We start from the raw sequence: 144179 nt of genomic DNA on the forward strand, positions 1-144179 counted from the left end.
TGTTTCATGAATATGTGCACATTTTGGGAATGAAGAATAGCAGGAAACTGTAAACAAATTAAAGGAACTCAATGCTATAGAAAATAGCTCAAAGTATGAAACTGGACAAGAATCAAGAGACTAGGATTCCTAATGAACTCCTGATGAACCTGCAACCTGAAGTCCAGATTGCAGTTCAACATGTGATCTGGTAGTTTAGAACTCTGAAAATCAGAAGAAAAAAAATACGGTGAGATATAGTGAATGTTTTTTGAAAAATCAGCTTATCTCTCTTTCTCTCAATCCAAAGAATGAAGGGCCTTTCATATAAATGTATTTTATACAACTGAATTCTTATTTGAATTTATTTATTGGTGGACAGCCATAACTTGTAAACCAACTATTGAGGGAGGGAAAGCAACACTTTCACTGAAGAATCAATTAGTCATTAGAGGCCAAAGATTGTACTATTATCATGGTTTAAATTGGTCAAACATTTGCTTCATTTTAAATTAAAAATAGATTTGTCAGTAATTTAGGTAGCAATTCAGCTATTTAAAGCAATCTTATTATATTCATGGACCTGGAAATAAAGTTACATGCTAGCATGGTTCTAAGGAAGAACTAACTACTCTCAGCTTTCTCACATTATACAGAATAAGAGATATGGACTGTGAAATATAGTTTCCATATTTTGAGTATTTAGTGTCTTCCCTTCTTCATGACAAGTTATGAAAGTATCTCTATTCTTATAGGACATTTTGATTTGACATTTCTGAAAGAGTCATCAAGGGTACCACACAGGAAGTTCAAGAGAAATGACATGACCTCCAGATGTTGCTGTTCATTATAACATTCTGACCTTTGTCTTGGATGGAAAAGGCACCAAGTCCTACATCTGCAATATGTCAGTCATTAAAACTAGGATGGAAAGTTTTCAGACAAATAGCTTGAACCTGGTCAGGTAATCACCCCAGTTCCCTAAACAAACTTGTCATGAAGAAGGGAAGTAATTGTTAGTGAGTGCAGATTAGTTAAAACCCCTTGAACTCTGCAAGAGTTATTCCTTGTAGTTCCCTAATACATTGTGACACAGAAAATGCTCAAAAACTGAGTTGTACATCTTCCCTTTTCTCACTCAGACATGGAGACAGAAACACAAGTTAAATTTCCCAATTTCTACATGACTACATCCATAGGACATTAAAAAACTGTCATATATAAAGCACCCTGAGCTTGCTTTCTTACCTAAAGTCTCAAATACATATTTGGATGTGCTCCTATTCACACTTTATGGCAAGTAAATTATAATGGTTGATTTGGAACCTTTCCCTATGCTTCTGGTTATCTAATAGCCTAACAAATAGCTCACAACATTTTACAAAGTAGAAAATCTCAGACCAAAGAACCCAAAAACTGATATTAAAACTCTTCCTAAACATCCCCAGTTGCTAAATAACATGAAAATAGAGCTTCTAATTAGCTATGAGCCCTAAATCTCCTCTGCTATTACATTTTTAAGGATCTAATGTTTTGTGTGATCCCCTGCCATTGCATTAATAGGCGAACCACAGCAAAGAGATCAAGGCCGAAGCTCCCACTTCTAACTCTGTAGTTAAATCTCCAAGAATGATGGTTTGCCATTACAATCAGAAGAACTTTGGTTATTAACTACTTAAAGTGAAACTGATATTTTAAGCCTAAAGCTTTTGGTGCGGGGTACACTTAATAGTTTTTGAGAAAATAAGGGTCATAGAATACAGAGCAAATATGCAAAGGCCAAGCCTAAGAGATTCTGTTTTTCCCAACCCCTAAGGAAAGCAATCTAGAATTGTTTTAATTTTTTTTTTACCATGGTAACCCCTAAAGTAGGCCCTCAGGCAGTCTATGCTGAGGATCTATCAGGGAGAGATCAGAACTATTAAGCTTCTTTCTTCTCCTTCTCCTCCTTCTTTTCCAGGTTTGAACTGGAAATATAAAAGCAGTATAAGTACATTAGGATGTCACACATGGGGAACAAATATAAAATCAAAGCTTGATGTGGAACATTGCAATCTACAGATCGTATTTCATTAAGGTCGCCAATAGCTCTTTTTCCCCTTCCCACATAGTCCTGAAAGCAGATGGAACTCACAGCACCTCTGAGTATGTGTCTGAAGTCATATTCAAAAAGAAAATTATTGTATATTATTGAAGTACCAACTAATTATTAAAAGCATATTTATTGTGGTTGGACCTTAGAATAATACATGCCTACCTCTTGCATAGGTAATAATCTCTAGTAAATAGTGATTATTAACAACACATTTATCAAAGCTAGACAGTACCATAAAATTCATGTCACTTGCAGATTTTTTTTTAAAAAAATTGATAAGTACCCTGTTTCCCCCAAAATAAGACATCCCCTAATAATAAGCCCAATCAGGCTTTTGAGCACATGGCAATAAGGCCAAGCGCTTATTTCAGGGTTCAAAAAATATAAGACAGGCTCTTATTTTCAGGGAAACATGGTACATACCCATAGTTATTGAAGGCTCATAACTTTGCACACAATTCACTTTTTAAAGTGGATCATTAAATCTACTGAAGTATCTACTTAATTCTTTCATAGATAGGTAAATCATAAGAATGACATACAGAAATATACGTTATATGAAGATCTATGGAGGTGGTGAGATGGCAAAATACAAGGTGTTGTGTAGTCTCACAGACTTTCACATGAGATGAATATTACCAGTTTACCCGGCTGTCAAATGTAATAAATGTGATTAATAATAATGCCGAGTTACTTCATTGGATTATAAATCTTGCCTTTCAAACAATTCCAGGGTATACTTCTGCATTGGTTCTATTAAAGACTATTGATAACAAAGAGCAGAAATAAATGCGTATCTTTACTATTCCAAATCCCTTTTTTAATAATAATTCATTTTCTTTGGTGAATTTTAGTAATTCACAAAGAATCTGCATGTCAGAGTCATTATCTTGTGTAGAAAGCATTGCAAAATTTGCATAAAGAAAAAAATAATAATCCTGTACGTAAAATGGTGTGATATCAAGTGGAAATAATTATTACTCAACTTTTAATGGTAGGTGAGACAAGTGTTTTCTTAGGGTTTCAAAACAACAACAGTGAAACACTGAATTTTATTTACCTAACCAAAGAAGTAAGTATTTGTTCTGCTTCCTAAACACAAGCCATCCCATGCCTTTGAGCACCACTAGAGGTTGCCATGTACTGCTGCTTACTATGTGACCAAGTCTGCAAATCCAGAAAGAAATAATTTTATAGCAGAGTTTTAAGAAATTGAGTGAGCATCTAATTTTTTTTTTCTCCATGTTGCAGTCATACTTAAGACATAGGCATGCTGCCATGGCTCTGATATACAGAGCCAAGAGGTAAAATGTCATGTTTAGTTACTAATGGAGACCATGGACATATTACTCTCCTTGGCAGATCTGTAGATAATCTACATTTTAATTAACAAAATGAATTAGATCAGTTCAACACTGAATATTGAACAGTCCCATTGAGAATTTCATTTCCTGGCAATCAGATTACAAATGGTCAGTATGCAACATATTCTTGGACAGTGTTCATTATGCTAGGGTACATTTGGTGCTAATGGACATGGTTCATCCTCAGCATATGCTCTTAAAGATGGAACTGAAGCATGGTATCTGTTCACTAAAAAAGTAATAACCTTTAGTTATGGCCAAAATATGGCTAATACATTGTCCAATTGTATGGTTCTAAGTTCTAAGCTACCCTGATGACTAATTTTTTTTCATATTTGTTACTCCTATCTTTTCTCTACTTCCTAAGCATTGCTTTAATGCTATTTTAGTCCTACTGCAGAAATCCCTGAAGGTATTATTATCAACTTTCCTAAAGCTACAACTTTCTTTTTCTTCCTGGAAGTCAGGAAGGAAACTGTTAAAGAAGACTTTGGTAGAGATTGGGGGCAAAAGAAATATCAGGAAAAGGGAACGCAAGCTTAGTTTTAACCAGAACAACAAGAGAGCCATACGGTGATGTGCATACTAGCTCCACATCTTTCTTTCAGAATTTGGACAACACATATTTTTTTTGTTTCCCTAATAAAAAGGGAAAGCTTAACCTTTAGGGGAAAAAGAGAGAACTAAAATCTCCAGGATGGTATGTAGGGATAATCTTGAGAGAAGGGAGGAACAGCTGCAGCCTAGACAACAGTCTGATAAACAAAATCTGAGCTCAAAGGAGGGGTGAGAGTGGAGAAAGCATCTCAGAAGGGATCCTCCCTAGTTTTTTGGAGAGTAAAAGTAGGGGAGGGAGAGACACTTTTGACTTCCAAGACTCTATTCATTAAAGTAAGGTAAGGTTAGTAGTTATGGCTGGTATTTCTTGCCTGGATCATCTCAAAGAGCTGACAGGAGTCCTGCAGGTGAACCTTCTTGGCTATGACTCTCTTCTTCTGGAACAATTTTGCTACCTAAAGTCAAGATAGTTTTCTCCCTGTCCTTATTCAGAAAAGTAGTTAAAGCATCCCTTTTTTATACTGTAAACCTGAGTTAAAGAACTGGTGGTTATTCTGAAACCCATGATGTTGCTTGATGAGATGATGATTTCTTTTCTCTCTTTTTTAAATTATCATATTTGTGTGTGTGTGTGTGTTTTTAAAAAAACACAATGAAAAAATAGAAGAAAACAAATTCAAAAACTTGGATCTAATTTAAAATATGGCTTCTATTGAATTAAAGAGCAGACACCTCATTTCCAACAGTAAGGGAAATATGTGTCATTTTATAAATGCTAAAAATAAAGCAGAAATGAACTGAAATGGAAAACAGATGCACATCTTATGCCCAGACTATTGTGGAAGCATCCAGCCTCTTTTGCTAATTCTGCAAAATGCTGATGGAAATTTTATACAATATTGAAAAGTTTTTGCAGCAAGCAAAAAACAAGGAAGGAGAGAAGGGGTTGAAAATGTGAGTGTGCTTTTAAATTATGTACTGAAAATTTGGAACAATTATGAATAATTAAGGACTGCATAAAGAAAAACCACGGGTTACGTAAAGAACAGTAAGCTTGCTCCAAACTTACAATTCATTTTCTCTGTATGACTAAATGAATATTTCTTTGTATGATCAAGTTTAAGGATTTATGTAAAAAAATTGCAATAGATGATATATCCCATGATACTACAATATATTTCTTGTGTTTTTAATTCTTCCATATTTCTTTTTATATATATAAAGAAGAAAACATGTGAGAAATATTGAGTTTGGGAATCCAATATATGAAAGAGAATCTGGGCTTAGCTAAAATATAAAATCCAATTCTTGCTGCCTTTTGGATCCTGATGCCAGCATAAAGAGAATTTTGGAATCTGGAGGCTGATCATAGGAAGACAAGCAGAGCCATCAGTTTCTGACTATCTGGCTTTTGCATGAGTTCACCTATGAATATATTCCTTTATGTCTCTCCTTGGTATTAGGCAGATCTGCCATACTTTCATCTCTGCATCACATTTAAAATAAATGTCAATACTTTTAAATACTTTAAAATATGATTTTTAAAAAATGTGTTTCTAAACATGTGGAGGTTTGGTTTTGAACTGGAACTTTGTTGGGATACTTAGTGTGAAAGTCAATCTTAATTCCATTGTCCAAAGTTTCAATTTTAGTTCAGGTTGTAAATTTGCAAATATCCTTTTCCCCCCCCTCCAACATTTTTTTCCCAGCATGTTGTCAGAGGGGCAAACCTCTCCAACTGCATTAAGCTACACAGCAGTGGGTTAGGGTTTGAGTTATGTCAGCTCATCATCTATTTAATAAACCATGATTAAATGAAACACGGCTTAGATCTATATATGAAACCAGTCAGGATCTCACATCTCCCAAATAACTGGATTTTTGGTAGTGCCTAAGAGGTAATCAGCTTAACGAAGATGGAGCGTACAGAAAATCCTTACAAGTGACCATTTTGAAGTTGTCATTGAGCCCTCAAAAGGTTTTATTCTGTTCTGAGGTTCTCATGGCTGTCCATCTCACATGAACACATTTTGAGTCCTTGGAAACCAGTCCACATTTGCAGAGTGTCCTGCAGTGACATGATTTATGACATTATCAGAAATAGTCTTCTTATTTCCAGTTTTCAGCAAAACTGCCCCATAGTAAGCAATGGGTTTGCTTAATAGCAGTAGCAATAGCACTCAGATTTATATACCACTTCACCTCTCTAATTGGTTTACAGAGTCAACATATTGCCCCCACCAATCTGGGTCCTCATATTACTGAAGAATGGAAGGCTGAGTCAACTTTGAGCCTGGTGAGAATCGAACTACTAGCAGTCAGCAGTATTAGTCTGCAATACTGCATTCTAACCACTGCACCATGACAGCTTTCTTAATGACTGAAGTTTCACTTAACAACTATGATGATTGCTGGAAAACAGGTCATAAAATCAAGTCAGTCGTGTAATGATCTGCTTTACAACTGTCATGACTTACAACTTAATGGTAGGCTTATTGCGATCACAAAGTGAGAACTATCTGTATGTGCAAGTTTTTCCATGAGAGGCTGGTGACATCCCAGGGATTTATGCCTGGTTGTTTTGCCCATTTACTACCCTTCCAATCCAACATAGAAAGTACTTCTTAAATGCTTTAGTTTAGGTGTCTTTTTCCTTGAAAAATGGTACTAGAGTCCAGTCTAGTTAATCCTTTTGTACTGCTTTATGGCACAAAGAGAAGGATGAAATATACGCACAAGTTTGTCACACATATTCATTGTTCCAGACTGTATACTATAGGATCTCCTATAGAGGTTTGGTCTAGAAGACTTCCAAAATCCTTCTAAATCTGTAATATCTGTAATTCTGTAATATTCAAGGAAATGAAACATATTGCATGGTAACACAGCTTAGAAGGCTGATCCTTTAGCTTCCAGCCTGAGAGTATCTAGCAGTTTATTTCTTTCTTCTCTCCCCTTACTTTTTTATATCTCAAGTTCTGGAAAAAAATGCAAATAGAAGCTTTCCAGGATAAATAACTTTATCTTGACAAAACCCCTGGTGGCATCCTATGGCAATTCATTATTTTTCAATTAAATTTACCATTTGCTGGCAGCTGCCTTGTTTTAATTTTCTGCTGTTTGTTTACTGAACAAGGAAAAACATAACATAAACCCCTATAAAAGTCAGATTGAGTTAATTAAATGAGGTAGTGGGAAGCCCTAATTCAACCTCAAGAGTATGTTGATCAGTGGATCTTCTGAACAATGTCTCTTTCCCACAAATTTATTTTTCACATTTTCAGCAGTATAATTAGTTTGGATTATTGCCCACTCTTCTTCCTGATACTGTGCTGTGTCTTTTATACATCGTTTATCTACCAAATAGTATTGAGGTTGCACTCCTTTTTTTTTTTCAATGATGCCTCTTATCATTAATGACTTGGGAAGAGAGAGAAGTTTTTGTGCTAAACCAAACAGGGGAGGTGACAGGATAGCCTGACTGTTTCAGGACTATTCTCCAGTTCATCTGATGTTTCTTGAGCAGGCTGAGAAAAATCAGTTCTGCTTGAGCAGCTGGACAGAGATGTAGCAGAGATCCTTCTTAACATAAGATGTCAAGGACAGAATATAGGATCACCTGTATATAAAATATGTTCTTCACAAGTGATTGAATTTTATCACTCTGGTAGACCAGAATGCAATAAAACAATGCATCTCCTTTATGTGAAAGGTTCTTGATCGGTCCTTGTTCTCCACAGTTAGAAAAATAATTAGTTATTGACATGAAAATATCTGCTTAGGAAGTATCTGCTTAGGAACTTGAAGAGCTATGTACAGGTTTGCCTACATATGTAGTCCATCATATCATTGTGTTTTGCTATGTTTAAAAAAATCTACTTTTTCCTTCAATGCATTTTTCTAATATATGCATTTCATGCATTTTATACACACACACACACACACACACACACACACACACACGTATTCAGTATATATATACTGAATAATTTTGTGTGCATTTTTTCTAAAGATGCGGGAATTGTAACTTTTGAGCTCAAAAATATTCTGAGATGGAAAATAATAAATACATGTTAGAATGGATTCTAATTTGGTGAATCATGTATTTTTCCTCTAAAAGAAGTTGACAATGTTTTTATAGCATCTATGGCTATTTATTTTCAGAATAGAACCAGGTGACTTTAACCTGATAATTTCCAAGTTTTCCCATATTCCCAGTTTTGTTTTGTTTTTTGGAATGTTTTTTTAAAAAGCAATAGAATGAGACTTTGTAGGTTGGACATTAAAGTGAATCTAACTAAAGATTATAATTAAAGAAACAGAACTCTTAAATATGAATTACTAATGCAAAATGAAGCAAAATATTTTAACATTGAACATATGGAAGGATATTTTTAAATAACAGATCCAGAAGTTCATTTTAAGAGTGTCTGCTTCTATAGATAGACTGTGTTTAAAATATGTTATGAAAGAGGAACAAGTTTTACCTGAAAAGATTGAAACTAATCTGAAAATGGATTTAAAAATGACAGAATAATATGGAAAAAGAAACTGGACATACAATATATCTTTATATATAAAAGCTGGTACTTTTATAATTAAAAGAAATATGCAAATAACAAACCACAAGAGTAATACGGATAATTTTCCTATATTGGATTTACAAAAGAGACTTATTAAAGCTTTGAAGAATTTTGTGAAAAGAGATCAAGAAAAAAATTGAGAAAAATTCAAGTTCTAGGACATTATTTGAAGAGACTAAAGGTTAAAATTGTTAAAAATAAAAGGAAGGAATATAAAGTTGGTTTATTTGATCAAGATTAAAATAAATATGTTTGTTGACCCTGAAGATGGCATAGGTATGTAGCCATATTTTATTGTAGCCTTTGTATGTTTTTTTTTAATTAGCTTTTAGGTTTATAAGTAAATGAATTTAATAATACTTCAGGCTCGTGCCTTTCTAACTGTTGAAAGGGGGGTTGTAAAGATAAGGGGGGAATGTTATGTCTAGGCAGCATTCCTTTCCCATTGGAACAGAGAAGATGCCTGCAGCTGGATGAAGGTGGAGTTTGGAGTCATCAGATTGTTGGACTGAGGATTGATTGGAGAGTGTGACTTGGGGAGAAGTTTCATACTTTTGCTTTTATTGGGTGTAATTCCAGATCCTGTCCAGAGTCAGAATTACACCAAGCCCTTGCCAATTTAATGTGTACCTAATACATAGACTTTGAAAAGAAGATTGATACCTTGCACTCTATTTTTGGATACATGTTACTTGGAGGTTTGGCATTGTTGTTATCTCTGGTAACCCTTAATGGACTTTTGAGAGGTCATATATTGTGCTTTAAGAGAAGGTGATAAGTTATTAAAATTGTGTATACTTTTTTGTGTTGAAGGGCTAAGTCATTTTTTTATGTATGTCTTTATTATTTTTCTTTCCTTTCTATTTTCCTTTCAATTTTATTCTTTTCTGCACTTCATTTTTTTCTTTTCTTTTTTGGTTTGTATCAGTTTTTATCTTTGTAAGGGTAATTGTTTATGAAACTACCTATTAAAAAAGAAAGCCGTATAATACCAGAGATGTTCACTATTGCTTCAGTAAACTTAAGCAATTTTCTAGTTAAACAGCTTTCTTTCATGGGATGACAAGCTAGATTGTGAGATCTGTTCTTTAGGTCTAAAAGCCATAAAATAATATGTTGTAGTGGCATGGAAACAGCTTGTTTTGCTGAGGCGACACGTCCAAAGAATGCTGCTTCCTCCAGGAGACAGCAGAGAAGAATGAATAAATGGGGACTGCATGCACTGAATGAATATTAGTTAAGTCAAGCAGCCACAAAGAAAATATCCTCTTTAAATTCTCCTTATTGACACTGTCAATAAGTCAAGCAGTACATGGCTACATACTGTAGATACAATGCAATACATGCATTGCATTCTAATGACATTTACTCTTTTCATTGTGTACTTTCACAGATCATACCTTGGGATGACAATTGGCTGTCATCTCAGTTTTTCAGTAGCTTATCAGATACAATCTCTTCTGAATTTTATACAGCAGCCTTAAAGCTGCGCGGGACTCAATAAATGAATAGAGGATAGAGTAACTGGCATTGATTTCTGGAATATAACTCGGTGCTGGCACAAAGGGCTATGGCATCAGTGTGGATGAAAAATATCTGACCCAGAAAACAGCCCATTCTTGTGATACTGTATTCACATAATCCTTATGTAGTAGACCTAGGTACTGTATAAGTTTACTTACAAAGTCGGCTGATTCAACTGGAAGGCAAACTAATATTTCATATGGCCAGATTTGCATTTAAACCAGACAATCAGCTGCTCTGCACACAGCAAATTACATGTCAATGTGACATTCTCACAAGACACAGATTTCTTGGGAGATGACTTGGTTTAAACAATATGCCAGCTGTATGGAGAGCCATACGGATAACAATTAATATTATTTGTAAAGCATATGGCTGCTTTCGCAAGCAATTGGTTTAAAGTTAAGTGGCAATGTAAGAAAAGGAGGATCTATTTCCTGCTTCCTTCAGTCCATTGTTGGAGGGACTAAGGAAGGTGCCTACTTCTCTCTCCCTCTCTCTTTCTTTCTCTCTCTCTCTCCCTCCCTCCCTCTCCCTCCCTCTCTGTGTTTGTGTGTCTGTTCCTCTCTACATTATCCTACTTCCCCATTATTGGTGAGATATTATTAATATTGTAGGTGTCTAGGTCTACAAAAATTTGGAGAATCCCAAAATTACAAGAAAGAATCTGAATTTTCTCTCAGATATGGTAAGCCAATTCCGATAGATTGCTTTTAATACAATTGGAATGAGATAGATCCAGGAATGTCCATATTTTCCTTGGAACTCACAAAATTTGAAAACAAAAAACAAAACCTTTTCCAGAGAGAGAGGGAGGGAGGAAGTTAGGGAGAGAGGAGAGGAAGAGATTGTAGTAGCTAATTTACAATGTAAACTAAAACTTACATTGGGCAGATATGGTAGTTTTTTAAAAAAATCTCTTCTCTTTTATTTGTTTTTTAATCCTGCATTATTAATGCAGATCAAAAATTGAGTGAGGCAGAAATTGAGATGTGCTATTTAATGAGAAATACGAAAAGACTTTAAAACTGCCTGTATTTATGTGTGTTAGTTGCTGGCACAAACCAATTCTGGGAATATACCAAAACTAGTATATATTCAGATATTTCTCAAATTATTAGTGGTTAGCAGAAACATATTAGACTAAAAGGGAGAGATTTTAAAAGCTCAGTCACACTTCTTTGATGACAGTAATAAGCAAAGAAGCAACTCAATTTTTCTCTCTGTTCAAGTCACACTTCTTTCCCCAGCAGCTGCCAGAACATGACAGAGCTTCAGTAGCACACAAGTTGTCAAATGCTAGAAAGAGAACCCATTGGAAAAGTCAGGTTTCTGAAACAGATTCCTAACTTTCACTCCCACTTTGGTACAAAAGACAGAACAGATTTTGAATATATGCATTTGATTTAGATTAGACCTTTTATGGATCGCTTCTCCAGTTACATAAAACTAAAGATCTTAATATAAAAATCTAACATAGAAAAAGAGAAAGACTGATTACCACTCTGAAAGCTTCATCAAACCACAATTGAAAAACAATATTATTCCATCTAAAAAATCAATGAATAAACAAAAGCAATAGCCCACAAATCCTTAGTTGTAAATCTTTGGCTTTTTTACTTGAAGAAATGTCCATTTAAGCGTGCTTCAAATATTATAGTATTCAAATATTATTACAACCCAAAAAAAAATCCCTGTAAGTTATACAGTACTTACTAGGTTGCTTACAGGCAGATATACACTGCAGAGGCCTTTATGTGTTCAGCACTATTTATGCATTAACTTTCACAGGGACTCAAATCCTGTGCTATCAGGATCCCCAGTGTACAAACAGCTGTGCATACCAAGGCAGTGCACATAACTGATGCTATACATTTGGAATTATGTCTATAGACATCGTAGGTATGACATTATGAGAGGGTCAACCCTTCTTATCTAAATTGCACTAATTCTGTTAGTGTCTGAACTAAGAGTTCACCAGTATACGAGCAGGACTGGGCTGCCAAAATATGTAGATTCTCACAAAAAAGATAAAGAAAACCCTACCATTTGCAAACCCTACCATTGTGGGAAAATATCTCTGTGATGAAATTCTGCAATTGAACTCTGCATTGAAAAAGGGAGGGGGGGGAAAGGCTTTGATAACTGAATTCAAAGTGTAGGAGGAAAGTGAGGAGGTACAGTTAAAAGTGAACAATGAAAGGAGATATCAGACATGGCTCCGCATTTGACATTTTTATGAAGATTGTAGTTCATCTCTTTCTAAGCGGATGCCCAAGAATTTAGACAGATCTTTTTTTGATATTGCAAAAACATGAAGAACTTTCCAAGGAAATAGTTGGCTTGCTATGCAATCTGCTGAGCAAGTGGATAAGAACTCATATAGAGGAAAAGAAAGCCAAGGAAGTTGCATCCTGATCTTAAAAAATGTACTAAACAGATATAGTCCTTCAACTAAGAATACTTTGCATAGTGGAAAGCAAAAATGACAGATGTTATATTGAGGAGGTGAACAGGCTTAGTTCAGGAAAGTTAATAAAAAAATACATAATGCAAAACATAAAACTGATTTTATGAAAGATAAACTATTTTTGCTTTGATTAATATATACATTGAGCAGAGCAAACCTCTTTACTCTGTCTTCATTGACCTGACAAAGGCATTTGATGCACTAAACAATGAGGTTCTCTAGATCACTCTGAGATGTTATGGCTGCCTGAGGAAATTCATGTGAAGTTGATGCAGCTGCTCCACAATGAAATGACAGGACAGGTTCTTTATTATGGTGATAGATCAGCTGCATTTGCCATTTCTAATGGGGTGAAACAGGGTAGTGTAGTAGCCCTGTCCAGTTTAATCTGTTCTTCATTTGCATGTTGTCACATGCTGTCCAAGATCTGAAGTGTACATCAGACACCAATTGACTGGGTCTCTCTTTGAGCTTTGCTGCTTGGATGAGATGCCTCCATAATCCTTCAAAAAAACCAACCAAACACAACCTCTTGATGATGATTGTGTGTGTGTGGCACACAAAGACAGTGATCTACAGTTGATACTAAACTGCTATGCTTTTTGGCTTGACTATCAGCCTTTACCAGCCTGTATCAAATACCCTTAGAATCAAAAATCACTGTTGATGATACTCAGCTGGCAAATATAAACAGCTTCAAATACTTGGGAAGCATCATTTCAAGTGATAGTTCTATGGACAAAGAAATTTACACCATAGTCAGCTTGGCTAGCTGCGTACTAGAGGGCACAATTAACACGATGTGGGTATGTCCACAAATCTGAAAGTGTGCAGAGCTGTGGTTATCCCTTCTCTCTTATATGGATGTGAGTCCTGGACTCTGTACTGACAATGCATCAAACATCTGGAGAAATTTCACAGGCATTTCACAGGCATCCTTGGCATTCATTGGCAAGGCCATGTCCTCAACCTGGAAATTTGGATCATGTGGAGTCCACTAGCATTGAGTGTCCGATTATTACATGTCATCAGAATGGGTGACCACTGTATGCCTTCCCAGTTCTCTGTGGTGAACTGGAGACTGGAGAGAGACCTCGAGGTCTTCCATGCAGCACAACAAAGAAGCTGTGAAGGAAGCCCTATGACATCAAGCCAAGGGAACTAGAAACTGTAGCTGCTGACAGAACCCACTGCTGAGCCCTGTGCTAGGAAGCCTACACAAGCTTTGAAGACAGGCACTGCCAAAAACCGATAGAAAATTGTGAGTGGCATCACAGAATAGCACCCACGGTTTTTGTAACAAGGACTTCCAGTGCTCTCATTGTGTTAAATGCTATGATTCCAGACTAGGACTGCAGAGCCATCTCCATGTTCACAGATGAACTGTACAACAGCAGGTCTTCTTTGAACCTGAAGGACTACCTAATAATAATATAAATAGTAACTTTCTCTCCCGTCCCCTGTAAACCCTACTCTGCTGTTTCATTATGATGGAGGGTTATTTACAGAATAGTTCAGCAAAGAGTAGCCAGTAGAGTTACCCAAGTCATCATCCCAGTGCTCATCTAAGGCCCTTATATTGGAAAGGTGGCAATATAGCAAGATGCTGGAAGCAGATGATCCATGGCAAAGGCTTTATTTTATATTGTGCAAGAGGAGGCAATGCTAAACCACTTCTATATTTTACCAAGCAAATTGCCTCAATAGAGGGGGGGGGAAAGTGATTGATGACATAATGCTATATGATGAGCACTTCAGGTTGGATGGCAATTAACATGCTACTGACGAAGAGCTGAGACTCTTTCAAAGTACAGATAGTGTTTCTGATATGCTTAGATTAAAGCCTTCCAGATGTCTAATTGCTGATGTTGCCATTTGAAGTGGAAAGACGGAATTAGAGTGGGTACATGGAATGTAAGATGCATGAACATGAGAAAACTCAGCACAGTGAAAGATGACATGAATCCACTATATATTAACATCTTAGGCATCATCAGACGGAAATGGATTGGAATTAGACTCTTGCAGTCAGAACATCATACTGTTTATTACTCAGGACATCTGAATAATGAAGGAGGGAGGGAGGGAGGGAAGGAGGGAAGGAAGGAAGGAAGGAAGAAGGAAGGAAGGAAGGAAGGAAGGAAGGAAGGAAGGAAGGAAGGAAGGAAGGAAGGAAGGAAGGAAGGAAGGAAGGACAGCATTGCCCCCATAGTCAGGAAGCATATAGCAAAGACAGTACTTGGGCACAAGGCAGTCAATGACTGAACTATATCTATTCAACTTCATAGGCAAGCCTTTAATATAATACAACATCAATCCAAATGTATGCTTCAACTGCTGATGCAAATAAGAGGAGGTTATTGAGTTTTATGGTCAAGTTCAATTTAAATCAACAGAACATGCGAGCAAGATCAATCAGTTCAGGGCATCTGCATGAATGATTACTGGTTTCAGAATTGTCAGCTTCAAAAGAGTCCTACTCCTTTTTACAGACATGCAAGTGGACATCACACACATTGAAAAGGGACAGGGTTGTGATCACCCAGTCACACTTACTATGGAAGTCAGTATACTTTTGTGTTAGTCAACAGGTCGATTGAGAAGGTCATTCTCCTAAGATTTTGCTTTTTGTTGAGTTTTGTATCCAAAACTCCTTGTTTCTTTTAGATTCATTTTTTATTTCAAATTCTAAATATATAGATTAAGGTTTTGAATACGTAGTTTTTATTATCTCATTTTGCAGAAATTCATCTGCAATCTTAATCCAGGCCTGTATTTAATTTCCTCCCCCCCATACACATACACATTTATCCCAAATATAATATTGCACTGGACCATCAAATTCCTTACACTACTAGCTCTAAAGTCCAGTCCTGGTTACACTTTATCACTTTGAGATCCTCAATGAATAAAGGACTGAATCTGAGCAAAAACTTCTATTTAGTGCTTTGATTTGTATCTGTAAAAGCCTGAAGAAGAATAGTATTACGCTGCTCGTGATTTAGTAGGAGGATCAAAGGAACATGGTATGACATATTCCTTAAAAATTTCTGGAACTTGTTAGTTTTATCCCATTGCTTCATCCAGCACCTGCTTCCATATAGAAATCCGTATCACTATGGTAAGAATATGGATCTGATATTAGTGAAAAACATATGTAAAGTATAAGAGTATAGTATCTGGAGTTACAAAATTGAAGCTCTGGAAACCTAGAATAAATAAAACTAGATCAGTGAAACAGCCATTCAACAGATAGGATATCTTAACAATTATACTATATTGCATATGCATTGTAAGAGGAGAGCTACATTAATCAACACTGACAAAAAAAATCAGGAGGACTCTGGTAGTACCTTTCTCAGTTAATGCATGTTATTAAGTTCAGATTACAACAAATTGCAATATTTATCAATTAACAATTGTAATGCGTTAAAACCCATTGGGCTTGTTGAGATCTTCTGAGATTGCCTGAAATCCTTTGATATATGTGAGCTCAACATTTTCTCACTTGATGATGTTGTTCAAGTCCCACTTTTCCACAATACTCACTTCGGGGGGGGGTGTATATCCTGGGAAATGTTCTGATATTATTTTGTTCTTATTTTGGATCCTGATGTTAATTTTGTGCCCAATAATTGTAAAATTTGTCCTGTTCATCCTCCGTAGAATATAGAGAGCCACTGCTAGCAGACAATGACATATGTCATGTTAGAGGAAAAGCATGTGAAGGCACCTCTAATCTAGTATTTAAACTCATTGGGAATATTGGTGTATATATGTGGACAAATGTAGACATCAAGGTTTGTTGCAGGGACTTACTCGTATGTTGGAATCATGTCCTGTTTCAGGTTATTTGTGGAATCTGCTCCAGACTGGATGGATGGCTGTATGCAAGTATGGGCCTATCACCTAGTTCCTAAGAAAAGACACTGTCATTGTCCAGAATGGGTTGTAGCTTATTAATAATTTGTTTGAGTGGATTGAGCAGTGAATGGTAGGTAAATGGTTTACCATTGTTCTGTTTCTGTGGTTTGTCATTTAATAGTTCTATTGACTTGTCTATTGATCTCATTGGGTGGATAATTCATTTCCTGAATGCCTGATTTAATTCCGTCAGTTGAGCATCTCTGTCAAGTGGATCAGAAGAAATGTGGTTGTAGCATAGAGTTTGGTTATGGGTGATTGATTTGATAATGCATTCTGAGCGGACACTGGAAGCATGTCGGTATGCATTGCAATCTGTAAATTTCCTGTATAATATGGCATTTACGTATCCATTATGGTGTTTTAAAGTGATATCAAGGAAGTGGACTTGTTCTGTAGATAGGTTTCAGCTAAGGATGATGGTAGGGTAGACGTTGTTGATATCATGTAGAATTTGATGAGAGATTCATTTCTGTATTATTTGATGAGAATTTGGAATTTGATGAGCGATTCCTTTCTGTCTTATTCTCTGGTTCCAGCTGATTAAAATGTCATGAATGAATCTCAAGTAACAGATTTGGGGAATGAAACTTATTAAAATATTTTGTTGTGTAACTTGGTTCACATATTTCACTTAATTATTGCACTTAATTCACTTCCATTGAGGACCTGTATACTGCACAAGTCAAAAACAGGGCTGTGAAAGTATTTACAGACCTCTCACATCCTGGACATAAACTGTTTCAACTCCTATCCTCAAAACGATGCTATAGACCACTGCATACCAGAACAACTAGACACAAGAACAGTTTTTTTCCCAACACCATCACTCTGCTAAACAAATAATTCCCTACCACTGTCAAATTATTTACTAAGTCTGCACTACTATTAATCTTCTCATTATTCCTATCACCCATCTCCTCCCACTTATGACTGTATGACTGTAACTTTGTTGCTGGTATCCTCACGATTTATATTGACTGTTTCCTAATATGATTCGATTGCTTATTTGTACCCTATGACTATCATTAAGTGTGGTACCTTATGATTCTTGACAAATGTACACTGAGAGCATATGCACCAAGACAAATTCCTTGTGTGTCCAATCACACTTGGCCAATATAGAATTCTATTCTATTCTGTTCTGTTCTGTTCTGTTCTGTTCTATTCTAATTTCCCAGCATATTTGCTCCAGAGAAATTCTCTCTTTATGTCATCATTATTATCCCATTTCTATGATTGGTTGTTGTTGTTGCTGCTGCTGTTGCTTAGTATTATGCTATGTGGGCTGGCACTGAAAACTGTCACCTGATAGGCCTACACTTGGTCTACGACTGGTCATCCATGAAAGCATATCAAGTTTGCTTTGCCAAAGGAAACTGGAAGAGAGAGGTTGCACAAACTTTCCATTCTGCTAGGAGACTTGTCTTGGCTTGCCAAATTTATTGGACTTTGTGACAGACAAAACAACCTAATCCCACTACTTTGGATGCATCAGCAGGTACTGTGATTCCCTGCTTGCTTTCCACAAGCTCAGATGTTTCTTCCAATGTATACAGATGGCAGTTGGGATTTGAACTGCCAGTTTAAAATGGTTTCAAATATCCACTGCCTGGATCCTTTGTAGGAATTCTTCCTGCTGCTGGACTTAGAGTGCTTGGTATTGGCAAGAGCATCATCATTAACAAATTGGTGAAACATCATCACTGCAAACTTTTCCATTCTTGCCATTGATGGATGAGCCATGAGGCTTCTCTGCCCTTCTTCTGGAACTACATTTGCTCTGCTGGGAATAGATTGTGACCACTAGCCCTCAGCTGCCCTCCTGTTCATCCTTGCTTTCCCCAAAACATTGTAGCCTTCTGAACAATTAATACAATTTGATTTTCAAATCAAAGTGTCAGAGGTACATGAAACTGGTGCTTCCAGTTCTGTTTTCTCTCTCCTTAAAAACAGTAGTCCCACACATTGTCAGTAATGCTAGACAGAGACAAAGTATGAGGCAACTATAAAGCCCCACCCCAAATGGTGTATACTAACAGATAAACATAGATCTACTGTAAATGGATAGCAAAATAAATAAAGTTTACAATTATTAGAAGTAGAAGTGGAAGTGGAAGTGGAGTTGGAGTTAGTTAGAGTGAGTTAGAGTTAAAATTAGAGATAGAGTTAAAGTTAGAATTAGAATTTTTTATTGGCCAAGTGTGATTGGACACACAAGAAATTTGTCAAATAGAAATCAATAGAATAATATAATAAATGACTGAGCAAGGGAGTACAATGAAAACTATGAAAACTAACAAACAAAAACAAAAGATAAAGTGGGAGAGAAAAAGAGAGAAAAGGAAAAGGAAAGGATTGGAGTAAGAAAGGAAAAGAAAAGTGGATAAAGAATGCTTGGCAAGAAAGTGAATGAGGATGATAAACTAGCAGGTGTTAGAAATTTGGAAGAGAGTATCTTCCTAAAGGGAGATTCGAGGTTACAATGAGTTTTACGGCAATGATTATACACACCACACCCACCCACCCACCCACCCACCCCCCACACACACACACACAAAAAAAAAAAAAAATACAGACAAATACATGCACAAGCAAAAACACAACCAGTCACCATTTTGTAAATCAAGTTCTGAATTCATGTTAACTTGGAGTACTTTAAATTGTTTAAAATCTGCTGGGTGGGTAGGTTCCCAAGTTATATTCTAATTTCTGTTTTAGCCTGCTCTTTGAAAAGTATCTATTGCAAAAATAAATGAATAAATTCATAACATAATGAATACATTCATTATAAATCTTTTGATGGGGTTTCTGCTATAGTTAATAGTGGCACACTCCTGGCACTCACCTGCAAGCAATGGTAAAAATTAGCAGGAATTAAGATAAACTGTTCAATGGCTCCCCTTGATCTTATTGTTACTCATCTTCATCTGGTGCTTTGCATCCAGATATATTTCAATAGTGCCTATTGAAGAAGTCTTTCAAGTAGAACAGAAAAACAGCATTTGGCTCTAAACAGAGTTAAGTCTCGCTCAATTAACTGATTAACCTAAAGGGAATTGGAAATGAAGGCAATCTTTCAACTTCCTTGGCATTTTTTCTATAAATATTCTATGCACATTTAATAAGACAGATTTATGCATTATTTAAGCCTGATAGCTAGAAAACAAAACTGTCTATTGCAAGTCAGTTACAAACAGGCATCTATAGTGCACTCACTCATTCTACTGTCTTCTTTGACAATCTGATGAGCAAGGAAGGAGTTATGTTGATTGTATACTAATGTTTCAAAAGGAGATCTATTGGATAAGAAATGGCATGGTAGATAAGGCTTGTGTTTTCCTTCCAGAAAGACCTTATAAACAGACTAAATGTAGTGAAATTTAAAAGAAACATTTTATTCTAGTACTTTTTTGACCAATTTTAGGTTGAAATAAGAATTGCTTCTCTTTCTTGGCCAAACCAAACATTACATGCAGATGCATGTACCATCATCCATATATTAATTCAAAAAGCTTCTTTTAGCCAATCAAAATATGATTGGAGAAGTGAGGGATAGGGGTCATTCTTAAACTTTCCATGACAATAATAAACTAATAAGCATATGCAGTCCAACAGATAACTACAGTCCAATTTGCTTCTTAATTCAGAAAGTGTTAATTAAGGCTTAAAAATAGAGATCATAAAACATTCTCCCTCTTTCCTATTTGTGATTTTCTAGGAATCTAAAAAAAAAAAATACTATCAGTCTGACTTTATGTAAATAAAATCATAGAAGGACATGATTTCTGGTGTCAGAGAATGGTGATGATGGTTGTATCTGAGACAACCTTTATAGCCTTCATTTGAGTTTCTAAAGATGACTGTATTCCTGGAGCTCATGGATTCACCTTGAATCAAGATGGTGTTTCATGCTATATCACTCAGGAAAGAAGAGTGCTCTTTTGCAAAACAACCGCTTTTCTTATGCCATAGGTTTTGACATTCTACTGCATTTAAGCACTTTTCCCTTTCATAGAAAGGCTTCTTTTAGTTGAAGCTGATGAATATACCATATGCTGTAATACACACACACACACATCCCTCCTCCTCTCTCTCTGAAAAAACATACCTTTTTCCTCCAAAATGCTGATGCTCCATACCATTCTCATTATTTTCCAACATGCCCTCCAGTTCAGTCAGTTGCCAATGAAAGAAATTTAAAGATAGAATAGTGGTCAGATTGAAATATCTGGAGCGGATTTTTTTTAAAAAAATAACCTAACCCATTTTTTAAAAAAAAAAACTTATTGTTTTATTAGCTTTTATCCCAATCATCTTTACAATGTTATATGTTTCTGCAGCAAATATATGATTCTCATGTTCCCCATCCAATGAAATATTTATATGTGTAGATAGATCTTGCACATTGGAAAATAGCCAGAATGCATTTTGGGTCCAGGCTGACCACTAACTAAAACAAATTGTAAAATAATCTCAACCATCATAAACCCATATCCAATAATGCAGTTTGAATTTGTCTCTGTCCTGTGCATCAATGAAATCATTGCCCCAAAGAGCATGTTCAAAATGATGCTGCTCTACATCAGTTGGAGCTATCTGGAGGTGCGGCGCCAAGGCTAGTCAAGTTGGGAACTGGGATATTTTTTCTTCCTCTGGATAATCTGTTTTTGGCTAAGATTGTTTCATTCATTTTACATCATCTTTCTGGATTGCTTTTTAACTTGAGTAGAAGTAAGGAAGTTCCCTTTCAGTTAGTTAAGATAGGACCGAACAATGTAAATAGGGGAATACCTTAGAACGAATAAGATTGAATGTAATTCATCCTTCTTCTATGAAAACTGTTTGACTGTGTGACTGCAAAGCAGGGATACATTGTATTTTCTTTAAACAGGAAAGTCTGATGTGAAATTCTGCCTTGGGCCTAGCGGCCAAAGATACCTTAGTTTCTGCTCTGAATAAATGATTTGGGCTAGGTAGCTTGGAGATGCTTCACTTCAATAAGCCCTATTTTGTCATTCAAGTGATATCTTCATGAAAGGAAGAAGACTGGGTTAACCAACCACTGCATTCTTACTTATCCTTTAGGATGTAAGCAACAATGTATGCATTATGATATCATAATTCAGATGCTATCCCTTAATGCTTGTGTGTGATGTTATGTCACAAGATAAAAGAACAGAGCATTGTGTGACAGTGATGCATATTTCAGCATTTTGATGCAATTGTGGTTATGAACAGAAGCCTATCCCTGTCATTTTAAGTGTTGGATCGGGAGGAGGGATTTAAACAGGGACTTAAACAGAGAAGATTTTGAGGTATTTGATATCTACCTAATCATCATCATCATCATCATCATCATCATCATCTAGGAAGCTTTTATCACTTTCTGTGATCCCTTCCAATACATGACTGAGACAGTCACCAATCACTATATCTGAATGTGTTGACCTTATTTGTTCTTAGACACCTTATTTATATTCTTTTGTATTATATACATTTTCTTTTTTGTATTGAATTTTTCATCTTAATGTAATATGACCAGAATCTATAAGGATTGGAGTTAAATAAATAGATTATAAAAAATGTAAGCAATGATATAAACACAGAATAAAATCAATATAAGCTTCTTGTTAGTTTGATCTTTCATCTTAAAATGTTACTAAAGTTACAATTATATCTGAATTTTATGCCCCATATATTGGTTATAGATATGATGCTATTCCATAGGATAAAACAGAAAAAACTGATATTCATTTTCATAAAACTCTACAGTCATCATTATTCCAAACATTTTATGGGTTTTTTTCAAAGTGTTACAAAAATAGAATAGAATAGAATAACAGAGTTGGAAGGGTCTTTGGAGGTCTTCTAGTCCAACCCCGTTTAGGCAGGAAACCCTACACCAGTTCAGACAAATGGTTATCCAACATCTTCTTAAAAACTTCCAGTGTTGGAGCAGTCACAACTTCCGGAGGCAAGTTGTTCCACTTATTAATTGTTCTAACTGTCAGGATATTTCTCCTTAGTTCTAAATTGCTTCTCTCCTTGATTAGTTTCCACCCATTGCTTCTTGTCCTGCCCTCAGATGCTTTGGAGAATAGGTTGACTGACTCCCTCTTCTTTATGGCAGCCCCTGAGATATTGGAACACTGCCTATCATGTCTCCCCTAGTCCTTCTTTTAATTAAGCTAGACATACCCAGTTCCTGCAACTGTTCTTCATATGTTTTAGCCTCCAGTCCCCTAATCATAGGATTTTGCTTGCAGCATTGAATTGTGTGCACATATGATAACTCTTCTTTTAATACTCTGTTAACATATAGCTGAGATTATTTGTCTTTCACATCTGAAAAAGCTATTTATCAGTTTAAAACTAAATTATGTGAAATCAATCTTACTTTGTCCTTAGTTTTTTCCATACATTTCATATTCACTAATTAATTCATGATATTACTACTTACCCCAAACATTTAGAGTCTTAAAGGAGAGATACAATGTCTTTCATTACTCTGTTTTAAAATGAAAAATTCTCACCTTTAGAGTAATCACTACTCATTCTCGGCTAGTTTGTTAGGCATGTTGTCACAGTCTTCATAATTTTTGTTATGAATATGTCATTTACAGTTTCCTTCAGCAGCAGCAACCTAACCATCTTTAATAACTACAAAAACTCTCTTAGTTTCAATTTCTCACACCTTTGATGAAAAAAATCAGGATTGCCACAGCGATCTGTTGGAATGGGGAAAGTGATGAAACATGTCATAATGCCATTACATACAAATTGTCATTTTTGCGACAGTCACATTGGGACCTCCTTCTAATGACCCCACATATTCTACTTTTTAAAAAATTAGCCTTTCCAAAACTGCCATTCCCAGGAGGGTGGACTATGAATTAGGGGAGTTAGTCCTGAATACTGCAATAGATGCTTGGGTTGGTTTGCATCTGATAGCTGATGATTAGTAAAAGGATCTATCCATCCATAGTAAAAATAAGAGGTGATTTGTTAGAGAGAGGAGAACCAATGAGGACATACTCAACACTATCCCAAAGGTGTTTTTTTTTTCAAGAGGCAACTGGACTTTCTTTGTTTTTCCTTGAAGATGTTTTGCTTCTCATCCAAGGAGCTTCTTGAATGAGTCAAATCCCTGAAGAAGCTTCTTGGATGAGAAGCAAAATGTTTTAAAGAAAAAACAAAGAAAGTCTAGTTGAAAAAAAAAAACACCTTTGGGACAACCATGACCTGGATAACTGAGAATCTCCATAGATACACTCAACACTGCAAAAATGCTGTACTGTCATAAAAAAGGTCATAACAAGAACACAGCTGATCTGCAACCAAACTGAATTGCTTGGCTTTATTTATTTATTTATTTATTTATTTATTTATTTATTTATTTATTTATTTAGTCAGATTTATATGCTGCCCTTCTCCCGCAGGAGCGGCTCACAACAATAAAACAACCCGACAATAAATAAGAGTTAAATACTATTAAAATCAATTTAAAATCCCCAATCCCCAAGTTAAAATCCACAACAGATCAGGGAAATTGGTGAAAAAGCCATGTCTTTAGGTCGGCGCGGAAGGTGCGGAGGTTGGGGGCCGTCCCGAGCTCGGTGGGCAACCCATTCCAGAGGGTTGGTGCAACCACAGAGAATGCCCTCATCCTGGGGACCGCCAGCCGACACTGTCTAGCCAAGGGGACCCGGAGGAGGGCAGCCCTATGTGAGTGCACTGGGCGGTGGGAGGCCGGTAGGAGGTGATCCTGCAGATACCCCGGGCCCATGGCTTTTGCTATTTCTCTCTGAATTCATATGATTTCCAATCTAACTATGTTTACAACTATGTTTGGAGGAAGGAGAGAAAGATCATTAATGCAGGTGCCAAGTCCACCAGTGCTGAGGCAACAATTTTCACACCGCCAAAAGCTCCTTCAAGACAAAGCAACATGTTATGGAGGGAAGAACTCTTTCTTACAATGCCTCAGCATGGCATTAACAAACATAACATTGTACCAGCCTCCAGGAAGCCTACAAATATATATTTTTTTTCTCCAGGAAAAAAAAAATGTGGGCAAATGTTGTGACAAGTAGATAATGTGTTGTAGGCTGCCTCAAACTGCTTGTTTTGGTCTGCAGACTCTATTATTCATGGCCTTGTTGTTGTTTTTTCCTCTTTGTTTCTTTCTTTTAAGGGGACAGATGCGAATGTATTTTCTTGGTGGTGCCTGGCAGTAGAAAAAAATTGGCTCAAACATAAAGAATGACTCTCGGCAGACTTTTCCCCTTGCATATCTTTATTAGGAAAGGTTATGGCTGCCTTGCACGGAGAGTTTAACAGAACCTCCATTCCATAAGCAGCATTGTAGAATAATACATATATTTAGGGAAATGTATTTTACTGTCAAGATTTATGGCCCTGCCAAACTATCTGGTTTTTTTCCCTCTCTCAGTAAGATAAATCCCACAATGGACAGGGAGTAACGTGGACAAGAGATTCTTTTTGGTCTTCAATCCAAGGAGTACTTACTGGATCACCTTCTGCCGCCGATAGCCTCCCACCGGCCAGTTTGCTCCCACAGAGAGGGACTCCTCAGGGTGCCGTCAGCCAGGCAATGTCGGCTGGCGACCCCCAGGGGGAGGGCCTTCTCTGTGGCAGCACCTGCCCTCTGGAACGACCTGCCCCCGGAGATACGTAGGATACCAAATCTCCATGCTTTTCGCCGTGCCCTCAAAACTTTCCTATTTCATCAAGCTGGGCTGGTGTAACCCCACCTCCTTAGATACTTTTAATTGTAAATGGATTTTAGTTGGGAGGTTTTAAATTTTGGGCCAACATTTGTTTAATTCTTTTAAAATTTAAAATTTTGTATTGGGATGTTTTTTATTCTAGGCTGTGCACCCGCCTGAGCCCAGCAGGAGAAGGACAGTATAAAAATTGAATAAAATAAATAAATAAATAAATCCTGATGAAAGGAGAAAATCCAAAGTTAGAAGATATGGGAAATGGGCAACGATGGTTGAACTATGGCTGAAAGTGAGGTAGGTGGTTATGAATCACCAATACCTCTTTTTCTCCATATTGTGTATTTGGCAGTATGCTGAAGTTTCAGGCACTGTGGTTTCATGCTGGTGATTCCCAATCAATATGCTGTTCATTTATAGGCACAGCCATGTTTTAATCAGGAAGGCCTGGTAAAAAGTTTCTTATTTACAATGAAATGGGTAGTTTATGCCTGGAAACCAGCAAAACAGAGCTTGTTCACATGTACAGTAGAACATCAAATAATTATTTTAAATCCTTATCTCCTGCCTTGAGATATGCAGGTTAACAATGACTAGAAACTGGAATTAATTCTGCTGGCGTCAGACCCGTGTGGAGAGAATAGAAATATTTACCCTGGGCTTTGAAGAGTTTGTTTAATCAACCAAGCAGATGAGATCTTTTCCCTGCCAATGCATTATCTTCACCATCAAACATAGTAGCTGAGCAATTTGTGGACCAAATTTATCCTTGCAACAGATTAAATAAGCTTTTGACGTTGTTCTCAAAGTCCTTTGGCTTTCCAGGAAATATCTCAAGAGCCAAAAATAATCTCACCATATCTTGAAGATGGAGAGGCTGGTGTTGGTTGTGAAGGAAATTCTGTAAGTGGAGCAGCAGATGCATCAAGAAACATGACAAATAGAGGCTCAACTGTTGCTGCAGCTGTTGTACCCCCCACTCAGTTGTGGAAGAGCAGAAATGTGCAGACCAAGACCTGATCTCAATGGAATCTTGGACGGGCTATTTTGCAGCTTAGCTTTTCATCTTTAAAATGGAGAGAAGATTAGAAAACACAAGTTCCAAGGTTTCCCAAAGCAGGGATTTGCAGGCACTTCAATGGCATTGCATTTTATTGCCCACAAACCTTTTCTTTTTGAAAAGCTTTGCTAAGTTAATACCAGTTGAAGACATGGCCTAAATCACAAACAGCCAAGTAAAGATTGCTGAATTTTTTTCTCGCCTTGCCTTGGAATTGTCTTTTTGTAGTTTTTGTGACATAGAATTAAGGAAGCTAATACTAATTAATTAAACACTAATTCCAGATGAAAGTTGTTAAATCAATGGTACTAATTTTATAGTGTCCTCTCCTGGCTGTGAATGAACAAGAAAGAATCTAAATATGTTATATTAGATGAAGGGTTGAGCCAGCTTTTGTGATTCAGTTATCATGGATGACAGCTATTGAAAATAAATTTCTCTAACTTTCAAAGGAATATAATACAACCTAATCAAGTTTCAACCTAAGATAAATGTTCTGCTTTTCTTTAAGATTTTGGATCTCATCCCTGATGAAGTAAGCAGCAAGCCTAAGCCATGTAGTAGAATGAAAACTCTGTTTATCTATCTTTCTATAAACCACCTATACAAGTATTATGTTGGGGTGCAATGAATGGAAAATGTGTGCTTAAAAAAAAAATTAAAAACAGGCATTGTATATTTCTATAAAACCCTTCAAATACTGCATTATAATAAGTGATATGAAAAGAGGTTTTCCTCTTCTGATCTATGCCCCATTCTTATGATACTTAACATTTCCTTTGATGTTATTGTTGGAATTACCTCACCACCTCAATTGATCTGTCCATCATTCTGGAGTCTTCCTAATTGACAGAAATGGAGTCTTCCAGAAATGGAAGAAGCATGTAGAGATTTCTTGCATGGCATTTTTCTCTGCATTTTAATTGACATATGGGAAGCCATGCAAATGACAATTCAGTTTTCCTCAAACCTCCCAGAATTCTCAGCAATGACTTTGTAAATGAGAGAATTCTGGGAACTGAAATCCACATTTCTGAAAGATACCATCGTTGGAGAAATCAGTGAAGAAATGATAAAGTCAAAATACTCAAAAACAAACACCACACTTGCCCTTCAAATACTTCAAAACTAAGATAAGCAAGGAATGTTTATTTTATCAATGAAAAATTCATCCACCTTGTCTTCCTTTGTTTTCCTTCCTTCCTTCCTTCCTTTCTGTCTACCTACCTACCTACCTACCTACATCTCTTTTCTGTCAGACACAATGAGAATGATAAATAAATGTTAAGCCTAGTTTTAAAGTGCAAATATCCTAGAATGGTGATCTAATTTCTATATTGTTGCCGTTACTTTTCATCTGAAATCTAAGGGAAATTTTATTTTTATTATATTGAGGGGGTGGCCCCTATTATGAACCTGTTAGGCTTTGAGACTATTTTCCACAAAATGTAACAGTCATCATAGTGTATTAACAACTGGGTGTGACTCTCAAACCCAGTAGGGCTTGAAACGTGTTAAACATCACTCTGAATTTCTGAGCAGGTCATCACTTGGGCCAAATATCCAGGCATCTGCATAGAGCCTTCATCCCCCTTTTCCAACTGACATCACACCTTTTCACTTACTTTTTCACTTTCTCCCTGACTAACCATTTTTTACCCCTAGACTGTCAAATTCTGCAGGAAATATAGAAGTGGGAATGAAACACGTCTTTTTGGCAACTGTTCATTGAAACATTAATTTACTAAAAATAACCCAGCACCTAATCCTTTATTGTAGTTTTACTTTTATTTAGACTTATAGTTTCACAAATAAACATTCTCCATTAAGTCAATATTTATATTGATTACCAAGGTATACACTGAAACTTTCTTTCTTTCTTTTTATATTAAAGATATGTTATGCTTTCTAACAACAATTTTGTCATTGCTCAGCACTCATTTGCTTTATCCAGAGATCCGACCTCTTAAAAATAGAAACTCTTTTGCAAATCACTGGTAGCACAATAAAACTCTATATGAATTACATAGCACCAGAGCTGGATTTAGGTCTCATAAATTGAAATTAAAGAGCCAAGTTAGTTACAAATTAAGTTTCATAAATATCTGAATTCCATAGAGTAGTGATGAATTTTTTTTTCCATCCTAAAGGCAGAACTGAGTCTGTGGAGAGAATCATGATAATAATTAATAAATCCATAGTTCAAATGAGAAGGAACTATTCCCATGGCTGGCATGTCTGGATTCCTCTGTATGTACAACATCACCCACACATACATGTCACTGCACTAACTTTGCTAAGGGTTTTAGGAATCCATTTCTAAATTAACAAATGTGTGACCTAACATATTTGGACATGTGGTCTTTGTATACTAATTGCAGATTAGCAATGATCAGTATGATATCTGCTGCCTTTTATCTGAAGTTGTTAGAAGGCTTTTTATCTGAAAGCTACTTTGCCTTTGAAAACTAGTTAATATACAACAAAACTGGACAATCTTTTGATAACCAAGAGTCACTCTTAGCATTTTTTTAAAGTCAGAAGACTACAATAGGTGGGGCAATTAGATAGAACTAGTTTCTTTTCTGGAGAGGGGGGAATAGAATGTAAGAGTTTTCTCTGTTTTAAAAAATATATTAGGCTTCCTATAGGGCTTGCACTACAGTTCCCATGTAATTTGGATTTTAAATAGTTTCACCAGTTGCAGAAGAAGATTTGGCTTAGATTTGGCCCTGGATAGCTAATAAGATAGCCCTACAATGTTTATTAAAAAATAAAGGAAGTTTCTTATTTATATATATGTTAACTACATTACGACCCACAAGTTGAGAACCACTGTGTTAGATGGTCACATTTTTACTGTTTTTTTTTTTTTTTGGAAGCCTCGACACAGCATTTCCTTGGCCCTCCACAATCCCACGGGTTTCATTATGAAAAAGGAAACCATTGGTTACTGAACTTCCATTCTGATCTTCTAGCATCTATGTCACAAATCCGCCATTTTTAAAAAACAAATTGACTTTAAAAACTTCACACCTGAGTATTTCTGGATGACTGTTTCTGTGGTCCCTTATTCACTGAATATCCAATTTCCAGTATGTCACTATAAAACACTTCAGTATTATTAGTCAACGTTATTGAATGGCAACCAGCAGATCTGTAGATCTTGATTTAAAACAGATCTTCTGAATTTTTTTTTTTTTTTTTGTAAAGCCAATTATTTTGGAGAGTTGAAAGATTACTGTAAATTAACCCATCTTCAAGAGTTGGGATTTGAAAGTCTGCTTCCAGATTCACATACATATTTTCTTTGAAGAAACATTCATATATTTACATTTGTGCCTAATAAATAAAAGTACCAGATGGGCAATGTACTATAAGCTGGTGGCTAGAACTCTTTGATCATTAATTTGGGTCAAACATCATGTATCCAGCAAACCACATTTCTACGAAAAGTTTAAGCAGCCTATTTTTATCTTCAATAGGGTGTGACTCCAGCTTTATTATTGTCAAGTGGCAATCCAAATAGAACAGAACAAAACAGAGTAACATAGAATATCAGAGTTGGAAGGGGCCTTGGAGGTCTTCTAGTCCAACAACCCCCTGGTCAAGCAGGAGACCCTATACCATTTCAGACAGGTGGCTGAATATCCAGTCTCTTCTAAAGAGCCTCCAGTGATGGAGCCCCCACAACTTCTGAAGGCAAGCCATTCCTTTGGTTATATGTCCTCACTGTCAAGAAATTTCTCCTTAGTTCAATAGGTTGAAGCTATTTGATAAGGTTCCATCCAGTGTTTCTTGTCTTGCCTTTAGGTAGTTTGGAAAACTGTCTGACCGCCTCTTCTTTGTGGCAGCCCTTCAAATATTGGAGCGCTGCTATCATATCTCCCATAGTCCTTCTTTTCACACTAGACTAGCCATACCTAATTCCTGCAATCATTCATCATATAATTTAGTATCCAGGTCCCTAATCAACTTTGTTGCTCTTTTCTGCACTTTTTTTTCAAAGTCTCAACATCTTTTTAATAATGTGACCAAAACTGGATGCAGTATTCCAGGTGTGATCGTACTAAGGCTTTAGTAAAGTGGTACTAGTACTTCACGTGATCTTGATTCAGTCCCTCTGTTAATGAAGGGATTGCATTGGCTTTTTTGGCTGCTACTGAACACTGCTGTCTCTTATTTAAATGATTGTCCACTAGGACTCAAAGATCCCTTTTGCAGTTGCTGCTATTAAGCCAAGTTCCACCTATTCTATAAATATACATTTGTTTTTTCTTGCCTAAGTGTAAAACCTTACTTTTCTCTACCTTGAATTTCATTTTGTTGAATAGGACCCAGTGTTCAAGTCTGTTGAGATCCATCTGGATCTTGAGCCTATCATCTGTGTTGATTATTTCTGTGTTGGTTATTTCTGCCAGCTTAGTATTATCTGCAAATTTGACGAGTTCCTCTTCTATTCCCTCATCTAAATCATTTATGAAGTAAAGAGTACCGGGCCTAAAATAGAACTTTGGGGTATCCCACTGCTTACTTTCCTTCATGTAGCTATAATTCCATTAGGTTTACACATTGAGTGTGATTTGTCAGCAAGTCACTCATCCTTCTGGTGGTCATGCTATCTATCCCATATTTTTCTAACTTACCAAGAAGTAGATTGCGGTCTACTTTGTCAAATGCCTTCCTGAAATCCAAGTATACTATGTCCACTGCATTTCACTGGTCCACTAATTTAGTCACTTTGTCAAAGAATGTTTGGCATGATCTGTTTTTGATAAACCCATGTTGGCTTCTGGTTATAACTTTGCTTGGTTTTAGATTTTTTCAGATCTATTGCTTGATTATTTTTTTTCCAGTATCTTCCAGGTATAGATGTCAGGCTGATTGGTCTGTCATTTCCTGGATCTGTTCCCCCCCACCTTTTTTTTTTTTTTTAAGATGGGAATCACATCAGCTCTTTTTCAGTCTTCTGGTAGTCCTCTGGTTCTCGAGGATCTTTGAAATATATGGTTCAATGGTTCCGAGATCACATCTGCCAGCTTCTTCAGAACTCTGGGATGTAATCTATCAGGTTCTGGTGATTTGAACTCATCTAGACCAGACAGGTGTTCTTTATCTTCTATCCCTGTGGTATGTTATTATTAGGTTTGTAGTTTTACTCTCTGCCTGAGAGCAAAACTGAGTCATCTCTCTCCTCTGAAAATCACAAAGCTACTAATTCTATGTTGTTTCTTAACCTTGTTTCAGATGACCCATTATGCTAGCCCATTTTGTGGTTACTTTAATTTTGGCTAAAGGTGATGGTGAACCTAGCAATTGTGACTTGCAAACCTTAGTTTTATACTTTGCATTATTATTCAACAAACTGTAGTTGAAATAAGCAATTACCGTATATCGGAATATAAAATGCACCGGAATATAAGACACACCTATTTTTTTTGGTGAGGAAAAGAAGAAAAAGAAATCTCCCTCTGCCTCTGAGCAATTTTGCCTCATTGCAGCAAACAGCAAACAGCCTGCTTTACTTTCATTTTCAGCATAATTTGATTAGCATAAGGGAAAAAAAATCTGCTCCAGCAATTTACCTCTTTGAAGCAAGCAGCAGAGCCCTGTGCAAAACAGCTGAGAGCAAATCAGCTGAGAGTCGGGAACCCGATCCAATCAACTTGTGCTAATTAGCCTGTGCTGAAGCTGAAAGGAGCTTTATTTATTTATTTATTTATTTATTTATTTATTTATTTATTTATTTATTTATTTATTATATTTCTATACCGCCTTTCTCCCGTAGGACTCAAGGTGGTGTACGGTCAAGAAAAATATAGACACACAAACATCATAAAATTGCTAATTAAAATTAAAATTTAAAATTAATTAAAATGCTGTTTGCTTGCAAAGAGGTAACTGCTGCGAGGCAGAGGCCAAAGGGTGGGAGTCAGTGGGCCGGTGGGGCTATATTCGGTGTATAAGACGCACGTAAATTTTCACCTCCTTTTAGGGGGGAAAAAAGGTTCGTCTTATACTCTGAAAAATACAGTACTTAAAACATGATTTGATTATCCATATAGTCGTTGTCTGTCCATTCTAACCTGCTACATCATTATCTTACAGGTAGTCCTTGCCTTAGGACCCTAATTAGGACCAGCATTTCCATTGCTAAGCAATGTGGTTGTTATGTTGTTATGTGAGTTGCACCCAATATTACAAACTTTTTTCCCTCCAGCAGTTGTTAAGTGACTCACAAGATCATTAAGAAAAACCAGCTTCCTCCATTGACTTTACTTGTCAGAAGCCGGTTGGGAAAGTTGCAAACAGTGTTCACATGACTCCAGGATGGACAATCATCACAAATAAAGGCCAGTTTTGCCAAGCACCCAAATTGTGATCACATGACTCTGAGGATGCTGTGATGTTTGTAAGCATGAGGGCTGCTTGTTAAGTCACTTTTCCAGTGCCATTGTAACTTTGGATGGTTGCTAAAATGAATAATTGTAAGTCAAGGAATTGTAATTCCTCCTATTTCTGTACTCAGTTTTGAACTCTGTGTGTGCCAATGTTTTTATTTGCCAGCTTCCATGGGTGTTCAGGCTTTCCAATGTTTCTCTTACCTGTTTTCATCCGATGATATTAAATTACACTAACAATGTGTGGCACGCTGAATATAACCCTGCTCCTTGCCCCATTCGTTTGGGCTGTGTTCAGTTTGAAAGGCTAAAAACCTCCATCCCTTTTTTCCCCTCAAAAAAATTATTTTATATATATATATAAATCTCAGAAAACAAATACACACACACACACACACACACACACACACGAAACCTGCTCTCATAGACAGACAAATCTTAACACAAAATATAAACCATAGATCAAAGGTTCATCAAAATGCCTGTGTTGCCACCAGTTCCAGCATAACTTATCCATTGACCCACAACCAAGCAACAATGCTTCCACCCAATCAAAATACAGCTACGTCATCAGCCAATCAGAATACAACAACACTGTTGACCAATCAGAATACACCTTTGCCTCTTTTCATAGAAAAACGTCAGTTACAATCACAGTTTGCCCATAAGCACCAAACCAAGAACATCAGCCAGAAGATGATGAATGCAATTTCGTCGAAACGTCACTACTACCCTTTTAAGGATATGTTTACAATTACACGGGAAGAAACCCGAGATATTAACTGTACACACACACACACACACACACACACTTATATATACACACAAATACACACACACACACACACACACACACATATATATACACACACACACACACACATATACATACATACACAGTATATATTCCCCCCAAGACTCTTTATTAAATTTAAAATACAAAAAAGTAAAAAAAAAAAAACGAGAATTAAAAAGAAAGAGGAAGAGATAGTGGGGGAAAAAATCAGGAGTGCAAACCAAAAGGGGGAAAAGCTTTAAAAAAAAAAAAAGCCACTTCCGACTTTCTTTGATATAGGTAGAAACCAATCATCATCTCTTCAATGACAAAGAAAGAAAGGTGCAGAAAAAAGGTTCACTGTTTTTCTTTTAGCCCCCTGTCCTTGCTCCACTTATTCCAACCCAATTTTACTTTTGCTCGGCACAAAACCCTGATCAAAGCTATCAATGAAAGGTGGCTATGCTAACATGAGGCCAGCTGAAGAGAAAGCGCCCCCCCCCACTTTATCCTCGCAAGGCAGAATAAACATTCGATAGGCACTGAGGAGAAGCATCTGCTTTAAAGCAGCAGTTTTAATTTAAAACAAATACGGTGTCAGGTTTGTGATTAATATCTTTTTCCCACTGAAATGAATATGAAGGCTGGTTATTATTTTTGGTTTCTTTCTGTTTAGAGGAAGCCGAAACCTGCACCGTAAATGAATGAATAATGGTGATGACGGGAGGCAGTTAAAATAGCTGAATGAAATGGTTTGGATTTTATCCAGGGCAGATTGTGTTCTGACCTGAAACCCGAGCTTTATTTATATTTTGGGCTTCTAATTCTCCCTGTGATTGGCTGCTTCTGTTCCACCAATGAAGATGTTTTTACATCATTGCCCTGCTACTTTTCAAGGGTGCATATAATCTGCAATGCTTCACAGGATTAGATTACAACTCCAAGGCAGGCTATACAACAAATTCACCCCTTGGGAAAAAGGAAATGCTAAGACATGAGCTGACGGGTTTACAAAAGCTCATTCTGAAGGCTCTATCAGGACTTCAAGTTACAGCTTGCAAACCAAGCAGGGCAAAAAGCTGTTATTTGGCCTTGATCTTAATGCATGGAATGATAACAGCCATTTCTTTTGGGCCCCCAAACAGAATTTATTTGCTTCAAATGGATTAATTTACATAATGTATTCAGATTTCAGAGCAGTAATTGCATTAATCTGTTACAGTTTGAAAAGAAGGAATTCAATGGCATGTCAAAGACCTTTCGTGTTATTGTTGCAAAACCTTGAATGTTGGAAAATCACTGTGAATAATTTCCATTTTAGTTTGCATCCAGCAGATTCCCACTTTGTCCCTAAATCCAGATCAGAGCAAACTGATCTGGATTAGTCCCTAAATCCAGACCAGAGCAGAAACATGCTATTCAGTTCAGCTAGCAAAAAATATAGTTTGATTTTTCTTTATTAAAGACAGCAAACATCATAAACAGTTAACTGGCAAATAAGAGGACAAAAGACAGGCAAGCAGAAAGATGCAAACTACATTTTATATTATATATAGAACAGTATGTTTAAGTGTGTGTGTATTAGTGTGTGTTAGATAATTAGTATGGACAGTCTATGAACAAGTATGAACAAGTTCCAATCCTTTTCATGTTCATCACAGCATAATAGAGGTGGCAAATAGGATACCTGGTAGTTCTTCCTATGTTCTGTAACATGAAAGAAACAGTTTGGTGGATGGGGATCATATATGTGGAATCCTTGGTGCTCTCTGAACTTAGTTGTTTTCTTGCAGGCATTTCATTACCAACCTAGATCATCAGAGCTTATAGGGAAAGGGGTTTACATTACCCTTACAATACCACAATCAAGGAATTACCAACTCAAGCTAACACAGTGGTGGGTTCACACCGGTTCACACCGGTTCTGTAGAACTGGTAGTAAAACTGGCGGGAAGCTCCACCCACTGACCCCGACATCATCAAAATGTCTTGCACAGAAGAGCACGTGGTTCTGTTGTGAACCAGTAGTTAAGGTAAGTAGAACCCACCCCTGAGCTAACAGTACACAACAACCCGATCAAGGAACCACTAAAACCATTTCCATCAATACTGACACTATATATAAAATGAGAGCAAACCCCACTCCCTATTAGCACTGATGATGTTGTGCACTTTGGTAATGAAATGTCTGCAAGAAAACCACCAAACTTAAGAGAGCCCTAAGAACCCTGCAGTTCAACCGTGAGCTACAAATATTTTCTCCTATCAAGGAATCATATATATATCTAACAAAACATGGATTATGACCCAGTTCTTCAACGAATAAAAGATTATGTGTTACTTTTTATGACCCCCAAAGAGCCATAGTACTATTTTTGAAAAATTATTTGATGACTGAGAAGGTAATACAAAATAAAGGCAAACCAAAAGAGTTAAAGAAGACAAGGTGAAGTGAGTGAAGCTAAGTCACAAAAAGAGTAAGAATCTGGGGCAGGCAAAAGTAGCTAATCAAGACTCAAAGACACTATTTCTCCAGGAAGTCTGGGATGTGCTCAGAAATGAAATGCTTCTTTGGTGCCATTGCTCAAAACATTTTGGCTACTTTCCAACCACAGCTTGGGACCTTGAATTCCTATTCCAGTAAGTGAAAGACAAACTGATCCCTAATCCTCTCCTGTTAGAATGAATGACTTTCACACATTTAAATTTGTCTGGATTGCATCCTTCCTATATAGCATCTCTGTAAAACAAACCTGTAAAGCAATGCAGTTGGCACCTTGTTTACTGCTGAGTTGAAACCTGAACTAGAAACAGTCTGGCTCATAATGTTCCTGCACATTTGTTCAACCGTAAAGTGGAACAATGATATTGTTTTCCTCATCAGCCTAGAAAATAAAACTCTAGAAGGAGGATGCTTCTCTGAAAGGCTGGCCACGCAAATCTAATCAGTCCAGGTAATTGAAACGCACAACAAATCCAAAATAGCAGGTGGAATTTACTCATTAAATACAAGGACAACATATTGGGCATGGAGGCACATGGTTAGGATGGGCGTTAAAATATCCTAAGACAGGATGGTGGAATAAAAAAAGAAACTGTGATCAGGACGGTTAGATTTTATATCTAAATGCACCTCCAATTTACAAAAAAAAATCCAGAAATAATAAACATAATGGTAGATGGCATGTGCACCAAGGCTATGATTCTCCTTTTGTCTCTCTCACACTTATATCTTGCACATCTTTTTTTTCTGTTTCTCCCTCTTCTTTTTTTTCTCATTCATACAAACAATTTTTTAACAGCAGGTCAGGGCAGTGGCAGCTGTCCTAGTAATAAACAAATTTGCACTGGCAGCTGCCGAAAGAAGACATCAAGGCTTGGAAGCTTTACCTCCCAGCTCAGCTGTTTATTTTGCCTTGCCCACTTTCTTTCTGGCCAGACTGTTCTGCTTCCCCATCAGACAGACTCCTAAGGGGGGCTGGTTAATTTAGTCTTACACCTCCATGTACTGTTATTGTCTCCAGGTTTCATTCCACAATGTGTCAGGAAATGCACCTATCATAGCTGGGATGCAAAAATGTGAATAGTTAATAGATGGCAGCAAAGAGATATGGAAAACTCTATCTGCTGCCATCTTGAGGCAATGGATATTGAGATTTTTCCAATGGACATGACAAAGAGGGATCATTTCTGCGTTAAGAGAACAAACTCAGAAAAATTCCTTTCAAATTAGGTTATATAAAGTAACTGTAGGGAGAAAAAAAGCTTAAACACCATGTTAATTGTAAGCAAATCCAATAACATTTTTCCAATCCTGATGTCAAGAAACCCAAAAAGAACCACCCAAATTAAGAACATATCCCACTGTAACCTTGATCAAATAAGCCAACTTTGTGGGTTTTTTTATATAAATAATCTTGCTTTATAATCCATTCAAATGATAGTTGATGGTCATTTCAAATTTTTTGAAAACATTAAACTTCCTCTTTTGAAATTATTCTAATTATTTTTTGAGTTTGTCATTGTTATTCTCCTAATCTCTAAAGCATCATCCAACAATATTTTATGTCCAATGACAAATTCTTGTTCAAATTCTTCTTCATGTTGTTCTATTTTTGGGGTTTTAAATTAAGCCAAATTTATTTAATATTGTTAAATTATTTTAAATTGATGTTGATTCTGTTTTTAAATAGGCTGTACACCGCCCTGAGTCCTTCGGGAGAAGGGCGGTATAGAAATAAAATTATTATTATTATTATTATTATTATTATTATTATTATTATTATTATTATTATTATTATTATTATTCTCATAAAATTTATTGCATAACAAATTTTTCTGAAGCATCTTCAGACAGTTCAACAGTCTATTCTCAAGAAGATACAATACAACTTTTTTTATTAAATAGTTTTTCTGCCCGTGAAAGTGCATTTATTCTCTAAAATTAATTTCAATGTCTTAATATTCAAAATACAATATTTGAATTAGATCCAATATTTTCTAAGCTCTTAATCCATTGAAAACATTCTACAGCCAAAACCTCATTTTATTTTTGGCTGTACATTTTAAATTCTTAACAGTTATAAAAATACAACTTCATTTTCTAACATTAAGGATTGAAGGCACTCAGCCAGTGTTTCCAGCCTTGTCACTTTGAAGGTGTCTAGATTCTTTAAAGCTTTAAAGATTTTTTAATAGACAATTTCCAATAGTGATTACCAAGTGAAGTGTAAACTTAGTGTACCATGGAAGGCTCCATTTACGAATGGAGTAAGTATGACAAATTCCTTCAGCTCCTAGTTCTTCCAGCCTCTGGAGTTCACTGCTTTGCAGTCTCCTAGTGAGAAGCAACCATTTGGTGGACCACCTGCAACCAGCATCAACTTCCCATCACCCGGAGCGCTCTCACAGAGAGGGCCTACTCAGGGTGCCGTCGGCTAGACAATGTTGGCTGGCGACTCCCAGGGGTAGAGCCTTCTCTGTGAGCGCCCCCATCCTTTGGAATCAACTTCCCTTGGAGCTCCAGTTGGCCCTGACGTTCGCACCTTCCGCCGTGAATTGAAAACCTGGCTATTTATGTCCCCCAGCCTGGACTGATGGGGTAGTATATTTTAACTTTTTTTAAAAAAAACTTTCTTGATTTTTATGTATATTCGTTGTTTTTAACAGTGGCTTGGTTGACTGTCATTGTGAGCCACCCTGAGTCCTTGGAGATAGGGCGGCATACAAATTTTATAAAATAAATAAATAAAATAAATAAATAGGAGGCCCAACTTGGGTTATTTTATGACATCTCTTTGTCCAGAAGTCCCAATCCACTTATGGATTCCCTGTTGTTTGTTCTTAGCTGCAAATATCAGTTCTGGAAGTCACTGCAATTTCTCTCTTGCCTTAATGATATACTTCTTATTCTTTGTACTTATTAATGCCATTCTTTAAAACAGCATTAAAATTATACATGCTACTCTTTCACAAAGGACTCAGCTTGAAACATCAGTATTACAGTGCTTTGAAGCTCCTTTTTTTCCCAGTGTTATTAGGTTGTCTCCCATCTCCTTGCAATAAGTAAACCAGTTTTATGATTTTCACCATTATTCAAAGATTGTTTTTCCTTCTGCCAAGCAACCAATTTATTCTTGGTGGTACATTCTTCCTCCACCTCCTTTTTTTTTCTTTTCCTGCATCATCATTTTCTTTGCTTGCTTTGGCTTTCTGCATAGTTCATTACAGGTTTGTTTTTATATCTTCCTCAGTGGATTTTGTAACTCAGTAAAAACCTAGAAAGCTGCCCTAGAAAAGTGCACACACCAATCCTTTTGATGTTTGCATTTTGTGTGACAGCTTGCTGAAATTTGTCAGTGCTCTGAAAAGCTTCTGAACTTCTCTGCTGTTCAGTCAACTGCTGCCAGACATCAGGCTGAAAGCAGCCAGATCTGTCACAAATGAACAGATCATTAAAAGCAGCAGGTGAAACGTGGCCTCGCTGGGCTTCACACGTTCTGCATGGAAAAAGAAACCATAAGAATTAGTCTTCCAATAAGAACTGGCTTGCCCCTTCATATTCCCAAATGGGTTTCATGGGAAGGATGGGCAAATGCTTCAAAAAGGGAGCAACTCTGAAGTAGCAAAAGTTCAAGAATATTTTTATTTGAAAGATATTGTTTTTTTCCAATAGGAGTAGGGAATTACCTTTTCCTCTTTTCTATGGAAAAGAGGAAAAATGTTTCTCTTACTTTTCCTCAAAGTTTAAATCTATTTCTTCATCTGCTTTACTAAAACAAGTAGCAAATTTTGAATTTGTAATTTTGAATATAGGATTTTTAAATATGTTTTCTTGGTATGACTCAAATACGATAAATTAGTATAGTGAGAACATATTTTGGGGAGGGGGAGTTGCTTAACATATCCCAAACTAAAAAACCCTCATGCAATATAGAGAGATCTCTTTGTGGGCTGATTCTGGAAAACAAGGATGAGATATTGTGATTGTTTTTGAAAATATGTAACATATATGATCCACAATGACATAACCCACAATTGTGCATGGTTTGCTTTCTGCAGAGATCTCTGTGAACATTTAGACATCTGTTTAAAATGTTCCGCTGCTCACCCCATAATTTTGGGCTGTCATCAAGCTATCCACATTTTTGGCTTCTGAGTGCCCTAAGGCATGTCTGTTGAGGGGTCCCCCATCCCCCCTTTTTTTGGCTTTCTGTTAGCAGGGAGAATCTGGAAAGTTTTAAGTGCTTTGTATCGAAGCACTTAAAGATGGTCCAGAGGTGTCACTGGTACAGAAGATGGCAGCAAGAATCAACTGGAAGCAGACATTATGAACATAGAATGGCTCTTCTTCTTTCTGTTCCTTATCATGGCTTTCCATTTTTTATTTATTGATTTCCCCCCCCCCTTTTGGTCCATTTCAAAGAGTTGATTTTGACATGTAAAGTTTTAAATAGTTTGAGGTCCCAAGTTTCTTTAAGAACGCTTGTTTCATATTTATTTTTTCCTTTAATATTTTATAAATAACTCAAGATTGCTGAGCACATTGTAAGCCGCCCTGAGTCTCTGGAGAAGGGCGGCATATAAATCAAATTAAAAAAAAAAAAGATGCTGAATGTACATAATACTCCTACCTCCTCCTATTTTCCTCCTAATAACAACTCTGAAAGCTCTGAAAATGACTGGCTCAAAGTCACCCACCCAGTTTTCATGCCTAAAGGGAGACTAGAAATCACAGTCTCCCAGTCTTCTACTCTGGTGCCTTAATCTCTAGACCAAATTGGCTCTAATTTCAATTATTTATCATAAATTTATATTTATAAAATTATTTATAATTTATTTATTTCAAGAAAAGTGACATGATTTCCTTAATTTGACACATGCTTTTAACTTTCACTACATGACTAAATGAAGTTATATTACTTTTATTCTACTGGACATCAGAGATGTTTTTTATTGCATTATTATTTGTAATATTTTAACTTCTTATTGTTTGTCATTCAGGAAATGTATTAGTATAGACCTGCACACACCACATGCTCATTCTCTTACAGAAAGAAGTGAAGGGGGAATATTAAACACTTTTGAATTAAGAACTTAAAACATGATAAAAAGAGATTTTATATATCTAAAACATGCCTCAAGTGAGATGCCAATTATCTGCAGAGAATCCAGAGAATAAAGGAGAAGTGATTCATCAGGTAGGTGACAGATAAAGTATTTATGAGGTAAATTACTTTAGTTCCCCCTTTTTTCCTTACCAGCATTCGAAAATATTTTTTTCTCCTTTCCCATTTCAGCTGATAATTGGCACAAACAAAACTTTTAGTACTAGGCACTTAATAGTTGAATTGTTCCATTCCTTGAAACTGAGGTCTCCTGAAGCACATGCTGTTCTTTCAAGTATTGATTACCTGATAAATCTACTCTAAAGAGACCTTTGTAAAAACAGAAAGGTACTCTTACTTCTTTGGCCCCAGCACAGATCAGAAGGACTTGATGTGAAACTTTTATCACAGACCTAAAGCAAAATAAAATTCGATATACAAAACAACATCTTCCCTTTGCCCCCCCGACCCAAATCTGACTGCTTGTAGGCTGCCTTTCTTCAATGTTGTACATCTTAGAAGATGCAAAGCATGCATAACCCCAGCACAGTTCAGAAGGACTTGATGTGGAACTTTTATCACAGACCTAAAGCAAAATAAAATTTGATATACAAAAAAACATCTTCCCTTTGCCCCCGCCCCCCGCCCCCCGAATCTGACTGCTTGTAAACTGCCTTTCTTCAATGTTGTACATCTTAGAAGATGCAAAGCATGCATGAGCCTATCTGATACAACTATAGTGTGGCCATCCACATCGGTGTTTCTCAATCTTAGCAACGTTAAGAAGTGTGGATGTTTAATTCACTGAATTCTCCAGCCAGCGTGATTTAGATTATGTAGAGATACATAACTGTTGGTAGGGAAATGTAAAACTTGATTGTAACACCCCTAATTGCTTGCACTCTTGTACACTGTTCTCGTCAGCAGTTGCTATTATTTTTTCCGAGATAACATGAGGAGGAACAAGATTTTATGGGCTTTCTGCAAAGACATCTCCTTGGGTAACCCTGAGAAACTGGCAAGGGAAACAGATCAACAGATCTTCTGCAGCAGCAGAATCGCCATTGGTAGTTCTGAAAATGTGGTAGAGAAGGATTGCAATTGAATTTTCCTGAATGAACTCTGTGGTAGTTAAGTTCTAGACTTGCTTCTGTCTTTCCATTTCTGTGTTGTTTCACTATGTCTTCCAGTTGCTCCTGGGGGTTCGGCAGGTTTCAGGCAATCCTCTAGCCAAGGATCACCAGGGTTTGGCAGGTTTCAGGCAATCCTCTAGCCAAGGATCACCAGGGTTTGGCGAACCGCCAAATACCACCCCTGGCTGGCCATGCCCACCCCGCCCTGCCCTGCCCTGTCCCACCCCGCCCTGCCTCTCCCACCCCACCTCGCCCCTCCCAGGAGTCTCCACCCAGTCCATTCATCATTCCAGGTAAGTGCAGGGGCCACACAGAGGGTGTGGGAGGGCAAAAAATGGGCCTACTGGAGGTTCCAGAAGTCCAGAAACAGGGCCTCCGAGCACAGGGGAAGCAATTTTCGCCCTCCCAGAGGCTTGTGAAAAGCCTCTGGAGCCTGGGGAGGGCAAAAAACGCCCCCCTCCTGTGGTGCAGGCGACTGACTAGGCCACGCCCACCATGGCCATGTCCACCCAGCAATGGGGCAGTGAACCCATTGCTAAAGGATCTGAAGCCCACCCATGCCCAATTGTGCTTTTATTTCAGGATGTGGCTCTGTAATTTTCCCTCATCATTCTGGCATGAAATTGGTCTCATTGAGACAGTACACCTTTTAATCCCTCATAAGGAATTTTCAAAACTGTAATGATGGTGCCATACTTTGTCTGGCTAGGAATGGATCTCAGTGAACTGTTCACTAAGAATTGTCAGTTGTCCAAGCTATCTAATCACCTATCCCCATTTTGCAGTGCATATCTATTTCTTTCTCATTGGTTACATCAAAGAGTTATCACTTTCAATCCCTTTTCATAATTTTTGAGAAGAAGATACACAGAGGAAACATTAAATCTAGCACTGGTAGTCATTCACAAAACTAATTCAGCCATTCGGGAACATAGCAGCCTCTTGGTACATGCATGCACCTTCTGTTCATATGTTAGGTCCTTTATACCAGATGGATTCTGAAAACATATTTGTCACATTGAATTAACTAACATATATCTGTTGTATATATTGTTTGTCTCCACATAACAATCATACTATGTGCTTCACGTTTAAATTCCTCTATTTTACTTCTAAGTGTGCTCAGAACAGTATTCAAAATAAAATATAAGTTGATAGAATAAAGGCAACATGCCACAAAGGACACATTTTGCTTCCTTGTTCATTTGTTCTCTCAAACTAACTCAAACTAAGATGCTAAAGGTGTCTGAACTTCATACTTGAACCCTCATGGCCTCTCCCTCAGACTGGTTACAGTTTTGCATTATAGTGCTCACTACTAATCACTTGAAAGCACCACATGAGAGGGTCTCATTTTTGTGGTATCCAATCAGCATAGATAACCCTCATACATTTGTTTTTTATATAAATTCAACTTTTTATTGGAATTTGCACCCATAGACCTTGCATCTGATAACTATAAATCAGTATGGGTGGTGTTAGAGCTATCTTTGGCCTGGGTGTCAGCAGCTTGTAGGAAGGGACATCTAAAACATTGGTGGGTTTCAAAAATTTTTACTACCGGTTCTGTGTGTGTGGCTTGGCTTGGTAGGCATGGCGTGGCTTGGTGGGCATGGCAGGGGAAGGATACTGTAAAATCTCCATTCCCACCCCACTCCAGGGGAAGGATACTGCAAAATCTCCATTCCCACCCCACTCTAGGAGAAGGATACTGCAAAATCCCCATTTCTTCCCAATCAGCTGGGACTCATGAGGCAAAGAATAGATGGGGGTGGGGCCAGTCAAAGGTGGTATTTACCGGTTCTCCGAACTATTCAGAATTTTCGCTACCGGTTCTCCGAACTACTCAGAATTTCCGCTACCGGTTCTCCAGAACCGGTCAGAACCTGCTGAAACCCACCTCTGATCTAAAATACTATTGGTAATCTGTAGATTGGCAATCTATGACTTTGTTACTCAATATATGGCTGCAGTAGAAATAGTCAAAAAAATCAAATTTGGTCATGTGATGATTTGACTTATGACCACAACAACTTTCAATGGAAATTCCAGTTTCAATTGTGATAGTAAGGACTATCTGTATGCTTTAATTTAAAAACCAAGCAAAAATAAATATAAATAAAACATTAGGTCAATACCTAAAAAGTTTCCTTTAAAAAAATACAGGATAATATGAGAAAGCCATCATGGTGTAATAAGCAGTAATTAATTTCTATCAGAATGCTGTTTCTTTTTATGAAAAAGCATAAATATCATGCAATCAATTTGTACATGCATTTCCTTTCTCCTTTTTTAGTAGAAAAAGTGGTTATTATATCAGCTATTCCCATCTTCTCATCTATATGGGAAAAAAAACCATTTATATATTGCCTCTTAGAGAATTTTGGCAATTCTTCCATTAGTAGTTAAATAGCCATATCGTAATACTAAATAAGTGAGCATCCACATTGTTGCAGAGTAAAAGAAAAGATGATTGACTTACAAGTATTTATGTTTCCTTAATAACCTGCATTAGTGAGGCTCTCAATTTTACATTTGGAATTGTCTTCTCGTTTTTAATATTATTGCCATTACTGCATTGATCATATTGATTTAAGTATACCTTGTTTCCGTCATGAGAAGGCCTTGCCAGGCAGAAAATTTCAGAAAATATGACAATAAAAATGATTCTCCATTTTAGGTTTTATATTGTTGTTTTCTGGCCTTATGGCTGTAATAAAGTTACTTGAGTTGATTTCACATTTACAGTGATTAAATTTTTTTTTGAAAGAGGTCCAAAATACAGTTGCTTAAATCAGGCTCAGTTTATATGTTATAACTCTAGTGAGGAAGATACTGAAAATCATTCCTATGTGATAGAACTTTGTTATTTTCACAAAACTTTTGAAAACATCTGATCACCTATACCTGTTCAATCACATACAGGTACTGGCTAATATACACAATATACAACTTACAATGTTTCCATGGAAACACTGCATGTAACTCAGTGGTGGGTTGCTCCCAGTTCGGTCTGGTTCTATAGAACCAGTAATAAAACTGGCAGGAGGCTCCGCCCACCCGCCATGATGTCATCATGAGTGATCTGTGCATGTGCAGAAGTGTGCGCATGCGAGTGAGCGAAGCAAGTGCATGCACACGGTCCCATTGCAAACCGGTAGTAAAGGTAAGTAAAACCCACCCCTGATGTAACTTGGCAAGAGTACATGACGAAAATTTTTAAACTAGGAAGTATACCATTGCAGCTAAGATAGTAAAGAGTTATAACATTTAGACTGGCCTTTGGGAGCCTAAAATAGAATGTGTTGTCATTCATACTCCAGCTGGATTTCATTTTATTTAATCCAAATATCTTCACATACCAGTTTTGGAATAGCATCAATGAGGTCTTTGGTTTTGTCTGGAATGTATTTGTCGCCTCTTGCCAGATGCCCTGTTTCGTGGCTGGCCATGATTACAGAGAAATAGCAGAGCAAAATGCTGTGGGTGTTGCAAAGGGCCAGAATTCTCTGGGGACTGACATTACTTTCCTATTCTTAATTTTTGCAGAAAAAGTTGCAATCTGTCGGGATAGAGGCCATATCCGGTTGTTTCTTTCATATTTGGGGTCCCGTACAAGTGAAACATATTTCTACATTCTGAAAGAGGAAAGAGTGTGATTGTCAGGCTGCGAAATATAGAAAGGGAAGTAAGATCAAGGATGTCCTTAAATTATTTGAATGAAAAGCTATTCTAACAAAGAACTGGAATTAGGAAGGGTGGAGAGAGAAGCAGGAAAGAATGAGGAGAAAACATTTCTAAGTTTTTCTTCCTTCTTCTTTATGAACCCTCTGCCATAACCATTGTGATAGCATTAATCATGTTTAAATTTCAAGGGGAGGCGAAACAGCATCTGTTATCCCTTACTGATGATAAAAGTGAGGCGTTGGGCTGTAACCATACTTTTCCTATTAATAATGCCATGTCTATAGCTTCCTGCACTCTTTATCACATTTTCATGCCTTGATTCCATTTTATAACAGCAGCCAACATAAGCTTAACAACCTCTTTTTGCTCTTGACCTTGCCAAATGTTTCAAGACACTCTGCCCTTCTGTCTTTATTATTATAATGTATCCAAGCAAAGTCTGCTAAATATGGCACCTGTTCTTGAGAGGAAATGCCTACATTGGCTTAATATGATTCAAAGTTGAAGTTTCGTCTTGGTTGAAATTGTCCATGCATTTTACATGCCTATAGAAATACTTATAGAGCAGATTTGGGAAAAAACAAAACAAAACTGAGTTGCCCTGAATAGAATATTAAACTTAAATGCAGAAGGTTGGCATTGTATTATAGGTCAAAATATTTATATTTCAAGATGACAGTGAGGATTGTATAGAATGCATATTTGTGAATCTTCATATCTGATATTAAAATCAATGGAGCTCTTGCCAATCAAAATTCTCCATGTATGTAGAGATTCTCAGTCATCTAGGTCATGGTTATCCCAAAGGTGCTTTTTCAGGAGGCAACTGGACTTTCTTGTTTTTCTTTTGAAGATGTTTTGTTTCTCATCCAGGAATGAGAAGCTGAACATCTTCAAAAGAAAAAAACAAGTAAGTCCAATTGCCTCCTGAAAAAGCACCTTTGGGACAGTGGTTCTCAACCTTTTCTTCACCACAGACATCCCCCTTTAAATACCTTTTAAAGGATCATGGACACAGATGCCCAAAACTCAAGATTTAAATTAAAAGAAATCTTCACATCTTCACAGATTCCTGTGATAACATCATGGCCCTGAGGGGACCACAGGTTGAGAATCACTGGGATATTATATTCATCCTGTAATCTTATGAAAGTCTTTAAAGTATTGTCAACAATTAACTGATGAAGAGTCACTATCCCACTTTGCCCCATTTTAAAAAAAGTTTTTCCTGACATTTTTATACTGGAGTTATATCAGATACTTGTTTATCCATTAAGTTTGTTAATGGAAAGCATTTTGTCCTGACAGAAGAACTATGTCTAATTTGTTTGTACAATAACTGAGGAACAAATATATCTCTAAATTTTGAAGCCCACATAGTACACGTTGTGTCAGTAAACTGAAAATGTCATTGAATGCAGGATATGTATACTTGTGTGGGAACATGAGCTACAATTATATTTAATGTGTATGATGCTGAGAGGGCCAAAAAGACAAAAGGACAGACAATATTTACTGATGCATTACCAAAGTATACTAAAATGTTTAATAGAACATTTAACATGATTACTAAAATATACTAAAATGATATACTAAAGAAAATCTTCCCATTACAGTAAGGTTCGGTATATTTAAACAGGACTATTTCTATGTCTCCTTCAGTCTCAGTCTTCCACTATTCTATTTTTAGAGGAAAAATAATGCAGAATTTTCTGAACTACTTGAATCCATTTTCATTTTATGCAGAAAGCATGAGCCATGGAAGCCAAAAGCTAAAATTATTCTTATTATGGCTATATATAAATATTTGTATTTGGGGGACAATTTACAAATGGAATATACAAATGCCTACTTCAGGCTTTTAATATTCAAATAGAAAAAGTCAAGACACTTAGAAAAAATATAAATGTGGAAAGAATCCAAGGACCCATTAGCAAAGAAATTGGAGAATCCAGAAAAGGGTTGTGTGGCATTTGAAAATGATTCAGAAGGCATACTTTGGATTGTGTGCAAGAATAGCATCTCTTTGTTGTTCATTAAATAGCAACCACATTTGTGTTGCTCTGAAAAAACCCAGTATGTTTATCTAGGCTTGTGCAGAAAACTTAAAAGGATGGAAAGGCTGAAAAAGGATGCGGGCACTCTAGTTAAAAGATGTGCTGCTACTGTGTGAAGTCAGAAACATTTCTTCTCAATTTCATTTTCATCTTCAGTCTCTTGTCAATCCCACATCAGAAGGATCCTCAAAAAAAGAAAAATTGGAAGATTTGAAATCTAGCCCACTTAACATTGGATAACTGACACAAAGCAGTTCTTAACACCTAAAAGGCCTTTTCATACCTCAGAGTCAAGCAAACTATTAGGTTCACTCTTAATCCTAATACTGTGTCCATGATTTTGGCCTCCATGATTTAACAAAGATGCTGAGACTCCAGAGAGAGTGCAGAGAAGAGCTACAAAAATAATTAGGGGAATGGAGGCTAAAGCATCTAAAGAATGGTCGCAAGAACTGAGCATGGCTGGTTTAGTGAAGAGAAGGACTAGTGTTGACATGATAGCAGTGTTCCAATATCTAAGGGGCTGCCACAGAAAAGAGCAGTCAAACTATTTTCCAAATCACTGGAAGGCAGAATAAGAAGTAATGGATAGAAACTAATCAAGGAGAGAAACAACCTAAGAACTAAGGAGAAAGTTCCTGAAAGTTAGAACAATTATTCAGTGGAATGACTTGCCTTCAGAAGTTGTGGGTGCTCTAACACTGGAGGTTTCTAAGAAGAGATTAGACAACTATTTGTTTGAAATGGTATAGACTTTCCTGCTTTAACAGGAGTTTAGACTGTAAGATCTCCAAGGTCCCTTCCAACTCTGTTATTCTGTTGCTCTGATAAGTCTGTGAGTGGTTTTGCATGTGGGGGGGAGGATGGAAATTCCAGAGAAAAATCTCTAGAAAAGGGGTATAACATGTTCAGTGGTGGGATTCAATTTTTTTTACTACAAGTTCTGTGGGTGTGGCTTGGTGGGCGTTGTATGGCTTGGTGGGCGTGGCTTGGTGGGCGTGGCTTGGTGGGTGTGGCAGGGGAAGGTTACTGCAAAATCTCCATTTCCTCCCGATCAGCTGGGACTCGGGAGGCAGAGAATGGATGGGGGCGGGGCCCGTCAGAAGTGGTATTTACTGGTTCTCTGAACTACTCAAAATTTCCACTACCGGTTCTCCAGAACTGGTCAGAACCTGCTGAAACCACCTCTGAACATGTTGCTTCTCTTGCTTGTTCAAAAGTGAAGATTGATAGCTAGTCTTACCGAGAAGAATGGACAAGGTAGTTAAAGATCACGTGGTCATCATTGAGCTAGGAGTGGAAGGTCAAGAATATCAAAGATTTGTGAGCTGGCAAGGGCAGCAGATGAACAGTTGATGAACAACTGCTTTACCAAGTCCTGCTTGTTGCATTGTTATGCCTTGGTGTAATAGCTTTAAGCTTCCTAGGTAGGCATCCTTTGGCCACTTAGCTTTTCTCAGCCCTATTCTGTCCCGGAAAGTTGTTGTCAGAATAAAATGTTTTTTCTGTACATATGTATATGCACTCCCACACATGCAAGTCAATATGAGTCATCAATATGCAAGTGTACTGGGTTGACTGGGAGAGAGCTCAGATATAAATATAATAAATAATGCATGCATTTTTGTAAAAATGTGTTGTTCTACTTAAGATACCCCATAGCCTTCTTGGATTGGAAAAGACATAATTTGTGATCCAACACATTATCGGTGACAAATATAGGCTCTTGTTGTTTCTTAAGTGCTATGTAAAAGCAAGTGCAATTTAATTTCAGTACAGATATTTTTGCTGGCAAGGTAAGTCTTAACAGCAAAGGGGAAAAAAAGCAAACACCTTTTAAAATGCTATTAATTTTAACTGTCAAATCTAACAAGTATTTTTCCCCTTCTTTCTTTACCCCAAAGTTATCTTTAAAAGTGGCATTTATGCTAAAAGAAGATTTATTCACTAGGCAATAGATTATTTTACTTCAATGCAGTCTGGAACTGCATAGTTTTTTTTCCCTCTCTTCAGCCCCTCCCCCCCACCCCCTTTTGCAAACTTTTTCATTGGTGGAACATAATCATTTGCGTTACTAAGATGGGAAAGAAAGCATCCCTGCCATGAGTTTATGTAAAGAACTTTGACAAGTGTGATGAGAGAGTTCTTTCAGCAAAACATAAGGCAATTGTTTCCAGGACATGTACTAAGAAAAACACATTTGTTGCAAGAATGTTTTAAAGATCCATGGGAAATGAATAACCATTAAGGAACTCTGCTAAAATCCATGGATCTGCCCCAAAGGAGGCATTATGTGCTACTGAAAGAATCATTGCTGTTGCCTTTCTTTATCTTAATCAGCTTTGATTATCTGCCACTGAAATTCTTTGTATATATCTGTGTAGGGTGAGACTGAGCTCCTCCTACAGACTGTGGAGATATAATTGTTGAATTATATGCCTTCAGAGCAGAGGTGGGTTTCAACAGGCTCTGACCAATTCTGGAGAACCGGTAGCGGAAATTTTGAGTAGTTCGGAGAATCGGTAGTAAAAATTCTGACTGCCCTCCATCTATTCTCTGCCTCCCAAGTCCCAGCTGATTGGGAGGGACTGGAGATTTTACAGTATCCTTCCCCTGCCATGCCCACCAAGCCACGCCCACCAAGCCATGCCATGCCCACCAAGCCTCTCCCACAGAACCGGTAGTAAAAAATTTGAAACCCACCACTGTTTCAGAGGGAAGATGCTCTGGAGGAAGTAACAGGGCAGGAACTCTGTAAGCAGGTAGATTTTTCTCAGATATACAAAGTAACTTTTCTCTCAAATATTTGCAAATGGATGAGTCAAGGAAAAAAATCCCGTAGATCTAGATGTATATGGGATAGGCTATGTTGTGGGCACATGACTTCCCTTTTTTGTGATTATCCTAAATAAGCAATGAACAATCTGAACCCTCAGTGCATCCTTTCATAGCTCAAAATTGGCACCATGGCTTCCATTTGTTTAATCTGTGGCCGAAAATAAAATATAATTTATAAAACAAAAGGAAAACAAAAGAAACCGCCCAAATCCAAGAAAATAATCCAAAATAATCCCAAATCCAAGAAAATCATGCAAAGCAGATTTTGTAAAAAAAAATCTGCTTTGCATTATTGTCCCATGGATTGTGTCCACACCCAAAATTACTGAATTATCTTTTTAATAATTATATTAAAAATATCTGTATATGGGTGGGGATGAATTATTATTAATATTGAGGGTGTCTTTTCCGCCGCCTTGAAAGAGGTGGTTGTGAAGCCCCTCCTCAAGAAGCCTTCCCTGGACCCGGCTATATTATCAAATTATCGTCCAGTCTCCAATCTTCGCTTTGTTGCGAAGGTTGTTGAGAGTGTGGTGGCGCGACAACTACCCTGATACCTGGATGAAGTTGTCTATCTGGATCCGTTCCAGTCGGGCTTCAGGTCACGATACAGCATGGAAACGGCATTGGTTGCGTTGGTGTATGATCTCTGGAGGGCTCGGGACAGAGGTTGCTCCTCTATCCTGGTCCTATTAGATCTCTCAGCGGCTTTTGATACCATCAACCATGGTATCTTACTGCACCGGCTGGAGGGATTAGGAATAGGGGGCACCATGCTTTGGTGGTTCTCCTCCTTCCTCTCTGACCGTTCGCAGTTTGTGTTGGCAGCGGGGCAGAGATCGACCTCGAGGCACCTTATTTGTGGGGTGCCGCAAGGGTCAGTCCTCTCACCCCTTCTGTTCAACATTTATATAAAACCGCTAGGCGAGATCATCTGTGGTTTCGGGGTGAGTCTTCATCAGTATGCTGATGACACACAGCTATACATCTCCACCCCAGACCACCCCAATGATGCCCTTGCTGTGATGTCCCGTTGCCTGGAGGCCGTGCGGATCTGGATGGGGAGAAACAAGCTCAGACTCAACCCCTCCAAGACTGAGTGGCTGTGGCTTCCGGCGTCCCAGTATAGTCAGCTGGTACCATCACTGACAATAGGAGATGAAATCTTGCTCCCCACAGAGAGGGCCCGCAACTTGGGGATTCACGGCTATCTTTAGAAGATCATTTGACGGCCGTGGCCAGGGGTGCCTTTTATCAGGTTCACCTGATCCATCAGTTGTGTCCCTTTCTGGATCAGGACGCCTTGCGCATGGTCACTCATGCCCTAGTTACCTCCTGTATGGACTACTGTAATGCTCTCTACATGGGGCTCCCCTTGAAAAGCACCTGGAGGCTCCAACTGGTCCAGAATGTAGCCGCGCGGGTGATTATGGGCGCAACTCGTTACGCCCATGTAACACCTCTCCTATGCGAGCTGCACTGGCTCCCAGTGGTCTTCCGGGTGTGATTCAAGGTGTTAGTTATCACCTTTAAAGCACTCCATGGCTTAGGACCTGGGTACCTACGAGACCGTCTTTTGCCACCAATAGCCTCCCACCGACCAGTTCGTTCTCACAGGAAGGGACTACTCAGGGTACCGTCAGTCAAATTATGCCGACTGGCGACTCCCAGGGGGAGGGCCTTCTCTGTGAGGACTCCAACCCTTTGGAATGAACTGCCCCCGGAGATATGGAATATCCCTGATCTCCGTGCTTTCCGCCGTGCCCTCAAGACCCTGATGTTCCAACAGGGGGGGCTAAACATATGAACATGTGAATGAATTTTTAAAATGTTATCTAATTCTGGGTTTTATTTAATTGACCAAACTAAGTAATAATTTTAATTAGCAATTTTATGATGTTTGTGTGTCTATATTTTTCTTGACTGTACATCGCCTTGAGTCCTACGGGAGAAAGGTGGTATAGAAATATAATAAATAAATTAAATAATCAAAGTGAAGAGAATGAATTCAAATTAAACGAAATATAATAAATGCACATGATATTAAATGTAGGTTGTATTTTGGTCTCATGGATTTTGTTTGGTACCACAATTCCTAAACTTCCTTTTTTCAAAGTCAAATATTTTTTTCAGAATATGTCTCAACAGAAACATTCTCAGTTGGACTGTGCACATTTTGAAAATGATTTAGAAAAAATGCCACTTTGCATTAACTTTAATGAGATCATTCCATAAACCAGAGGAATATTTTTTCAAACCCTCATAGAAACACGAAGACGTTGGCTGCTTGAATAATGATTAGAAAGCTGCAGTCTTTGTAAAAAGTCCGAATAATTTTCAAAGGATGCACAGCACTTATTTTTAATAGCCACCCATACAAAGAGAGAGGAAAAAGAGATCAATGCAATTTTCCTTGCAAGATTTCAGAAGTGGCTTGTCATTGCCTTCTTTTTAGGGCAATGAGCATGACTGGTTTAAGGTCACGCAGCTGAGTTTATGCCTCAGGACGGACTAGAACTCACAGTCACCTGGTTTCTATTCTAATGCCTTTAACGATTTTCATTTTTTTCATCTGGGATTGTGCCAATAAGAATAGGCTTAAGTGAACAATAAAACAGCAGATCCTTAAAGGGAAGTACTATAATCATATAGGGTCAATATTTTTTAAGATGGGGACTGTTCTTCATTTGCAATAATTCTATAACATAACCATACTACATGAACAGTTGTTTGAAGAAGATGCCCATAAAGATGGAAATAGATTTAAATCTAAACGTATTACTTGACAGTGTTTTGTAAACCATAAATAAAATGTCAGAATCAAGTGCAGTGTGTAGTAAAACAGCATGGACTAAGTTTAAATAAAATACAGAAGGTTGGCATTGTATTACAGCTCAAAATATTTATATTTTGAAATAGCAATGCAGATAGTATAGAATGCATAATTGTGAATCTTCATATCTGATATTAAAACCAATGGAGCTTTCCCAATCGAAATTCAGCACTGTGTTTTTCAGTTTTATGTATTTGCTTGCATATTTATTGACTGATTTATAGGATTAATAAGACCCATAAATTCATAGTATTTGATTCCGGATGAACTAGAAATATACATACTCAGTCAAGACTGGAAAATAATAATGGTGGGGGATTACAGTGGAATGCTTTCTTTAGAAGTGCATCAATCTGTCCAGAAAAGAGGCAAAGTTGAACCAGAGATCATAAAGCACAACTCAGGAGCTAAAATAAGTGTTGACAACAATATTGCCAGTTTGACTTTGTACTTAAGATAGGGCTAGACCTCACAATCACCTGACTTCTAATTTAACCACCACACCAAATTGGCTCTAGTAAGAGCCTAAAATTAAGGGGAGGGAGAGATTCAATAAGAACATTCAAGATGGTTTGCCAAGTTTTGGAACCAATCGATGGTTAGCTTTTGGTAAATATACTGCATCACAATTTTGGCTCAGATGAGTCTCAAATATTTTTTTTTTTATCAGCAGCACAACCCACCAGAGCAAATAGTAATTATGTTAAGATGACATCATGACATGAATGCCACAACAGTATGCTTTTGTCATTTCCCCTTGCCAGTGGACCTCCTAAATGTTCAGAAAGGAAAACCAAAACAATATGGATTCAGCCTGTCCAATTTATATGAAATGTGCAAGCATATTTTATTTATAGCACTGAAAGCTGGGTGGAAAAACTTTCTGTGAGATTCCATCAAATGTTACTTTGTCACTGAAGTTTAATCTCAGTGGATGTTAGACAAAAAGCTTATCAATTTCCTCCTACAAAGCATCGTTTCAATCCATGTTGATATTTTCTAAGATATATCTTGTTCCATTCTGGTTTTGCTCTAAACACTGAAAGAACCCAGCTGCTTATATATCAGTTGCTTTATCCATGCAAACATCATGTTTACTTGCAACGTCATTGTAACATTTTAATATTAGGGCAGTGCATCAATTTGATATTCTAGTTAATAAAAAGCTCTTTGATTCAGTAGGCAATTCTAACCATCAATGACCCTTTCTTCTACAAAACTGATTGCAAATATGTAATCTAAAATAATTAGTGATTAATGCGCAATGTGTGTTATTTTATTGTGCATGATTCCAATCCAATCTCTGTGAAGCTACATTTTTTCTTATTGGAGGTAGCACACTTGGGTTGCAAAAATCCGAATTACCACTCAATAGCCGACAAGACTTAGAATTTCCAATATTACAGCTTTTTGCTGATGATCTGCCAAACCTTTGTAGTCAGATATAGTAGCCTTATTCTCTACATGTATCAGGAAACCAAAAACACTACCAACACCTTCCTTTATGCATGCAGAAACTCTGAAAATCCATTTGGATGGCTCGAAACAAACTTTTTTTAAAAAAAAGCCAATTGAGCATTCATTATCCTGATGCTGACTATCATAGCTACCTGAAGAAGTGTGGAAGTCTTCAATATACAATAATAACGAGACTATATGAGGATAAGATGAAGCGACTGCACATGAGAAGTCTGACTTGGTGCCAAGTTTTTATTTTTAATGTGTTTAGTTTTTATAGTTTAAATATGGCTTTTATGCTATGGTATTTTAACTTTTCATTGGGAGTTGCCCAAATGAATTGGCTTTAAGATAGGCATCTATATAAATGTTTTAAATAAATAAATATGTTCTAAAAGATTTCTTCTATGATTTAAGTCTGAAGGATGCAAGCTGAATGTGTGCTGAGAGCTGAAACATTTTAAGCATCTGATGTTTTAACTAAGCCTTTTACTTTTTGGTTGTCAAATAAAATTATGTCCATCTGACAGTCAAAGCATTTTTTTTTTATCTTGGGGAACCTGTTCTCTTCTTTCTTTAAGAAATGCCTGGGACAGCAGCAAGCTAAGCATAGAATTCTAATTCTAATTCTAACTCAGAGACCTCAAAGGTAAGAGCTTGCTGATGGACTGAAGATTTTTATACTTCACCATGCTGAATTTTCTCTACAACTCTACCCTTTCTTGAAAGCTAGAAAGACTGAAAAGGATAGTTTGGTCTAGTGATTAAGGCATAGGCTAGAAACCAGGAGACTGAGAGTTCTAGTTCTGCTTTAGCCATGAAAATGTCTATGAAAATTCTGTCATGCAGGTCATGGTTGTCCCAAAGGTGCTTTTTTCTCTCTCTCAAGAGGCAACTGGACTTACTGGTTTTTCTTTGAAGACATTTCGTTTCTCATCCAAGAAGCTTCTGAAGAAGAAGCCAAGAAGAAACTTCTTGGATGAGAAGTGAAACGTCTTCAAAGTAAAACCAGTAAGCCCAGTTGCTTCTTGGGGAAAAAAAAAGCACCTTTGGGACAACCATGAAAGCCAGCTGAATATTCTTAGACCAGTAACTCTCTCTCAGCCCAGCCCACTTCAAAGGGTTGTTCTTGTGGGAAAAATAAGAGGAGGAAGGTGTGATGGATATGTTGGCCAGGAAACAAACAAACAAACAAATAAAGTCTCTGGGTCTGGAACTTAGTATTCTTTCATCTGTACAGACTTCATATCAATTACAACATGGTCATCAGAACATAGGGCCTGGTGGCTCAGCAGACTGATAGCATTATGATTAACACCAGCTGTCTGCAATTACTGTAAGTTTGAATCTCACCAGGCTCAAGGTTGACTCAGCCTTCCACCCTTTCTAAGGTAGGTAAATTGAGGACCCAGTTTGTGGGGGCAATAAGCTGACTTTGTATAAATATACAAAAGTATGAAGGCTATTGCTTAACGCATTGTAAGCCACCCTGAGTCTCCGGAGAAGGGCGGCATATAAATCAAATTAAAAAAAAAAAAAACACAGGATCAAGGAAATTGTGGAGTACTTGCAAATGGGAGGTTGCCTTCATGCAGCAGCTGAGTAAAACTTGTCTGCATTTGGAATTCTGAGGCTCAGGGCTCTGATAAGTAAGCCCAGGTTTGGAAGCCTCAAATGAAATATTTCCAGTATCTTGGACTTCAGGTCTGTAAAACTGATGGCAAAATTCCTCACTTACTTCTGGCTTACCCTAAATGATTCTTCTTCCTCAGACATACTCAGGAAATCCTTGGTGAACAACTAAATCAAAATCAAATCAACTAGGTAAAGTCCTAAACTCAGCAAGTGATGACATAATTATTGCATACAAATGCTTACAGAACTGTATGGAGGCCTATAAAGGAAATCTGGTATAATTTAACCCCTCCAGAATTATTACGGATATCTACATCTGATTATATCATGCAATATTATTCAGCTGGAATGTTAGCAGCTGTTGTTTTTTCTTTGCTTGCATCAATAAATGAATAATTTGGACTTTCTCTGATCAGTATTTATATCTGCTACATCAAAAGATTAGTTGAATCGCTATCTCCTGTTTCAAATGACCTTTTAAAAGACTTTGATGGTTGGGTGACACATTAATAGGTCAATATTTGTACTGATTCTGCCCGCCCCTCCACACTTCCATTTAATCAATACTTATCCACAGATAAAAATAAAAGCACTATCCTTCTAGTGACACATGTGCCCCCTGTTGCTCCATAAACCTTCCTCAGACTCTTACTAACTTAAAACAAAGAGCTCCTGTTTGCTCAAAAGGCACTGCCTGGGTCAAAGAGAGGTTAGAAGTTATCCCTATCTCAAGGTCATATTCTATCTAATGGGCCAAACTTGTCTTACAGATCAGGTTGCAAAGATTGCAGCAAATATTCCTTCAAGCTCAATCATTTTCAGCAGGGAGCCAAGTAACACCAGGAGCCTTAAATTTTCTCCCCACTTCCAGATGTGAACTCAGTTGCTACCCCACCTCTGCTGGGCCTACTTAGTTTCATTTTGAATCCAAAAGGAAAAATTTGAAAGGATGTGGCTTTCAATCAGCCAAATGCACTGGAGACTTTAGGAATGCCCATTCAATATTGCTGGGTCACTTTAGCTGAGCAATACATGTTCAAAAGAATGTCAAAGCAGATGTCAAAATTTTCTAAAATTATTGTCCCAGCAAGAATCAGACAGGAAAAGATGATGACATAATGATGTCACAGAAGAAGGTAGAAACAGTTTCTTTTATTTTGGCAGAGTCCTGCATTTCTTTGATGAAGGCTGAAGAGGATGTTTAAATCATGCTTAGCTCATCCAAAGATGTAACATGCATTTTCATTGTTTTCCTCGGAACGCTGACAGGGCAATATACCACCGATGTTCAGATATTGGCCATTGATATTTGGTGATACAATAAGTAGAAATAGCATTTAAACATATATACTGCTAAATAGTGCTTTAAAGCACTCTCTAAGCAGTTTACAGAGTTACAGAGTCAGCCTATTGCCCCCAACAATCTGGCTCCTCATTTTACCAACCTCAGAAGGATGGCAGGCTGAGTCAACCTTGAACCAGTGAGGATCGAACTCCTGGCAGCGAGCTGAATTAGGCTGCAATACTGCATTCTAACCATTGCACCACCATGGCTGCAGAAATCCTGAGGACTTCTGGAGGGTGTACAAATATTGATACAGAAGAATGCATGAAACTTGTGAGTTGCTAACCTAGGTTTACAGTTGATGGAGGAAAACAACAGTGGGATTATACATTGGGTTCATTCCTCTTTTTACCCGAATGAATTCAATACAGTTCAAACAGGCCAGTACACCTTAAAAGATTTAAAAGGCAGAAGTCGGACATCAAAATGTTACTGTTCAAAAGCCAATGGAAAATGTCTTCAGCAATGTCCCCATATACTTGGTCATAGGCCTTAAAGAGCCTTTCAGCATTAGCAATTCAAAGAAGCATTAAACCATCACAGTGATATTGTATTACTAGTAAGGACACACCTACCACCACAAAAGTGACTAGATGGTATTGATGCAAGTATGAAAATAGTTAGAATGGCCAAGAACATTCTTAAGGAAATCAGAGTCTTGCTATTTCATATCAATCCTTTTATAATTTTATTCCTAGGTTAATTTTATTTTTAATTTCCAAAAATGTGTTAGCCAGTTTAAGACCAAGAAATTTGCATTAAACTACCATAATCCATATGACTATCCACATTTCTTTTCTCTTTTCACTGATTGCAATCCCAGCTGAAGCCATGAACATTTGGACTCTAGTTATTTACAATGTTAGGGAGCCAATACTGTGGCACTATAGATTCTGCTTTCACAATGATTTATCAGCACAGTGATAGTTAGATGGCATTATAAACAGCCAGGGCAGAAATGCTTAATGCATATAAATACCTACAACTCAGCATTAACACTTCATGTATTTGATCAAGTGGGCTTAGTTCATGAAAAGCAATGTCACATACAGTTTTAAGATGCCACAAGAACTTTGTTGCTTTTGCCAAAAAGTTAACCAAGCCTATTCCTATTTTAATCTGTAAAGTTCTCAATTAAAATTTCCTTCATTTGAATTTGGGCCAGTCTGAAGGGATTTCAGTTCTCTGATATTATTTCCATATGGAACCCAGTGCAATCTGGTATACTTCATTTCTGATGCCTAGGCTTTGTTCGGCCACTGTGCATGATTGGATGGCTGCAACTGGAATTTCTTTCCCCTCCTCTTTTCCCCCCATGCTGATATGAACTCACACAAAAGTAGATTCATAAAACTATTGAAGAATGTTTGACATGCACATAAAACTCTTGCAGATGTGAACGTTGTTTCAATCACTTTGCTGGAAGAAGCATTCACACATTCACATCACCGTAGCAAGCTTTCTTTTGAGGGCTGTGATTTAGCAATATACTGGGGTACATTTGCAAAAATGCTGCTCTCCCAGAAGTCTGCCAGGGTCATTTAGATCCTATTTTCATGAATACCATGAGAATGGGTGAGCAGTTTCCTTAGTATTCTGGATGAATGTTAGGAAAATAAGAGCAGTTTATCAGTGACACTAAATACCAAGAACCAGTGGCTCTTGTTCAGTACATCTGTTCAAGTGGAGGTCAGGCAGCCATTTGTCCAAGTTATTTAATTTGATTTCTTGCCTCTGAGAAGAGGCAAGAAAGTTAGTGGCCCAAATAGTCTCTTCCAATTCTATCATTCTACGAAAAGTTGCTCACTGCTTTCAGGGATGCAATCCAATTCATGGGTTAAAATCTGGAATTCCAGAAGCAGACATTATCAATTCACACACTTTAAAGGAGGTCCAGTTCAGATGCCTGGATCCAGTGAAAATAATGGAAAAATGGATATCCATTCTCCCATAGTCTGGCATAAGAAAAGACAAATTGCAGAAAGTTTTTGCTTTTCATCAGGGAGACTAAAATGCTTAGAAAAACATTGCCCCCCAAAAATATATGATGTGGTGGGTATTTTGGCTATATTCCTTCCAACATTTTTAACTCCCTTGTATCTTTCATATTTTGGAATATAATTCAAACCATAATGACCCTCTGGAGAAACAATTTAAAAATGGAGCAAATTCAGACTTGTTCATATTGACTACTGAGAATCTGACTGAAATTATCCTGCTTCACTTGGCTTTGAACCTTAATGAGCATTCTTAATGCTCTCACTTAGACTGCTTATATTTAAGAAAGAGGTAACCATTTCAACTCCCAGAATCACTTGTCATGTTTCTTCCTACAATTGGGTGTGATTCAAGATTGGGTTCAAATTCCAGTATAAAAACAGAACGGTTATGATTGTATTAATATAAAATTGAGAGCTCAAAATTATAGAAAGGCAATGGAAATTTGAATCAATTGATTTTTTTCCTGATTTTTCTTTTCTTTTTTCTTTTCTTGTTTGGGTTTTTTGTCCATTTCTTAATTTTGTCTGGTTTTCTGTTTCCCCCCCCTCTGCTTTTATATATTTGGTTAAATTTTGTGGAGGGTTAATCAATTTACATATTAAATTATTAATTAAGTTACAATTAAATTATTGTTTTATAATAATTTTATACTTTCCATATATATTATAACATATAAATTACGGTTAATCTATGATGTTTTCTAAGAAAATTTATCTGTAATTCTACAAAGTATGAGAAAAAGATAGACAGCTATCTGTTGGGGATATTTTAAATTGAATGGGAAATGAGTGTCACATGATGTCTTCTGTGTCTAGGATTCTATGATTGTTGTTCAGTCACTTAGTCATGTCTGATGTTTTGGGATGTCATGGACCATAGCACACCAGACCTCCCCATCCTCCACTATCTCCCAGCGTTTGCCCAAATTCATGTTCATTGCATCAATGACACTATCTAATCATCTCCTCTTCTGCCGTCATCTTCTCATTTTGCCTTCAAAATAACTGCTTATTATAAGATTGTCTAGTGCATTGATGGCGAACCTATGGCACGTGCGCCACAGATGGCACGCAGAGCCATATCAATGGGAACGCGAGCTCAGCTCCGGCGTGCATGCATGCACTGGCCAACTGATTTTTGGACCTTCTGGCCCCACTGGAAGTCAGCAAATGGGCCATTTCCAGCCTCCAGAGGGCCTCCGGGGGTGGGGAAAGCTGTTTTTTGCCCTCCCCAGGCTCCTAGAAAGACTCTGGAGCCTGGAGAGGGCAAAAAGAGGGCCTACTGGGCCCACCGGGCCATCACATGCCAAAAATGGGGGGAGCGCAGAGGTATCACACACGCATGCGCAGGGGGTGGGGCACATAGAATTATGGGTGTGGGCACATGTGTGCATGACTCCCCCACGCTACCCCCGCTTTTGACATGTGATGGCAAAAAGGTTAGCCATCACTGGTCTAGTGAATTCATGCCTTACCTTGACTAGAGGCCTTTGTGTTTGTGCACAGAATTCACTGAACCACAGTGGGTTAATATTACACAATGATTAATGGCTCCTAAGCATCAAGGAAAGCATCAGCCATGTATATTCTACATGCTAGTGTGCATATTTAATATGTACTAATAGACTTACTATGTTCTATGTCTTGCAGGAAAACATTTAAAAATCAAACAAGATAATGGAAAGTTAAGCTACTGTAAGAGGAATAGACAATATATTTTTGTTTATGAACTGTCTTTGCTTTCTGTTTTTTCTCTGAGATAGGAAAGTAACTACAACAAATATCATAGCTTTCTTTCTTGAAGTTGTCAATCAACCATCAAGATTATAAAAAATTGTTTTGTTTCTTTAAAACCAAGTTTCAGATGTTCTTGTCAATGACAGTGAAACACACCATAAATTCCTCGGAAACCAGAAAACTCAGACAAATGTTAGCAGGAGATACAGTCCCAAAACCTCACTTAACATCATTTCCAGATATATTACACGGATGTGTGTTAAAATGTGATTTACAGTGTGAAAGTTAGAAGAAAATAGGGAAACTTTCATAAAGTGTTGCAAGAAGTAGCAATATCCTCCTTTCTGCAAGATGCACACCCAAGGAAATAACATTACATGTATACCAGCCCAACAAAAAAATTGAAAAAAAAGGTTAAGTTTTTTTAATCCATTTTTCTGATATATTTGTTTTTGAAGGTGATGGAAAATCAGTTTAATATCATAACTATTTGTATGTATGTATCAGTATACTCCCTCAACCCATTTCAGGTCCTTAATATATATTTAGGGCAGAGGGGATTAAACTGAAGCTCTCCAAATGTTGCTGAACTTCTACTTGCAATTGGCCAATTGGGAAAGATGCAGGAAGCTGTAGCCTAGTAAAATGACCATTATATAGGCTACAAAATTACACATATCCACTGCCTAATTTGCCAGCCCAGTTATATCTTAATTTTAGGAACATCTGATGACAACAAACTATCCATTCATGACCTAGCACCTTTAGTTAGTTTGTTTGCTTTGTTTGTTTTGCAAAGAGACAAGGCAACTTACAATTCTTTGGATATCATTGAACTGTAAATTCTATTGACATTAACTCTATTGGGCAGGGCTGATATGACTGGATTACCATAACATCTAGACCTAACAGAGAAAAAGAGAGACATGAATGTTATTTTCTGTCCTCTGACTCTTTAGAATCCATGAGAAGAAAAGTGGAATGTGGGGAGACTACAGATTGTAATTCCCATTCCTTGATAACACATGGGACAATTTTTCAATTCAATTCAGGATCTCTGCAATTTCTTATTCAGAACTCCATTTTCCCAAAACTCCAGTTCCACTACACTTTTGTAATGGATGATTATAAATATAACCGAATTAATACATTTTTTTAAGATGTAAGCATTTTATAACAGGATGCACGGCTCCAGACTGATGCCCTAAACCCACTAATTTATATTCAGATAATAAATATATTGTGGATTCTCACTTTGTTTAGCAATGGCATAATAACCTTCATCTAAGAATAGCATAATAATGCTTTTAAAGATTATTGTAGGAAGAAATGTTAGCAAGAATGAATCTGTAAGCTTCTGTACATGTTTTATAAAAGTTATGCAAATTGAATTGAATCAAGTTTAATGGCTTTGCCTTCCCTAAAGTTGTGTATATAAACGTACCCATTTGTTTTAGATTTTTTTATCCCACCTTTATTGTTTTTATAAATAACTAAGGAGACAAACATACTTAATACTTTCTCCTCCTCCTATTTGCTCCACAATAAATCTGTGTGGTAAATTGGGCTGAGAGAGTGTGACTGACCCAAAATCACAAACCAGCTTCCATGCCTAAGGTGGAAATAAAATTCACAGATTCCTGGTTCTTAGCCTGGTACCTTAACCACTAGATCAAACTGGTTTATGATCATATGAACTGGTATATGGTCAAACACGCACACACAAACAGTACACATACATCTTGTGTGTGCAGATCTACCATTTTTATATGTATGAAAAAAAAAGGGAAAAACCAGGGTGCCAATTTCAGAATGGAAAGTGGACAGAGCATGATATAATTTCATTGTTTTTAAAGCACAATCCTATGCATATTGATCCTGTCCCCTCAAAATGTACAGGGCATTGTTCAAATCTTGAGGACATTTGTTTCAGAGCTGGTGATTATCTGAGGGAAGAGGGACTGTGCTAAGATTTGCAATTTGCATTCCAATGTTATGGAATGCATGTGACCACTCTTAACTTTTTAATTATTCTACAATCTAAACAGTTAGCAATTCTCAATTTTCATACTCCTATTTTGCTTGCTAACCCTGTTGAGTATGCATTAAATCTTATACATCATCAACACAGATTTTCACCTTTCTACTAAACCATCTGGATGGGTTTAAAAAAGGAACTTTAAACCACTTATGAATATCAGGCATGGAGAATACTTACATATGAGAAGACCTTTCCTCATGGTTAAAACACACTCTGAAGTGTTTGAGCAATCTAAGGTTTTGTCAGCAAAGGGCAGTCTAGCATATGATTTTGCCATAGAGTTAGAAGAACATGAAGTATTGCCTCAACAGTGTTCACCTATCTAGGTACCTATTTTTCAAAACCCTGTTCTAATTAAACTCTTCTGCCAAATGAATGCCAACTCAGCTGAAAGTGACTGTTTTCAATCAACATCCATTATGTGCTAATTGAATACAATAAATAGAGATAAGTACATTCTAACAAGTTGATAATGTGTCACTGTCCAATTTTTCAGACAGCAGGCTCTGAATGATTTTTGGTCTTTATAGCCATATTCATCATCACCTTTCATGTCAGGGCATTTTAAGAGACATGGAGTTTTTAATGAGTTTGCAGCACAAAACAACAGGAAAAAATATGCCCAGTGCATACACTGTAATGATCTCCTAATTAGTTTTATGTATCCTTCTTCCTGGTGTGATTTATGGATTTTACTGACATAAAGGTTGGTTTTACTTATTTGTTGAATGTCTATCTTCCTTTCAATCACAGCGTGGTATGAAAGAGTATATCCATATGACAGTAAGGCATTTACAGTAATACCTAACTGTGGAAATATAAGCCTTTTAAGGCTCTAAATAAATATCAATTTATTAGTCATACTTTCAAAAATCTGTAATTGATTCTTTGACTAAGGTTACATGAAAAATATATTTGGCTCTGTTACAATCAGTTAAACAATCACAGTCAGTTAAATTCTAGACTGTTGCAGCTGCACAACATTCTAGTTTTCATTTTGGATGGTTTCTTGTGGCTTGGTCAGATTTGCGAACACAACACATTTAGTTCAAGCAATCAACCTTTATTATGGTCAAATACCAGCATAAGGAGAGTGGGGTACCAAAAAAAAATTAAAACATACAAATACAAAAATAAAATTACATAAAAATCTAAAAAGTAGTTTTAAAATATTTTTTTTAAAAAAATAGTTTACTTTCAAAGGATTGTGTAAACTCTCAAAACAGATTAAGGCATAATCAAGTGAACAGTGTTATTCCATCCTTACCAGCTTAGTTTCAAATGTGTATTTATGGGATTTTTCCCCAGCTTCTGAATGTTGTATATTAATATACTCCAGAATAAATGCGATTGATGAAACCTCAGAGACATTGAGAACTTCAGGGCATGGCAAAAATATATTTAGAAGGATGCAAGGAAAGAAGGAAATAAAAATTAATTTTGATATTTAAATATTATCCTGGAGATTGTTGGAATCGCAGAATGTGGAGAATGTTGGGAAAATCTAACAACATCTAGATTTGCTGTGAGTTTATCAAATGAACTAATTTCCAAATCCTAAAATGTCCAGGGAATAACCACACACTATAACTACTATGTTTATAATGAGCACAGTGACAATATGATAAAGCCTGAAGGGTACTGGATACTAAAGCCATCAAGACACCATTTCTGATATACTCAGATAATTAACAAACACAGTAATAAACAAAGGTAATTTCCAATCCTTACATACATTTAAGGAAGATTGTGAGCATTAAACTGGAGCACAGCTACAGATAAGAAACCCACCATATATACCTTTAGCTCCCCTTACTGAGATCCTATCTCACAGAGCTATAGTTGAAAGCTTCCATATTTTACCTTCCCAGACCTCAGAATTGCTTTTATTCACCTCATTGTTGTTCTGGGAAGATGAGCAAACTCTATCTGTAACCAATGGATTTAGCTGGGGGGGGGGGGGTGTCACACAGCTTGAACTCTGGCTTGACCATTCATTTGTGCCTTCAGAAAACTCAGAGGGTCTTCATAAATTACGCAGGATGACACTTCCAGCATAGGCTCTTAAACTGTAATTTAAAGGCTTGTCCAAAAAGCAGAAACGGCAGAAATTAGAGAGTAATTCATCCAAACTAACTGCCGACACTCAAAGCTCGGGGTTAAAGTGAACTTGGAAAATATACAGCTGAACTCTCCATCTTGAACAAAGATTTCCAAAATGGCTGTCTGCCGCTAACCATTCAGCCTTTGAAAAGTTAAAGCCTTTGAAAATAGCTTTTTATATCTTGTGGAGTCCCAAAAGGGATAGTTAATTTGCCTGCATTGTTCAACAAGCATCTTACAATCTCAGCTTCAGTTGTAAGGAGCTTGAGTGGGAGAAGAAAGCAAGGAAGGGGGGGGTTGGAGATGACAGGATGCTGCCTAGAATCACTTTTTTGTGAGATGGGTAGGCTTATAAATTAGAGAGGTAAATGATGAATGGAAAGAAGAGAAGCATTGGGAAATGCAAAAGATGAGTCTTATAAAAGCAGTTATAGTTAGGCTAAATTCAAGAAAGGAACTTAATCCTGATTTAATAAGCCACATTCGGGCATCCATTGGTGTCTGACCGGACCATGCTTAGCTTTTCTTTCTTTGAAGGATTAGAGCAAGAAGCTAACAAAAATTCCACAGAAATAGATTTTTAAAATGGATGTTTTTAAACATTAAGTAGCGCCTGAGAATATTTGAAGAAGAAATAATTTTCATAACAGAAATAATCTTTGTATTTCTATAGAGCTGATTCCTCTCTCTTAGAGGTGTAGCCTCAGGAAATGTTTCATCAACAGCAGTGACATCATACTTTTATTTATATATTTGAATATCCTGCCTTTCAAGAGCTTAGGATGGTATAAATAACAGTCCCTCCTACTATCTCTTCCCACAGTAACAACTCCATGAGGAAAGCTGCCTGGGAGACGATGACTGCTATGAATTCACTCAGAGAACTCCTATGGTTGACTAGAACCTGAGCCTCCCCACTTCTAGACCAGAACCTACACTATCACACCACAACAGCCTTGTATTATAATTACCATGCTCAGATGTAAGTTCTTGGGTCAGCTCCCCAGTGTTCATTGTCAAGCCTTCTCTTCTCTTTTGGGTAGGAATTTTTCCAGCAGCTCAAGACCAAGATCACAAGAAAGCTTATTCAGAATCTTCACTTTAGGCTTTAGTCCTTTGAATCCTTACCGAACATGGTGAGACTTCTTCAGCAAATACACAAAGGATTGTGTTGCATCTGCGATGTAAAGAAAACAGTTCATGATATTGAAGACTTGTGAGATGGTGGTTGCAAATATTTTTGGTACAATCCTTACTCTAGATGTGATTAAGGAAGTGACAGTCTGGGAATGAACAGTGTTCCATCTATTTAGGACAAACAGAAACTGCCTTGATTGTTCTTTTCAACCTCTACCTTCTATTGAAGGGTTTCAGCTGAGATGTTGTATTAAATAGCCTGAGGTTGTCTTTACCATGCAAGTTAAAATACCATTGACACCTGAATAAAAGGAGGTGCTATTTGCTTGCTTTTTCCTAAATTTCTGCAAGCACAATTTTACAGACTTTCAGGCAGGGGTGAAATGCTCCCAGATTGGGCCGGATCGCCCGGTCCAGTAGCGATCTTGGCCGGTGGTTCGGCGATCTGGTAACGATGGTGGAGTGAAGCTCTGCCCACCCACCCGGGTGTCATTACTTTCTGGTTTTAACCAGGAAGTAATGTGTTTTTTAACTTCTGCTCATGCGCAGAAGGTTTTGTGCATGCACAGAAGGTCTGCGTGCGCACATAACACGTGGCGTGTGCGCTTCCGAACTGGTAAGGAAGGTAAGTATATTTCACCCCTGCTTTCAGGACTGCTGCTTACAAAACAAATCTCATGAACTCCACTAAATTGGAGGAATCACATGTAGAGGAACATGCTCCAGAATGTCAGCTTCAGAAATCAGGGAACAATCAAGCATCTGAGGTTGACTCTTCCAGCCATCATCAGAACAAGGGCAGGATGAGTCGGAGGCATCAAGTGGTTGTCCGGGCTAGGATCATTGCAATGAACTCCAGAGAGCTAAATTGAGGTGCTCCTCAAGAATCCTGGCTCAAAAACAGTAACTGTGAGAGGAACCTTGGAGTCCTAGTGGATGATCATTTAAACCCAGCAGTGTGCGGCAGCAGTCAAAAAAGCTAATACAATCCTTGGTTGTATAAACAGAGGCATATCGGTAGAATCAAAATCATGTGAAGTATTAGTACCGCTTTATAAATCCTTAGTAAGATCACACCTGGAATACTGCATCCAGTTTTGATCACCACATTACAAAAAATATGTTGAGACTTTGGGAAAAAGTGCAAAGAAGTGCAACTAAGATGATTAAAGACTTGGAGACAAAAACATATGAAGGACGGTCACAGGGATTTGGTACAGCCAGTCTAGAGAAAAGAAGGACTAGTGGGGGACATGATAGCAGTATTCTAGTATTTGAAGAGCTGCCACAAAGAAGGGGCGGTGTCAACTTATTTTCCAAAGCACCAGAAGGCAAAACAACAACCAATGGATGGAAACTAATTAAGAAGAAAAGCAACTTGGAATTAAAGAGAAACTTCCTAACAGTGAGGACAATTAACCAGTGGAACAGCTAGCCTTCAGAAGTTGTAGGTGCTTCATCACTGGAGATTTTTAAGAAAAGACTGAACAGCCACTTGTCTGAAATGGTATAGGATCTCCTGCTTGAGCAGGGGGATGAACTAGAAGACCTCCAAGGTCCCTTCCAGCTCGTGAGTGATACAAAAGCAACAATGATCATAATTGGATCATAACTAGTAGCAGGTCTATATCACATCTACCATGGGCCATCAGCTCTTTGTTGGGAACAATTGCTCCATCTTCAGCTCTGGGCTCACCTTGGCTCTCTGACCATAGACTGTTTGAAACCTTTTTCATGGCATCCAAAACTCTGGACTGTTTCTGGACTACAGGTAGTCCTCGACTTATGACTGGTCATTTAATGACTGTTTGAAGTTACAGTGGACAACCCCCCCTCCCCCAAAGCTGTTTGTGACACATTTACAAAATTACAGTGGCTGCACACACACACACACACACACACACACACACACACACACACACACACACACCATGCTGTCACATGATTGAATTTTGGGCACTTGACAACCTGCTCAGCTTTCTTGCCATCTGTAGCATCCTGGAGCTATGGACCACAAGTTCTGACATATTTTGCTGGTTTCTTGCATTTACTTCCAGTGTCCAGCACACACACACACACAAAAAAAAAACTATTAGAGAAAATTGATTTGCTGAATGAACATGGAATTCAATTAATGATCACTGCAATAAATGTTAAAAAATCAAATCAGATCACGTGATGCTTCACCCTACAATTCTATGACTTATGGCCATAGTTCAGGACTCAATTACGACTGTAAGTTAAGCATTACCTATACACTTCCATATGCTGGCTTTTTCAAGCTATCTCTTGCTCCATGCTGTACCTGCCATTGCATGTAATTGTTAGCCAACCAAAGGAACTCATTTCTAAATGTCAGTTTGGCCTTGTCAGGACACTCTATAGTCTATAGCCATTTAAAATTGGGCTAGTTTCATTTGATTTCTTTATTATAAAATTTCAGGCAGCAAGAAAATAGCAACACATTGCAAGCCATAAAACTAATACATTGTATGATGTCTTTGTTTTGTTGTTGTTGTTGTTTTCTTTTTGTTTTCTTTTGATTATTTTCTTCTGTGTTAGGCTTTGCTGCTGGGTAGTTATCATTTTCTTAGTGTTTTATTTTTAAAATTCCTTGTTGTATGGAGTTGTAAATGATTGTCTTGATCCTCAGGGGTACAAGGCAAAAAATTGTGTGCCTTGAATAAAATAAATCCATGTATTTATCTGTGTTCATATAGAAAACATTTTCATCTAAAAAGTGTGCAGAATTAATTAAAAATACAAAGGTAACAAATAGCATGATTGGAATGCAATTTTCTGATAAAGAGCATAGCCAATTATCTGCATTAAAATGCAATCCACAAATCCTTGAGACAACAAAAAGTAAACCAGGATAAAATGTGCTGCCTGGAACATTCTGCCACAATAATCAGGCCATCCAAACTTGGAAAGTACCAGACTTACAGTCAAATGTAAGTCTGGGACAAGTGACTGGTGGTTTCCCTAGGCCTCATTTCCCCTCCCAACAATTGTCATCTCCCAGCAAGGAAAGCAAACCATCAACTGCATTCTTTAATATGTGTCAGAAGGCAGTGGAGTAGTCTGGACAAGTATAAATGGCTACTTTGAGCAGCAAGTTTAGACACCCCTCAAGATGCTCAGTTCATAGGTCAGGAGCAAAGAGACATCGTGGGCCCCTAAAGTGTCAATCAGGCTATTTCCGAAGGCAAAGGTAGCTCTCTCTTAAAAGAGTCCTAAATTAGTGTCCAAACAATGTTTCAGATATGGAGTAGAGGCATGGGAGGAAGCAGGAAGGGGTGAAGCAAAGACTGAAGAGCAGCCAAGATGACAAAATCCACAGGAAAAGAGAAGTATTCTGGCTGTGTACATGTCCATGCACATAGTGTTCATATGTGTAAAGGAAAGTACATCAGGTTATTTTTTTTACTTTGGGTATTCCTTGCAAATTAGAAAAAAAGGACAGTATTTGTCCATTCCAATGTAAATAGAGGGGCTTGAGGGAATTGTTATGTATTATCTGGATCTTATTTTTACAGTCTGTGGTGTGGTGTCTTTGGTACTTTTGGGTAATTTATGAAATTGCATCGTACTATTACAGTGTTATTAACTGTTGATGTTTTATTGTGTTCTTTCTGTTGTTATAAGCTGCTTGAATGTTTTATTGTGTTGTAGATGTTGAAAGCAACTGTGAACCTCAAAGACTGGTAATACTTACATCAATAAATAACAACAATCACTACCACTATCTCAAACCCAAGCTGAGATTGTGTCAACGCTTCCAATGGCTGATGGCATCTGATGGGGTAGAGCAGACTTAGGTTCAACCTTACTAAGGTTGAATGAGTTCTATATAAGGATCTCCCAATATTTTTCCTACATTAGTTCATGATGGTATTATATCAGATTAGACAGAACTCATGCATATCCTGAGAGTCCTCCTGGATGCTCAGTTGTTGCTCAAAGAACAAGAGGAAGCTATGACCAGAAGGGTAATTCCACAGATACTTCTGGTGTGTCAACTATGCCCTTTCCTGAATCAGAAGGACCTTCTAATAGTCATGCCTCAATGATTGCCTTAGTCATCTTTTGTTTACATTATTGTAAAATGTTTGACTTGGGACAATCCTTGAAGACCAGTCAAGAGCTACAGAATGCAACAATGTGTACTTGTGGGAATATCTCAATTCACCCATTTGACACTTTTATTTTATGAGCTGTGGTGGCTATTAGCTTCTGTAGTTAGCTTCTAGATGCAACTCAAATGCTGGCTGTCTCACTAATAAAACCATGTTTCTCCACGATTTGCTCACAGAAAGCTTGATGCTGACCAAGGGCTCTTCTACAGAGATAGTGAGTTCTTAGTGCTGGTCTGTAGGGACAAGTTAAGGATTCTACTCATGTACCTCTCATCTTTGCTGCATTGTAGAACGCTTTCCCAAGCAACCAATGTTCATTTCTGGGCTGGCTCCCAGTTATTGCTACTGAGGGACTTCACTCCCCATGCTTCACTTGTAAAATGGAGGTTTTAGGTGATGCATGAGGCTGAATAATGCACTAGGCAAATATTGACTAAAGTCATGTCAATAATATCTACGCTAGCCAAGTCATATCTAAGAGTCTACGGACAAATAAACTAATTCCAAAATAAAGAACTGAGAATCTTTATTCTCAGTCTGAGAGTCTAGATTTAGTATTGTGCCAGATTGAAATATGATACTGATTGGTATAAATATATGCTTTGTTAGAAATATGTAGCTTAATCATATATGTCTATTAATATATGTACATGCAAAAGGATGCCTGTAAATTTAAAAGCATGATTTATTTTATTCTGTATGATTGAGGAAGACTGAGAAAATTACTGAAGCATACAAGGTTAATGAGAGGTTCTGATTATGGAAGATTACATTTTTTGACAGTGTTAAGACTGGACATTGAGATAAAAATGGCCCTAGTAGAAAAAGGAAAGAAGTAAGGAAAATGAGAATGAAATGAGAATGATTCCTAGAATGATTACAGGAAGGACACATCCCATACAAAGTATTAGAAGACAGATCACTCTCACAATACGTAGAATGAATGGAAAGAGGACAAGGAAAGAGAATGTAAAAGCTACTTGGAACAGATTATGAAGTTTGATCTCTTCTTGGCTGAGAACATGAATAATTTTCAGTGTGTATTAGAAAAAAAATGAGGCTGTGGGTATTTGGATCTAAAATGAATGTATCAAAGACCTAGGTAATGTCATACATAAAAGACAAACATACTCAATAGCAAATTGTTTAATTTTTATAGCTTGGTAAAGAAGGCTTCCTAAATTTGGGGAAATGACTAGATATATCTTAATATGTGCAAATACTGGTAGAAAGGTAGGTGCATAATATGGCTGTGTAAGGAATGAATCTTTATTTAAAGAATCAAAAATGTTTTTACATGAGAGGGTGAGTGTGCTTTATTTTCTGGAAGCAGGAATTGAAGAACCAACAGTAAGTTGAATTCACTGGAAAGTATGTAGTTAGGAAGCGACTGTAATAGAACAATAACAAATAGAATGAATGTGGATTGGCTATAAAAATGAGTTTAAAAGAAAAAGACTGAGGCTGTTTCATCATAGAGAGAGAATGAAGACTGAACTGCACATCAAATACACGAAGGGAGATTGAATGGGATTAGAGATGGTCTACCAGCTTTAATTGTAACTATAACTAAAGTCTAATTTTGATTACCCCACAAAAGAATAGTGATAAGTATATAATAGGTAGTATGAGTTTAGCTTACATAATTTCATATGCATAGAATCATTTTTTTCTTAAATTAGAGCCATCAAATTGACATCTTTTTGTTTTTGTTTTTGCCTATCATTTTGCTTCTTTTGTTTTGTTTATCATTTTGCTCGTTATTATTTTCATATGCAGCAATAATGTGTAAGCGGTTATAAAATGTGCATTGACATTAGATGTAGTAGGTTGGGACTTATTGCTATGAGGGTAATGAACAGTTAGATAAAATAAAACCAAGCAAAATTAATACTGAAAAATGGAAGGTGTCACATAAGTAAATAGGAAGATTCTGCCAGTGTGGGAAATGACTCCAAATGAAACACTTATTGATCTAAAAAGTGAACCAAACCCTTCATAAATCTGTTCAATGGCCAAAAATATGTCCAACTTAGTAACTGTTTGCATTCTATTCAGTTGCATTCAGCCATTAGTAGACTAGTATGTGGCATCATTTCCTTTTGCTGCATTCTCCTAACCAGGGAGATCATAACATCAAGCCTCCTAATGGGACTTTTAACAATTTGTTGATTTGGATCAGTGCTTTAATGCTGCAATTTTACTGATTCTTATTCTGAGCAATTTAATACTCTGCTTCCCTTTCCATTGGCAGACAAGTTATTTCATCTTCATATTTTTTGTGAAAAATGAGCATAAACATTAAACCCCTAAAACTTTACTTTAAAGATGATTAATGTAGGAGTCCAATTTAAAGCATACCCTGAATGCTTACATACAGGAATCAGAAGGTATGGAGGACTAATGAATTACTTCTATACAGGGGAAAGAAAAGCACAATTATCCATTCAAATGCTTTTAAGACAATTAAAATCAATATGCTGCTTGTATGTATCTCTCAAGGAATTGTGTTTCTTTGCTTGGATCCTGGCTAATAAGTATTCACTAGTCATAGATATCAATGAGGTTCTAAGTCAGGGATATCAAACTGGTGGCCCACAGGTTGGATGTGTCATGCACAGGTCACGCCCACACCACCTCCGCAAATGGTGAAAATGTCGCAAAAAATCAAATGACAGCAACATGATGCCGTGAGTTTGGGTACCCATGTTCTAAGTGAATGCAACTGTATTTTCTACAAGCCATAAAAGCTCTGCCCTGGTCCTTTTGCTCTAGTCCAGATTTCTCTAACAAGGTACTCTCTAAATTAGCTAAACTGCAATTCCTAAAACTTTGGCCATTTGGGGGAGTTGAAGCCCAAGGCTGAGGGAGACCATTAGAGTCTTTTGAGTTCTTCTCTAGAAATGTTATATGAAGAACAGGCTTGAAATGATTTATTAATCAAATGAATTGATCTTCAGCTTCGTTTGACCCAGATTTAATTTTAACCAAAGTACTTAAAAATCACATCTTTAAAAAAAAAAATAAAAAAACTCTCAAGTTAAGAAAGGCTTGTCAGTCAGATGAACAGGGCAAAGGGCTGGAACTACATTCAATAGAGCCTTTAATCTTTGATACCTGACCTTCCGGCTGGTGTCCTTGTGTGGCCAAACAGAATTGTTTTCTGAGAGCCAGGGCCTATTGATTTGCTTCCAAAGAGGTCTGCTGGGGACTGTCATGTTAATTGTGGGTCGCGGAGAGAAAATAGCTCATCTTGCCAGACTCCATGCTGCTAAGTGCACCATGAATACATGGCTGCCCTTTTCCAAAAAGCCTACAATCTGACTGTCTACACTGCTCCAGGAATACAAAGGACAATTTGAGGAGATACACTATCAAGACTGCCATCGGCATTATCATATACAGCTGTAGCAAAATGTTCCCATTAGAATGTAACTATCGATGTTTAATTTGCTTGGATTAATTGGCCAACCTCATCCCATCTATGCTTATAAAATTAATGAACCTCCAGCCAAAGTGATGACCTTGGGGCTTTGCTTCTCGTCACGTCTGCCATTTTCATTCAAAGAGGTTTTAAGAAAAGGCAGAAACATCAATAACAACACCGGCTCCTTCTGACACCGTGCACATGATGGTCCCCCTCAATGCCACTTTGTGAAAGTGAACAACCTTGCTGACATGCATCATAAGGCAAAGAATGTAACCATAACATCGCACCTGGGAAATATATTGATAAAGCATCCCCAGTTTTTATAATGTTGTTGTAGGATAATAACTGTATCACATTTAGCAACTCCTTCTTTTCTCTTCTTTTTCAATGTCATTTTAAATTCTTACCTTGATGCTTGAAGGCATGTAAGTAATATACTGGTGCTATGCGCTAACATATTTCACAGGTAATCTTGCTCCCTTGAGTAGTTTCAACACCTCGAGCTGATAAGTTACATGTTGAAATCTCTCCCTGCAGCTGATAGTTTGATGCTGAAGGTTCATCAACTCCAATATTTTTATGCATCATTTCCCCAGTGGGTCCCCTTCACTACTCTGCATTATTAGCATCCCTTTAGCTTTCCATAATACAAGGACTCTAGTAACAGCTCATGGCTGATCAGTTGCAGCAGAACTCTGCAAAAGCCTCCCAGATATTTACTTATAATGTATTACATGCAAAAAAAAAAAAAAATCCAGGTAGGAACATCGTACTCAAGACAGGCATCCATAGGAAAGCAAAGGCAAAGGGGTACCGGTGACAAAATGTGCATTGCCATGCCATGTCACAAACACTTCTCTTCTATATACTTGTGGGCAGTATTCAAAATGAGGTTAAAAGGACATGTTTCTTCATCGTGGTAGCCCTGAGGTTAGTTGTGGATGCCTCTGCTTCTCCAACCATTATTGAGCCTCCTGAGTAGTAGCAATGGGAATAAATAAGCTTTTCTGCCCTTCTGTCATTTTCTCTTTTCAATCTGGCTAGGAAGCCTTTCCAATTGGTTGGGGCATCTTGGTTCTAGTCCAATAGGAGATCAAAAACATACCGGGATTCATCTGTAAATTCCTTTAAATACAAAACCAAATATATCATCAATACTTTGCTTGACAGTTGGCTCTGGCACTATCAGTTGGTTCAGGACACTCCAGAAGTTGTGGGTACTCCAACACTGGACGTTTTAAAGAAGAGATTGGACAACCATTTATCTGAAATGGTATAGGGTTTCCTGCTTGAGCAGGAGGTTGGACTAGAAGACTTCCGAAGTCCCTTCCAACTCTGTTATTCTGTCATGGATTGCTTTGTACTTTGTATTTGAGCTTTTAGCCCAATTACCATATTTTTCGGAGTATAAGACCCACCGGACTATAAGACGCACCTATCTTTTTTGGCGAGGAAAAGAAGAAAAAGAAATCTCCCTCTGCCTCTGCCTCTGAGCAATTTTGCCTCATTGCAGCAAACAGCAAACAGCCTGCTTTACTTTCATTTTCGTTTTCAGCATAGCTTGATTAGCACAAAGGGGAAAAAAATCTGCTCCAGCAATTTTCTTTCTTGCAGCAAGCAGCAGAGGCCTGAGCAAAACAGCTGGGAGGCTGGGAGGCCAATCCAATCAACAGTGCTAATTAGGCTGTGCTGAAGCTGAAAGGAGCTGTTTTTTTCTTGTTGTTTGCTGCAAGGAGGTAACTGCTGAGAGGAAGAGGCCAAAGGGTGGGGGCCAGAGGGTGGACGGGCTACATTCGGTGTATAAGATGCACCTAAATTTTCACCCCCTTTTAGAGGTGGGAAAGGTGTGTCTTATACTCTGAAAAATACGGTACTTCACAGCAGAAAACAACAGAAGAGGAATGCTCTGTACACTGCCTTGAGCTTGGGTGGTTTTTATATTTTAATTGGACAAGCCAGCTTTTGCCAGCACTGTTTTTTATCATCAACAATTCCTAAAACACCTGTAGAAGGGGCACAGGGCAGTACAATCAATTCATTTGCTGTGGGTTTCTTTCCTAAATCTTGTTCTAAAACCCTTGAAATATCTCCCTGACTCAAGGTCAGCCCTGACTGTGCAAGAGGATGAAGTGAACTGTGTCAGCTGAATGCCTGTGTCAGTTCAATGCCTGGATGAGGAAAAATAAATGTCTGCAGTGATTGGAGTTCTTATGACCAAATGATGCTTTCTAAAATGATTTGATCAGTAAATGCAAGAGGGACTCATATATTTTTTCTGCTTGTGCAAAGGACAAAAATAAGACTCTCCTATTGTCCCAAAGAAGCTGCCCCACACACATTCATAGAAATTACTGGATGGGTAACGGAATCTTACTTCACCCATGGGGACAGGGCAGCATTTTCCAAGGTCTCAGAAAACAGAAGACTCATTCAGCCATGTTCTCCTGATATCACTGGATCACATTTAGTTGCCCAGAGTAAGACAGTTGCTTCATTCTCCCTTATTTTGTGGCCCGTCAGCGGCCTGAGCAGCTAGTAGCTGATTCCGACAGCGAGGAGGCTGGTGTGGTGATGCGCCAGCAGCCTGTGCAGCTGTCACTCAAGTCAGCCAATGAGGAGGCTGGAGAAGATGTGGTGCCAGAGGTGGAGATTCAGCCAGGGCCTTCAGAACCTCCAGAAGTTCCCATAAGTGAAGAGGAAGAAGAGGAGGAGCCTCTTCTCAATGCACAAGCACGCAGAGCTGTTATAAGGCAGGAATGGCTCCTCAGGAGGGGGTCTCCTCGAGAGTAAGGCTTGGGGCTAATTGGCCACTCCCCTAGCCTATTTAAGGAAGGACGACATCTTATGTAATTTGCAGGAAACAACTTATTTCATATTCCTTCGTGTCTTGATGCCAGAAACATTTGATCGGCTCTTGCTTTTCTCTTATCAGTTTTCCTGCAAATTACTTCTGGGCATTCTGCCAACCACAGAAAGATTACGGTTATCTGAAATACTGTGCCTCAGAATTGAGTTATTATTCTTTGGATTTTTGTCAGCTGTTAATGAAGTTAAATTAACAGCTCTTGTTCAGAAAAGACTGATTTAAATTGTACTTGTGTTCGAACAACTACTAAGAAAGCTCATTAGTAGTCCTTAATTAGTAAACTAAGGTTTGTATGGACTTTGTGTGTGCTGTGTTCTTTGGTGTCCATAGCTGGGGCAGAACACCTTATGAATGAACTAGTTCTGGGATTTTGCTTTGGGCAAGAAATGTCTTGAGTCGTCACTGAACTTTTCCATGTACCGTAGAAGCTACAGTTAGACTAGAGCTGTATGTGGCATCTCTAGTCAAGAAGCAAAGGCTGGAAAATAAATGGACTAGTTTTGCTTCCTATCCATCACAAATAGAGAATGCAGCTTCACTATAAACAAAAAATGAAAACTCTTGAGATGTAGAGCTAGCCGTAGTTGACAAAAAATCTGAGATAGCAATGTACTTTTCTAATATTGTATACTTTTCTTTTGTTCCTTTCTGAGCAAAGACATTTTCTGAGCAAAGACATTGTCTCTTAGCAGTCATAAACTGGGACAGAAGCTCATCAGATGCAGTGAGAATTTCTCTCTAGTTGCAAATGATTAATTGAATAATCAGATGAAGCAGCAGGCAGACTCCCACGAAATGTACAGAGGTATCACTTCCAAGGTGCAGGTACAATTTTGGCTGTGGTGTCCCAACTTTATCTCAAAGCCTTTGCAAATCACAGGGCCACAACACATGCTTATGGACTGAGTGAACAGCTCAGAGTCAAGTCCACAAGGGGCGCATTAAGAATTCAATATTAGCTTTCCAAAATAGCTAATCATTAGGCATTGCTCTTTTCTCTGTGTCAACAGCTGGTGACATGAAAGTGATTACATTTCTAATGAACCAATTAGAATTACTGAATGCATTGAATAACACGATTTTTCATCAACTGTTTATAGATTCTGTCAAGGCAGGTCTGATTGTCCCACCTCTTCCAAAATCACTACTTTCCCCCTAGTAACTACATTACTAGAAATTTGATGACAAATGGGGGGAAACAGAGCTGTTTCATGTTAGTAACTCAGTACAGGTAAAAATAAGGGTATCTCTATCTAGGATAAGCTTCTGCCTCACAGCTAAAAGCAAGATATCTTTCGGTGCAGCATTTACTTTTATTTACATTTTTAAAAGTGCTGATTTCAACAGTTATTTATTTTGTCATACGGTTATACTTTTGGAATAGCTGAGAGGCTCCAACACTCCACTTAGCAATGAAAGCAGAAATGCATAATTAGCACATTCTTTTTATGGAAATCCTGGATGCTATCATGTGGGTATATGATCTGCAGCTAGGAACATAAGTAAAAACTACAGTTAACAATAAAAATGTTAAAAAATCAACAAAAGGTATCTGGTGTCAATCTAGAGACACTGCACAGAACAGCTTAATTTTAAGAGGCTTCTGGAAGTCAACCAGAGTTGAGACCAAATTGTCTTTATATCAAAGATGAACCTGCATATGATCCAATTCTATTTCTTTTATGTTTTGAGCTTGAACTTGAACTTCTCTTCCTTCTTTCAGCAAGGTGGTGTTATAGGCCCATGCTGTCTGACCTTATTTCATTTTTTTTCTACTACACCTGAATTAATAAATTAGTTCTTTCCCAAATATCTTCCAAATGAAATGAGATATGTGCTTACATATGTGTAGATACATGGATGTGGTGATTTCAAATACCACGTCCATTTCTACATTTCAAACTGAGAGTATATCTTCTGTTACTATTTAGACTATTTATGTCCTATGTTCATGGAAGTTGTGGGTCTTTATTGCATGTACACTAAGAGGTTATGCATCAAAGACAAATACCTTGTGTGTTCAATCACACTTGGTTTATTCTGTTCTGTTCTGTTCTGTTCCGTTCCGTTCCGTCCATGCAGTTTTCTTGTCAATAGTTTACCACTGCTTTCTTCCTAGGCTGAAAAAAATAATGATTGGCCTAAAGGACTAGAACTCAAGAGCTCTTTATTCCCAGCCTGGTGCCTTAAGCATTAGTCCAAATTTGCACATGTTTTTTCTCACTCCCCCTCATACATACATGCGTACAAACATGCATACACAAACAAAATAACATATTAAATATATAATGTATATAGATACAAAAATAAAATAATAAAATAGTCATATATTAAACAGGTACACACAACCAACTATCTTTTAATAAAATTTCCTTTTGGCATTCTAAAAATTTCTAGAGCTTTCTATTGTTATTAGAGCTAAAATAGCACCATGATTAGGCATTCTGCCTTATACATAAGTTGCTGATGGCTACAACCCTCCAAAATAATGAAATGGTGGAATCTTCTACCTTGTTTTTAAACAATCAGCTAAAAAAAAAAACCCTCACAAGTTATTTGAGGAATCACCTCTTCCTGATTTATACCTACTCTTATCATTAAGTCCAGCAGGAAATGTATATTCCAGGTCCTGTCTCCTAGGAAATGTAATCTGACCAGGCCCAGGAAGAGAGCTTTTTCTGTCATGGTTCCCAGTCATTTGGAACCCATTGCTCTTTTTTTTAATTTATTCAACACACATCATTTCAGCCCCTATTCATTACTGATTTTTGTTTGTTTGTTTTATCACACATCCTTCTTATGTACTCCATTCTCACTCCATTCAGCTTGCTTTTATAATGAACTTGACATGCCCAGCTCCTACTTCTACCTCACAAAGTGGACAGAACCTCTTTTTTTTTATAGACATCCATTTTTCCCTTTATTTCAACATTCATTCCTCACCATAGCTTAATCTATACATTACCTTTCTCCCAGCGTTTTAAAATGTCTTCATCCATTTACCATCCTTAGTAAACATTTGATCAAGATGTGCAAATACATTTATTTGCTCTACATTTATCACTTTTACATATAACTTGTAATCATTTATTCAGCTTGTCCTGTCAAATGCAATTACCCTGGATCTCCAGTGCATTAATTTTCAGATTTGCATATATTTCTCACTGCATATATAATCTACTTTACATTCACTGCAAGTCATATGCCTTCTCACGAACAATCCAGTAGTATCTGCATACAAAAGTGCACATGCATTTATGTTCTCAACCAACATACTAACTTTACCACAAACATTCCTTATACATGTTTATAAACACATTAAGCAATCAATCACATATCTTAGCTACTCTCAACTCAATGTTAAATCATTTGCCAAACCCTCAAATACTTGATTCAACCTAATTCTAGCTATTTCATAAGCAAGTCACGTCCACACATCAACATTTCTCCAGATATTTCATCCATATTTTCAATTTTATAATTTTTCAGTGTTCTCAAAGCATTTATTACTGCCTTTTGTCACTCTTTACTTAAACACAAATGTTCAAAGCACTCTTTTCAGTTCCACTGTCGCTTTATTGCTATTCCTGTATAAAATTCTAGAATACTTCTTTCAGCCTCCCCTCATTCACTTTCAACCTAAATAATATTTATCATCTCTGTTCTTAATTCTGTTTACTCTGTTGAAGGGTCCACATTTAGCCATCTTCACCTAATTCTAAATTTTTAAAAAAATTCCATCTGGATTTCTCTGTCTCTTTCAATCTTAACCATTCCTTACTGTCTTAGACCATGTTCAATGGAAATATCTTTTTCACTCTATATTAATCTATTCTATATTCATCTCATCCTAACTTTTGCACAATTCTATTATATGGATTTTCCCTCATCCACAGTTTATTTAATTTCTTTATTCCACCAATTAACCTTTCATTTATATGTTCCACATAAATATATAGCAATTTATGTCATAATTCATTTTTTCAACTTCAAGGAGCTTCCACATCATTTTCCTTATGACCACCTCTCAAACCTGTTTCTGCTGAGAAATAATATTTAATATTTCACACAGAACTTTATCTTTCATGTATTTTTTATTTCTTTTTTATTGTCCCTTGTATATTTTTCTCCAATATCTACTTTTGACATTGACACGTAATGATTTGCCTAGACCACTCATAATCTTTTATCCTTTATAAATTCTCATTCTCATCTCAACAATGAAATCAACTAAGATTTGCATTCCTTTTTTGTCAGATTTACATCTGACTAGACTGTTGTTTAAATCAGGTATTCAGAAGAAAGAGATATTTCCTAAGCAGATTCTTATCAAACAATGCTATTTTTATTCATTTTTGGGTCTCCAGATGAATCAATGCTTTTTCTGCACTTTCTCATTTCATTTTCATCCATCCATTCATGTCATGTAACATAATAATTGTTTCCTCTTGATCATATTATTCAAAATGTTGTACAATATTACCCCAGATTCCCCCCTGGTTCTTTCATTAGCACTATTCACTGGAGCATAGCAAGCAACTGTCACTAGCCTATGAATTTCAACTTTCATGTGTGTCCACAATCATCACATTTCTAATACACATTTTAGCCCTTTCATTCATAATTCAAATTATACATTTATTGGCCCGCATGCATTCAACTCCATCCCACAAGAGCATAACACCTTCATTCAATTTATTACTTCCTTCATCTTTCTTTTAATTTCACAGGCACATCACATAACCATTTTTCTTTTTCTTCATTTAAATCATTAATTTATTGTCTTTACCATTTAGGACTAAATTGCAGTCTTCCATACATTGTAGTCAATATTTATGGGCCCATAAATATTATCTTCTATTGTACATCATGGCTTTAGTCACTTAAAGCTTTTTAGAAAATAGAGGGTAGACTAGATTATCAGCCCTAGTTGTATCCATATCACAATTCCTTCTAATGATAAGGAAGTCCAATCAGTGGAACCACATTTTGGTCTATTCTTTTTTCTTTAAAAAAATACATGTTCTGGAAAATTCTTAGGGAGGGTTGGGGGAAAAAATCTACTAATAGTATTACATTACTAAGAGTGCCCTTATTTGACTTTAAATACATTGAAATTCTTCGCTATAAATTCATATCAATATTTTGTTCCTTGTGGCTGAAGCTCCAACTAACAAAGTTAAGGATTTTAATGTATGCTTTCAGAAAACAAGAGTTCCAAGGGTAATTGGAGTAGAAGGAACATTGAAGAAGGAGGGAAGAGAGAAATCATAATACAGAAAATCAGGAATCCAGGAATCTCTTACTGGCTTCTAACCTACCTTTGAAGTTATTCCACCCTGATTTCTATTATATTTTGCAAAGTAGCCTATTGTCACCATTTACTGATTTATACACTGCTATAAATCATTCTATGTGTCCACTAGCATAAGGAGGGCCAATGTCCAATCAGACTAAAGATGCTTGCATTCCACATTTGTCAATGGGAACTCCATTTATCTTTCAACTAACAGTGTCTTCCTTGCATCTGTCCAACAGGCATCACACCTATTGCAAATTCCTAAGTTAATATTGCAACCAGTGGTGAGATTCAGCCGGTTCTTTCCGGTTCAGGCAAACCAGTAGCACCAACCGTGGTAGGCTCCGCCCACCACCCAGTTATAAGGCCGTCCTATTTAGCCATGTTTTGGAGGCCGTGTGCATGTGTGGGAGGTATGCATGTGAGCAAAGAGCATGGGCGGAAGGCTGAGCATACGTGGAAGGTGCGCTCACATATGCGAACCGGTAGGGAAGGTAAATGAATCCCACCTCTGACTGCAACTGCAGAGGGATTATTTTCTTTCACCATTGATGCAGAAACCTCCCTTTCACATTGTCAGGTTCTATCTTTGGGTGTGGCCACTTGTTCCATGAGAAGTAAACACTGGTCAAGCAGCCGAAATGGTTCATTCTGATCAGGTATATGAAATTAAAAAGATAAACTTTTTACAGAGTTAATCTTGAGGTATTCAACAAATAAGAGAATCAACCTTTTAATGACTGCCTGAATTTCTGTCATATTTCTTCATTGTGCCCAATTTGCGGTAAGGAGGAAAGGCTATCTACCCCATCAAGGCAGAATCTTTCCCATTTGCCTGCCTTCCCTCATGTCAAAGGCAATCTTTGTTTTCATTTTACAGGCAATTTGAATTTAGCCTTGTGAAACAGTCCTTCCATCCCCCCTCCCTTTTCAAAGTTGTCCTGCTGAGATGTTGATGAGATCGCTTGACCGCCTGGAGACATGTGGATTCATCATTACATAAAAGGAATTAAGGACTCCCACATCTGGTCCCATTGCATTTACCAAATCAAAAGGATGAGACAGGAGCGTACACTCCATTAGGAGACAATTAGCTCTCTATTCTTTTAGCTTTGTTTCACTGGGACTGTAATCACAGACTTTGTCCCTTAAATCTCTGCCTTTTCAAATCCTCATTTCTAAGCATGAATTAACTCCAAGCATGCAGCGTGAAGGTGTGTGGAAATCTAGCATCTACTTAATACAATCTACTTTGGTCCTAGTCCAGTATTAGCTGACAGAAATAGAGCTCAGCTCCATGGTGAACTTAAGTTCTTCCTCTTCTTAAGTAATACTGAATGATTTATTTGTGCATTTCCAAATCACCTTTTCTGGTTTAAGGAAAATGTTTATTCACCATTATTTCTTCTAAACTCACTTTAGAGAAAAAGAAAGTGCAAGAAGTAGAAAGGCCAAGTGGGAAAAACAAAACCAAGTTGACATTGTTACCAACCACCACTAGTTGACGAACATTGTGGGGACAGGACAATTTTACTCTTTCAGGAGAAGTAGAGAAGAAATAGTTTTTCCATGACTTGTAGCAAATCTCAGGACAAGATTTGAACTCTGCTGAAATGTTGGACTAAGGTAGAACATTTTAGAAATGAATTCTGTCTCACCTTATTCTAAATATCCATTGGCAAAAAAGAAGATGTAGTGGAATTTCATTTCATCCCAATGGGATTGGGTGTTTGAGATTATCATGAAAAGCTATATCTGAGCTGAATTTCCTCTGGCATCCTTGGAGGCATTTTTGGAACTGTTCTATTAAAGATGTCACTACTATAGGGAAAAAGAGGTAAACAAAGCTAATTCTCTTAGGACAGATGGTTCCCTCTGGCCTTTGTATGTGCACTAAAATGAACCCAAATATATTTGCTGAATGGTTGAGTTCAATTACTTTGAGTCAAGTAATTCTCATGGTGGGAAGAAAATAGGGTATACAATAGGTAGGCAATGATCAGACTGAGGAGGAGGAGGAGGAGGAGGAGGAGGAGGAGGAGGAGGAGGAGGAGGAGGAGGAGGAGGAGGAGGAGGAGAGAGGAGCAATGAGTTAAATCAATATAAAGAAACCAATTAATATTTTCCCAGTCTTGACCTAGGGAAACTCTTGTTACAAACTCCAGAAAGGAAACAACCAACAATTGATGACATCATATAGCAGATTGTTAGATGCATTAAAATGCTGGAATCACCATTTTCATCAATCCCCTGCACAGATTTTTGTAAAGAAAATGACTAGTGCAGTGATGATGTTGCCTAGTTTGAGTAATGAAACATCTGCCAGAAAACAACCTAGTTCAGAGAGCTAGGACCTCTCAGATCAACTCCGAGCTACAAATATTCTCCTTTATTGGCATTTGAAGTATATAACTCTGAGGATCAGACAATAACTTAAAGTAATTCTACCTTGATTCATTATGAAATAAGAGCGGACAGACAGAAACTCTGACAGACTTTCAACTTTCTATTATTATATCCTACAAACAAAAAATAAAGTTCCATAAAATCTGTTTCCTGACCTGGCCTACCTTGAAGAGGTGATAACACCGTCACACCTGATATACGAAAGGGCACAGCTTTCTTTGCAACAGCATACTTTTTAAAAAAAATCCTTTGCTCCCTGGATACCCATAATGCTTGCAGACATTTTATTGTTTTGGCAACACTGTAGTTAGGAATGGACCCTTATAAATCCCAGTGAAGATTTTCCCAGCTGCTGTTCATTCCAGGAGGAACATTGCCATTGCAATATGGTCTGTATCACACCATGAAAATCATTAATCACAGACTGAATTTGTACTAAGATTTTTGGCATCCAGAAGAATTGCAATATCACCCAGTTTGACAGAGCTATAGAAGATGGGAGGTAGGTTCCTTGTAGAGGTGCATGTGTGTTCACTTGAATTTGGCTCCAATAGAGCAGCAACAAGTAGATGGCACCTTCATATAACTTTGGAGACTTTAGACTCCTTTTCCAATTTGTGTTACCACTTTGTTCTCTTACAACTAAATGCAGTCTGTAACATTTAAAGAGCAACTATATTTAGTACCCAAATCCACAAAGCCAAAGAACTGTTTGTTGTTTTGAACATTTCCATGGCTTAGCATTTTATTCCTTACGTGTATGAGTTAAGCCGTTAGGGGTTATAGAACGTATTCCAGTCCCAGCATTTTATGGCAGCTGCCTCTCCCGTCTTTTCGGGAAAGATTTAATCATACAGAGCCAAAGAGATGAGTTTGAGCCTACTGTTATCATACTAAATCAGCATGAATTCCATGCGGCCTTCAAGAATGTAAGATCTGTAAGCTTTTCTTGTATCACATTTCCTACTGGAAATCCCTCAGCTGGCTAGATGCAGTAATAGGTACCATTTAACCAGCTAATGAAATTCACATGTTGGGAAGATAATTGACATATTTTAGATTTTGTGATATGTGCTGACTCCTCTGCAGCTGAATATGTGTATAAACTGCTGCATTTTTCAGAAAGTTCTTTAGACAATTTGTTTCTATTGTATAAGTGTATGCAACAAAGAAGTGTATTATTTTCTCCTCAAATATCCACCTGGGTAAGATAGGAACAAATATTTTGCCTGTAATTAAAATGGATTATGGGAGGGAGGGATGCTGTAAAGGTTATTACTGCTTTATGCTGTCGCAACAGATAGAAATGGAAACAAAAGAAAGATAGTTTTTGCCCCAGCCAGCATCTTAGTACAAGAAGAAGGTAGCAGCCAGGATGGGAAGAAAGGGGAATGGCAACTGTTGCATACACCAAGGAGCTTACAGTTTGTTGTTTGCCTTCTTTTAATATTAATTCCTAATTTCCTAAACAATGCTAAAAGGATAATGGACTTATTAAGAGTGAAGGACGAAATTAGCCATAGTTGGTGGGATATTTTGTTGTCCATTTTGTTGTTATTGTGGTCTTTTTCTACTTCTCCTTTATGTTAGCGGTGTAGATATTGCTTGATTTGATTATTTGGAGTTAATCAGGTCATTTCTGTCATTTCTTCTACATTATAAGTGTAGATATACAGGTAGATTATATGATCAATAATCATCCAGAGCTATTTTCTGGATAACTGAATGTTCCTGAATTTGAGCGTATTAGGTAGTTGAATACTCTCCATGAGATCACTCTGAATCACTTTCTTACCCATTCATAGTTTTGGAAGATTTCCCCAACTCACTTGGAAAGGTGTGGCCTTTGAGGAAATAGTCATTTGTATATAGCAATAGCAATGCCACTTAGACTTATATGATGCTTCATAGTGCTTTCAAGCCCTCTCTAAGCAGTTTGCAGAGTCAGCATATTGTCCCCAACAATCTGGGTTCACATTTTACCCACTTCGGAAAGATGGAAGGCTAAGTCAACCTTGAGGTGATCAGGATCGAACTGCTGGCAGTCGGCAGAATTAACCTGCAATACTGCATTCTAACCACTGCACTACCCTGGCTCATATCACCCTTTAAAAGCTACTCAGTCTCTTGCATGAGCATTTTTACATGTCTTCTTTTATGTTAAGAAATATCCCCCTCATTCCATTTCATCTGTTGTTCTATCTTCTCTTTGTAGCCACCGTCAGAGCCAGCGTAAGACATTTGGCTTCACCATACTCAATTACTTAAAGGAAAAAAAGTAGGAAGGATTATCCTATTAAACTATTTTTAATGCTTCCATTAGAGGTGAAAAGAAAAATTTCTTCACACCCACACATTAGTAGGGAATTTGCTGCTTCTTTTTAATGTGTTTATATTCTAGGAGCAAAATTACTTCTTTTTTGCTCATATCCACAGAAATCTCTATGTTGTAGGCTAAATTTTAGGATGGAATTGTCTACATTTTGAGATACCTTCAGACTTCATAAATAAGTTTGACCATTATCATCATACATACAAGTATAAGATTTAAGTATAATGATTTTACGTATTAGATTTATATCCTGTGGGCAAAATCTGATGTAAATAGCACTGCCAATTTTCTTCTTCACATCAACAACAGACGTACATTTTCATGGCTAAGGACACAATTGTACTTGGATCTTCTGAGTCATAGTGGGATACTTTAACCACTACAACACACCAGCTAATGCTATTGAAGCATAATGCTCAGCTTTTATGACTCCATCCTCTTGCTTTTAAATGTAATTTATTTACTTTTTTATACTGCCATATTCCATATCGTCTCATGCTTAGGTACCCTTAGACGCCCTTGAAGTGATGTCCTGGTGCCTGGAGGCTGTGCGGGTCTGGATGGGGAGGAACAGGCTCCGACTCAACCCCTCCAAGACTGAGTGGCTGTGGTTGCCGGCATTCCAATATAGCCAGCTGGTGCCATCGTTGGCTATTGGGGGTGAGTCATTGGCCTCCACGGAGAGGGCTCATAACTTGGGCGTCCTCCTGAATGCACGGCTGTCTTTAGAAGAGCATGTGACAGCCGTGGCCAGGGGGACTTTTTATCAGGTTCACCTGATTCACCAGTTGCATCCCTTTCTGGATCAGGACTCCTTATGCACGGTCACTCATGCCCTCGTCATCTCTCGCCTGGACTACTGCAATGCTCTCTACATGGGGCTCCCCTTGAGGAGCACCCGGAGGCTCCAGCTGGTCCAGAATGCAGCCGCGCGGGTAATTATGGGGGCGACATGGCGCTCCCATGTAACACCTCTCCTGCATGAGCTGCACTGGCTCTCGGTGATCTTCTGAGTGCGCTTCAAGGTATTGGTTCTCATCTTTAAAGCGTTCCATGGTTTAGGGCCCGGGTACTTACGAGACCACCTTCTGCCACCGATAACCTCCTACCGGCCAATGCGCTCCCACAGAGAGGGTTTCCTCAGGGTGCCATCAGTCAAGCAATGTCGACTGATGACCCCCAGGGGGAGAGCCTTCTCTGTGGGGGCACCCGCCCTCTGGAACGAGCTATCCCCAGGAATACGACTGATCCCAGACCTCCGTACTTTCCGCCGAGCTTTGAAGACTCTCTTATTTCAGCAAGCCGGGCTGGCTTAAAATTTTAATGGGTTATTTTATGGGTAAAGGGTTTTAAAATTTGGGGAACCCAAACTGATCTAATTCTGTTTTAATTTATTTTAATTTTTATATTGTATGTATTTTAATCTTGGCTGTTCATCGCCCTGAGTCCTTCGGGAGAAGGGCGGTATACAAATTTAATAAATCTAAATCTAATCTAAATCTACCATGAAAGAAACAAAAATAAATCATAATCATAGCATAACAATGCAGCATGATAGTAATTTTAAAAAAGTGATTTAATGAATAATTTAATCTAACATTGAAAAAAATATTAGGCATATCAAGGACAGATCTTAACCAAAGGCCCCCTGAACAGTTCCATTTAAATGGCTTTTGTCAAACTCAGGAGTGATGGTATAATCTAAATTTCTGGTGGGAGGCTATTCCTACACTCATAAATTCCTTGCTCTCGTGCAGGAGGATCCTTTACACTGGACAGGTGGAGTCCAAAAGGTTGCATGGTGATGGTGATGATGTTCAAGTGAAGAAGATGGAATGGAATTGCCTTAAAATATGCATCTGTTTCTTTATCTCATATTGGGAAGTTGTGTCTCTAGTATCTGTACTGCAAACTGATACTAAGGCCTCTTACAACAATGAGACAGAAAGATAGGCAACATAAAGCTGCATACTCCACAGAAGATAATTACAGCCTTTGATGAAGGGCATTATCCAGAAAGCAATATTTCCTCTTCTCTTCTGCAAGAGGCAGCCTTTGCTAAACACCAAGCTTTAAATGAAGAACAGCCAACAAGACAGAGCCAAGTCCTATTTAGGCCTATGTTGACTGAATAAACTGGGGCATTCTGTCTTATACTAATAGTCCTCCTGTGAACACAATAGCTTAATCTTTATGTTTCACCCAGGATATGTATGCAGACTTGCAACTCAGTATGGCTTGAATTGAAGTTTTGCTTGAGTACAGTTGTGGCTTTTGCTTTTTGTTTGGTTTTGCCTGGAATGATTTTGTTAATAGCAGGATATTGTGGGGGAGCAGAGAATGAAAATCTCTTTCCTTTCCCATTTAGTTCACAAACCAAACAGGATTCATGGCCTGAATTTATTACCTGAAGGGTATTTCTGAAATTAGTTAAGTATTCACATTTCTATCTATATTTTATGCATTCCTGCTGCACAATACTTGAATTCTCACTTACTGTAACTGCTGCCCCACCATTTTTTCAGACAAGCAAAAATCTTTTGAATAGATGCTACAGGGGCTCAGATCAAGAAAACTGATGCTCTTTTGCCCTCTGATTTACTAGAATATTTCCAACTACTGGCCAATTTACACCCCCCCCCCTTCGGTCTCTCTCTCTCTCTCTCTCTCTCTCTCTCCCTCCCTCTGTGTGTGTTTATACTCCTCTTCAGTACAGATACACCACAGTATAGACAGAGTAGGAGGCTGAAAAGGAATCTCAGTAAATTAGAATGCCACACAGTTTAAGGTACAGATGGTATAATTCAAAATTTATCCTGGCAAGTATTTCCTGTGGAGTTAACATTATACATCAAAACTGGCAATTCTGGAAATCTGAAATTCATGTGCAAAAAGTCAAAGTGAAAATGATGCATTACTTTAAAAAGACAGATTAAATAGCAAGTAGAACCACGTCTAATCTGGGTACAATAAGAGGATCTTTTTTCCACTGTGCCTATGCTATGGTTCCAGTTGGTGAGATTCCTAGCTGCTATTTGCATCCAGAGGGACATTTCCTTACAAAGAGGAGTGCTTTCTTTCATTTGCAGCATGGAAGTCACGTTCAGGGAAGCGGGGAAGTTCTCATCCAAATCAGGATCACAGACAGTGGGACCAAAGTCCAACAACATCTTCCCACAACGCAGCCAAATAGAGGAGGGATAGAGGTGGAAGATATTGACAAAAGGTAGATCGCTACCAACTTTCTCTTAGTGAAGCGGGACAATTATACAGTAAAGTCATATTGTAAGCTTCATAGTCAGGAAGTAGGACCAACAGTCTAACATCTACATGGTTTTCTTGGCAATAATACAGAAGTGCTTTGTGATTGCTATCTCCCATGTAGTTTTGTCAACTTCCTAGTTTACTCTACCGCCCTGGAATTTCCTAGCACAATCCTATCCAGATCAGCCAAGATTCATCCAGGTGCTGGCAGATGCTATGACTTCATAACTAGCACAACCATTTATAGAAAATTTTAGCTGATTAGCAATGTCATAACATACTTGTATGCGTAACTACGACCATAAAAGTAGTAGTTTCCAAAATGAGTTATACAATAGAAGGATAAAAAACTAAATGGGAAAAGCCACATGTACTTTCCTACATTCTAGGCACTTAGTGCTCACTTGATTAAAATACTCTACAGCTCCTTCGTTACTTCCTGAGGGTTTGAATGGTGCAAAAACATATAAAAATAAATACAGTGTTTCTTTTCTTAATGCCATGTTTCGACTTGTGGCACCCACGCTGTCTTGCTAAAGATTCTTTTTATACATTGAGAAAGAAAAAGAGGCAAAGGGCCAAAAGCAAATGCGACATCTGCCGTGTGGTGCTTCCATCAATTGCTCCCCATGTAAGCTGCCTCTGTGAGGCACTTCATTTTGGGTCCACCCAAGCACTGCTTCATTATTGTTTTTATTATAGCTGCATTTAGTGTAAAATATCTGCCTTTAATTGTCTTGAAGGAGAACGTAAACTAAATAAAACAACAAAAGGGAATTTTGAATGTTGCATTGATGGCCAGCACGCTAAAGTGAAACAGAAGTGGTGGGTGGAGTGAAGAACCTTATTATTGTCTTTTGAATGTCAGCTGGCATATTCCATTTGAGGATAATGTACCCTAATTATATCACTAGGCTTCCAAACACATTCTCAAAGTCTGCTACATGTGGCATTTACAGTTGCCATAATAACACCCGGCACATCAGGAAGCGTGCCATAAGCACACCTCTGACCAGCAAGTGACCTCCTGATTAGCAGATCCATAAGGTTAATCAAAGGAGTGTGTGAGACAGGGGTGTAGGCTACCCTAATGAACTCTGATCTCAGTAAACTGGGAAATCTATGCCAGAAAGTGTTTACACAATCATCAGCTGTGCTGGCAAACCAAACAGAAAATCTCCATTTCTGTTAATATCATTCTCTGAACGAAATAAGCAGAGCTTCTAATTTCACATGTAGCAATTAGTAGGGAAGCTGAATCATAACTACAGAATTAGAGCCAGTGGTTGGCAATGGCACCGGCTCGCCTCTGTTTGGAGCAAGATAAGCCATTTGTCAACTGGGCTTTTGGCTCACTGGATGTTGCGATATTTGCATTATATATTTTTTTTTCTTCTCCTGAGAAATTATCGGTACCATATATATCTAGCTCAGCAGACCACTTGAAACAAGGTGCCGAAATTACCCCTCTGAAAGCTACAAAGATGATCCCAATGGCCTTTTCCAAAAATTGCACTGCACAGCTTTTGTCATTTCCTTTGTCAATGTATGCCTTTATTCAGCGGCCTCCCTTTCCCATTTTGGGAACTGGTGAGGGTGGGGTAGGAAAGAGGAGATGGTTCCAAGTGAGTAGCAGGTGAGCGCATGTGCAGATTCTGCAGCCTGGTTCTGAATGGGCCATGGACTGAAAGTGGGTTAGAGCCTGGGGGTTGGGGACCCCTGCCTTTATGGATTTGACACAGAGTTGAGTTTCTCCATCCAAAAATGTGTCTTCCCCAAGAATTATGTCCCGTACACATTCTGAGGAACTCTCACACTATTATTTAAGGCAGAGGATAGTTCACAAAGCCCTCTTCTGATTAGAATAATCTTCCTTGTTTATCAGAGTTAGATTTATGAGTGAAAAACAATTATGAGCACATCTGTGATACAGCAGTTAGCTTCCCATCATTGATTGATTGATTGACTAATTGATTGATTGATTGATTGAAAAAGAGAGAAAGACTATTCCTAAGACATATTGGGGGTCTCTAGAGCTTGATGTCTGTCCATCACTACTGAAATAGACTGGAACCAGCTACAGAGGAAGCAGGATAACCATTGCAAAACAATGCCACCCACCCCATTCTCAACCCCACAGGCAGTTCAGAAGGATATCACAGCTGATAGTATTGAATGCCACCAAAGATCCACAAGATCCAGGATTAATGTACATTCACTGGCCCTCCAAAGGTAATCCTCAACACTACTATCCATCCTGAACCCCAAATGGAAAGGGTCCAGATGCTTTCTTTGGCCTTTGGAGCTATAGCCCTCTCAGTATCCTTCTCTAAAAGACAGGAAGGACCGTCTCCTGCCATCTAACATAACCCTTACCCTTCCCTAAAGTGAGCATAGATCCTTTGATGGAAAGTGACATCCTAGCTGTAGAATTTGTGGTGGCTACGGATGAATAGCCCTGGGAGATCCGTTCTGTATAATTCTTCATTCAGCAAGTGACTATACTAGAGAAGGCAACACCTCTCTGATGGGACAGTTAGTATTTGAACAAAATATCACCAGGGGATATCAGAGCAGAGCAGGAAGCTAGACTAGGAAGCTGAAAATTATCCTGGAATTTGCAAAAATATCCTGCATTTGCAAGACCCCCTCTATATTGTTATCAAGAAAAATGGTTCATGGAATCATCAGGAGTCAAGTTTAGCTCAAGGATATTTTCCTCTAAGAAGCCAGAATATATAGTTAGTGTAAAATCTGCTCCTGAATCTGATTGCCCAAAATTCAAAACAATTTACCTATCTAAAATACATGATTTCCTTCCCATTTCTGGTTTTTTTTTTTTAACTTTTACTTTTAAATGACTAAATGAGCTTTCTGTAGCATAAAGTTATTTTTGAAGACTAGAAATTTTTTTCTCAGCCAGGACTATGTAACATTCTTGGATGCACCAAGCTTTTTTTTTTTTTTTGAAGGAAAAAAACCCGTAAAAGTTAGACCCTCAGCCTCCTTCTAAAATGTAGACACTAATGGAAACTCTGTTACACCCACCACAGATTTTTCCTCCTCAGAAAAGATGAATGTTAGCCAGACTTTGTTCCACCAATAGCAAACCACTTCTGAAAAATCTTGCCCAGAAAACTGCCAAGTTTCCAAGAATCCAACATGATTAAATGGAAGAGAAAAAAAAAAATCACCTGCTATGGCAACAAATACCCAAATTCAGTTCCAGAAGATCTTTAACGGAATCATATTTCATCCTTAGTCATGAGCATTGGAAAATGCCTGTGCTCCTAAATCTGAAAATTAGGCTAAACGCTATTTGCTGACTTCTATAAAATGTCATGAACCTTCATTTTCCTTCCCATTTCTATCAGCTCCACTTCGCAATTCGAAAGAAATGTCAGAAAATTTCTATTGAAACCAACACATAATACAAAATAGAATATAAAATATAGTTTGCATTCCTCTTTGGTATTAACACATATGAAAGTTATTTTCTAACTGTAACTCCTGTTAAAAATTTCCAGCTACTATGAAAAAAGCCAATTCTGTGGTCAGGTCTGGGAACTGCTAAGGAAAGTCACTAATGAGTTTTGGCTGAATGAATTATTTTATAATGAGCAGAAATAACTGAAATATGGCTGCCCAATTAATATGGACTGGATCTAAACAGTCAGATTAATCACATTTAACCAAATAGCAAATTTGAAATTTGCTTCGAAGACATTAAGGCTGAGTGATAGCCTCCTCTATTATCTTACATATTTTTTTTTTCTCTAAGCTGCTATTTCTCTTAAGAATTAATATCTACAGATATGCTTCTTTCCTGTGGGTTTTTCCTCCTTTTCCCCCAACTATAACAAAAAAAATAACCTCATGACTTTGCCCTCATCTCAACCTCAGGCTGAGACAATTTAGTTAGTTTAATTTAAAATATTTTTGTCTATTCCAAATACTATTTTCACTACAGCTATGATTAGGCATCCTTCACTGACCATTAAGTAGCTCATTGTGAGCTGCCCAGAGTTACATATATGAAATGGCTGCTATATAAATTGAACAAACAAACAAATAAAGCATTTGGGGTTAGGATTTGTCTAGTTTTTCTTTGCCATTTTAGGCCTTTAGGAACATCCTATATCCTACAGCCACTGGACTTAGCCCCTCATTTTGGTCTGGGCTCTAGGAAAACCAAGATGTTTATCTTCTACAGAGGTATTTCCTTGTGTAATGCCTGACTGATGCTTTTCATTCCATTTTCAGGTGCTATTTAGGCTTTTGAAAGAGAGCTAGATCTGTGTTTTAGATTTAGCATTCTTTTGCCTGGGCTGTACAGAAGGACAATTACATCTGGGAAAAACTTCTAGCTTAACCTGCCTCTTTTACTGACAAAGCATTTTGCAGAAGTATTTTTTGGGGGCTTTGTTTTTACTATTGATTATTATTTCTGAGGATTTATGCACGAGTCCTCCAACTATAGCCTGGAATCAGTGGTGAAATATAAAATTTGTTACTACCGGTTCTGTGGGCATAGCTTGGTGGGGGGGTGTAATATGACTGAGTGGGCGTGGCCAACTTTTTTTTTTTACTTTTAAAACCATTTTTTCTACAAATGGTTTGTAGAAACCCGCTGAAGAGGTTGTAGAAAAAATGCTTTTAAAAGTCTCTGATGATCCCAGCTGAGCTGCGTGATCATCAGAGGCCTTTTTTTTTTTCTTTTAAAAGCATTTTTTCGGCCAAAGAGGTTGTAGAAAAAATGCTTTTAAAAATTAAAAAAAAAAAAGCCTCTGATGATTGTGTGAGTCAGTTGGACAATGGGGGAGGGCAGGGATTTTTGCTACCGGTTCTCCGAACCACCCGCCTCCATCGTTACCGGATCAGGGGATCTGGTCCGAACAGGGAGCATTTCACCCCTGCCTGGTATGTAAGTGCTTCTAGAGCCAATATCAGGAGCCGTGGTGGCACAGTGGTTAGAATACAATGCAGGCTAATTCAGCTCACGCCAGGAGTTCAATTCTGAGAGGCTCAAAGGTTGATTTAGCCTTCCATCCTTCCGAGGTAGGTAAAATGAGGACGGAGATTGTTTTGGGCAATATGCTGACACTTAGAGAGGGCTGTAAAGTACTGTGGAGCAGTATATAAGTCTTAGTGCTATTGATAAGTGCTATCATTCAGTTCCGGTTCTATGGCTGTTGATGCAATGTTCCACAGTTATTCCTGTCATCTGTATGGGAAAGGGTGGAATCAATGCTGTCTTGCTTACCTTATTCCAGTTTTGGTAGCACTGGGTTTACCTGTGGACCAATTATGATTTGTGTCCTCCATGGCCATTCAACTCTGGGTACTGCCAACCACAAGGAGAAGACTGCATTTGCTATCAGCATTGCCATTCCCATGCAGCACTAGTAAGGATGAAGTTCCCAGTAATGATTGCTTTTTTCCACACTTCATCACATCAAACCTTCTACTTTTCAACTGGACTATTTTTGAACATAGTTTTAGCACTGTTTCAGAAAAACGCTACATCCATGTTACGGACGGATGAGCTGAGAAAGAGGATTAGCTTGCAAACAGGCTGTGATTAGCATTAAATCAACCAGATTAAGCCATAGCAATGGTTTATGCCAACATGTATTTTTGCAAGAACAAAACTAGAGAAGCGCATTAACCCCAGGATAAAGATAGCACAGCCAAATAGTGCATTGTGCAGAATAACCTGCAGCCTTTCTGGGCCTTTATAAAACACCATGGTCCAGAACTGTCCAGAACCACAGATATGGTTACCTTTCTATATTTTAACCTCTTTGCTTTTCTTCTTGCTTCTAAAATTACAAAATGTTCAGTATGAAGTATACAACCATTGAGTCAATAACCAGTGAGTCTATTAGAGTTGTGTGGTGCAGTGGTTAGAAAGCAATACTGCAGGCTACTTCTGCTGACTGCCAGCTGACTGCAAATTGGCAATTCAAATCTCAACCAGGCTCAAGGTTGACTCAGCCTTCCATCCTTCCGAGGTGGGTAAAATGAGGACTCAGATTGTTGAGGGCAATAGGCTGACTCGGTAAACTGCTTAGAGAGGGCTATAAAGCACTGTAAAGTGGTATATACTGTAAGTCTAAGTGCTATGCTATTAGCAGATTTGGCTACTGTCCAGTGAGTTAAAAAATGAACACCAGTTCACTATTCATAAGAAGAGCCATTCCTTATGCAATCCTACCACTGCACATATCTCTTGTGCACTGGGAAGCGCCCTTACCACCTCCATTTCATAAATCCCCCACACATTGTTAAGATTAACTTCTCTTCTCTTCTCTTCTCTTCTCTTCTCTTCTCTTCTCTTCTCTTCTCTTCTCTTCTCTTCTCTTCCACTATTGGACTCCATACAATTGGCCAATATTCCATATGATGAGTTGACAGAGTTTTGATCCTATAGAAAAAAACAAATTTCATTTAAAACATGTCAACTCAATCCTCTAAGTATCTTTCTAATAAATTCATTTGAAATCAGGATTCCCAATTGTTTCCAGAAGAATATCCATAAAGGTCTTTTGCAGCAAAAATGAGGGAAAACATCCTTATGGTACCTTAAAGGCTAAACAATTTATTATCCTATTAGTGTTAATGCATCATGGTTCACTTGCATTTGATTAAATGGACTGAGATTTATGAATACTATGCAAAAATTGTTTAGTTTTAAGGTACCAGAAGAGTCTTTGAGACTTTTCAAGCAATTCCAAGCAACGAAGGAATAGCAAGTGAAAAAGCCAGTTAGTCATTGCAAAACAGGAGAAAAATAAGCAAGCAAACAAAACCAATAGTTTCTAATGTGGTACATTATTTTATTTTATTATTATTATTTTTGCATCTCCTGCCATTTCTTTATTATATCCCTCAAACCTCCTTGAAAAAATGCCAGGCCTTTTCTTGCCAATTAGGGACTATTTCTAAACCCACAAATATAACACAAACCAATTCTAGCAAGCAGTAAGTGCCAATTCAAATGCATTCTTGCAATTTTTAATATTTATCATAAAGAAATAAAACCAAAGTTGTTCTTTTCTTCTTCTTCTTTTTTAAAGAAGGGAATTAGCTCCACCTGACCATAATGATGAATAGGAATTTAAATGGAACTGCAAATGTAATACTTTAAAATTCCCATAAACAGATCTGAAAGTCAGCCAAAGGAGGGATGGTTTGAAACAGAAAAAGTGAAATTCTTCAATATAACAATTCATCTTGTAAGCACATCTATAAGAAAAAGAGGGTGGAAAGATGTTTTTTTTTCCTTTAAAGCTATTGAATTATTTTTAAAAGCTCTGAAATTTCAGGGGAACATAAATGCTTAGCTCTAGTTCATATTTTATTATTTTATTATTATTAGATTCCCCAGTGCACCAAAACTCACTTATGAATTACAGACCAGAGAGAGATTCAGAATACAGAAGCAGTCCAAATACAGATAAATAGACATAAATAATTCATGTTGAGCAGTGCCTGGCCAGATAAGTGGGTTCCCTAAAAGACCACCTAATTTGAAAAACCCAGAGTCTGGGAAACAGATTAACTCTGGGAAAGTTAATATACTACTTTGTAACTTGGGAAAATATGAACAAAATGAAAGTTCTAATTATAAAAATGCTAAGTATAGAGCTGACCGGTGTAGCACAGAGACAACCAGGTCCTTCTTCGAAATAATTCATGAAACTGTTAATAAACCTGGATGGTGTGAAAAGCTTTGTAAATGAAACACTTGCTTCTGGTTAACTTTTGATAATATAAAAACTTAGCCCTCCTATATGTAAAAACTAACCAGATCATATAAATAGGAATACTTGTGGTATTTATGAAATAGAAGACTATTTATCTAACAACACCCAAGATCAGCAATGAATAGTGATGACATTCTGTTTATAAAAATACATTTCTGAAAATTCTCTTCAAAAGGAAACAGAGAAGTTTTCCTCCTTTGATCAAGGGAATATAAAGAGATGGTCCTCACACATGTAACAGTACTAACTGGCAACAAACTATATGAGCCGTGGTGGCGCAGAGGTTAGAATGCAGTATTGCAAGCTAACTCACGGCTCACTCCAGCAGTTCGTTCCGAGCAGCGCAAGGTTGACTCAGCCTTCCATCCTTCCAAGGTTGGTAAAATGATGACCCAGATTGTTTGGGGAAGTATGGTGACTCTGTAAACTGCTTAGAGAGAGCTGTAAAGCACTATAGAGCAATATATAAGTCTAAGTGCTATTGCTATATAAAGCTTTGCATTTTATCTGGCAAATGGACCTTTTTAAAGAAGGATAAGCACATGTAGAAAGAATGTAGGGTTAATACCCATTTAGAGCTTAGTCCACAACTGCTTCTGTTGGAGAAGATGGATTAAGCCAATTAAGTCACAACTTCATGTCAATTTAAACTGGAATATTGGCAAAGGAGGGAAAGAGGGAGACCTAGGTGTCCTGAGGTGCTGATGGTTGAATGTATCACAGAGCTTCTTTTTAAGATTTAGACTTTCATGATTATTGAACAGGTCCACTATTATTTTCAGAGAGTCCAAAGGCTCTGGAATTCTGAACATGCTGTTGCTTCCTGTAAAATTAACTGTGTGCTTTTCATGGGATTGAGTATCAAGTGAGAAATTGCTTTTAGTGATAAAGAGCTGCTGCTACAATTAGCAATCTACTTGACATGTCAATATTCTGAACTGTTTTCTTTTCCAGATTTGAATGACCCTCATTTAGATGTGCATGCAAAATCAAGTAGGATCATTTTAAAAACTTCCTGCTTAGCAGACTATATACCACGTTCTGGTTTCGTTGTATTTACATAAGCTTAAAAATTTACCAGTGATGATAATAACAGTTTCCAACCATCAAAAGAAAAAAAAAAACCTAAGAAAAAACTTCTGGAGATAATTTGTAAGTCAATTCAAACTTCTTATCAATCTGATAGGTATTGGCAAAATCTGAAGCAGTGTGCCTGGCTCACATTTTTTTTTCTTAAGCCACAATGTGAGTCTTCTGACACCATAATTAGATTTATAGAGCTCTCTTTCATTTAGCCAGGACTGGACACATAATGGTCCATAGAACTATTTTAAATTTTCTTAAAGCAAAGGGCACCCAAGAGTAAAGCCCCACTAACTATGGAGATTGACATAACTATATTATTAGGCAGCACAACCAAAATGGGATGGTGGAGCTCATGTAAGACTAAGCTAAAGATACATATCACTCCTGTTATCTTTTCAAAGTTTTGCCACTTTGTCCATTTTGGATGAGGTCAAACCTGGTCATAATGACATAAGACTTAGCATCATGATCTAAAACTCCAATCTCTATTCCATAAGATCTCTTCTAGAAATCATATCTCAGATTTGGAAGAATATTTGGCATGGGAAGCATATCTTAAAATCCCCACTTTCTAGGGAAAAAGCCCCTTGTCAGCACTAGAGGTGCTGGTGAAACCTGACAACCCTGGAGCTTGGTGGCTCTTTTGGTGACTGTTCACTCCATTTTTGGCTCCAAAACACTGTCCATTCCAGAATATGCTGGAGAAATATCTGAAGGTGTTTGATTCCTCACTCTGATGCCTTCCTTTGATGTAAGTTTAGACCAAGGCCTTGGAGCCAATCTGTGTGACTCTTAGAAGGATAATTTCTCAACCCTGAAACCTCATTCTTCCAGGGCAAGAAGCCATCTGGGAACAACTGAAAGGAGGGTGTGCTAGAAGGAAATTAGTAAACATGGAGGCCAAAATCAGAGGCTAGAACTTGCATTCCCAGGTTCTGAAAAACAGAATTTATACTGTCTACTAAGTATGACAACCATACCTATAATGCAATAATCCAAGCAATCGCTAGATAGTAATGAAAATATAAAGAAAGTTCTAATTGTTTGCCATGGCAAGTAGGTAGGATAACTCTCCTCCCAGTGTCAGTCTGCTCATTCATCGAGCATCTTGCAATTATTAGATTTTTGTTAGTCATCTGACCTTATTTAATTATTGTTAGCCATCCTGGAAGTTCAATGTATAGGCCATTTTCCTCTCGTGCCCTGATATATTCAACCCAGCTTTGAATCAAATATGCAAACAAAACTGGTCCCCAAAAAGAATAAAGACTAATTTCTTATCTCTACCACTAGAAAATAGAACTAGAATATTTATAAGAATTTGACAGGGTGGGATATGATGCTCTAAAATTTGCGCATGAACATATGCATTTTCCATTAACTCTGCAAAATAGCTTTGCCTTCAACCTTAAATACATTTAAAAATAGAATCCAGCAAAATCAATGAGACTTTGAGTAAAGTAGATAATCTTAAATGAAGGGAAAAGGCTTAGTCAGGGAAAATGGAAGGGATTATGAAAGTATTAAAACCATTGAATAAAATAAACAGAAGCATGTTGTTTTAACTAAATGTGACAGTTACATCTGAGCAAGAGACTGAGATTTACAATAAATTGCTGTTCCGCTGGCAGTTAGATTTTTATGGATCAAAGCAAGCCTGGCTTGAAATGAGGTACCCTATATACCCTCCTTAAATTATCGGTTGAAATGTTACCCATTCAGTGAGCCTTCAAGCACTCATCCTTTGCTCCAAATAAGAAGTTATATTTTTGTTTAGCTTGCATTATGATAAAGAAATAAACTTGCATTCCATAAATCAGTTGCAAACCATCTTCCAGTATTGGATCATCTCACAAGTTTCCCAAATTCAGTTTCCCAAACAAAGAAATGAATACAAAAATGCATGCATTTCTCGATGGACAGATAAATAAATATGCATACATTGAGAGCAACATGCACAATAATATATTTACCTTTTCCTGAGAACATGTTTAAAGAAGTTGTACATTGATACTGAAGAAGAAAGGAATGAAGCAAGGACTGAAATCCCCCCCCCATGTTTAGTTTGTTTTAAAAATGATGAGTTTGTTTTACATGTATAGAAGTACAGTATACTCTGAAGACCAGAGTTGGTTCAGATCTTGCTGTCTTTAGGTAGAGTAGCTCACCCTGCAGATCCCTTCCTTCTCCCTTTCCTTGTTCTCCAGCCTGGGGAAACTTTATTTATTTTATTTTTATTTTATTTTATTAATTTGTCAAACATGTATAAGATAACAGATATAAGTATAAACATGATTATGAATACAGGAAATGGATACGAATAAATGGGGACAGTAGGACAGGGACGGTAGGCATGTTAATGCACTTATGCACGCCCCCTTACAGACCTCTTAGGAGTGGGGTGAGGTCAACAGTAGACAGTCTAAAGTTAAAGTTATGGGGGTTTGGGGATGTAACCACAGAGTCAGGTAGTGAATTCCAGGTATTGACCACTTTGTTGCTGAAGACGTATTTTCTGCAGTCGAGTTTGGAGCGGTTTACCTTAAGTTTGTATCTATTGTGCGCTCGTGTATTATTGCAGTTGAAGCTGAAGTAGTCATTGACAGGTAGGACATTGTGGCGGATAATTTTGTGTACTACGCTTAGGTCACACAGAAGGTGGCGTAGTTCTAAGTTGTAATTTACCTAGTGGCATAAGGTATTCTGTATGTTTTTGTATGTTTTTAACTTTGGCTGTTCACCGCCCCGAGTCCTTCGGGAGAGGGGTGGTATAAAAATCTAATAAATAAATAAATAAATAAATAAATATTCTGTTGTGAGCAAAGGAAACTATCCTTTGCCCAGGATAGTTGTCACTACTACTTCATTTTGCTTCTTTTACCTGATGTCAAACCCTTCAAGATAGACCAGGTCATGAAACAGATACCTCAGGGATTCTGGGAATGCTACTGGATTGGTGAACATTTGAGTCAGCATTGACTCCTGGTATCTACCTGGGCAAGTCCCTGCATTTTTTCTAAGTGACATTTCAGAAGTGGTTTGCCACTGCTGCCTCCTTCCTAAGGTTGAGAAAAAGTGTCTGGCCTAAGGTCACCTAGCTGCTTTGGCAGGACTAGAACTCACAGTCTTAACCACTACACCAAACTGTGTCTCTCTATTGTTGAAGGGTATAATGACAGAAACTTGACAGCCTGTCAGAGTGTCTTTCTGTCCCATCTTGTAACAAACAAGATCAAGTGGGAGGGGGGAGGGTTGAGTTTCTCTCCTATGATTTCCATTTTATCAGAACTGAGTTGCCATTTCTCCTCCCTTAATGGTTCACTCTGGCATAAATTATTGCATATATCATGGGCAGCCAGAGCAACCAACAGAGAGTTGCTGAATGGTATAAAACCAGACACATCCCTAGAAGCCAAAATCACAAGACTATGTCAGATTTACTTTGGCATGTAAATTCATTGAAGAAGTCAAGGATGCTAGGAATAGTTAGTGGAACAAGAAGAAGGGGCAACAAAGAACACGCTGGCTAGATAATATCAAAATTGATACAAAGATAAAAATCCAAGAACTGAAAGAAGTTGTGCTTGACAGGCTAACTTAGAGAGAATATGCCTATAAAATTGCCAAGAGTTGGACACAATTGAATGGTTAAACAACAACAATGGTTCGTTCATTTGTTCTCCAAAATCATTTCTACATTCCTTCTTGTTTGCAGGAATTGAGGCTGCTGCTAGAAACCTGACTAGCTGGAAGAGGCAAAAGCAAATATGCTCCCAAAAGGAGGAAGAAACTTGGAGTGTTGGTTCTTTGATGCCTGTGAATCATTATCACACTATCACATTATCACATTCAAGAAACAATGGAAGGAAATTAATCAAGGAGAGAAGGAACCTGGAATTAAGGAGAAACTTCCTAACAGTGAGAACAATTAACAGTGGAACAGCTTGTCTTTAGAAGTTGTGGGTGCTTCATCACTGGATGTTTTTAAGAAGAGGGTAGGCAACCACTTGTCTCAAATTGTATAGGATTTCCTACTTGAGCAAGGGGTTAGACTAAAAGACCTCCAAGGTCCCTTGCAGCTCTATTTTTATTATTCTCGCTGAGTGGTCAGGGCCAACTCTGGGTCCTTTTGTTTCCCCTTTTCAGATGATGGGGATACCCTTACTCACTTTCAATCTTAACAGCCCTTCATTTTTTCTCCAGGAATATTTAGAACAGGAATGAGCAGGAAAAAAAATCCATCCCACCCAAATTCCCACCCAAATTCCAGGCAGTTCACGAAATCCAATAGATATGGCTGAGCCCATTTTGAAATGATAGAAGTAATGCACCATCTCAAGCAGCCCAATTGTGTTAGACCATCTCTCCTAATGTCCACCAGCCTCAGTGTTTTTAGAGTTGAAATCCAACACCTCTGGAGAACCCCAAGTTGTGAGAAGGGAAGCCTGATCTAAATAATGGGAGCCTGCAGAACCATTAAGCTCAAAATATAGAATTACTTAAATGCACTTTAGAGAATATGACGCATCGGTGCCAGAGAATCAGCTTGCTGGCTTCCTCCTTTTGGAATTTAAAACGGTTTCTTAGCTGAGCCCTTCTTTGTTGACTCAGCTGTACTCTGCGCTAGAGGTGAGGGATCTTAGAGATGGCTGGAACCCACCCTAGAGTGGTTCATTTGCTGATAACAATTGAAAGCAAAGTCTGGCTTATGGGATTTGTGCAGCTGGTCCCACTTTAGAGGTTTTCTTTTATTTATTTTTTAAATAAATTCTAAATCAAAAGCTTAAAATATATGGATGCAACACCACATTTCTGGTTGAAAGACTCTTTTTGCTGTAGGCTTTCTGACCCTTACTCTTTGTTTTATGCACTTAAAATAAAGCCCTGGAAGCAGAGAAATTTGAATTGGCAAAACTGCATTCCAGTTGCCTGTCTATAAAATAAAATGTGCAACACTTGTTCCTAAGCCCAGAAAGCCTTCATTTTGCATTTTTTTCCTTACTTTGAGCCAAAATATTAATGTACCTGAACTAATATACTGCCAGTCTGCTAGTCCCTTCCTACCTGCAATTCAAGCATTTTGAATTATGTACCTAAAGTACAACAGACTGTACCTGTTTTCTGGTTAAGATTAGTGATATAGCTGATCTTTATACTTCATTAGTTCCTAATTTTCAATTGCAATACAAATAAAATGCCATTCCCCAGATGCTAGAATTTAATTATGGAAACTTCTGAGTTCTACACACAAACCTAGAACCTTGGAAAAGATGCTTTCTGTAACATCTTAGTATTCAATGACTGGTTCTGTGCATGGGGAAAATATTGCCTCAGTGGGCTTAGCAGAATGCTAGCATCAAGAAGTCTCAGCAAACCTAATTTTTAGAATTATTGGTTAATCCTGTCAGCATTAAAATATCCTGGGAAAGGCCAGGATGCCCAGGCATTCTGGCAGCCAAAACACTGTTGTTTCAATATTTCTATTACAGGGAATAACAGAGCAATTGTATTCTCAAATTATAACTGCTAGCTAAAATGAAATACTTCTGATATTCCTCTGTAGTGGCAGAACCCCCTAGGTAGCAGGATAGAAACAGATCCATTTCTGCACATTTATAAAGTGATTCTACACACAGATTATTGGTGATTCTATACACATATTATATTACTCTATAATAATAAGAAGTGATTCTATACACATATTATTATCAAGTCTGAATGCACTCTTCCCAGTGTGCATTTAAATGTTGCATGTATTTTCATATGCAGGCATATTATGCATATTTTGTCTGGCTGTGTGTATATGTTTCTCAATCATCCCCATATGTAGTTCCACAATCAACTGCTAAGCTCTCAATGCACGATCAAAATTAGATGCAGTGAAAGAAAGCTCCCCTAGTGTAATCCTTGAACCAGCGTAGTCATACACTTCTGTTCTCTTCTCTGTTGCTTCAGGAAACCGGGGAAGAAATCCTGGCAAAAAAAAAAAAAAACATTTACCACCTGTGGGCCCACAGGTACAGGGAAGAAATGACACTGGCTCACTGTTTCCACGTATGAGAAACGTAGAGCACAGAATTGAGAATGTAAGATAAGTGGAATGGCTAAAAAGGCACATGTGAACTAATAGCCAAGCCTCACATAATCATAAAGGCAAAACATATCTTGACAGATCTCATAAATATATTTCCTCATAACCAAAGATTATGTATACCTCTAGGAATTTCAACTGGGCTGCAGAAGAAAAAAAATCACACCACAAAAACAAGGTCATAGTTCCAGATTACTTTTGTGTTGTTACAGAAATGCCTTATTTAGAGAAAAGGTCTTTTACAAACTAAACTGCTCTGGAGATACCTATTCCCACAGGTCTATCCTTTGTCAAAATCACAACATACTGTATATTGCATGAGATTACTTTAAAGTTATTGGAAGCAATACTTGTGTCCATTGTAGCAAATCAACAACAGCAGGGTTCTCTGGAGTCATTCGCTTCCTTTGAGTATAGTGAGATAGACTTGGAAAAAATAACATCACTCTTGCTACCACTGTTTAATACTGGTTTTTTTCCCCTTCCATCTGGTTGTGTGCAATTCTTGGAGAAAGCCTTGGCAAGTCTTCTTGGCAGCAGTTTTGGGAGTGGTTTGTCCTTGACCCCTTCTCAGGGCTAAGAGTATATGACTTGTCCAAGGTTACCCAGCTGGCTTTATGTAGAACTCACAGTCTCCTGGTTTCTAGTCTGATGCCTTAACTACTACACCAAACTGGTTCTCATGTATTTTGTAATCCTGTCTAAATAGCAATGTAAATATATTCAGTTTAAATAAAATAACAGTGATGGCAATGAGTTCCATCACTCTTTAATTCATATTTCCGTTGGTGTCTTGGCTTTCACTGAAGAAGAAGGAAAGGATAAAGGTACAATTAGGAAAATGATTCTTCAACTCATCCAAACAACTGGAAAGAAGGAGTGAAGGGAAAAGTATGAGACAGCAAAGTCTGCAGCTGGCAAAAGAAAAGCCAATGCAGTTCTAGACTGTATCAACAGAGGGATAGTATCAAAGTCACATGAAGTGTTAATACCACTTTATAATGTGGCTTTGGTAAGATCTTACTTGAAATGCTGTGTCCAGTTTTGGTCACCACAGTACAGAAAAGATATTGAGAATCTAAAAATAGTGCAGAAAAGAGCAACAGAGATAATTAGGGGATTAGAGGCTAAACTGTACAATGAATGGTGGGAGGAACTGGAAATGTCTAGTCTAATGAAGAGAAGGAATAGTGGGTGATAAGATACCAATCTTTCAATATTTGAGGGGCTGTCACAGAGAGGAGGGGGGTCAACCTATTCGCCAAAGCACCTGAGGAAAAGACAAGAAGTAATGGATGGAAGCTTAATAGAGAGATCCAACCTAGAATTAAGGAAAAATTTCCTGTCAGTGAGAACAATTAATCAGTGGAACAGCTTGCCTCCAGAAGTTGTGAGTGCTCCATCACTGGAGGTTTTGAAAATAAATTGGACATTCATTTGTCCAGAATGGTATGAGTTCTTCTGCTTGAGCAGGGGGTTGGACTAGAAGACCTCCAAGGTCCATTCCAACTAATTCTGTAAAATTAAATGCTTAATTATGCCTCCATGTGAAGCACTTCCTAGGGATTCAAGAGCGGGGTTCATCTTTGCTTTGGTCCTGCAAAATCTTTTCTACCTCAGCTCTCGGATGCACAATATCTAAGGCTGGAGACTGCCTTTACTTCCCCTGAAAAATACAGAAAACATTAATCCAAACACTTCCCTCATCTCAGAAATAAGAGCAATATGTCTTACTCCAGAGATAAGCAGTGAATACGCACGATGCAGAAATTGGGGGAAGGATATTGGCCGCAAACCAACAATCAGTAAATTCACTCTGCCTAGAAGTAATACTTGCACTTTGAAAAAATCTCACTGAGTTTGTTAAGATATAATTCCTAGCGGTGATTACAGACAAAAGAGAATCCTATTTATATTGTCAAATGGACTTCATTCTATTGGGGTTTTTAAATTTTGTTTTCTGGGCCAAATTATTTAATTGTATTTTAATGATTTTTTAACATTTGTATTATATGTATTTTATTTTTTTGGCTCTTCACCGCCCTGAGTCCTTCGGGAGTAGGGCGGTATATAAATTCAATTAATAATAATAATAATAATAATAATAATAATAATAATAATAATAATAATAATAATAATTCTAGAGTGGAAAGTGGAAGATGAAGAAATAAATTAATATACCAACATATACCAAATCTCATTGGAAGATAAAGGTCAGTGCCAAATGTGTGGTAATTCAGGTAGCACACTGGGATAGCAATTAGAATATCATTACCAATTCACATAAAAGTTCTGGCTGGTGTTTGCAGCAAACAGTCTACAAACTATATAGGAGAACTTGTGCTCTTTGTGCTCAGATACTATTTCATTGAAACTAGGAAGAAGGAACTGGAGCACCCATTATTCCCTAATACTTAACTTTGGAAAGTACTTCATTTGCCCAATCTTCAATAGTGTTCAGAGAATATCTTCCTTTACATCAGTTCCCCAAATGCTCTTCACTAGATGTCCTATTATGTTTTCTAAGCCTTGCAAATCATCACTTGAGGGCAATGTGGAGATAGGGGAAAGCTAAAGTACCTTCTTCTGTGGAAGGAATACCTCTCTCAGAGGCCTCATGGGTACCCGAAAGAGATGTATGAGCCCCCCGGCTGGTTACCGGAAACATCCAGGGGACACTTATCGTGTTCTTTCCATTACAGACGCCGTCTCCGTGGTAGACGAGGCCATGTGTCAGCTCCAATGTGCCAGCTGGCCCAGAGCTGCCATTTGGAGGGGAGGCAGCCACTGCACTCCCTGGCTGTCCTGAAACATCCTGGATGACTGACTGGGAAGGGTCCTCCTGACAGGTAGTAAAGGCTGACTGACAGTGAGGGAAGAGGACCAGTCCTCCTTAAAAACTTACTGGCAGCAGGGGAGGAGGAAAGAAAAGGCTGGACTTAAGGCAGATGCTGGCTTCTTCACATGTATTATCCCCTGCTCATTTCAGGGTCACATGGGAGGGAGCTGCGCACGTGAGTAGATGGGTGGTGCTTATAGTTTAAAAGGTGGGGGGGAGCATGGGCTGTTAGCCCTAATAAGAAGTTCCTTTTGCGATTGTCAGTGCGTGCCAAAAAAGAAGTAAAGCAGCTAGCAACAAACCAGGTTTGTGTTTGGCTGTGTTTCTTTCTTTTTCTTTTTGTTTGGAACCTGACACCTTCCCTGTGATAGCCTATGCCTGATGGACAGTCATGTTCTATACAAGACACCAAATCCTAACATGAGCATATTTTCAGCACAGGGTGCTATTCAGCAGGTTCTGACAGGTTCTGGAGAACCGGTAGTGGAAATTTGGAGTAGTTCAGAGAACCAGCAAATACCACCTCTGGGCTGGCCCCAGAGTGGGGTGGGAATGGAGATTTTGCAGTATCCTTCCCCTGCCACACCCACCAAGCCACGCCCACAGAACTGGTAGTAAAAAAAAAATTGAATTCCACCACTGTTTCAGCACACTCTAATCATATCTTTTGATTAATTTTTATTTTTTTATTTCCAGCCCCTTAACTCATGATAACGGTGACTTTTAAAATAGATTATCTTCATTTTACAGAATTGTTTCCATATCGCTATTGTTAGTTATTGATATTTACATAACAAATGATATATAAATATTTTAAGAAAATAAGAAATGGGACAGGAAGAAACATGTATCTTAGATCTTGCATTATGGCTGCAGGATAGATGACCTTATATATAGTTTAACCGAGGGGGGAGTCATTCCCAGGACCTTATTTTCTAATCCACATATTACAACATCCTTTTAGCTGTGAACTATTGCTGTAATTTAAAACTTACTCTAAAGATTCAAAGGAACCTCAATTTCTGAAACTACTTTTTCTTTGTTTTTTGTTTTTTTGTTTTTGTTTTTGTTTTGTTTTGTTTTTTATTTTCAATGTTTTTCCAAGAAAGAAAGCCAACCTCTGGGAGCATTTAATTCTGTGGAATTTATGGAAATTATAATAGCTTGCAAACATTGTGCCTAATGTACCATTCCCCGAGACATGCCAAGATATGATGGCGATAATGCCAAAATGCCCTCGAGGTCAACAACATCCTAGAATATCTCTATCTTACAGAGGCAACTCATGTTTCAGACATTTCACAGCATAGTCAGACCCTAGGAAGTCCTTTTTTATCATGCCAATAATTCAGGGATTAGGGGGGAAAGTCTCAAAGAGAGACAAATCATCTGGGAAAATCTTTTTGGCAGCTCTTAAACTTCTCCTTGTATTTAATATGGGTAAAGTGTACTATTCAGAATGAAAATAGTGATGAATCAAGCCAATTCCAGAATGAGTGAAATCTCCTAATAGCTTTTTCATAACACAGCATCTGGCCTGGAAGAATCTGTGTCTTATTTTCTAAGCAAAATGTAACCAAAGCAAGGATTACTGTCTGATAATAGGACTATGGTTGACCTGCAGCTAGTGGCAGAAGTTACACAATTCCAGCATTATCCGTGTGTATAAGATAAGGATAATATTTCATTCTTCCATAAGCAAGCATGAAAATGAAAAATAAAAATGCCAAAAATGAAATGTTTGGTTGAATCACCTAAAACAGAAGAATTAGCATGTCCTCAAGAGCCAAAGATCAATAATGCAAAAGAATGTGTGCTATACTACCTTTTGAAGCAGTGAAATGTTAGCGATGACAGTGATTCATCTAATTTGATACTCTCCTTTAGCTAATAGTTAGAACCCATAGTGCCAAATTTCAATTTGGGATGCTGTACTTGGTTTTTGTATTGTTGTTATAAACAACATTTACATTTCATTCATTTGGAAATGATTTTTCATTTTTACTGTCTGTATGCTACTTTAAGTATGCTTGAAATGAAGTGGCAAACAAATCTTATAAATAAATAAACACAGGGTAAGCCTAGCATCTGGAGGGCACTAGGTTAGACAAACCCATAGTATTAGCAGCTGCTCAGGGGAATTCTAGTTAATCTTCCCCAATGTATTAGAGATGACAGAGGCTGAGACTCAGATCTTTTGCAGATAACGGATTGCTCTATTATTGAGTTTGAAAAGATGCTTGCCTAGGAAGAAGAAAGGTTTGGCAGCAGTGGGACTTCTAAGGTATCATGGCCATCAATCAATGCCATTCAATGACAGACATACAACTGAGTATATTTTTTCCAAAATCACTGGGCAATTATATGGCAAACTGGCATAGCCTTAGAGCAAGGGAGGCAGTGGGCCTAAAAAGTAACTCAGATCCAAATGGCAAGACATCATCTCCCTTGTTTCCAAGCCACTCCTATCATTAGTACCCTACATTGAGATGTCAATCTGGCTAAAGCAGTAGCTCAAGAGCAGCTGATGATGGTGATGATGGAGATGGAGTCAGTTTTTTCACTGCTGCTTTAATCACAGTTGTTTATTTAACAGCTGTGAACTGATGGCTTGATTGATCATTTCATCATGTTATTTTAGCTGTTTTATTGTGCATTACTCTGAGAGCTGCAGAATGGGGTGACTAGCATGTTTTAGAAAACAACATAATCTAAAATTTAATATGATGTAAAGATAATATATGCAAGGTAAAGGTAAAGGTTAAGGTAATACAAAGTAAAGATTTCTCAGTCAGTCATGACCAATTCTAGGACACGGCACTCATCTCTCTTTCTTGGTCAAGGGAGCCAGCCATTGTCCGAAGACAATTTCCATGGTTATGTGGAAATGACTATATTCGAAAGGTGTATGGCTGTTACCTTCCCACTGAAGTGGTACCTATTAATCTACTCGCATTTGCATACTTTCAAACTACTAGACGGGCAGGAGCTGGGCCAAGTAACAGGAGCTTACCCCATTGTGTGGACCATGGGTCTCAAACCTGGGCTGTCATCTTTCCAGCTGACAAGCTCAGCACCTTTAACCGCTAAGCTATCTTGCCCCACGTAATATAGCACAATGTAATCTGACAGATTTGTATGTGCATATGACACTTTTTAAATGGAATGAGCAAAAAGCAGATGGTTGACTGCATCCAAGCAACCTTCTCCTGACTCACCATCTGTTGCTCAGAAGTGTCTGAGATTAAAGGTTTCATTAGCGTTAGGGAAGAGATTTGCCTCCTGTTATCTGCATCAGGGCCACTGTTTATTATTTCTCCTAGTAACCCTTTCAAAACTTAGTGGCACTCCTTATCAAAGAGGAGGCATTTATTTGTTTCCTTTTAAGATAGTATCACATTTTTTTTCCTTTTGCAGAGCAGATTCCCCTGATTTTAGTCTAAGAGTAATCAGTATGGAAATATCATCTCTTTAGTGCTAAGAAATGTCTTCCTTTCTTCTTTGATATACAGCATACATGCATTTCAAAGAAGAAACTACACAAGAATGTATGGAAAGAAGGCTCCTTTGCAAAGAAAACCAAAGTGTTCAGTTAAGGCAGATATGTGAATGCTAATCAGGAAAACTCACCCTCCCTTTACAGATTTCATACTTTTCTGAATGACTCAATTTTTTTCTACTGGTTGCCTATTTCTTATTAGTTAAGACTATATTTCCATTATGAAGGTAGAATGTACATTTGTGAAGGAGCTGCATCTTTACTGTGGAGGCTTGTATTGGGTTCTACTGAACCCTTTGGGGGCATGGAAGTGCACACCCTACTCATTCATTCTGCATGCTATTCATATATACATCCATGTATCCCTCATATTTTCTGGATTAATGTGGAGAGGACAGTGTTAAGATTACTCTGCTCTCTAGCTGCACAGGGAGCTATCAGTAGCAGTTAAATCATGATTGTGATTGGGATCATTGTGCTGGTTGGGAGGAAGGGGGAGAAGATGGCATACATTGGCAACCTTCAGTCTCAAAAGACTATGGTGCTCTAGAAAGAGGTCCTAAAACAGCATCTGGTGTGACTATTGCATCAATGAACTAATCGGGAACTGCTTTGATTTGATCCACTTGTTGTAGATATTATTCTATTCTGATTAGTGATTGTACGAAAGACAAGGAGGTATGTAGGACCAAATTCTTGAATAGATATTGCTGCCTTATTCTCAATTCTTTAGACGAATGGCTTTGCCCTTTAAATAATATATCAGTAGTTATGACCCAAAAGTAGACAGAGTCAGGAGAAGGAAGTAGATAAAGAAAAAAAAAGTTTGGTTTAATTTAAAGTTTAATTCATTGCATTCAATTAACTTCATGCAATTAATGTGATTAAACACATGTGATTAATAATTTTCCAGTCCTGTCCCATTTAAAATAGCAATGTGATTGCAACTTACATTTAAATCTAAGGATTCCTCCCACTTAAAAGTATGCAGGGAGAGAAAGGGAAAAAAACACAGAAACAAATATTTTGCTGCATTTATCCTTGCATCCCTCCTTATTGCAATGGAATGAGCCACAGAAAGAAGAAACCCTTCTAAACTTCTTAAAAGAAAAATAAAAAAAGAACCGACAGATCATACAAAGACCTTAATGAATACAAGGCTTGGTGAAATGGGCTATGGGGGAGATCAGCCTCAAGCGCCTTGCCTCATTGATCAGAAGCTTTGAGCTGGTATTAGTTCAACTTGCAAAGGGAGCCTAGCCTAGTATTCAGCCCTGCTTCCCCAGGAGGATAATTACCCCACATTCAAAGTTAATGCTCCTTCCTTAGCCCCATTAAGTCAGCCCTCCTGTAATGTGAATTGCCACTGAATTAGCCCCATAATCGGATTAAGAGAAACTGCTTTAAACGGATATTCAGAAACTGCAGTTCCCTGACACCTTCCTAGGGATGTGTGGCAAAACTTCCCAATTTACCTTGTTCTCATTTACTCAGTTAAGAAGTTCCGTTTGGGTCTCGGCGGCATTATTCTGTTAATAGGGCAATTTTTTCCCATGGGTGTTGCAAAGCAGCATCAGGGTACCCAACATGAAATGATACAGGCTTCGTGATTAATAGAGGAGATGCATAATAATTCATCACAACAATTTGGGATGAGAATTGAAATGTGTCCCTCAAGAAGTAAAAACAGACTCCCACCCAATCTGAAAGAAGGGGCAGTATTATATATCACATCATGCCCTGTTTTTCCACAGAGAGAAGCACAGCCCCAAATATGAATCATCCTTGCTGCATCTGAAGAACTACATGAGTTCCTTGGGGTGCGTTGACCTTAATCCTGAAAGCCTTTTAAGAAAGTTATAATAAAAGCTTAACTTGCCCTCAGTTGATTAGCACATCTTTTTGCTAATTGCATACGTTTTAAGGATTTCAATGGGCTTTTTTTCCTTTTCTTTTTTTAAAAATAATATTGAGATGTCTGTCTTTATTATTAGCCACTTTGAACATTTCATTTGGGAATGATAGCTGGAGTATTAAAAAATTAATAAAATTCTTTCTCAGGCCCTCTCCAGAGGAAATGAACAGATGACTAATAAGAAGCCCCCCCCCCCTTGGGAAAATTACACTCTCCAGAGCTGATTGATGTTGATTCATTCATGTATTTTTTTTTAAATATTCTCGGATCTCTAGTGTTGTGATATGCTATTTAAAAAAGAAAAAAAAGTAATAGATTGCTCTGGTTGGTTTTTCTTTATAAAGAGAGTTACATATGTTAGTAACTATTTGTTGGTTATGGTATCAGAGGTGGGTTTCAGCAGGTTCTGACCACTTCTGGAGAACCAGTAGCGGAAATTTTGAGTAGTTCAGAGAACCGGTAATAACAATTCTGACTGGCCCTACCCCCATCTATTCTCTGCCTCCCAAGTCCCAGCTGATTGAGAGGAAATGGGGATTTTGCAGTAACTTTCCCCTAGATTGGGGAAGGAATGGAGATTTTACAGTGTCCTTCCCCTGCCACGCCCATCAAGCCATGCTATGTCATGCCCACCAAACCACACCCACAGAACCGGTAGTAAAAAATTTTGAAACCCACCACTGTATGGTATACATTAATATTGTGTATCTGTTTACAGTTTGCTCCTCAGACATGGAGGAGATTGGTTAAGCGTAAAATATAAAAGATGAATGGATGAATGAATGAATGATATGAATTATCATTGAATTGAAATATTGTAATAACCAAACAAAAAATTCCAAAGAACTGCTGGAGCTGAATGGAATATGAAATGGTAGCTGGTCTGTTACTCCCAAACTTTACAATCTAAAGTGGGAAAGCAAACAATTTCTCCAGGGTGTATATTATTCTCTCCTTTGGTATAAGAACATCCTATAGTTATGGATCAAGATGTTATGACTTCCTCAAAGGCTTGTGTCAATAGCTCATTATAGTAACGGGTCAAAGGTCTTTCCCTGAACATGATCGCTTCTTTTGGAATTAGGAAGTTTATTTGTTCTAAGATAAAGGCAAGTGCCCCGCCGCCTCCTCCTTATATCTACCTGATGTCTGGATCAGAAACATTATCAAACATGCTGAAAGCCTGCCAGGTCTTTGGATGTTATGATATTTCAACCAAGATGCAGTCCCAGTGACCTTCCACCTTTGGGTGAAAGCCTGAGGGTCAAAAAGTGAAATGCAGACCACGTCAGCAGGCATTTCATAGGGTCAAACCTCTCCCAGACATTGGATGTTGAAGAATTATTGCAGATGACATTGCTAGAAGTGGGGAGAGGAAGGAGACTATCACCTGCTATTAATTTCACCCCCTGGTGAACATTCATTTCTAAAAACATCATATATCATTCTGCTTGAATGGAACTTGTGAACACTTTCTGGTTTTAACTTGGGGGAAATGTTGTACTTGAGAGTCAGTTGTATATAGTATTGTTTGACTTTAAGCAAGAACCACTAGAATGTGTATCATAGCATTTTGCTCAGATAGTTCAGATGTCAGATAGTACACAGATTAGCCACTGTCTCTCATTTGCTTACTTCTATCCACTATATCCACTATATATATGGTTGAGACATAACAGGGAACACATTTCATATGTGGAATTCATGACATTATCTACAGAAATGACACCAATAAGCAAGGCTCATTCCAATGGATCACTTTTTATACCCTGTTTCCCCCCAAATAAGACACCCCCTGATAATAAGCCCAATCGGCAATAAGGCCAAGCGCTTATTTCAGGGTTCAAAAAAATATAAGACAGGGTTTTATTTTCTGGGAAGCATGGTATATGATAACTGATGCTAGAACAATAGCATGCCACCAGTTACTGGTATATAGGAAACAGGAACAGAGATTTATTGAATAAGGGTCAACAACCCAAAAACATGATCTCATGCCCATTCTGACATTTTTTTAATTTTTATTTATTTATTTATTTTATTAAATTTTTATACCGCCCTACTCCCGAAGGACTCAGGGCGGTGAACAGCCACAGAATAAAACACATAAATACAAAAATTTAAAATAGAATAAAAACAAATTAAATAATTTGGCTGAACAAATTTAAAATACCCCATAATTTAAAAACAAATTAAAATTTACATTTAAAAAGGGGAGAAGATTTAGGCCAGGCCAGCTTGATGAAATAAAAAAGTCTTAAGCGCGCGACGGAAGGTGCGCAGATCCTGGATCCTCCGTATCTCCGGGGGGAGCTCGTTCCAGATCGTAGGTGCCCCCACAGAGACAGCTCTCCCCCTAGGGACCACCAGTCGACATTGTTTGGCAGACGGCACCTGGAGGAGCCCCTCTCTATGGGAGCGTACTGGCCGGTGAGAGGCTATTGGTGGTAGCAGGCGGTCCCGTAGATAACCAGGTCCTAAGCCATGGAGCGCTTTAAAGGTGATAACCAAAACCTTGAAGCGCACTCGGAAGACCACCGGGAGCCAGTGCAGCTCGCATAGGAGAGGTGTTACATGGGAACTCCATGTCGCTCCCATAACCACCCACTTGGCCGCGCTCTGCGCCAGTTGGAGCCTCCGAGTGCACCTCAAGGGGAGCCCCATGTAGAGAGTGTTAGAATAGTCCGGACGAGAGGTGACGAGGGCATGAATGACTGTGCGTAGGGAGTCCCGATCTAGAAAGGGATGCGGATCAGGTGAACCTGATGAAAAATCCTCCCGGTCATGGCCATCAAGTGCTCTTCTAAAGACAGCCGTGAATCCAGGAGGACGCCCAAGTTGCGAGCCCCTTCTGTGGGGGCCAATGATTCACCCCCAATAGTTAGCAATGGCACCAGCTGACTATATCGGGACATCATAAACCACAGCCACTCGGTCTTGGATGGGTTGAGCCTGAGCCTGTTTCTCCCCATCCAGATCCGTACGGCCTCCAGGCACCGGGACATCACTTCAAGGGCATCGTTGGGGTGGTCCGGGGTGGAGATGTACAGCTGAGTGTCATCAGTGTACTGATGGTACTTCACCCCGAAACCACGGATGATCTCGCCCAGCAGCTTTACATAAATGTTGAACAAAAGGGGCGAGAGGACTGATCCCTGCGGCACCCCACATATGAGGGGCCTCGGGGTCAACCTCTGCATCATACATCACCAGTCCAAGCTTCTTAGGGAACTATTTTATAATAAACATATTTGTTTATTAATATAATAATAAACATATTACTTTATAATAAAATACTGGCTGTCATCTATCTCAATGTTACTTAATCTGAAAGCAAGTCTCTCAGACCTAGGCTATTGTCAGGCTCAAATCCAGAGACAACACAGTGAAATCCAATTCAATTGAATCTTTTATTTGCTTTCACCTAATAGGTAGAATTTCACCAAGGTAAAGCTATAACCCTCTGAATTACTTGATGTATCTTGAGGGATTCTAGAGTGTGGCTACTCTCTGGGAAAGTATTGGGTTACTAAAACTCTCCCCCACCATTCCTGCATATTCCATTACATCTCTCCCCAACACTTAAGTGCACTGACACCACTGATTTTTATTTATTTATTTATTTATTTATTTATTTTAAACTTTTATTTATATGCCGCCCTTCTCCGGAGACTCAGGGCAGCTTACAATGCGTTAAGCATTGATGAAGCATTTTAGCTGGAGAGAGGGGATGTATGGAAATAGTAACCAGAGGTGGGTTTCAGCAGGTTCTGACCAGTTCTGGAGAACTGGTAGTGGAAATTTTGAGTAGTTCGGAGAACCGGTAGTAAAAATTCTGACTGGTCCCACCTCCATCTATTCTCTGCTTCCCAAATCCCAGCTGATTGGGAGGAAATGGGGATTTTGCAGTAACCTTCTCCTGGATTGGGGTGGGAATTGACATTTTACAGTATCCTTCCCCTGCCATGACCACCAAGCCATGCCACGCCCACCAAGCCACACCCACAGAACCGGTAGTAAAAATTTTTGAAACCCACCATTGATAGTAACTCTATATATAGCATGTCCCATAAGTGATGGCCCCTTCACAACAGAAAGGCAGCCTCTAATTCCAACTTCATGTTCCTGGACAGCCCGTTAATGTAATACTGACAAATATCTATGGATCCTTATTAAGAATGCTCCATTTAAACTGGCACTTGAGATGTACCTAGTACAGTAAGCCATACTGCCTATACAGCATGCTTTCTGAGTATTCTGTAGTCACACACTCCTTAACAGAATGTGATCTCTGAGACAAAATTATAAGCTCATTATTGAAGTTGCCCAAGGATATCTTTGACTGAGCACTTGCTGCTGCAATTAGACCTTAGTAGTATTTTTTCCCTAAATTTTCAAAAGCTACTTTCCACTTGGTGAGATAAATAAAAATAAGCCCAATGGAGAGAGGAGAAAAAGAATGCCCTCAAAAAATACTTTATGATTTGTTACAGTTAAAGAAATACATTGAACAATGTCTCTATAAATACTTGCAAATCAAGTTTTTTTTAAAAAAAATTAAAATTCACAAGCTTTTTTCTCCTCAGTCAAAACAACAAAGGTATAATGTGTTCATTCACATCAATACAGCCTTTTCCAGTCCCCTAATCTCCAAGGTACAATAATAACTTTTTTTTTTAATCCTCTCTGCTGCTTTTACCACTGGAAAGCAAGAGGTTCAGAGAAACTTTTAAAACAAGAAGAAATCAGTTCTCTAAGCCAAAGGATGAAAAGAACCATTTTCTAAGTTTCAGATGTTGCTCTTCTGGTGGGGTAGAGTTCAATGGGACCATATGAAAAGATGTTCCCCTAAGAGATTGCAGTAAGCCACCACGACTCCCTCTCCATGTTCATCTGGTGTTTTTTGAAATGAACAAGACAAGCAACAAATCAAAGTGTGTGAAAAATACAACTAGGTGTGTATCTTCTTCTGTAAGTTATAAAATAAAGGTTGAAGATGACTTTTCTTTTCATCTCAACTTAAATCTTAAAGGTAAAGAAGGTAAAATTCCAATAAGGATGAACAGTTTGGCTTTATTAAAAACACTACCATTAGAAAAACAATCTAAAATTCTGCTTAACTCTGCCACCGACAAGTAATATGACTTATTCATTTTCTTTTCTGAAAGGGGACATTTGGAAAATTGTATCTTTCTGTTCCTTAATAGAGGAAGCTGTGTGGTGCCACTAAGTTGGAGGCCAGGATGGCTATTGCAAATTATTTCTAACTTGTTTCATTTTTTTATTTTTTTATTTTATTTTTTGTACATCCAGAAGTTCACACAATCTTGTTTCTGGTTTTAAAAAAAAATCCAATGGAAATTAGTTCTTTAAAAAAAAACCACAAGAATTTTCACTTAAATCAAACATCTTTTTTTTCTTTTTTTGTTTAAATGATTATTAATGGCATTTGTTGAGCTTTTTTTCATTTAGCTAAACCCTGGCAAAAGATGCACAGGTGCACAAAACTGAATGGAGTACTAGGTTCCGAGTCACACTTAAACCCACAACTCTGAACTCTGAATATGCAAAGCCTGAATTCTTTAAGATCACTACAAGGACTCACTGGTGTTGAAGGGAATTAGTCTCTTTGCCAAGGACTCTGCCAACCTTAGAATTAATCCTGTAGGAAGCGATATTTGAAAAGGCATTGACTTTGGTGCAAACATTGCTGCTGTGGAGGAAAATCCATCCTGCCCTTCTCTTTGCATTAACAACTATCAATTTATATAGTCCCTGGAATTAATTCCAGGAAGGTTAATTCCATTTGCCAATTGTTGGCAACATCCCAAGTTGGAAAGTATTCTTAATCAAGTCTTGAACAGCATCCTCTGTAAAGATCTCTAATTATAACATTACATTTTATATAATCCCTATCATCTTGCAACTGAGTCAACTGCAACGTGTCTTTTAGACATTAAGACAGGACTGGTGACTTCCGCTGGCACCGCCGGCGCCACTGCAGCTCCTTTGTGAGCTCTTACTCCCAGGGTCTGTAAAACTGCCAAAACAGCGTAAATCAGCCGTTTTGGCGGCTGGAACTTCCCCCTCGGGCAAAGAGGGGGAGGTGAGTGCTCAGGTGTATAGGGTAGAGCCCCCCAAAACCTCTTTCCCCCTCGGGCAAAGAGGGTGAGGGATCCCCAAACGCCTGGAAAGCAGCTCCAAACTCGGGATTCCGTCTCTGACGGATCAAGGCGCCGCGACCATTCCTGCAAAACAAGTGATTTCAAGGATCGATTTTTACGCAGGCAGAACAAAACAGGAGAGCTTCTCGCAAGTATTTTTCTTTTCTTTAACTCTGATGAATAATGAGTCCTTTCATATTCAAATGAAAGTTTTAAAGAGATCCAAAATGGCGCTGATAGAGAACGGAAGTTTAAGAAGAAAGTGATTGTTAAAGCTTGTTTGTGCTTGTTAAGGTCATTATAGCTGTCAGTACTTTGAAGCTTTGCTGAATGAAGTTTGCAGCATAAAAAAAGATGGTAGAGGCAAAGATTTTTGAAGAGAATGGAGGTTTCTCAGCACATAATTCAGCAAGTGTACAAATACTGACAGTGGATTTTTTGGAAGCATGGCAAACATCATTTATGGAAAGACTAGATGAGATCTTTGAGAAGTTTATTACTCAAATTGATAACAAAGATGCAATGTTGAAAGAGGAGGAAGAACAAGTAATTCAAGTAAAAACGCCTGAGGAACATGGAAAGGATGTTTTCCAAACTATGAATAAACTGATGGGCTTGAAGGAGGTTAATCCGGAGATATGGGGAGAGATCTATCCAGAGGTTTTGATGCAGATGAGAGGAAAAGTGCTGGGAGAAGCTTGGATTTTCAAGGTATCAAGAAGGATTAAAAATGGAACATTACAATTTCTTTATAAAAATGGACTTTTAATCCTAATTAAAGAGGAACTACTTTGCGAGCTGCACAGGATTGGAAGATAAAATTACAGTTGAATACACAAAAGCTTGTAAAAATAAAAGATGGTGGAATAAAGCGGAAGAAGAAGGCTCGGAAAAAAACCAGGGGGAAATGGAAGTGGAAGAATTTTATTCCTCTTTGTTAGGCAGGATAACATGGTGAATGATTGTATTGGTATTCAAGATTTTTATTAAGGATATGATTTGTTTGGTTTTGAATTTTTTTTTTTTACTTATGACTGGATGTTTCAACTGTTATATAAACATGATTAAGGATATGATCTGTATGGTTATGATTGGATGGATTATATCTAAAAATTACTTTAAGTAATGGATTAAAAGAGAAACTTTCTTTTGGATGTTAAATTTAAGGTTATAGATTTTTCAATATATTTTCAAGGGCTTTAAATTGTTTATTGTTGAATTAATTGGGAATAACTACCTTTAAGCAAGAAAAGTTATATTTTGTTTTGAACAAGGAGAGTTAAAGTACAAGTGATAGATAAATCTATAGATAGTTAGTTTGTGGGGCCTTTTATTAAGGTTTGTTAAATGTTTTTACCCTGCATTTGTTCTGGGAAGTCCAGGGAGGGGGGTGGGGGTTGGAATAGGAGGGGGGAAGGGAGGGGGGTGAATATATATATATATATATATATATATATATATATATATATATATATATATGTAGGTCTTTGGTTATTTGGGTCTTCTCCCACGTAAAATTGGAAGTGTCTTGGCGACGTTTCGACGAAGTCTCATTCGTCATCTTCAGGCTGGTGTTCTCGGCTTCGTGCTTCCAGGAGCACGAGAACACCAGCCTGAAGATGACGAATGAGACTTCGTCGAAACGTCGCCAAGACACTTCCAATTTTACGTGGGAGAAGACCCAAATAACCAAAGACCTACATACAAACACCCGCGAAAACCTGAGAAAACATATATATATATATATATGATTGATTTTTTGTTTATGATGTATGCTGACTATGAAATAAAAGTTTTTTTTAAAAAAAAAAAAAAGACAGGACTGGTTAAACTTCTTCAGACTGCCCTTGTTCTTTTGGGAGGCAAGCATGGCAATAAAATTTTAAAAGTGGCCATTTTCTGCCACATTTTGATGTCAGGTCATGTTATATGAAAATGCTGAAAATGTTAACCAGGTTACAAATGTTGGTTGGTCCCTTGACAGAAAGTTGCATTGTGCTTCAGAGATGATAATAATACCGTATCATAATAACATATGAAACTATGAGGTAAAGGGGAAACAATGGAGTATAAAGATTGTTCTATAAGATTATAACTTCTCTACAATGATCGTAAGGTTCTGATATTTTCAGTCATATGACACTTCATTGCAAAACTAAATGTACTCTTTCTTCCCACCTCAGTTAGGAGCTAACAATGAAGCTTTCTACATGTACGGTATTTATTTTGTTTTTTTATTTTATTTATTAAATTTATATGCCACCCATCTCACTGTTGAGGGACTCTAGGTGGCTTACAACATCATAAAAACAAGCATAGAAAAACATTAAAATGTTAAAATTAACAAAAATTGGGCAAACTAGGAACCAATAGGGAACGCAGTGGCTCAGTGGTTAAGACGCTGAGCTTGTCGATTGAAAGGTCGGCAGTTCAGCGGTTCGAATCCCTAGTGCCATGTAATGGGGTGAGCTCCCATTACTTGTCCCGGCTTCTGCCAACCTAGCAGTTCAAAAGCACATAAAAAATGCAAGTAGAAAAATAGGGACCACTTTGGTGGGAAGGTAACAGCGTTCCGTGTGCCTTTGGCATTTAGTCATGCTGGCCACATGACCACAGAGACGTCTTCAGACAGCACTGACTCTTCAGCTTTGATGAAGAGATGAACACCTAGAGTTGGGAATGACTAGCACATATGTGTGAGGGGAGCCTTTATCTTTACCCTAGGAACTAATAGACAAATGGTATAGAAATGGGATCATTTCTTAATCCACTAAACACCTCCAACTTAGATCACCCCCATTAGGTCCTCAAGCCAATTGGCAGAGCCAGGTTTTTAAGACCTTCTGGAAAGCCAAGACAGCGGGGGTAGATCTCAATTTGAGAGGCATTAGAACAAGAGCCATGGCAGAAAAAGCTCTTGGACCCCGCCAGCTGAAATTCCTTGACTTATGGAGTCCACAGCATGCCCCTTCTGCTGAAGCAAGTGGAGCAGACCAATCTCATTGGGATGAGACGGCTCCACAGGTAACCTAATTCCATGCCATAAAGGGCTTTAAAGGTGATAAACAATGCCTTGAATTGGACCTAGGAGCAACCCAGCAAACAATGCAACTTGCATTACATAGGCCAGCCTCAGGTGCCTATTCAGCTGCATTCTGTGCCACCTGTAGCTTCTGAATACTACATAGAATCTCTGCTAAGAGTCTGCTCCCACTGACTCCAGTTGTGTTTTAAAAAATTTCGGAGGGGCCCTTTTTAAAACAGATATTTTGCCCATATTCAGTTTTAAAGCCAATGACTGACTTTAAAGTTTAAAAATATGTCCTACTTAGTTGTGAAAATATAATTTCAGCCAAAAGTTAGTACCACCACAATTAATGGGCAGTTCTTTGAAACGTGGGTCTGGCTCGTAAAAACTAAATGCTAAAATTTATCATTGACATTTCAGTAGGAAAATCTTGACTTCCAGATACTTATCCTTTCATTATTCTTTATTAAGAAGTTGTATTATTAGGCTGAAGCCATAAGAGCTCTTTTAGAGCTGCTCACAACAATTCAGTAATAAATATTTTGAAGAGAATGTTGAAGCAAGCAACACATAAAAGCTAAAACCATATAAAAGGAAAAAAATCCCTGAACTATAACAAACACTAAGATTATATTCTTGTTATTTAACATTTGGCAACATGCCAGTAATATGCAAACTGTCATGTTGATGAAAAAACAATATTTTAAATTTAGCAATATGAGGTTCTTTATCAAAATGAAAATAATAGAAGCCAGAAAGAGGGTGGGGGGCATATTTTAAAGTATCCTGTAGGTGTGATTTGTATAACATGAGTCAAGAAACAAAGAATTGGAAAGAGTTAGTTATATAGGCAGCCAAAGTAAACATTATACACCTAAGTCTTGGGCTGGCTCTGCTGGGATCCATAAACCCATATTTGGTGTCTGTGGGAGGCACATTAAGCTCTAATTGTCTGTTTAACTTGGCTGCTTGAACAGCAAGTATTAAAAAAGATGGCTGTTTTTGTCAACCTTACACTTTTTATTGTAGGCTTTCCCTATCACAAATCTAGGTAATTTTTTCTCTTATTGTTAATGCATATTGATCAAACCGCTTTAAAAATATTAGTTATGATTAAGTTTGTTCAATATTTATTCTAAGTAATGTGCAAGGGAGCTAGCAATATATTAGTAGGAAAAATATGGATGTCTGGATTCAGGCGCCAAATTAACTGCTTTGTCTGTGACTCAGTGAAGATCCAGCTTGACTCATCAGTTTGACTCAAGCTTTTGACTTGATTTTGAACTAATTTGGCAAGCTGAATACATTGGGTTCAAATTGTTCATCTTTGGGGGGGGGGATTCAGGCTACATTTCTCCTTAGACTTCAAATGTTGGCCTTATAACTCACCATTGATTTGCACCCATTATTTCCCTCTTTATGTACTTGTTGCATGTAGAATCTTATAGCCTGTGCATTCTGCAAGCTAAACACAAGCTAAACAAATACCAGACAAAGAGCTTAAACAGATTTTTTAGTTCACTCTTCTGAAGAGACAAGAATCTTTAGCCAATGAGATGTAGTAGTTAGAATTTAGATCAGGAAGACAGAGGCCCAATGTGCTTTGACTGTAGAAACTCACTGGATAACTTTGAAGTAATCAACCAGTTTGCAGAAGACTATTGTGCAGGAAAAAAAGACCACGTATGCCACCATGGATTCTTGGACAAAAGCAGATGGTAAAGCTAAGGTTTGAATACATAAATATTTTTTTTTAGATCACGTGTACCCCCATATGCTATCACCCTCCTGTTCTCCTCAGGCACAGTTACCATAGTCCCTGTGCACTGCAGTCCTACAACATGTGGCCAGTCATAATTTTCCCATCTGATTACATTTATAGTTTATAGCTTTAAGACCCCAGTTGTGAAAAACTACAGAAGTTTTAGTGTAGTGTTGTCACAAAATTGAAGTGAAATTGATTGCATCTGGAACTGAAGTTAAAGGACAATTTATTGTTTCAGTCACTGAGACCAAGCTCAAGTCTCAGAGGAGATATGAACCATTCTGTTCTATTCAGGTAAAATACACATTCTCCAACATTCTTCGGGTTCTTTTTTGGAACACAAAACACTATTCCCATGAATAGTGGGAAATCCATAAAGAATAAGCGAAGAAAGAAAGTCTGCAAATATTTCATTGATTAGAGAAAGGCCTTTGTGTCAGGCTGTGGAATGCCTTTGGAAAACTGGGAATCTCAGAACATATCATGAGAAACGTGTGTGTGTGTGTGTGTGTGTGTGTGTGTGTGTGTAGAGAGAGAGAGGGGTGGTTAGGAAGCCATAGTATGGACAGAACATGATGAAACCAAATTGTTCCAGGTGGACAAAGGAGTGTGACAAGGATATCTACTCTGCCCGTATATATTCGACCTAGACATTGAATATATATTAAGGGAAGCCAAAAAGATGAGCATGGTTTTAAAATTGGAGAAAAAACTTCAGTAACCTACACTATGTTGATGATAGCCAAAAATGCAAAGGATCTGCAATCTCTAATAATAAAAGTTAACAATAGCATTTATGCTTGCATACTGCCCCATAGTGCTTTACAAGACTCTCAGGACAATTTACAATGTACGCATTATTTGCATACTGCCTCTAACAATCTGGGTCCTCATTTTACTGACCACAGAGAGATGGAAAGCTGAGTCAACCTTGAGGATTGAACTCCAGACTGTGAGCAGAGTTTGCCTGCTGTGCTGCATTTTAGCCATTTATAGGAATGGATTTATAGCAAGTTAAGGAGCAAAGTTAAAAAATGGGATTAAAATTAAATATAAAGACAAAGCTAATGAAAATAGATATAACAATTGGCCTTAGAATTGGAAATGAATATATTGAAGTGGTGAATAGCGTCTGTCTTTTAGGACCAACCATCAACAGTAAAGGAATAAGCAGTCAAGAAGTACCCCACAAACTAGTGCTTGGTAAAGCAGTTATTAAGGCCTTGGAAAAGTTATTCAAATGCTATGGTGTGTCTATACCTATAAAAATCAGAATCATATAAGCTGAAGGTATTCTCTGTGACATTCTATGGGGAAAAAAGTTGGACTTTGAAGAAACAGAATAGGAAGAGTATAGATACTGTCAAACTTTGATGTTGGAAAAGACCCTGAGAATACCATGGACAGTCCAGAAAACAAACTAATGGATCATCAAACAAATCAGCTCACAGTTCTCACTTGAGGCACAAATGCCCAATCTCAAGTTATCCTCTTTTGGACATTTTATGGAAAGACTTAGTTGTCTGGAAAAGGCTCTAAATTTGGAAAAGGTGGAAGGAGAGAGAAGATGATCAGCAACAAGTCTGATGGACTCAATTACAGTAACAATGGGTAAAACCTTTGAAGAGCTAATAGATCATTATGGAGAAAGTCTAAAAGTCAGAAATAATTTGATGGAACATCATCATCATCATGCTCCCAGATCTGATACTCAATTACTTACCCACTAAATTATTATATCTTCATGGTCCTTATCTATTTTTCTGTTACTATCCAAACTAACTGACTCTGTTTGAGACATTAGCTGAGAATAAAAATCTGGAAATTCTAGTTATGCAGTTTTTACTTGTTCAAGTCCTTATTTTCTTCTCCTTAGAGAGGAACCTTGATTCTCCTCTGGACCCCTGATTTCTTCAACCCAGCCCCCAAGTCACCCTTTCTTCTTTAACTATGGCTGGATGCTGTTAATTCATATAGGGATTTAAAAGTTGAAAACATGGATAGGATATGAACTATATGCTATAAATTATCTACTTTTCATGTGCTGTCCCTGTGTTCATAGAAGAAGTCTAAAAGACAGTTAAATAGAGTATTTAGTGAGAAGAATCAGGGATTTTGACCGTGCATAAACTACAGACTTGTGGTTATAGCATCTGTAGACGTTTTCCATGTTAAAAAAAAAAAAAAAGGACTGGAGGGAGATGGGCATAACATAGAGCCCCAGCTTCCATTCACACTAATATTTACTAAATCACCAAAGTGAACTCATGGCTCTCACATTTGTTTATTATTGATCAAACATTTCTCTTTTGTTTTTCATGATCAGATAGTCTCTGGTGTCCTTCACAGCTTCTAGTTCAAATCTCCTGATTTCCTGGCTTTTAAAATAACACTTCAGAGGCACATTGATGTTTGTATCAACTTACCTGAAGGATTTGAAAGCTGGAAAAAATATTAAATGTCTACCAAACACAGATACGCTATATGTACATTGTCCCCAATCTAAGTGGTGGTGCGTTCACCATTTTCACAGCTTTTTTTAAAAAAACTGTCTATCTCATGTCTTTGAATTATAAGACCCTCCAAGACTTTACATCTCTGGCAGTAAATGGATGTTGTTTACATTTCACAAAGACTATGCAGGACCTACTGATTCAGTGCTATTAACACTTAGGCTTCCACACCGGATTCAGCTCAAATATTAATCTTGGCTTCTGTCCAGTCTGAAACTCCTGACCTAGGGGAAGCTGACTAATCCCTATGATGTGCCCCACATGTGGGCATAATTAAGCTTTATATTTCCCCCTTCTCTCTCTCTTGCCGGTTGTTTGGAAGAAGAGGAGGATCTTTTTTGTAATTGTACTTTTATCTTTTCCTTCTTTTTTCAGTGAAAGCCAAGACAGCAATGCAAATATGAATTAAAGAGTGATGGAACTGATGATCAATACTATTATTTTATTTAAACTGCATATAGTTCCATTGCTATTTAGACAGGATTAGTAAATACATGAGACCCAATTTGGTGCAGTGGTTAAGGCATCAGGCTAGAAACCAAGCCAGCTAAGTGATCTTGGGCCAGTCTCTCTCTCTCAGCCCTAGGAAAGAAACAATGACAAATTACTTCTGAAAAAGCTTGTCAAGAAGACGGCAGGGACTTGTCCAAGCAGTCTCCAAGAATTGAATATGATTGAACAGGAAGGGGAAAAAAACACCACTAAAGGTATCAATGCAAGAGACCAATAGAATTCCTTTCAACCAAAGAATGTCTAGAATAACAAAATAACAGAGTTGGAAGGGATAGTGGATGTCTTCTAGTCCGATTCTCTGCTCAAGCAGGAGACCCTATTCCATTCTGGACAAATGGTTGACAATCTCTTCTTAAAAACTTCCAGTGTTGGAGCACCCACAACTTCTGAAGGCAAGTTGTTCCACGAATTAATTGTTCTAACTGTCAGGAAATTTCTCCTTAGTTCTGTGTTGGTTCTTCTTGATTAGTTTCCATTCATTGCTTCTTGTTCTATCTTTAGTACTTTGGAGAATAGTTTGACCCTCTCTTTGTGGCAGGCCCTCAGATATTGGAACACTGCTATCATGTCATCCCTAGTCCTTCTTTTCGTTAAATTAGACATCCCAATTCCTGCAATCATTCTTCATACAGTTTACCTTTCAGTTCCCTAATCATTTTTATTGCTCTTCTGTGTACTCTTTCCAGAGTCTCAATATCTTTTTAATATATTGTGGCAACCAAAACTGGATGCAACATTCCAAATGTGGTCTTACCAAGGCATTATAAAACTTTATTAACGCTTTGTGCAATCTTGATTCTATCCCTCTGTTAATGTAGCCTAGGAATGTGTTGGCTTTTTTGACAGGTTCTATTATCTAGAGTGCTTTTTCTATTAACATTCAAAGAAGAAACATAGGGTGGACTTGGTTATGGATATACAGTATCTTCCAGAATGCTAGCTAAGATCAAGGGGCAGATGCAATATGAACAGTATAAAAAGCTGTTTATGAGGAATGGTTTCCATTTTGGCAATCCCTCTCACCCTGCACCACCAGCACTTTCTACTTGTTCCTGCCATTGATTCCTAGTGGAGGATCATTGTGGACCTTTAATGTACATTTGTCCACATGAACCCAGCTGCAAAAACAGATGCTTATGAAAACAACCAAAGGACAGAATGATACATTTACAGCAGGGGGATAAAGAGAAAATTATCAGGGAATTACTACATTCAAAAGACAAAAAAGGAAAAGGATATATTTCAGTTGGGGTAAATATGGTGCCCCAAAGCTTCTACTCTGGCTCATTTGTATGAAGAAATCCTAGCCAGATTAAGAAGAGTCCAAGAGTCCAAGTCTTCCCTGAAAAAAATATTTATTTTTGTAAGACTTGACTTCCAATCTATTCCACAATTATTATTTTTTTTTGCATTTTCTTCCCACCTTAATTGAGGAAAATGGGTACACTTGTTTTCCATCTCTAGGGAAAGGATTTTATAGTGCATTAGTGTGTCATTTCATGAGGTCTGGTGGAAAACTCCACCGAAGAATAATGGGAAACATTGCCTGCTTGAAAGTTCAGGATTTCTCTTAAAGGGCATGGAAATGATTAAGTCATCTCACAGAAAATAATTTAGAATTTCAAAAACCAGCATGGTGGGAAAACGTGGCACATAAACCAAGTGGCCTTACACAAAATAAAATTTAGAATTTCCCAGTATATGGCAATGTTCAGGATAACTTCAATACCCAGCCACATCTTTTTGACAAAGTAGGAAAATTATGTCCTAAATAGATACCTTGTGTGCAAGAGGACATGGATGACCTGTTCCATTTCTTTGTGGAGAGAATTAGCACTGTAATGTATTTTCCCCCACTGTCTCGTTATGCATATTCACCTAGGGATTTCATGAGGGAGAAGGATAACATGTTTCTGGCTCTCAGCTAAATCCTTTCAGAGAGAGGGGAGAGAGAGGAGAGAGAGAGAGAGAGAGAGAGAGAGAGAGAGAGAGAGAGAGAGAGAGAGAGAGAGAGAGAGAGAGAGAGAGAGAGAGAAGATACTTGACACCTTCCTGTGCATAAGCTTTTATTGAGCAAATGAGTAGGCATCATCCAGTTTTGTGAATGGGAAGGGAATAGTTACAGCAGATGTCAGGAAAGGAAATTCAACCCACTGGAAATAAGGTGTTTAGAGGCCACTGTGGAGGAGGGAGAGCATCCGGCCAGGAAATGGGGTTGTAAGCCTGTGACTGTGAAGTAACATGATGCTGGTGAATCCAGAGATGATACAATCGTAATTTTGTAAAAAGCATAAAGGTGTCAGAATAGTCTGGCATCTTACTGAAGAATGGGAAAGAATGTCTCAAGAAATTCTGCTTGATAAGATGAACTTATCGCTGTGCTTCATTATTTGCACATCTCTAAGATGCAAGAGTCAGAGAGGGGTCATTTAAAACATACAATGTATGTTATCAATTAGATGATTTATACACACACACACACACACACACACACACACACACACACACACACATCATATATATGATAGGTAGGTAGGTAGACAGAGATAGATGGGGAGGGAGGGAGGGAGAGGGAGGGAGGGAGGGAGACAGAGAAAAAGAGAAGGAGGCAGAGAAAACTTCATAAGCTTTGCATTTTATCATATGTATTTTATTAAAGATTTTTAAAATACAAAGAACTAGCTTCCAATCTTCCTTACAGCAGTTATAGGTATAATTACAAATGTTTCCTCTTATTCTATGGCTATATCATAACTCTCTTCTTTCTATAAGGTTCTCCAATCTAATGTCAAAACCATAAATCTTAGTTCATTTTTCCTGTAAAAGTAATTTATAAGGGATTTGCAGTCAGCTATCAATGTAGACATTGTCTTTTCTTTGATCAAAGGAGTCAATTTAGCCCTCTAAGCAAGTTCAATCATCTTCATAAACCATTCCTCCATTGTGGGTAGTCATGAATCTTTCCATTTTTCTGCATACTATAATCTTTCTGCAGATATCATGTATACTGACAAAGTACCATAACTTTTTTCCAACTGCTTGTCTATCAAACCCAAAAGAAAACCTAGTTTCAAATATATATTAATCTTTAGAATCCCATGAATGAAATGTATTAATCCAGAAATTTTCTAGCTTTTTTACATTACCAAACATGATAAAATGCCCTTCTTGTTCATTTTTCTTATGTAAATTTGATGTCCCTTTATCTATTCTAGACACTTTTTCTGGTGTCATAAAGATATGTCATTTTATTTTTAAAAAAATCTGTTGTAATATAATATTATCGACATATTTTTCATTGTTCCATCTGTAGTTTACAATTTTAGTATTAATGTTTATCATTTTTTAATGTGAGCTACCCAGAGTGGCTTGAGAGCGAGTTGGGCAGCATATACATTTAATAAATAATTTAATACATTTAATAATAATGATTTAATAAATAAATGAAATAATTACCAAATATTTTAACAAACTTTATTGTTTATTCTTTTACTTGGTCTTCTTCTGTTTCACATTTCAATAAATATTTATATATTTTAGCAATTACATGTTCACTATTTGTACACAATGTTGAACTCAACATCTCTTTAGGAGAAGGAGCTCCTAGCCAATTCAAATATTTTAATAAACTTTATCATACATATTTTTACTTGGTCTTCTTTTGTTTGAAATTTCAATAAACATTTATGTATTTCAGCAACAATACAGTTCATCATCTGTAAGGCAAAGGTAAAGGTTCCCCTGGCACATATGTGCTAGTCGTTCCTGACTCCAGGGGGTGGTGCTCATCTCCGTTTCAAAGCCAAAGAGCCAGCGCTGTCCAAAGACGTCTCCATAGTCATGTGGCCGGCATAACTAAATGCCAAAGGCGCATGGAACGCTGTTCCCTTCCCACCAAAGGTGATCCCTATTGCATTTTTAAGTGCTTTTGAACTGCTAGGTTGGCAGAAGCTGGGACAAGTAACGGGAGCTCACCCCGTTATGCGGCACTAGAGATTCGAACCACTGAACTGCCAACCTTTCTATCAACAAGCTCAGCATCTTCGCCATGAGCCACCACGTCCCCTCTCATCATCTGTACACAGGATTAAAAATCCTGCCTTTTTATGAGAAGATAGCTCTAGCCAATTTGTTGATCTTCAAAAAAATTAAGGGTAGGCCTCATTAGTGCTTCGATTGGAGATCACCAGGAAATCCCAGGTCCAAGGGCTAGACTGGGAATTTAGGGGATGGGAAGAAATCTCAGAAAAAGACAATGCTTAAACTGCTTCCCCCAGGAGTGGAACTTAATTCAAAGTAATCTTTACCTTTATTGCTTCCTTCTGTGACAGTCCCTATTTGGGTTACATTATCTATTAACTGCAGTTGCAGATGCTTCTAGCATAATACCTATCTAAACAATGGATCTAAATCTCATCTCGAAATGAACTAAATATAATGTGCATTGAGTGCATTGCTATATAATATTCATTAAAAGGTAAATTGAGCTCAACATCTGGTGATTTCATAGAAGGAGTCAAGATATTTTTGGCTATAGTACAGTAGCAATTTGCCACCATCGTCTGCTGAAATGTTTTCTCAGCTTCCTACTCTAGCCTACAATCCTGGCATCCCATTAACCTCCTTATTATTATTCATTAAAAAAAAAACATTCAGAGATTTGTCGTTTTCAACAGTATCAGAGAAGGGAGACCTTCTACTGCCTTCCTCATTCCAAATCAAGTCCAAATCATCCACCGTACAGATGCAATTCCAGATCTTCATTTGCGAGATCAATTGTCAGCCTAGAATCCCCAAGGAATAGAGTAAAACACCTGGTGGAATTATTTAAAGCAGAACAATGATAGCTGGGCTGGGCTATGTATATGTGATCCTCCTACAAACTTTCCAGTCAAGCCTGGAGTGATTGTTCTAACTAAAAATCTTAATGTTGAGCCCAGCCTCGTGCTTGACAACGCTAACGCGGAAGCGATGAAATGGAAGAAGGAAACAGACCATGATTCACATGAAGGGGATGGTGGCACCGGGTGTTAGGCGACTGTGTGCGGGGTGTAGGGGAGCGCGCACGCCGGGGTTAGAGATTATGCACAAGAAATGCCGAACGGCCACAGATCGCTGGCGATGAAAGGAATTGCTGACTCCACCTTCATTGAGCCGATGGACCAATACCCCGGAACAGCGTGATGGGGCGATGGGCGTGACAGTTAGGGGAAGGGCTATTTAGGCATCACAGACCAGCTGATTGTAGTGCCAAATTCGTTTTTGTTTTGATTGCAGCGTGTACCTGGAGCCAGAGCACATTAAACCAGCATTAAACCAAAGAGACCTACCTTAGTAATTCTGTGTCTTGCTGCATTTTGCCTGGGAGCCCTGAGACTTAACCATTATAACACACTGGCTCTCAAAATAAATATTGTAATCGTAACTAGTCAGGATTCAATCTGAGTCCGTTTCTGGGACCAAAGGTTTACAACTGACTCAAATTGGATCCTGCAACATTTTCCTGAGGCACATATATTTGCCTTCATTTGCATTTCACAACAATCTTACAATGGGTGTGCTTTTGTAACATTCATTACACCAGAGTTTATTCCAGATGTTGCTGAATTAAGGTTCCCACTGTCCCTTAAAATTGACCATAGTGATGTACTAGATCTACTTTTTTTTTCTTAACATTTTAGAGTCGCTTGGTTGAGTTGGGTAGTTATAGAAATTGAATAAATGTTTTTTTTTTCTCCTTTACTTTTCTTAAAAATGGTATCATTTGAAATCTGTGACTTAATGTAATTGCAGGAATCAGTAATGGAGAACTGTGTATCTTCATTTAAATCTATCTGTTTCAGAGGATTTGCTGGAGCACAATGTAGCTTGTGTGTGACCAAAGCAAGAAAGACTTTTCTGGGACTATATTAGGTACAGCACGTAGCGGTGTGGAATTCATATATTGGAAGGACACCAAGATTGACATATATTTGAAGTTAATGCATCCCACAGACCTGGCCAAAATATCTTTCTCTACTGAACAGGATAATGCCAGCTAAAGGGAAAGGGTTCTGAGGGCCTCACTATAGGTGCTTGGAAAAATTCAATTCTTAATTTAAGCAATGACTCTGATTGAAAATCCAGACTATTGGTGAACCCATATCTTCTTCACAGTAGCAAAGGCACATTTTTCCATAGACTGGGTATCCAAAGACAAACACAGTCTTAGTTTGAGTGTTTCCTTTTATGGGGTGTTTAGTATCCTGTAGAAATCATCTGTCCACTCCAGATGTGGACAGATCCCAGGTGCTTGATCTCTCCAACAGATAATTCTTCCTGCAAGGCCTCCTCTTGCTGGAAATAAGCTTCCAAACAACTAATAATTCAGAAGAAAAAGAGGGGAGGGGAAGTAAGTTGCTTACAAATGGACATTGTACTGAGATGAAATTCCCAATGCTTTTGCACGCCTGCCCCAACTCCATATTATGCTGGTAAGCTGTTAGCACATATGGAAGACACCCATCATCAATGGAAAACGTTAATGTGTGTGTTATGTCAGTTGCAAGTTGAATAGAAGTCTGTAAAAGATAGGCAGGATGTAAGTATTTTAAATCAAAATACTTGATAAAAAAGGCCTTGCATATTTGCTATCAGCATACCAGACCTGAACCCCATTCTAAATCATTGCTAAAGCAGAAACAACAAAGAAACTTCTCAAGGAAGTAAAAACAAAGAGTTCGCTTATCCATCATATACATTCTCTCTTTCCCTCTCCCTCTTTCCCTCTCTCTTTCTCTCTCTCCCTCTCTCTCCCCCTCTCTCTCCCTCACTCTCTCCCCCCTCTCCCTCTCTCCCCCCCTCTCTCCCCCTCTCTCTCCCTCTCTCTCTCTCTCTCTCTCTCTCCCTCTCTCCCTTTCCCTCTCTCCCCCTCTCCCTCTCTCTCCCTGTGTCCCTCTCTCCCTCTCCCTCTCTCTCCCTGTCTCCCTGTCTCCCCCCTCTCTTTCTCTCTCTCCCTCTCCCCCTCTCTCTCCCTCTCTCCCTCCCTCCCTCCCTCTCTCTCTCCCTTTCTCTCCCTCCCTCCCCCCTCTCTCCCCCTCTCTTTCTCTCAACAAGGCAACTCAGGTGCAGACCTATTTGAACAGGTCTGTATTCATGTTTCCTAGCAACTAGGCAAAGTTTTCTATGCTTGCTGTTTGCCTAGTATAATATTGTATATTGCATTTAGTACATAGCTGTTGCTCTTAAAGCCTATTCATTTTGCTGACTTGCCCTGAGGACTACATTCAACAATTGTTCTGCTGTTTTGGACAGAGGAAGAATTGACAAGCAATATCACAGGACACAGGTCATAAAGGGGAAGCTAGGGCAAGATCATAGACTAAGCTCTGCAATAGATAAGACATAACACATTGTCCTGTTCTAACTTTGAAAGCACAAAGCTAAATCTTATCCCCCTCCCCATCACGTACAAACCAAATAATCTGTTTTACAATCTGATGTCGCCAGACTCTTGCAAAATGCATTACATTTCACTGGAAGTTGAAATCCATTTCAGCCTCCCTGAACACAGGCAATCACACATTCATTCTGGGGTTGTTTTTGGAAATGATTTAAGAATCATAATGGATTTCAGGCTAAATATCAGCAGTGTGATATGATTGAAAAAAAGGCAAGCAGTTTTAAGCTGCATCAATTAAAATATTTTTTTCAAGGAATTAATATTCTATTTCTTTTACTCCAGTAGGACCCAACTAATATCCAGTTCTAGGCACCACATTAGCTCTAAGAAACATTCAAAATAGAACACATCAAGAAAAGGGCAATAAAGATTTATTTATTTGTCATATTTATAAGCCACCCCAATAAACTAAGTTATTGGGCGGTGAGCTGCACAACATAATATATAGTCAAAATCATAACATCTAAAGAAATTATAATTAAATATGTAAGAGGTACAGATGGTATTCCAATACTCATTAGAATAACATTAGGTTTAAGAAGAAGGGAGGGGAGCAGCCTCGTTTCTTATGGTGAGGTATTCCAAAGAGAAGGGGCCACCACTAAGAATGCCTGTCAACTGATCCGTGCCCCACAGACCTCATAAGAGTGGTGATACTCTCTTTTCTGTACCTGTTACAGAAGACCAGAGACCAACAAAATAGAAAAAGAGTTTGCATCTGTTTGTAGAGCTTGTGAGGAAGCTGGAGGCAAGTACATGGCAAGGATCAGTGCAGAAGCAAGAAGGTATAGATGCTAAAAACACATTTGCTTGCTGAACTTGGAAGGGGAAGTTGGAGTCAAAAACATGCTAGGATTATGCACATATGTGTGTACGTGAGTTATATCTGTGTCTTTTTAAAACACGCAAACCCACCAAACAGGACACCCCCAGGATACACAATCAAGGATACACTATGACACACACACACACACACACACACACACTCAGGGCACTTCTGTTGAGGATTGCCAGTTGAAAGTGGAGGAGCAAGTCACAGGAAGGGGAAATGCACAGGGAGAGCAGAGGGAGAAAGACAAGCAGGAATGGTGTTATAAGAAAGGATGATGTGCAGATGTATATGAAAGGATGATTTTGGAATGTTTATGTATACATCAAGTTCATTGAGAGAAGAGGGAGGGAAGTAAACAGAATCCAGGGCTCTCTTAGTAAATAATGTACAGAATCTTAAAACTACTATAGAAAGAACCAGAGTCATAGTAAGCCAGAGTCAAGAACATCCAGAAACACAAGGCAAGGCAAGAATAAACACAAGGCAAGAACAACAGAATAAGAATACCAATCTACAGGTAGCTGCCATGTCATTGTTTAAGTCTCCTAGTGGACAGCCACAACCACAGGAACATCTGGGCAGCTGGCTTCAGTCAGGAGATAGTCAACCAATTGAAGCCAGGAAAGATTTATTGCTTATTAAAGAGGCACTCACAGTGACAGAGATACCATTCTGAGGCTGGGGATGGGTGTCTGCCCTATTTCCTAGTACCTATGCTGGTGAAGGCCTCTTCCAGGCTGTTGGAGGGATGAATGTTCTTCAGAGTTCTGCAATCAAGGATGAGACTCTGAGATATATGAGCCCTAAAACCTCATACCCATTAAGTATTGGCAAGGCATTGCTTATCTTGTTATATCAGTTGATATAACTGATGCAATACCATGAAGATCTTTAGAAATAATAACTAGCTCTTGAATTGGAAGTCAGCTAGCAGCCAAGGCAGGGACTTCAGGATAGGTATAATTCTACAGGATGGGGTTGCCCGTCATTGCATTTCCAAGCAACTGTAGCTTCCAACTCATCTAAAGGACAACACAGAGCACATTGTGGTAGTCTGTGTAGTGATCAAGGCATGAGTTGCTATCTCCTTGGCATATGATTGAGATAGGTGCCTAACTGCTGCAGCAATGGAAGTTGAGCAATTAGCCTCAGCTAATCAGCAAGGATAATTGGCATTAGATATTAAATCCTTTGAAAAAATAACTGGGCACTGAGCAGGGATTGCTAGAACTGATGCTTATATTTAAATTTTGCTACTGTAGTCCTTATGTTTAAAGATTCTGACAGATGGCTAGCAATAACCATCTGTCAAAACTCAGTTCCTCCTCTAGTCCAAATCCACATTAGGAAGAGCAATTGGTGGATTTTTTTTTCCCTCTCACTGGAAGGAAATCCACCAATCACCGCAACTTAATTTACCCTGTAATAAGCTGTTAAGAAAGTAGAACTCATTGACCTTGTTACCAAGACAGAACAGAGTCCAGATATCTAACAGAGCAAATTACATAGCAATTCTGTATTCATAGACTGGAGGGGAAAACATTAAATGAGCTCTTTAGATATACTCTGATTTGCCTTGTGTTCCTAGCTTCATTTCACTGGGGTTTTTTTTGTTGTGCCCTCACAGTTTTGAAAGGAAAATGCAAAACCTGCCTTAACCATCCATTCTTTTTCAATTTTTCTTCTCAGAACTGATTCTCATCTCCTTCCATTCATACTGAATAGAGAATAACGGAGTCACAAAACCAGAACTCTGGATGGACTGCTCACTAAACCAGCCAGAGGAGCAGATACTACAGCTAAGGCACGCCAAAAAAAAAGAAGATAAAAGGTGCTTTTATTTCAATGCAAAAAAATTAATCCTTTGCTGAAGAATTCCATATGAAGAAAAATAGCTCTTATTCTCAGGATATCTGACATGCCATATCCTAATTTACTTTAGAAAATTGAAGACCCAGGAGAGATATCTGTGCCAATATGAAGCTTTTCTATTTTTCTATAGAGTATATAAAAATAAAAAGGAGAAGAAAACTGGTGCAGCTAGCAAAAGAATACTGTTTGTACAAGGAAAGTCCTCCCCATATGTGAGAAAAGGAGAAATACTATAGCCAGCCTGACCCAGATTTTCATACCTGCAAGTCAGTGGTGAAATCCAATTTTTTTACTACTGGTTCTGTGGGCATGGCTTGGTGAGTATGGCAGGGGAAGGATATTGGAAAATCTCCATTACCACCCCACTCTGGGGCCAGCTAGAGGTGGTTTTTGCCGGTTCTCCAAACTACTCAAAATTTCCACTGCCGGTTCTCCAGAATCTGTCAGAACCTGCTGGATTTCACCCCTGCTGCAAGTCCACAATTGCAGGCAAACATTCTAGATGTATTAACCAAAGAAAGGATAATTAATTTAATACAGTTTTCTACACCAAGCTTAGTGCTCAATGCATTAGCACAATATACTATTCCAGGTTACCCCTTTCCAAAATTCAGTAGAAAAAAAATCTATTCTGTACTCTAAGGATCCCAGCTTTCAAAGAAGAAAAAGACTTTTTAAGTTCTTGTGGTTTGCAGAAATGTGTTTGCAAGTGTGTGAGGTAATCAATGCCAGAGAAAAAATAGTGCTTCCCAAAGTCCAGAAAGTAACCATTGTTCGGTACCCAGAAAAGGATGGGGTTTTTTTCCCCAGTTTATTCTAAGAGCAGACTGATTGTCTCTTGAGTCCAGGTTTGTCTATAAATTGGGAAGTGTTCCCAATCCATCAACTATCCTTTGAAATCCAAATCCAAACCCAAACCTAATGCTGTTAAATTTAACATTTATTTATTTATTAAATTTATATGCCACTCATCTCACTGTCAAGCAACTCTAAGTGGCTTACATAATAAAAATTGCAATATAAAATGTTGAAATATTAAGCCATTGAACATTAAAAGTTAACATAAACAAGGTAGGATAGGAACCAACCAGTTTGAATTTGGAACCTTTTGCATACAGCAATTCTTCCTCCATGTCTATGAAGCTACAGAATACAAATATTTTTTAAAAATTTGAACAGGATTCATATGCTCAGTTTTCTTAATACTGAATCTGCAGTGTATCTTTGCCTGTCTGTTCATCAATTCTACATCTATTTGCTGACAGAATGTGCATTAAAACGTTACTATTGAATTGTTTGTCTAATTTTAGAAATTAAGCAGGGTTAATAGAAGAACTTTGTGACTGAGACTGTGCAATTAAATGACAGAACCTGATACTTCAGTTAAAAAATCAGCAAACCTGATATGAATAATATAATATTTTAAACAGTTCACAATCATAGGGAGTTGGGTCCATATCCAACATATTCTTTTTTGTTGTGTAAGCCTGCTATAAGTTTCAAAAACTTCAGTGTGACAAAACCTGCCTGGACTATAGATCAAATGTCAAATGTAAGACTCCTTCCTGTCTCACTAAGATACTACTGCTCTTTTACTTGCTTTGTCTCCCAATAGCTACATAAAGAATAGTTTTTTTAAAAAAAAATAGCATAAAGGGTAGATATGGTTGAGTTATAGAAAGTGACTGCTAATAAACAAAATACTATGTATAATTCTGTTTGGTGAGAGATCTACAGCATTATTTATAATGTGTCAATAATTTCAGTGTCCAAATTATGGAGAGCCATTTTCAAATAATTTTGACGAAACAATTGGATCTCGAGCATGATTACAGAAGACAACATAATTCGTTTTAAAAACTGGAAGAATGTTCAAAACTCATGAGGGTTGAAGTTAAAACAAAAAAGTTCCATGAAAGTAAATTAAATTCAGCTATTCATAGTACACATACAAATGTCTGGTCCTGTAGAATGTAATTGCTGAAGCAAGAGCTGCCTCTTAAGAGAAAACTACAAGTTTTCAAAGTTCTCTACTCCAGGTATGAAAGGGCTAAGGAAACAGTAAGGAATTTTTGTGCCTTTGAGTAAAAGAAGGAGAGATTGGTTTGATAAACAGCACATTCCTATCTTCATGCTGAAACTGTGGGTTGATCTGCAGGCCACCTGTCCATAAGGAGCAACTACCACAACAAAGGTCTAATTATTGAGAGTAATTTAGCAGATTAATCATTCCAGCCACCTGTCTTTGAGCTCTAAAGGGTGTGTGTGTGTGTGTCTGTGTGTGTTAGACCTAGATATTTTAGAATTAAAAGCTGAATAAGATGAAACAATAGAAACTCCATTCATTCTTTGCCTATGGCTCCTTGTTCAGGTCCAACTTCTCCAAGAATTGGTAATAGATGATTTCTATTTCTGTAGTTAGTGGGATGTAATTACATGTCAAGAAAAACAGAATTAATCTGTTAGAATTACACCAAGGGGCAAAGGGTCTGACTTCTAGCTGCTTTTGGTTTTTTAAAGACATTCAAAGACTTGAATGTTTTAAAAAGCTGTAAACATTGCAACACAGATCATCACAGTATCTTCTGAAAGCAAACAAAGTAATAACCAAAAGCCAACATGGGTTTGTCAAAAACAGATCATGTCAGACTAATCTTTTTGCATTCTTTGACAAAGTGACAAAATTAGTGGACTAGAGGAATACAGTCAATATAATTTATTTGGACTTCAGTAAAGCATTTGATAAAGTAGACCATAACCTACTACTAGAAAAATGTGGGTTAGACAGCATCACCACCAGATGGATTCGTAACTGGCTAAACAACCACACTCAACATGTAGTCCTCAATGGAACTGCATCTACATGGAGTTTTCAGTGTATTCAGTGGAGCACCCAAGGCTCTGTTTTAGGCCTAGTACTCTTCAATACCTTCATCAATTATTTGGACAAGGGAATAGATGGGGAACTCATCAAATTTGCAGATGACACCAAGCTGGCAGGAATAGCCAACACTCCAGAAGATAGACTTAAGATACAGAAGAATCTTGACGGGACTTGAACATTTGGCACTATCTAACAAAATGAAATTCATTGGTGAAAAAAAATAAGGTTCTAATTTAGGCAAGAAAAACCAAATGCACAGGTACAGTATATGTGGTATCTTCTCAATAGTAGTAACTGTGAGAGGGATCTTGGAGTCCTAGCAGACAACCATTTAAATATGAGCCAGCAGTGTGCAGCAGATGCCAAAAAAGCCAACACAGTTCTAGGCTGCATAAACAGAGAGATAGAATCAAGATCACGTGAAATGTTAATACCACTTTATAATGCCTTAGTTAATACCACTTTATAATGCCTTATTCCACACTTGGAATACTGCATTCAGTTTTGATCGCCAAAAGAAAATATTTAGAAAGAGTGCAGAGAAGAGCAACAAAGATGATTAAGGGACTGGAGGCTAAAATATATGAAAAACAGTTGCAGGAACTGGGTATGTCTAGCTTAATGAAAAGAAGGACTAGGGGAGACATGGAAGCAGTGTTCCAATATCTCAGGGGTTGCCACAAAGAAGAGGGAGTCAAGCTATTCTTCAAAGCACCTGAGGGCAGGAAGCAATGGGTGGAAACTAATCAAGGAGAGAAGCAACTTAGAACTAAGGAGAAATTTCCTGACAGTTAGAACAATTAATCAGTGTAACAACTTGCCTCCAGAAGTTGTAAATGCTCCAACACTGGAAATTTTTTAAAAAATGTTGGATAACCATTTGTCTGAAGTGATGTAGGATTTCCTGCCTAAGCAGGGGGTTGGACTAGAAGACCTCCAAGGTCCTTTCCAACTCTGTTATTCTAAATGAAATGATAAAAAAAAGTTCCAAGTATATTGGTTTTTTTTTAATTAGATTTATATACCGCCCTACTCCCGAAGGACTCAGGGCGGTGAACAGGCACAAAATAAAATACATAGATACAAAAGTTAAAAAACATAATTAAAACCAGATTAAATAATTTAGCCCGAGACAATTAAAAATCCCAATAATTTAAAACAGATTAAAATTTCGATTTAAAAGAATTTTAAAACAGGGGAGAAAATTAGGCCAGGCCGGCTTGCTGGAATAGGAGAGTCTTAATATTGTTGCCAATTAACTTTGAATTTTTCAAGAGTTAAAATACTTTTCATTCTTGTGCCCATAGATTGAGGAAAGTGAAATGTACCTTACATGTCTTTCCCCTTACATTACCTGAGATAGTTAATCTATTTTAATTAACATCAGCATCAGACTTAAGGAAAAGAGTTCAAGACAAAACTCAACAGAACCTAACAAAAAACACAATTTTTAATTATGCAAACCAGGGGATCTAAAAATTAAGTGTATTAATTGAACAAAAATCCTGAATTTTTGTTTAGTTAGGTTGTTAAAAACTGGAGAGTAGGACACCATTATAATTACCTACAATCAATCCATCTTTAGGAACAGTCATTTTCAAAACACTTCTATGAATGTCCTTGCACATTTCAAAAGTAAATAAAACAGAGAAAAGCAATTAGAATCTTGAAGTGCCACCACAGTTTCCTATAGATGGTTTTTAAAACTTCAATTTCAAAGGCTGCTAGCATTGAAACTGAAAAGTTCAGCATTTAGTGTTCCTATTTAGAAAGATTTTGTTAAGTGAATGATCTTGCTTTACATTCATTCATAGCCTATGAGACTATGCCCAATTACATTTTGTGGTAAGGCTGTAGCATAATTATATGTACTTTTAGCCTTTCCTATCTTATTTCTAATAGAGCCCCAAAAAGGATAAACTCCAATCACCGTTCATTTGAGTAGTTAGAATTGCAAAGCCCCTGAGACAACTAAAAATTATTTGGCGAAGCATATCTTCAAGAAACAATAATTATCAGCCTTGTGAGTTTCTCTGGTTTCTTTTTTTGTGCATAGTTATAGCAGGGGCACTGTTACAAAAGTAATTTGAGCTCTCATTTTAATAATACCAAATTTCAAGTAGAATTTTCCTCATTGCCTTTTTTACTTTTTTTGCCCTTGACCAAATTCAGGATCTCCATGAAATTATGGAAAATGCAAATCCTTTATCAACAGCTTGCAGTTGTTGACATGCAAGACCCTTTGTATGTAAATAAATCTGAATGCAAGCTTCTAGAGGGGGAGAAAAAAAATACAGAAATGCCAAAGCAGCATTTTCTGGCAGATAAACAGCACTGACATGGTCTTTACCAGGCTCTCGGTAATTGGTTCGTGCAGCTCAGAAGACATCCTTTGATGTGTGCTTCTTTAAGTTTAGTTGAGGAAGGAGAGAAGGACCAAGTCTCTGTGACAGCAACAACACAAGGCAGCAGTAATCACCTGCCTTTTGACTAAACAATTTTCTTAAATTAGGAATTGACATTAAACACTAGGCCAACAAAGGAGCAAGGCCGGTGCCTTTTTTCAAAAGGATAAAGAACCAGCGTACCCCTGAAGGGGCTGTACATACCAAAAATTGTTGTCAAAGTCTGCATTTTGTCAAAAGAAGAAAAGGAAGGAAGGGGGCTAGTGATGGGAATGAAAAGGAAAAAATAAAGAAGTGAGAGAAGACCTTGATCCCGAGAAATAGTCTTGTCTGCTGGTTCCTAGAGATAAGGAAGCGATATTTCACTGTTTGACACTAATCATATTTGGGCATATTAAGTAAGGATGGTCTGGAGGCTTTTTGCAGAAGGCATATTCCAAGTTCAAAGCAGGAGCTCGTTACTGTATTTTAAAGAATCCTCTTAACTCAGACTCTTAACTCAGACATATGAGACAAAGGAGAAAAGAAGAAAGCCTTTGCAAAGAAGAGAAGGAAAGAGGAAAAAGTTCATTATCCTTGTTTTGTTCTCCCAATATAAGCTTATCAGTGACAGTGGGTGGAATAGTTTCCGTTGCTGAAGAACAGTGGGAGGGAGGGGGGAACTCATCCAAAACAAGATTTATTTATTTTTCTAATGCATCTTAGAAGATCTCTGGTATTTTCCAAATTATGATAA

The sequence above is a fragment of the Pituophis catenifer genome, unplaced genomic scaffold (genome assembly GCF_029215685.1).
Source record: "Pituophis catenifer annectens isolate HBS135680 unplaced genomic scaffold, rPitCat1.0.hap2 SCAF_2, whole genome shotgun sequence".
In the NCBI taxonomy this organism is placed as follows: domain Eukaryota; kingdom Metazoa; phylum Chordata; class Lepidosauria; order Squamata; family Colubridae; genus Pituophis; species Pituophis catenifer.